At 44.4% G+C, this 110,034-nt stretch overlaps 2 protein-coding genes and 2 pseudogenes across 12 annotated transcripts; 2 read left to right on the top strand and 2 right to left on the bottom strand.

The window, feature by feature from the left end:
• The first annotated feature begins 8,903 nt into the window (after positions 1–8,903).
• Positions 8,904–30,920, top strand: LOC121826678 (putative sperm motility kinase W). 3 transcript variants are annotated; one of them, XM_076557652.1, is made up of 14 exons: positions 8,904–9,024; positions 20,125–21,699; positions 22,109–22,510; positions 23,248–23,314; positions 24,229–24,358; positions 24,924–24,997; positions 25,204–25,362; positions 25,459–25,538; positions 25,668–25,799; positions 27,638–27,780; positions 28,204–28,276; positions 29,316–29,384; positions 29,722–30,015; positions 30,106–30,920. In XM_076557652.1, exons 2-3 carry the CDS (start codon positions 20,183–20,185, stop codon positions 22,131–22,133), a joined length of 1,542 nt encoding a protein of 513 aa, XP_076413767.1. In that variant the 5' UTR covers positions 8,904–9,024; positions 20,125–20,182; the 3' UTR covers positions 22,134–22,510; positions 23,248–23,314; positions 24,229–24,358; positions 24,924–24,997; positions 25,204–25,362; positions 25,459–25,538; positions 25,668–25,799; positions 27,638–27,780; positions 28,204–28,276; positions 29,316–29,384; positions 29,722–30,015; positions 30,106–30,920. The 3 variants fall into 3 exon arrangements, with proteins under 3 accessions (XP_076413767.1, XP_076413768.1, XP_076413766.1); XM_076557653.1 differs by lacking the exon at positions 25,204–25,362 and having other exon boundaries at positions 25,425–25,538; positions 29,722–30,019; XM_076557651.1 differs by lacking the exon at positions 25,204–25,362 and having other exon boundaries at positions 24,229–24,997; positions 25,425–25,538.
• LOC143270038 (peptidyl-prolyl cis-trans isomerase-like 1 pseudogene) lies at positions 16,050–16,571 on the bottom strand (annotated as a pseudogene).
• A 16,676-nt stretch (positions 30,921–47,596) lies between the features above and the next one.
• LOC143269942 (putative sperm motility kinase W) lies at positions 47,597–82,937 on the top strand. 9 transcript variants are annotated; one of them, XM_076557633.1, is made up of 22 exons: positions 48,899–49,016; positions 58,813–60,393; positions 60,804–61,205; positions 61,947–62,013; positions 62,928–63,057; positions 64,130–64,244; positions 64,373–64,504; positions 65,755–65,896; positions 66,319–66,390; positions 67,433–67,502; positions 67,841–68,138; positions 68,225–68,703; positions 69,114–69,515; positions 70,257–70,324; positions 71,236–71,365; positions 71,929–72,002; positions 72,438–72,552; positions 72,681–72,812; positions 74,142–74,284; positions 74,708–74,779; positions 75,897–75,966; positions 76,303–82,937. In XM_076557633.1, the coding sequence occupies exons 2-3, from the start codon at positions 58,871–58,873 to the stop codon at positions 60,826–60,828; spliced, it is 1,548 nt and encodes a 515-aa protein (XP_076413748.1). In that variant the 5' UTR covers positions 48,899–49,016; positions 58,813–58,870; the 3' UTR covers positions 60,829–61,205; positions 61,947–62,013; positions 62,928–63,057; positions 64,130–64,244; positions 64,373–64,504; positions 65,755–65,896; positions 66,319–66,390; positions 67,433–67,502; positions 67,841–68,138; positions 68,225–68,703; positions 69,114–69,515; positions 70,257–70,324; positions 71,236–71,365; positions 71,929–72,002; positions 72,438–72,552; positions 72,681–72,812; positions 74,142–74,284; positions 74,708–74,779; positions 75,897–75,966; positions 76,303–82,937. The 9 variants fall into 9 exon arrangements, with proteins under 9 accessions (XP_076413750.1, XP_076413748.1, XP_076413752.1 ...); XM_076557635.1 differs by lacking the exons at positions 48,899–49,016; positions 71,929–72,002; positions 75,897–75,966 and adding an exon at positions 47,597–47,696 and having other exon boundaries at positions 76,303–76,596; positions 76,681–82,937; XM_076557637.1 differs by lacking the exons at positions 71,929–72,002; positions 75,897–75,966 and having other exon boundaries at positions 74,165–74,284; positions 76,303–76,596; positions 76,681–82,937.
• LOC143270037 (peptidyl-prolyl cis-trans isomerase-like 1 pseudogene) lies at positions 54,232–55,266 on the bottom strand (annotated as a pseudogene).
• Positions 82,938–110,034: the final 27,097 nt, after the last annotated feature.

The following is a 110,034-nucleotide window of genomic DNA, read 5'->3' as shown; positions in this document are numbered from 1 at the left end:
ACACACACACACACACACTGCTCTTTTGGCTTTTAGCACACTTCTTTGTCTGTTGGAGATTTTAAGATGTTGGTTTTTGGTCTTTTAAGACAAGGTCCCATGTGTCCCTGGTTGACCTCAAACCCACTGTGTAGCCAAGGATGACCTGAAACTTATGATTCTCCTGCCTCTACCTCTTCAGGGAGTGGTATATATGCATGAATGACCAAGTCTGATTCACGTGGTGCTGGGGATAGAACCCAGGGCTTTGTGAACACTTGGCAGGTAGGTACTCTATCACCGGAGCCACAGATCCTATTTGTAGCCATGGTTTGTGTCTCTTCTCAAAGTGTCTGTGGAGTACCCAGGCAGCCAGGCTGCCATGAAAGCAATCCTTCCAGCAGCCTGGCTAATATTCCTCATCACAAGGTAGTCAGAAGTCAGGAAAAGATCTAATGGCTGCCAATTAAGACCCCAAACCATAGCGCTGGAGTGGTGTGGGACAGTTGTACACTTTTGAAGGTGTATTTGCTGTGGTTGGTGTAATAAAAAGCTGAATGGCCAATAGCCAGGCAGGCAGTATAGGTGTGATTTCCAGGGAGAGAAAGGAAGAGCAGATGAATCTAGGCTCGAGAGATGCCAGGAGAAAGGGAAGAAGGAGGATGGGCTGAACGTGACAGAACATAGATGAATGGAAATGGATTAAGGTATAAGAACAAACCTATGCTAAGGCTGAGCTTTCATAATTAATTATAAGTCTGTCATTATTTGGGAGCTGGCTGGCGAAACAGAGAAATACTCATGGCACAGAGAGATGGCTCAGCCCTTAAGAGCACTGGCTGCTCTTCCACAGGTTCCGGGTTCAATTCCCAGCACCCACATGGCAGCTCGAAACTGCTGCTACTGCACTTGCAAGAGTTTTGACACCCTCACACAGACATATGTGCAGGCAAAACACCAATGCACAAAATAAATATAAGTTCTTTAAAAAAGGACAGCAAAGCTGCTGAGACCCCAATGGCTTAGCTTATTTAAAAGAAAAATAAATGTTAGAAGAACTTTCCAGGCATAATGCCAAATGCCTGGAATGCCTGCACCAAGATCAGGAATCCAATGTCATCCACCACTGCATAGCCAGTTTGAGGTCAGCCTGTGCTACATAAGACCCTCCCCACCACCTCATATAAAGAAGGGCCTTATAATAAAATCATGTCACTGTGCATAGTGTCACACACCTTTAGTCCCAGCACTCATGAGGCAGATGCAGGAGGATCTCTGAGTTTGAGGCCAGCCTGTTCTACAGAGCAAGTTCCAGGATGGCCAGGACTGTTAACCCAGATCAACCCTGCCTCAAAAAATTAATTATAACAATAATAAAATCCTGTCAATGCAACCATTTTATAGCTGTTTCTTCCTAATGGACCACATTTTCCTGGAGGGAGGGGGCAGTTCAGATGACTCAGGAAATAAACAAAACTGGAAAGTTTAGTGAGCTTCGGGAATCAGATGACACTAGACCCCTTCTCCCCAAGGTTATAGACCCAGCCACAGTTTCTGGGGAGAGGAGACTCCAGCCTGTCCACACACCTAACGGTTGCACAGAGAGCTCATGGGATTTAGTTTCCGAGATCTGACCCTCAGGCTGGGATAGGCTCTCCCATGATGCAGTGGTGCAGCCAGAAGTTCCTCCAGTCCTGCCCAGCCCTGTGATCTGGATGAATCTCCCACCCGTCTCACAGCTCCTTGGTCCCAAGTAAACACACAGAGGCTTTTGCTGTTTACAAACTGAGTGGGCCAGGCTTTTTACTAGCTAGCTCTTATAACTCACCTCAACCCATTTCTATTCATCTACATATCGCATGTAGCCATGGCATTACCAGTCTGCAGACATCTTGTTGATCCTTGGGTGGCAGGCTGGCATCTCCCCCGACTCCACTCTTCTTTGGCTCGTCTTCAATACGAATGAACTGTGTCACCTTATCCTGCCCTGACATAGGCCAATGCAGCTTTATTTATCAACCAATCAGAGCAACACATGTTCACAGCATACAAAAGACATCCCACAGCACAGTGAATTTTAAGTCCCCTAGGCTCCTGCAACTACCCCCAATAACCTCTCTAGGGTGCTAAGTTAGATGTAATTAATACATAATATCTTTTCTTTTATTCTTTTGTTTTGTTTTATTTTTTTTTCAATGAGACAGGGTTTCTCTGTGTAACAGCCATGTCTGTCCTGAAACTCTCTATGTAGATCAGGCTGGCCTTGAACTTGCAGAGATCCACCTGTCTCTGATTCCTGAGTGCTGGGATTAAAGGTGTGTACCACCACTGTACAGTCGGTAAAATAATTTCTTTGAGCTATCACCAGTGTCTAATTTGGGATGAATAGTCCTTTGTTCACATCTCTCCAAGAGAAGCAATTCATAGGACTTTTTTTTTCAATATATTTTATTTGTATGTAGATGTAGATGCATGTGTGTGTGTGAGAGAGAAGCAGGCTTCAGATCCCTCAGGGCATTCTGCATGAAGCCTGGCTTCTTATGGGGTGCTAAGATATGAACTCTGGTCTTCATGATTGTGCAACAAGAGCTATTTATATATTTATTTGTTTATTGTTATTTCAAGTATATTGATGTTTTGCTTGCATGTATGTCTGTGTGAGGATGTCAGATTCTCTGGACCTGGAGTTACAGACAGATGTAAACTGCTATGTGGGTGCTGTTGATTGAACCTGGGTCCTCTGGAAGAGTAACAAGAGCTCTTAACCACTAAGCCATGTATGCAGCCCTGAGTTAGCACTGTGTTCAACAGTACTCTACCCAGAGTCAATTAGCCTTTGGGAGAACTGGGTCAATCCATCTGTCCCAGAGTGTGCCCTAAAGCTCTAACTAATGAGGGTGGCCACTGCTTCCTCTTACGAAAACACAGGTGAACTGATGGGGAATAAAGACCAATTCCAGAGGATGTTTAGACACAACCTTTTCTTTCTTTCTCTCTTCCTCCCTTTCTCTTTCTTTCTTTCTTTCTTTCTTTCTTTCTTTCTTTCTTTCTTTCTTTCTTTCTTTCTTTCTTTCTTTCCTTCCTTCCTTCCTTCCTTCCTTCCTTCCTTCCTTCCTTCCTTCCTTCCTTCCTTCCTTCCTTCCCTCTCTCTCTCTCTCTCTCTCTCTCTCTCTCTCTCTCTCTCTCTCTCTCTCTCTCTCTCTCTCTCTCTCTTTCTTTTTTGACTTGGTTCCTCTGTGTTAGAGCCCTGACTGTTCTGGAACTCTTTTTAAACCAAGCTGGTCTCAAACTCACAGAGATCCACCTACCTCTGCTCCCAAGTGCTGGGATGAAATTCCTGCACCACCACCACCACCAAGACCTGCCTTTGACACAGTCTCTATTCCCATCACGCTATCATGCCGGGTTAAGGCTGTGGCTCAGGGATAGAGACGCAACTCACAAGACCTATGAGATGGCTCAGCAGGTCAAGATGCTTACCTCTAGCCTGAGGACCTGAGTTCTAGTCCTGCTACCCACGTGGACAGAGAGCCAACTTTCTCAGGTTGTCCCAGTGTGTCCTAGTTGGCTTATCCGTGGCTGTGACGAAGTGCATCACCAAAAGCAGCCTGGGTAGGAATGGGTGTATTTGATCTACAGGTCCCAGGTAAATGACTGAGGAAAGTCAGGCAGGGGACTCGAGGCAGAAATCCGGTGCTGTTCTGCTTCCATGAGGACAGAGGGAGGCAGCACTGACGGGTTCCAAAGTTTTTTTTTTTGTTTTTTTTTTTTTTGTTTTTTGAGACAGGGTTTCTCTGTGTAGTTTTGGTCCCTGTCCTGGATCTCGCTCTGTAGACCAGGCTGGCCTCGAACTCACTGTGGTCCTGCTGCATCTGCCTCTTGAGTGCTGGGATTAAACAGCACCCCAGGCTGACAGGGGTGCTTATTTGTCCTCCAGCAGCTGGAAAGGAGCAGGGCTGAAAGAGTGCCCATCCTTGAGAATGGTGGAATTCCCACCCTGTTACAACATGTCCTTAGTACACCTTGAGCCGTGGTTCTAAACTTTTCTACTGCTGTGATTATTTAATACACTTCCTCATGGTGTGCTGATCCCCAAATGTGAAATTATTTTTGTTGCTACTTCAGAACTGTAATTCTGTAAATTCTATGAACCATAATGTAAATATTTCTGGAGAGAGAGGTCTTCAAAAGGGGTCAAAGCCCACAGGTCGAGGATCTCTGGATACAGAGGTCCACCAGCCACTTCTTCCTGAATGCTTGGATTATATGTGTGAACTGCCATGCCTGGCTTCAGTTTTATAAATGAATAGTGTTCATTTATTCCTCCACATATTTATGAAAAAACTGTACCAATACGCTTTTTTATTTCAGCAATGTCGAGGATAGACCATTGTAAACCCTCCTGTGCAGAAGTCAAAAGCTCTGAGTTCTGACCCTAGAATTCTCTACAATCCCACTGCAGTACAAAAGCTGATGGAATGCCTCCTACCTCATCCTCTGATGCCAGCATTTCACAAACACCCAAATAAGCAAACAACAGGAACACAGCCCTGTGTCCCACAAGAACACACATGTAAATGCAGCCACATATCAATGGGCAGTCAGTTGTACTGGGCAAAATCGCGTTAACTCCTACTGTTAATGGAATTACACAACTATGTTTCCAAGTTTGCACACTTAGGACCTCATCACCAGGTGTCCACCCTTCTGCTGTCGTTGCCAAGACTGCCAGAGCACTTCTGGGGCCTGGAAGGGCATGATACCAGGGGAGGGGTGAGCACGGAAGAAGGAGAGAACACTGTCCATCTGGTGCACTTGGCATGCTAGGTGGCTTAAGGGATTGGAGAAGATAGACTTTTTTTTTTAAAAAAAGATTTATTCTTTTATTATGTATAAAGTGTAAAGGACTGCAGTCCAGTAGAGGGCACCAGATCTCATTACAAATGGCTGTGAGCCACCATGTGGTTGCTGGGAACTGAAATCAGGACCTCTGGAAGAGCAGTCAGTGCTCTTAACCTCTGAGCCATCTCTACAGCCCAAGGAGAAGAAAGACTTTTCATACACAAACTAAAAACTATGCGGATAAACTCATGCACAGAAAAATCAATACATACAAATACATTCTAAATGAAAAGTGTACTCTCTTCTTAAAAATAACCACCGCAGGATTCAGAGTTCTGCAGTTATACTAAGTAACATACGAAACACATTTACCATGAATTGATTTTATTTTAATAATTTCCACATTTGCTATGTGTTGCTTACACCATGTATAAATGTTTAGAGAGTAAATCCACAAGCCATAATAATCCTAAATAATTTTTACTATAAACAAGATTTATTAACCCCATGGTTTTCCAAACTCAGTAAATCATGGCCCCACAACCCTCCCTCTGGGATCTCTGTTCCTTTGTCCCTGTTCGCTAGCCCTCAGGTTCAAGCTTTCTGGAATGCATACCAGGTCTGGGGATTGCTGGAGGAGTGGAAGCAGAATCTTTGCCTGCATAGACTCCCCTGCAGGTGCAGGCAGATAGAAAGAAGGGCCCCTGGCTCCCCCACACTGGCCACCACAGGACTTCCATGTAGTCAGGAGAGGTCAGAGCCTAGAAACTGAGCTCCCTTTCACCCACTGCTCCAGCTCAGCAGGTAGACCACATTCAGGCCTGAAGCCTCATCCCTTCACAGGACCACACCTGCTGCAGCATCCTGACCTGCCATCTATGCCAGCCATGCCCCTGCCACACAGCCACGACCCTGAAACCACTCCACCTGAACTGAATTCACCACACTCAAATTTGTCAATGAAGCTTGGTTCATCTGGGGTTCTACTGGAATTCATGGAAGGGGTGGGGCATCACCCTCAATTAAAGCTGACACCTGGAGGATCCATTTCTCCAGATTCCAATATCTCAGCCATCACCAGGAGTGAGGCTCTTTTCCTCACCAAGAGCTTGGGAATCAAATAAATGACTCCAAATTCATTTCTGCTGTACTGATTCATTAAGTAATTCATGGAAAAGTGAGAATAAAGATGTACAATAGTGTCTAGAGTTCCTGCCTGGGATTCCTCTTCATGATAGGCTTTAAACTGTGATGAAATAAACTCTTTTCTTCCTTCCTTGCTTTTGGTGAGTATTTTCTCACAACAGCAGAGTAGCAAATTAATCTATGTATATGGACTACGGTGTATCTTTTGTTTGTTGTTGTGAAGCAGGGACTGGATATGGACTCCTGCCTGGTTGAGAACTCCAGTCCTACAAGCATCTCCAGTTCCAAGGTTCCAGGCAACTGCAACTATAATGCATTTGTCTTTAAAAATATAATTTGTTCATAATATAAGCACTGTGAGATGTTTCAATTGATTAGTATTTGAAGTTGCACTACTGAGCTATAGTTACAAAAACAGCAGAAATGGCAGAAAAAGAGAGACTGTGATGAATGGCATGGAATTGAACACTCATACATAAATCCACACACCTATGAACTCCTACAAGCAGCCCAAAACACATAGTGTAAAAATGACAGTATCTTCAACAAACTGTGCTGGTCAAACTTTTTTTCATGCATGTAGAACAATCCAAACTGATCCACGCTTATCACATGGCACAAAAGTCAACTCCAAATGCATCAAAGAGGTCAATATAAAAAAATACAAAAACCCTGATAGATGAGGAAATATAACCTTGAGCTGTGTGATGCAGAAAAACTCTCTGAACAGAAAAACATTAGCACACACTCTATAGGTAAATAAATAAAAAAAATAAAAAACAAATAAATAAACAAATAAATAAAAATATTGGACCTCATAAAACTGTAAGGCTTCTGCACAGCAAAGGGACAACATCATTAAGACAAAGTAACAGCCTATAGAATGAGACAAGTTTCTTTTTATCAACTACACACATGTTACGGGGATAATATCCAAAACATGTAAGAAAAACTAAAAACTAGATATCAGATAAATAAATACCCTTCTTGAAAAATTGGTTGGAGGTCTCAATAGAAATTTCCACAGAGAAACTCAAGTCGCTGAGAAACACTAAAAAACTATTCAACCTCCTTAGCCATCAAGAACATGCCAATCCAAACAATTTACAGATTTCATCTTATATCATCATAATGACTTAGGTCAATAAAACAAGTGACAGCTCCTGCTGGCAAGGATGTGGAGCAAGGGGAACACTCCTCAATTGCTGGGAAGAATGTAAATTTGTCCAGCCACTATGGACTCCAGTATGGAAGGTTCTCAAGGAGATGTATTGAGGAATCTAATTAACTCAAGATCCAGCTATACCAATCTTGGAATATACCCACAAATTGTCACATCACACTAAAGAGATGCTTGCTGAACCATGTTTATCCAGGTAGACTGTGTCTTCTTCATCCTCTGTGGATGTCTTACTTTCTTTGCCCTGAAAGACACACAAATAGGTTAGAGAGAGTCTAACATCACAGGACCTTCCTGGACAAAGTAGGGAAGAGAATCCCTGATGCCTGCTGGGTGGCTGCACTGAGAGGTTAGAGGCACCATGTTGGAACACCAAGGGCTCTCATGATGGTGACTACAGAGCCAAAGTAAGCAGAGATGAGACACAAAGGCAGGAGAAGTTTTACTAACTGCAGCAGGTAAGGAGAGCCTGGGCATTGAGTGGAAGACAGTGTCTTTCTGGAACGTAGAAACTATGTGGATTTTATGCAGGGGCATCTACGTATTTTGAGATATGAGTCAATTCTTGAAGATGCTCATTGAGGGATTATATGACACTTTTAAAAGTTCAAGGTCATGTATCTCATGCTTTTTAGTGTTAAATGAGAGGGGACTATGGGAGAGAAAGAACCACTGATTGACTGTATCAGTCATGGCACTAAAATGTAACTTGACACTGCTTGACTAGAGACACATGCTTAAGATCACACTAATGCTACTTGGAGAGGTGAAGGACCTAGAGAAGAATATCAAGATTGCAAATGCCATATGACCAACTGGACAACTCTGCTGATGTCCACACCTTTATTTCCTCCCCTTATTTGACTTGTGTTTCTTTCTTTTTTTTTAAATTTATTTATTTTATTTTACAATACCATTCAGTTCTACATATCAGCCACGGGTTCCCCTATTCTCCCCCTCACACCCCCTCCCCTTATCCCCAACCCACCCCCCATTCCCACCTCCTCCAGGGCAAATCCTCCCCCGTGGACTGTGATCAACCTGGTAGACTCAGTCCAGGTAGGTCCAGTTCCTTCCTCCCAGCCTAAGCCAAGTGACCCTGCATAAGCTCCAGGTTTCAAACAGCCAACTCATGCATTCAGTACAGGACTTGGTCACACTGCCTTGTTGCCTCCCAAACTGATCAAGCCAAACAACTATCACACCTATTCAGAGGGCCCGATCCAGCTGGGGGCCCCTTAGCCTTTGGTTCATAGTTCATGTGTTTCCATTCATTTGGCTATTTTTTTTCAATAATTGAGTAAAACCAAAATTTATTATAAGCCACAGTCGTCCTAGGGACCTCCATGCTATATATATAGCCTTCATGGTTCTATGGGTTGTGGTCTGATTGTTCTTTATTTTATATCTAGAATCCACTTATGAGTGAGTACATACCATGACTGTCTTTCTGGGTTTGGGTTACCTCACTCAGGATAAAAAACAATGAAAGCATGAAATTTGCAGGCAAAGGATGGAACTAGACTTGGGTTTCTATAAATCTGAAGTTAAATAAACCCTGCCTCCTGTAAGTAGATTTTTGCCAACTATTAGACCACACATGAGAAAAATTAGTAATAGTGTAGCTGGCTACAAGAACTTGAGAGAAAAAAATTAAAAATCACTATGTATTTTGCCAAGCCTTGATTGGATCATTGCATGTGACATCACATGGAATCCAAGTGATGTAAGCTAGATATCAGCCAATAAAAGGGCGCCACCTAGGGCTGGGCTTTGTGTTTGTACTTCAGAGAAGCAGTTGGTTCTCTGAAGAGCAGTTGGATTCAGTTGTATCTGCTAGATTTGGACTTTTCAAAACCTGTAGGATTCTCAAGTTAGTGAGTACATTTCCCAAGTTTTCAGTTTTTGTTTTTACCTATTAGTATCTGTTCATAGCTTTATTGACATCATTGTTTTGGGTTTTGATTTTTGCCTGTAAGTTCTTTTTCCTCATTTCACCTCATTTTCCTTTTATCAACTTCTTTTCTTTGTCATTTTTGCCTTTGTTCTTGTGTAATTTACACACAGAGTGGTATATATCATCTCTATGGCACGAGGAATTTGATCAAGACTTCCCAATCTGACTATGTTGCATATGCTGATCGTATTTACATGATCTATTTCATTTACCCACACATCGATTGTAACAAGTACTTCTTAATGATCTAAGGTTCTTTACTCTGCATGTTTAGGACCCCTAGGAAACAAAATGTGACACTTGTGTTTGTGGAACTGGAATATTTCAAGTAACACTTTGATTTGTTGCAAATGTGTTCCTGAAAAAGGCATTTCATTTTTTTTTTGATGTCTGATTATAGGACTTACCTCAATGTTGTGTGTGTTCTCTGCTTTGTGTCAATTTGTATGTGTGGACGAATCCCCCTTGTTCTGCCTGCCAAGTGGTGGGATTAAAGGCATGTGCCACCACCACCTAGCTGTATTTTCTACATTTCATGAGAGGAGGGATGGAATTGCCAGAGCTTACAGAAGGACAGTGATGCTAGGACAGATCTTCCTTTCAGACAAAAGTTCATTAGTAACGATGGACTAGACACTCACTGGGTGTCTGAAGGGGTTTTATTCCCACCAGACAAAGTATGTCTCCATGAACTTCCTGGTTTCTGAGGGGAAAGGAATTGCTTCAATAGCAAGAAGCAGGCTTGGTTATCATGAGAACTATGCTTCATGACAGAGCATGGGTCTTGAATTTAGGCTACTTGAGAAACTCATTGATTGTATTCATGGTGTGGGTGGGAGAGATATGGTCAAAGTATGACTTTGTGACAGCAATGTATGTTTGCCTCTTCTGGAAAAATAACAGGAGTGGGGTGGGGAGGGATAGCAGCCCTCTCTGCTAAGGGCATTTGTCCTTAGGGGCAAGAATGTGAACAGAAAAAAAAACCGATTTAATAATTAATGTAATAATTTAACGGAAAAATAATTTAAAAATTCACTTTGATTTTTGCCGAGGCTTGATTGGTCCATTGCATGTGACATCACACGTATTCCTTGTGAGGTATGCTAGATCCTAGCCAATCAAAAGGCACTGCCTGAGACTGTGTTTGTCTGTACTTCAGAGAAGCAGTTGGTTGGTGGGAGAGCAGTTGGACTCAGTTGTTTCTCATACACTTGACTTTTTCTCTGACCTGTTGGATCTGGAATAGTGAGTTTAATTCCCAAGTTCTCAGTTTGGGCTTTTGGCAATTGGCATTTATTTATTTCTTTATGTACATTATTGGTTTGGGTACTAATTTTCCCTGTAATTCCTCTTTCTTCATTTCAAGCTATTTTCCTTTTATCAATGTCTTTGTCATTTTTGCCTGTGTTCTTGTGTATTTTACAAATTTAGTGTTATATATTAAATGCATAGGATGAGGAATTTGATCATTATTTGATATTTGTCTGTACAGTACTTTGGTCATATTTATCTGCTATATTTCACTTCCCAACCCATTGAATTGGGACCATATACACAGGCTATCCCCCTGCCTGCTCATGACCTGGAGTGAACAAAATGTGACACTTGTGTTTGTGGAACTTGCTGTGTGTAGTAACGCTTTCACTAATTCCAGGTTTCCTCCTGAATTAGGCATTCCATTCCACTGATGTCTGATTTAGGACTGACCTCAGTGTGTTGTGTATGCTGTGTTCTTTTGTTGTTGATGAACCTTGAGTGTTTCTGCTTAAAGACGTCTTGATCATGAAGTCTGGTCTTATGAATGTGGTATTGAATTTGATGTGAGCCATTAATTACTCTCATTCAGGATTTTCCAATCTGTCACTCAAGGATATTGCCTGATACTAGGATCTTTTTTAAATGTCTTAAATGGTTTGGCAATTAGGGTAATAATTCTTTTAAGAAATGTGCTTGAAAAAAGTGTGCCTTCCCTCAGTTATATGGTCTACTGAAATACTTGTGGATCAGTGCTGCTAGTTGTTGAGATTGGACAAGTTGATTTCCAGTTTGCTGGTTTTGGCTCCTGGGATTTAGACTTGCTGTTTCATATTTATATTTCTGTTCTTACAGTTTTTCTTTATATTTATTTTTCTTCATACAGTATATCCTGACTGCATCCTCACCTCCCTCCACTGCTCCCAGTTGCCCCTCACCTCCTCTCTGCACCAGATCCACTGTGCTCTGTGTCCCTTTAGAAAAGGGCAGGCTCCAAGGGATAGCAACTGAACACGGAAAGACAAGATGTAATATTATATTAAAATATTTGTTTTTGTTCTAGAAACAATTTGTGCTTAAACTATCAGTTCCCTCGTTAAATGCTACCCAATTTTCATTTTTGAAAATTCAATCTTTTATTTCCATGTTTTTTCTCTCAAGTATAGAAAACATTTTCAAAATTACTGGACTAAATTTGAATTTTTTTTTTCATTTTTCTTTATTAAGAAATTTTCTACTCACTCTACATACTATCCACAGATCCCACCTCCTACCTCTTCCCACTCCCTTGCCCTTTCTCACAAGCCACCACACATCTCCACATCCCCCAAATCAAGGTCTCCCATGGGGAATTAGCAGAGCCCGGCACACTGAGCCTAGGCAGGTCCAAGCCCCTTCCAACTGCACCAAGGCTGCTCAAGGCATCACACCACAGGCACCAGATTCCCAATGGCCTGCCCATTCGCCAGGGATGGATGCTTATCCCCCTGCCTGGGTGCCTCCCAAACAGTTTGAACCAACCTACCATTTTCCATATCCAGAGGGCCTAGTCCAGTCCCATGGGAGCTCCAAAGCCACTAGTATACAGATCATGTGCTTCCTCTAGTGTGACCGGTCATCTCTGCATGTCTTTCCATCATGATGTGGATGTCCCCCGACTGCAGAATCCCTCCTCTCTCTCATCGATTGGATTCCCGGAGCTCAGCCTGGTGCCTTGCTGAGGATCTCAGCATCTACCTCCAACTGTCACTGGACAGAGGATCTATGATTACAGCTAGACCAGTCACCAGAGTAGACCAGTCCAGGCACCTCTGGACCACTGCCAACAGTCCAAGGTGGGGTATCCTTATGGATTCCTGAGAGCCCCCCCTCTTCCTATTCCCATGATGTCCTCATCTATCATGGTATCTCCCTCGCTGGCCTCCCACTCTGTCCCTGTTGCGGCTTGACCCTCCCATTTCCCTATGTTCTCATCCTGGACACTTTGCCCTCTACCACCACCAACCCCTCCCCCCCACCAACACCCAGTCCTCTCATATAGATCTCATCCACTGCTCCTTCGCTGTGTCATCCATGTCTCCCACTAAGGGTCTTTTCTTGTTAGATAGCCTCTCTGGAGCTGTGGGTTGCATTCTGGCCATCCCTTCCCTCACATCTAGTATCTACTTAGGAGTGAGTACATACTATGTTTATCCTTCTAAGTCTGGGTACCTCACTCAGGATGATATTTTCTAGTTCAACCCATTTGTATGCAGACTTATGATGTCATTGTTTTTCTCTGCTGAGTATCCTAGGCTTTTTGTTTTTCCATGTAAAGTTAAGTATTGTTATTTCCACGTCTGTGAAGAATTGTGTTAGGATTTTGATGGCGAATGCATGGAATCTGTAGCTTGCTTTTGGTAAGATTGCCATTTTTACTATGTTAATTCTACTTATCCATGAGCATGGGAGATCTTTGCATTTTCTGATATCTTCTTCGATTTCTTTCTTCAGAGACTTAAATTTTTTAACATTACAGAGCTTTCACTTGCTTAGTTAGAGTTAGCCCAAGGTATTTTATATCATTTGTGGCTATTGTAAAAGGTGATGTTTCTCTGAATTCTTTCTCAGCCCATTTATCATTTGTATATAGGAGGGCTACCAATTTTTTTGAGTTAATCTTGTATCCTGCCCCCTTACTGAAGCAGTTTATCAGCTGTAGGAGTTCCCTGGTAGAATTTCTGGGGTCACTTATGTATACTATAATATAGTCTTCAAGTAGTAATGTCTGACTTATTCCTTTCCAATTTGTATCCCCTTGACCTCCTTTTGTTTTCTTATTGTTCTAGCTAGAACTTCAAATACTATGTTGAATAAGTGTGGGGAGAGTGGACAGCCTTGTCTTGTTCCTGATTTTAGTGGAATTGCTTTGAGTTTTCTCTCCATTTAACTTGATGTTGGCTGTTGGCTTTCTGTAAATTGCCTTTATCATGTTTACGTATGTTCTTTATATTCCTGATCTCTCTAGAACCTTTATCATGAAGGAGTGTTGCATTTTGTCAAAGGCTTTTTCAGCATCCAATGATATGATCATGTGGTTTTTTTCTTTCAATTTGTTTATATGGTGTATTACCTTGACAGATTTTCATATGTTAAAATATCCTTGCATCCCTGGGATGAAGCCTAGTTGGTCATGGTGGATAATTTTTTTGATGTGTTCCTGGATTCGGTTAGCCAGTATTTTGTTGAGTATTTTTGCATCAATGTTCATGAGGGAGATTGGTCTGTAATTCTCTTTCTTTGTTGCATCTTTGTTTGGTTCGGGTATCAGGGTAACAGTAGCCAAGTATAAAGAATTTGGTAATGTTCCTTCTGTTTCTATTGTGTGGAATAATTGGAAGAGTATTGGTATTATCTCTTCTTTGAAAGTCTGGTAGAATTCTGTGCTGAAGCCATCTGGTCTGGGCTTTTTTTTGGTTGGGAGACTTTTAATGACCATTTCTATTTCCTTAGGGGTTATTGGTCTATTTAAATAGTTTATCTGGTCTTGATTTAACTTTGGTATGGGTTATCTATCCAGAAAATCATCCATTTATTTCAGATTTTCCATTTTTGTGGAGTACAGGTTTTTGAAGTATGATCTGCTGATTCTCTGAATTTCCTCCTTGTCTGTTGTTTTGTCTCCCTTTTTATTTCTGATTTTGTTAATTTGTAATGTCTGTCTCCCAGCTTTTTGGTTAATTTGGGTAAGGGCATGTCTATCTTGTTGATTTTCTCAAAGAACCAACTCTTTGTTTCATTGATTCTTTGTATTGTTCTGTTTGCTTCTATTTTTGTTGATTTCAGCCCTCAATTTGATTATTTCCTGATGTCTGTTTCTCCTGGGTGAATTTGCTTTTTCTTGTTCTAGAGCTTTCAGGTGTGCTGTAAAATCACTATTATGAGATTTCTCCAACTTCTTTATATGGGCGGTATTCTTTATTGCTATGAATTTTCCTCTTAGCACTGCTTTCATAGTGTCTCATAAGTTTGGGAATGTTATACATTTGTTTTCATTGAATTCTCGGAACACTTTAATTTCTATCTTTATTTCTTCCTTGATCCATTGGTGATTCAATTGGGCATTATTCAGTTTCCATGAAATTGTAGGCTTTCTGTAATTTTTGTTGTTGTTGAAATCTAACTTGAAGCCATGGTGGTCTGATAAGATGCAGGAGGCTATTTCAAATTTTTTTGTATCTGTTGAGATTTTCTTTGTGACCAAGCATGTGGTCGATTTTGGAGAAGGTTCCATGGGGTGCTGAAAAGAAGCTATATTCTTTTTTGTGAGGGTGGAATATTCTGTCTCTATCTCTTAAGTCCATTTGAGTCAAAATGTCTGTTAGTTCCCTTATTTCTCTGATAAGTTTCTGTCTGGCAGACCTGTCCATTGGTGAGAGTGGGGTGTTGAAGTCTCACACTACTAGTGTATGGGGTTTGATGTGCGATTTAAGCTTTAGTAATGTTTCTTTTATGAATGTAGGTGCCCTTGTATTTGGGGTATAAATATTCAGATTTGAGACTTCATCTTGTTGGATTTTGCCTGTGATAAATATGTAATATTCTTCTTGATCTCTTTCAATTGATTTTAGTTTGAAGTCTATTTTATTAGATATTAGGGTAGCTACACCAGGTTGCTTCTTAAGTTCATTTGATTGTAAAGTCTTTTCCCAGCCTTTTATTCTGAGGTAGTGTCTGTCTTTGAAGTTGAGGTGTGTTTCATTTTGCATCAAATGGATGGATTTTGTTTTCGTATCCATTCTGTTTGCCTGTGTCTTTTTATAGGTGAATTGAGACCATTGATTATTAATAGATATTAATGACCAGTTATTGCTAATCCTGTTAGTTTTTGGTGGTAGTGTTGTATGTTTCTTTTCTTTGGTATTTGTTGGTGTGGCACTATCTATTGCCTGAATTTTCATGGCTGTATCTAACTACCTTCGGTTGGATTTTTCCTTCATTTGCGCTGTATAGGGCTGGATTTGTGGATAGATATTGTTTAAATCTGATTTTTTTTCGACCACCAATGGTACTTTATTCTGGAAATTTCTATGTATTACATAGGTATTAACATCCTTCCTCTCAGCCCCACACCCCCTGCACATCCAGAAAGATTAAAAAAAAGATGTCCTGTATGAAATCTTCTTACCTAAAGCCCTGAAGAGTGTCCCTGCGTGTGAGTGAGACTCTGGAAGGACTGGCCTTGTGCTCAGGACTGCCAGTCCTTCCCGGGGGCAAATGGTCAGCGCTCCTTCTTCCTCTTCGAGATCCATTTCTCACCAAAAATCATTACACATTAGCATTCCCCACTTGACACCTCCTTAGCAACTTGATTGCTAGATACATTTTTCATTTGGCAAAAATTCAATATGGCTTTGCGTGGGATTTTTAGTGTCAGAAGCGGCGGTGTTGATGCTCAGGCTCTGCGGGGAAAATAGAGAGCATGTGTATTCCTGGAAGAGCACAGGTTGGAGGCTGAAAGGGCTGTGCAGTTACCGCCTCATCAACACCGCCTGCTTCTCAAGTCTGTGACATTGGCCGGAATACAAAAGCCCCCAAGGACGACCCTCTGCATCATGTTCCGGGGTTTTGGAGTAGGTATGCATGACACCGACACAAGGCACACTATGGCATCGGAAGATGGCTTCCTGGGACCGTCTTCGAAGACCTGGGTGTGCCCGAGACAGCATCCCTCTACCCAGAAGGGTATGCCTTAAGGATCTTCACGTCATCCACGGGATGGTCCTGGGAGTTTGTCTCCACCATGCCCACTTGATTCACCATCCCTATGCCCTGGCACACGCGGCCAAAGATGGTGTGTTTGCCGTCCAGGCACTGGGTGGGAGCGAGGGTCACGAAGAACTGGCTGCCATTGGTGTCTGGTCCTGCATTGGCCATCGCAAGGATCCCAGCCCCAGTGAACTTCAGGTCTGGGTGAAGTTCCTCCTCAAACTGTTTGCCATAGATAGATGCGCCGCCTCGACCTGTCCCTGTCGGGTCACCGCCCTGGATCATGAAGTCCTTGATGATCCTGTGGAATTTGGTGTCGTTGTAGTAGCCCCAGGGAGTCAGCTCTGCAAAGTTCTTGCAGGTCTTAGGCGCATGCTTCCAGTACAGCTCCAACACAATGACCCCCATGCTAGTCTCCAGGTAGACGTTGGGCGGCTGCCAGGTGTCAGGGCCGATCGCCGCCATGCTGAGCGAAAGTAGCCTAAATCTGGTTTTATCATGGAATATTTTTTTTCCATTCTTTTTGTTTGTTTGTTTTACAACACCATTCAGTTCAACATAATAGCCACAGATTCCTCTGTTCTCCCCTTCTCGCCCCCCTCCCCCGCCCCCCAGCCCACCCCCCATTCCCACCTCCTCCAGATCAAGGTCTCCCCCGAGGACCGGGATCGATCTGGTAGACTCAGTCCAGGCAGGTCCATTTCCCCCCTCTCCCAGACCGAGCCAAGTGTCCCTGCATAAGTCCCAGGATTCAAACAGCCAACTCATGCAATGAGCCCAGGACCCGGCACCAACGCACAGCTGCCTCCCAAACAGATCAAGCCAAATGACTGTCTCACCCATTCAGGGGGCCTGATCCAGTTGGGGGCCCCTCAGACTTTGGTTCATAGATCCTGTGCTTCCATTCATTTGGTTATTTGTCCCTGTGCTTTATCCAACCTTGGCTTCAACAATTCTCGCTCATATAAACACTCTTCTTTCTCACTAATTAGACTCCCAGTGCTCCACCAGGGGCCCAGCCATGGATGTCTGCATCCAGATTCCTCAGACCTTGGATGGGGTTTATGGCACAACTATCGGGGTGTCTGGTCATTCCATCACCAGAGTAGGTCAGTTCCTGACGTCTCTCGACCATTGCCAGCAGTCTTTTGTGAGGGTATCTTTGTGGATCTCTGTGGGCCTCCCTAGCTCTCTGCTTCCTCCCCTTCTCATGTGGTCTTCATTTACCATGGTTTCCTATTCCTTGTTCTCCCTCTCTTTTCTTGATCCAGCTGGGATCTCCCACACTCTTTCCCTCGACCTTCGCCCTTCATTGTTCCCACTCATGACCAGGCTGTTCATGTAGATCTCGTCCATTTCTCCGTGTCTTTTTTGGGGGTCCCGTTTTCCAGGTAGTCTCACTGGTGATGTGAGTAGCAGTCCAGTCATCCTTGTTCCACATCTAGCATTTTCCTATGAGTGAGTACATACCATATTTGTCTTTCTGAGTTTGGGTTACCTCACTCAGGATGATTTTTTCTAGATCCATCCATTTGCCTGCAAACTGTATGATGTCATTGTTTTTCTCTGCTGAGTAGTATTCCATTGTGTATATTTGCCACAATTTATTTATCCATTCTTCAGTTGAAGGGCATCTAGGTTGTTTCCAGGTTTTGGTTATTACAAACAATGCTGATATGAACATAGCTGAGCAAGTGCTCTTGTGGTATGATTGAGCATTTCTTGGGTATATGCCCAAGAGTGGTATAGCTGGATCTTGGGGGAGATTGATTCCCAATTTTCTAAGAAAGCGCCATATTGATTTCCAAAGTGGTTGTACAAGCTTGCATTCCCACCAGCAGTGGAAGACACTTTATGCTGGAGAGGATGTGGAACTAGGGGAATTATCATGGAATATTTTGTTTACTCCGTCTATGTTGATTGAGCATTTTGCTGGGTATAATAATCTGGGTTGGCATCCATGGTCTCTTAGTGTCTGCATAACGTCGGTCCAGGACCTTCTGGCTTTTCTCTATCGTATCTTCAACGCCAGAGATCCGCTCTTCTGTATCTTGCAATCTGTTGGTTATGCTTGCATCTGTAGTTCCTATTCATTTACTCAGATTTTCCACTTCCAGCAGTCCTTAGGTTTGTGTCTTCTTTGTTGTCTTCAGTTTTCAAATCTTGAACTGTTTCCCTCACTTGCTTAATTGCTCTCTCTTGGCTTTCTTTAAGGGATTTACTGATGTCTCCCATTGTTTAGTTTGACTTTTCCTCGACTTCTTTAAGGGAAATTTTCATTTCCTCTTTTAAGATCTCGAATATCTTCTTAAAGTCACTTTTATGGTAGATATCTTGTGTTTCTTCTGTGTTGGGATGTTCAGGTCTTGCTGGTGTAGGTTCTGATGGAGCCATATTGGTTTTTATGTTGTTGACTGTATTTTTGCACTGGCGTCTACCCATCTCTTTCTCCACTTGGTGCAAGTGGTGTCTGTGTCTGAGGGAGCCTCTCTTGGTTTGATCGATACTCTTGGTCCAGTGGGAGCTCTTGGTCTAGTCGGTGCTGATGGACTCTTTGTCTCAGGGAGCAGATCTTAGTTCAATTGGCCCTCCTGCACTTTATTAGTCCAATGGGGTGCTGGCTGGCTCTGTCCTAAATACAGGTTTAAAACATATAATATATATTATGTGTAGTAATATGTATATATATACATATTATATATATTATGTGTAGTAATATGTATATATACATATTATATATACATATATAACACATTACAATATTTATAATTGTGTATATTATAATATATGCCTATTATAATGTATAATCCCACTAGTTAAGGCTTAGAATATATTATACTATATAGCATAATTATAATTTAATAATCACAACTCTACAGTAAGTATAATACATTACACTATACACACATTCCCATAAGGGTTTGCACAATACATTTCCATACATGCTTATACTGTACTTGATCATATTCCCCTGCACTACATCAGTTCCCGACCATGACTTTGTGACTGATACTGTGACTTTCACACAAGCCTAGTCCACTTCCACATGACCAGGATAGACAGGGTAGATCCTGGTTCTGTTTGTGGAGCTGCTTTGTCTCCTGTAGAACTCTATCTAGTTGAGCTACTTTCCTTAGAACACAACAGTTCTCTGGTCTCTGTGCTGAGCATGGATTCTTACCACAGTCTCCTTATGTGCTATGCTGTTGTCCCATTTGTTACAAATGTTACTTCTGCCATTCTGACCATGAACTAAGGGCTCTTTAGTGTGCTGCTGAGATGGAGGTGAAGGATCAAGACTCTGGTTCATGATCTTCACATCTGTGTTCATCAAGGAGAGGAGCTCACATATGCTCCATTCCTTGAGCTTACTTGGTGGTGGGATCAGGCTAACACTGGCACAGGGATGAGTTTGAATGCCTGCCTTTGCCTTCTCTTTTGGGAAGTATTTTGTATAACCCTGCTCTTCATTCTTCTGGAAAGCTTTGAATGATTCAGGGGTCCATGAGATCTGGGCTCCGCCTTGTTTGGAGCTTTTCTGCTGCAAGTCCTAGTGACTTACGTGTTCAAGGGTTTTTGTTTTATCTTAATTCAATATTCACCCATATCTAAGAATTCCTTTCATAGTCTCTAATTTCGTGGGGTATAAAAACTGTAACATCCATGAAAGACCCTCTGTACTGTAGTTGTATCAGTTACAACATCAATTTTTCCATAGTGGAATTTGTATCTCATCTCTCTATCAGCTTGGTTGAGGGGTTTGCATTGTGGCACATCCTTGAAGAGAAGCAGCTCATTCTCTCAGGGATCTCTAGAATTTCCTCACATGCCAACTTTACTTATACCAACTCAAACCTTTCCTTGGATTCCTCATCCACTGCTTTGAGTTTGGGTTCTTCTAGAGTTTTTATATCCTAGAAGAACATCATTACATTGTGTGGGATGTCTCAGATTTCATGACAGAGAATTCCAATCTCCAGCCCTCCCTCCTTAAACTGCATTCATGTTTTTCTTTTAGCATTTTGTGGGTCTGAAATTTCCCACAGGATAAAGTGGTTGAAACTGAGCAGAACACCATGGGCAGCCACATGGAAGAGGACATTCTTGAAAAGGATTTCAGGATGCTGATATCTCTAGGCTGTGGTTCCTTCGGGGAGGTGAAGCTGGCCTGCCACCTTCCCACACATACACGAGTGGCTGTCAAGGTCCTTGAGAAAAATACCAACAGTGTGGCTGACATCAGTACTGAAGTGAACATCCTTCAGTCTCTGGAACATAGGAACATCGTTCGATTTTTTCACATGATTGACACACTGTCAACCACTTACGTGATTATGGAGTACGTGGCAGGAGAAGATCTGGAGAGCTGCCTCAGGGCACTGGGCTGTCTACAGGAGGAGGAGGCTAGAGGGATTTTCCGGCAGGTGGTGTCAGCTGTTCACTTCCTCCACCAGAGACACATCGCACACCGTGATATCAAATTAGAAAACATCCTAGTCGATGCAGCAGGAAATGCAAAGCTTTGTGACTTTGGTTTGGCAATTGAAATCACAGAGGGGCAGAAGTTGGAGGAGCCTTGTGGCTCCTTGCTCTATTGGGCTCCAGAGATCTTGGCAAGAAAGCCCTATGATGGACTGGCAGGTGATATGTGGAGCTTGGGTATCCTCCTATATGTCCTGGTCACAGGGCACTTTCCATACATGGAAGAAACCCTTGAAAGTATGCACAGGGTCATCATCACAACAATGTGTCCCATTCCACACCATCTGTCCAAACCCTGTCACTTCATCATTGCCCGACTACTCATGGTCACCACCTGGTACCGATTCACAATCTCTCAGCTTGTGGAACGACCATGGCTGGGCCCCATTCAACAATATGTTCCCCCTGCCACCAAAGAAATCCTGCCCAAGGTCGTGGAGGCTATGTGCACCATTGGCTATACCTGTGAGGAGATTGTGTCATCCCTAACTCACAGGCGAGAAGATAATCATGTAATGGCCACATGCAACATTCTCAAACACCACCTGAGTTGTGGGGACAGCCATCTTCAAGATCAGATGCCCTGGCTAACTCGCAGCCCTGCTGGTCCTGTTTGCCTCCCTCTCCCCTTGAAGAGAGCCAGTGAACCAGCGTTTACTACCAGTCCACAAGCTGGGAAGAGTCACTCTAAAGTGGAGGGTGTGGAAGAAAGAGACAAAACATGCAGAAGCTACACCATGCCTCACAGACTCTCCTTCCTGGAGACGCTGCCCTCTTCAGACAACACAGTCCCAGATAGAGATGATCTTGTGGCTGGCGTCATCAACACTGCTGCAGAGGACACTGCAGTCAACAGGAATTCTGCTGACCCCCTGCCCGGGAATGTCTCCTCCCCTGAATCAGTCTTGGATACAACACCCACAGGAAGTCTGAACCTGGGCTTCTCTGAAGAAGATGCATCCCAGGAGCCAGACATTCCCAGTGACCAGCCCCAGGTGGCACAAACGAAATCTGGATCCAGGCAATTCAGGGTCTGGAAACTGGTGAGGAATCAAATTTCCCATACACTGAGAGCACTGTGCTGCTGCTGCTGCTGCCTTCCCACCCCAAGGTGAGCCCTGAACCCGTGCATCAGGAGATGCAAGGAAAAGAGGGACAGGGGAGACCTACATGGAGAACAGTAGGTTGGGCCTCACAGATCAATTCCTACATTTTTTAAATATGCTATTTCAATATCTTTTTTAAATGAAAACCTGTACCCACTCAGGGGCACAGCAATTCAGATATGTGGTACATTAGATGGCAATTTGCACAGCATTCTGTTCATGTAAAGTTCTGGAAGGTTGAGGCAAAAGCAGATAGCATAGCATGGGGACCACAGGGTGGGAAGGAAGGCAGGAGAGTTTGTCTAAGGGGTTAAAGGTTCAGAATGAAGGAATAAGGATGAGAAATATGGCACAGAACTTTTATCTAGCAAAGTCACTAACAGAGGTGCTTTTATATTTCTTTCTGCTTTGAAGTGTGGAAACTGAAATGGCCCAGTAGAATTCCAGCCCTGGTGAGGAGCCACAGAGGGGATCCAAGACAGATCGCCAGAGCGCCAGCTCCCTTCAACACACGGCAACAGGCTCCTGCATCGATCCCCCAGCTATTGGGTCTCAGCTGCCACTTTATAACTCCTCCAGCTCACTTTAGCTCCAGCACTATTGTTGGATGAAGAGGTGGTCAGAAGGCAATGTACACAGTGACTCTACCTTCCTAGCTTTGGTTGTGCTCGTAGGACCACTCACAGTGCATGGACAACAGCAGCCTCTACAACCAGGAAATGACTTCACATCAATCTCGGCTGCTCATCCTCTTGGTCACTTTAACCCCTCCAACTACTTCTCTGGCTACCTTTTGGAAAGAAGAGTAAGCCTTGTGTAAGTCCTGGAGAGTGGACATGGGTGAAGGAGATAAAGGGGACTGTAGCTAGAGTTTTTCTGCCTTGCCCACAGTCAGGACAAATCTTTGTCACCCACCAGTCCCATAGCCATCAGACCCAACCAAGTAAACACAGAGACTTATATTGCATACAAACTGTATGGCCGTGGCAGGCTTCCTGCTAACTGTTCTTACATATTAAATTAATCCATTTTTATAAATCTATACCTTGCCACATGGCTCGTGGCTTACCGTCATCCTCACATGCTCTTTGTCATGTCGGTGGCTGGGAGAAACCCCCTTTCCTTCCTGTTCCCTTAATTCTCCTCTCTGTTAGTCCTGCCTGTACTTCCTGCCTGGCCATTGGCCAATCAGTGTTTTATGTATTGACTAATCAGAGCAATTTCGCATACAGACAATCCCACAGCAGGGGACTAATTGGGAAACAGGATGGAGACAGCTACAGGGATAATGAGAGGTGGTGTAGATTAAGGAATAGAGTCTGCCTTGAGGAACTTCCTGTCAAGAAAGGAACGTGAAGATGTGTGTGTTTCCCTGTGACAGGGGCCATGGACAAACTAGAGCAGGAAGAAACCTCCTCTGAAGTGCAGAGTGGGAGGGAGCTGGGAATAGCCCGCAATGAGGAGGAGAGGGCCTGCTCCGATGGTTCCTGGCATGTAACAAGGCACACAAGTAGGATGCTGTCTTGAAAATAACATCCTGTTCTTTCCTATAGATCCGGGTGCAGCAGGAGAATGAAGCAGGACTATTGGTCATTGGAGTCCCATCCTCCTCAGTGCTGAGTAAGTCCTGTGGGTTAAATTCACTAAGACAGGCACTTTCCTTATTCTTTCGGGTTTTTTTTTGAGAAAGTGAAATGGCCTATTTGAACAACAGTCTTGGTGTGGTTACATGCAACAGGAGGGATCCAGGCTGGAAATCTGTGTCATGTGTGATGATATGTTAGGGCTCCAGGCTCCAGTATCCATCCTCCAGGTTAGGATCTCCGCTGCCATCTCCCCATCCTTCACCTCACTGTTGCCCCTGCACTGTTGTTGATCTTCCCTGAGAGTCAGGTGTAGCATCCACAAAGTGAATGTCTACATCCCTCATGGTTCCTGTGGGCCAGTGTTCCAAGGCATCTAAAAGGGCTGCCTCTGTCAATAGGACAGACTTGCACACAAGTCTCAGGCTTCCATCATCCTTGATCTCTTCATCACCTCCAAACTGCTTTCTGACTGTCTTTTAGAAGAACTACAGCAACTGTAAATCCACTAGGAGATGGGAGAATGGAGATAAGGGGAGGAACAGGGGAAAGGAGGTGGAGAGCATGAAGAGCAAATGAGAGGACCTGTGGAGAGCGGCAGAATGTGTCTAGAGGAGATTACCTGAAATGAGTCATTAGAAAAGGGCGTTGTCCTGGGTAGGGGTCTTGAGGCAGTGAGACCAGGAACAAACGTCTCAAGCAGAGCAGAGTGAGACTCTGCTTTCATCCTTGGCACTCTATTCAGGCATGAGGAGGGAAGGCTCCGTTCTGATCCTTCTTAGCATATGTCAAGGTAGAGAACTATGAGGCTGCTGTGGAAAGGGATTCCCATTCTGGTTTTCTGATGAAGGGTGCGGTTAGGGTGGCTCCATCATTCAGTGGGGTCCTCTTCTGGTCTTGTCTGACATGGCCTTTGGCAGATCTGATGACATCATTGTCATTTCTCCACAGCCTCCTTTTCCCGGATTTCCCATGTTACCTCCCACCTCTTAAGAATCTTGCATCATTTTCCCATGTCATGGAAGGATTTATACCTGATATTTGACCTTACATTAACAATGTTCTGCTCCAGCGTGGGAAGGTAAGTTGGCATTGCCAGGCTTGATACTGAGTACTGCCTTTACAAGGCCAGAGCCACGGGACTTCTCTATGACCAAGGCCCAACTCTGGGGTCAGGCTTACAAGGAAACCTTGATCATCATGGATCTCTTGATGACAGTCACTGATGCAGTGTGAAGCAATGGTCAGTGTAGTGTCTGAACTGGTTTCCAGGACACCTTTCACTAGGGAGCAACTCACTAATTTGGCAAGAGAAAATGAACTAAACCGGGACTGCAAGGTACTAATCTGTGTGAATCATGAACCTGAAGGTAAGATTGAGTACAGTAAGTATCTGTTTGTGGTAGAAGATGAGTCTTTGAAGCCTGGTCTTGATGTGCTGAAAATGATCCCATGAAGTGCCCTGTGCCAGGATCCATGACACACAGGAAAGTTATCATTGATTTGCTCAACTGAAGAGCAATGGGAGACTGAGAGACTGCAGAGGTGTGACAAGGGAGGAACCAGCTTCTCTGCTGTAGTTGGCCTCCAGCTCCATTCTGACCGTCTGATCCTGACCTATTAACAAACACTGATGTATATTACAGGCTTTGACCAGATCTTCCCAGCAGGATGAGAGCCATCTTGTACTGTCACTTACTTCTAGATCCCTGATCATCTGGTAAGTCCCATGTGCACACAACAAGACCCAGTCATTTTGATCAGAGAGAGAGAAATTTTCAGTTTGTGGTTATCACCTGGTGTCAGGCTCTGTTTCTGTGGCACATCAGTGAAGGCAGAGTTTTAGACATGGTAGAGGAGTCTGTTGAATTCTGGAAATGAGATAAGGAAATTTCTTGAATCCTCATAGTTATTTTTTTTTTTGAGATTGTGTCTCACTCTATAGCCCTGGCTATCCTGACAGACTCTGTGTAGAACATGCAGTTCTCAAACTCACAGTGATGGACCCCCTTCTCTGCTTCCTGAGATCAGCGTTTACAGATGTGGACTCACATGCCTGTCTTCAAGTGCTGGATAGCATCAATGGTAAATTCCTGCAAACATTTGAGGCAGAAGGAGACAATTCTGTGCTTCTTTCATCCTGACAGGGTCAGGGACTGAACTGAACGTTCTGTTATCCAGGATGGACTACAAACAACAGCAAATCCAATTCTAACCCTCAGAATAGAAGTCCATGTCCACCAGTGAACAGATACCTGCAGGTGAGAATTGCTGTCATGAATTCTTCTGGGGACCCTGGTCAGTGGGCTGGAGGAGGTATTCCTAGCTGATACATCCTTGGAAACAAGGCACAGAACATGTGGCGGCTACTTTCTAATCCTTTATCTCAGGATTCCCACTGCAGTCCAGGCACCCATCCCATGACTTCAACCTGACCAATCAGGAGAGTCCAGATTGGCTACCTGGTCTGATGGATTGAGTTCTTTCCATTTGAGCCATGAGATCACAGCTGAGGACTCAAGGTGGGTCACTGAGACAGCTGGTGCCTGTTTTGGGATGTTGAATGCAGGGCTTTCACTTTAAGGACACCAATGGCAGAAGCAGGGCACAAAGCCACATAGTCTACAGAGGAGCTTCCAGTTCTACTCCTCTGGCCCCCAGATTCTGTCTGCTTGGCTGCTGACTTCCATGGTTATTCTTACCCATGGGTCTCAGAGAGTTTTCGTTACTTGTCAAAACCACTTTGAACTGTGTTTTATGCCAATCAACCTTGTTCATACTCCCAGGTAATTGAGAGCCCAGGGCTGCAGGTTTCTTAATTCAGATCTAACTAGGATTCTGTGCACCCACTCTTGACATTTTGTGATGGGAGAAGTGATCAGCCCTCCCAAGAACATTGTGGACCAGGCCAGGAAGACCACTGTGCCAGTGTTCTGTTGTTCATGTTACGGCCCCTACGAAACTCCCGATTTTAAATATGAAAGAAGATAGTGATATTTGTCCTTTGGGACACACCTGTCATACATAACACAGTCATCCTCAGTTGTATCTGTTTTCTGAAAAATATCTAAATTTCATTGTTGAGGGTGTGTGTGTGCTCTTGCCCTGTATGCTCTTCCTCTATTTAGTTATTACTTCTCTATTTATTTACTCATTATTCATTTATGTATTCATTCTATGTCTTTTATATCCCATATCTTGATCACATTCATGTCCCCAGTTGTAGCAGGAATCTTAAAAGTTCTTATTAATAAAATCAAACCCGAGGCGAGTTATTGGGGTCCATGCTGGTAGATCAGAGAGACAGAACAAGCCACAGCTATCTCACCTTGCCAATTCCTCAGCTGGTCCTGTTTCCTCAGACTGGAAGCCTCTTAGTCCTCATCCAGAATGAATCTCAGCTGAACTGTGTTGCTCCAAAGCCTGAAAGCTTAACCAGCCAAATGCTTAACCAGCCAAAATGCCTCTAGTTTCTGGTCCTCATGCCTTATATATCTTTCTGCTATCTACCACCACTCTCTGGGATTAAAGGCTGGCTTTCTGGGATTAAAGGCGTATGTCACCATGCTTGGCTTTTTCCAATGTGGCCTTGAACTCACAGAGATCCAGAGGGATTTCTATCTCTGGAATGCTAGGATTAAAGGTGTGTGCTATCACTGCCTAACTAGTGGCTTTTTCTGTTCTCTGACCCCAGATAAGTTTATTAAGGTACACGATATTTTGGGGAACACAATACCACCACACCCAGTACTTCACATCCTCCCTCCATTATTAAACCTGCACCAATAAAACAAAATTTAAGAAAAAAAAGAAAAAAGTAAGAGAATATTAAAAGGAGAAGACATAAAGATCTCCTGATGGAAGCTGCAGTGACCGAGTGTGACAGAGAGAGTCACACTGTGACATCTGTCCACATATCTTCACCTGTCAGTGCTCATTGCACAGTCACTGGTCTGCTTCCAGGCCCTGGGTTTCTACTCCACTAATTTTGTATTTGATAGACCTCGTGTTTCTACTACACTAATTTTGTATTTGATACTGTCGTCTGTCTTTTGCAATGGGCACATTAACTTGTTTCACTCTATGGGTATGCAAATTTAAAACCCTGACTTCAAAATCACCAGTGCCACAGTACAAACCTGCTTCTAAACAAAGAGACAGTGTTGATCTGGAGATGGAGAGCAGAAGATAAAAGCCAGAGATGGCAGAGTCAGCAGGAAGAATTGACTAAGGGAGGAATTTGGATAGGATAAGAGGGGGGGGGCAGCCATAAGGAGAGGGATGCACAGTAGGTCTAGCTTAAGTGCTGCATATTTCCAGTTCCCCTAGAGTCCCTTTCACATGTCCTTTCTCTTTAAAGTGAAGAGCTCTATACATCAGGAGACACAGGGTGGCGATCTGAGGTGTGGCCTGGGACAGCAGAAGTAGGAGCTCTGCAGGAAGTCCAGATGGCAGTGTGCCCACTTCCCCAGCAGAGAGGGTCTCTGTCCAGCACAGGAGGAGGTAAGCCAACTACCACAGGACTCTCTCCAGGAAACCTTCGTTATTGAGGAAATATGATCCAGGGCTGGTGTTTCACAGCATCCTTGTTTGAGGGGGTCATGAGCCAGTACCATGTACAAGCTACCCATGAATATGCACACCCTGTGGACCAGTCTGCAGGGGAATAACTAGCAGTCCTCATTAATCTGTTTACCCTTAGGGTGTGTGGTCCTAGTGAAATGTTTCCCCAAATGAAGGAAAGGGAGCTCCTTCCTCTATTTCCTCTCACCCCTTCCCTGCTGTTGTATTTGCAGCCTTCAAGTGTCCCTGTGTCCAGCCCATCAGAAAAGACACAGTTCCACTGCATGCTGGTCTAGTTTATGTGTTTGTGAAGGGGCCTCACTGTAGGGAGTTTTTATCAGAACCATATTTGTCTCCTAACAGGAAAGTGCCAGCAAGCTGGAGGAAAATGGGTACCACATCGGATGGAATGCAGAGAATTTGCTCCACTTTTGAAGTGAGTGGGCCTTACCTAGCCTAGGACACAGTGGTCAGAGGTTGGGTCAGCACTTTTAAAACTTTGTACCCAGGTACCACTGTGTACAGTGGTCAAGCCTTCCCAGCCTTGTTGACCTTACAGCTATGTCTTGGCAATAGGCTTTCTGCTTGCTTGTCCTGCTGGGATAAGTGTCTAAAGGGTTGTCAGGTGCACATGACAAGCAGACAATGTCTACGTCTCCATGCAGTGAAGGATGCCACTCTGATGGGGATGAATGTCAAGGCTCATCTATGTGCAACACATGGCCGAAAGCATCACTGAGATCACTCCATAACAGTCTGTAGTAGATGCTTAGTTTTTGGTTTCTGGTCTAAACTTGTTCTGGCGTAGAGGTTAGGAAGAATCAGGATGCCCAGGCAGGTCTGCCTCAATCCCAAGGGTAGGTAGTCATTGGGCTTATGTTACAGAGGACCATAGAGAGAGAGAGAAAGTCATAGGTGAGGCATGGCTACAGAGGGATATTGAGAAAACTTGGTGTGGTGGCAATCTTCCCTCTCTGTTCCTAACAAAATGAGGAGAAACAGTTTGAATCAAAGATGGTGAACATCTTTGAATTGAGACAGGGCTTACTATTGTAGCTTTTCAAGATGAGTTTAATGTGAACTTTTTATATCAGTGGCCACTGCAGGGAGGAAATGGTGGCTTCTAGATGGTTATGTGAGAGAAGTCATCTTATGATGATGCTCAAACACTTAATACTCTCCTTGCCCCACTAACTTCCACCTGGAGGCAGCAGGAATAGGTGCAGATTTTGTTCCAATATCTTTCCACACACTGCCCCAAAGTCCCTCAGTGATGCTCACCTCCCAGTTGAGAAAAGTGAGTCCTAGTGATGCTGGATAGGTTGCTGATTTGCACAGAGCCTGACTGGTTGGAATTGTTTAGATTCCTCTCAGAACACTGACACAGATAGGATGGCTAGGGTGGTGACAGCCTGGGTCTCTGTAGTCTCAGAGGTCAACTCCAGAACTCTCATTGACCAACCTTTTCTCCTCAGATCTGCAGGTTCTGGTGGATATGTTCAGACAACCTCATCTTCACCATATGTGCATCCTGTGTCATCTAGGCAAGTGTTCAGTGATCTGGGTGCAGGAAGCACATCACCTAGAAACAGACATGTTGGTGGAACCGCTTTTCCTTCTTGGTCCTAGGGCCTGTTTATGGGACAGTAGCAGAGCAGCTAGAACAAACCAGTCCCTGAAATCAAGGCTTTCCAAGGAGACCCCACTGAGTTCTCCCTCAGGAAGGTCACATAGGAAGAAAAGGGACATTACTGTTGCCTCATTATGTCCTGAACTCCACCAGAAATAAACCAGCTATTTTCTGAAAGGCCACAGGTCTAGGGTGGGAAAGGAGTTTTCTGCCAGCCTCATCTTTGATCTAACATAAGCATTTTCTCATAGGTGCCTGGCCATATCCCTAGTCTTGGATCCCAAGAATTCCTGACCTGAGTATGTGCACACTTACCATCAGAGACATGGAGGGAAAAGAGCACCTCTCACCTCTCCTACTTTGCAGACTAGCATGGCATTGTCAGAGCTCCAGAGGAACTCAGAGATTCCACACAGCAACAGGAGGCCATGCTGTGGAGGACAATGGCATGGTTTCTCTTCCACCATCCAACTACAGACAAGGACTCCAAGTTAACAACAAGAACTGTGGAATATACAGGAGTGGTCCCTTGTGACAGCCTCCCCGTGGGTACTTACTGTTGAAGCCTTGCCCAACTTAGACCCCTTTGCATTTTGACAGTTTGGAAATTAACATAATCCTCTGTGTCTTTGCAGATAATCCAGAACACCTGCCTGACCATGTAAAGAAATATCTCAGAGGAACCTTGGGAATTAAATGTGCTTCCCTTCCTGAACTGATGAGTGGATTCGTGAGAAGGGCAGTATCCATGGACCACCTGTCCCAGGCCTCCTCTAACATGAAGAAGGAGAACTTGAGGTCATACCCTCGGCCCATCTTTCACTGGTATTAGACTGAGACAATTTTCAAACAAATACAGACGCACTTAATTAGAATAACAACATAATTTCTATAAATTGGCATTCAGAATGTTTGACCCCTGGAGGAGAGAAATCTGAAGCTATATGAGCTCTCAGGTTCTACCAGCTGTTATTCTAAAGGCAACAGATGTTTGCACTTCATCTATACACTCAACAAAATCCAGTCTGATGCTCAAACACAAGATGTAAAAACCAACTGGACCTAAACCTAGAAGAGAGGGCAGAGGACAGGAGAGATTCCTCCCGACCATCATCTTCTTCTTCCAGGACTTCCCACCAAGTCTCAAAGATCCACAAAGGGCTACAGGGAAGTAATGGAGACAGGACACATGGAACATAACAGAAAGTTAAGTAACAGACCCAGTGAAATCCTGCCAGCTGATGTTCTCATAGTCAACCAGGGAAATCAAGGCAGAGAGAGTGGCTTGTCCACAAATGACTGCAGAAGAAGATTTAAAAACAAGAATAAGGAACCCCTTTTAAAAACAAGAATGAGGAGTCCCTTCTAAAAACAAGAAACATGGGCTGGAGAGATGGCTCAGCCGTTAAAGGCTAGGCTCACAACCAAAAATAAAAACAAGAAACATGAACACAGTCACCATTTCAATTGACCCCAAATACAACCACTATAATGTTCAATACACTTATAGAAGAGGACTACGTAAGTTCCTGCCTTATAGGAAGGAGGAAGGAGAATAACACAGATGAACTGTGGACTCAGGAGCCCTGCTGCCAACAGCCATGAATATAGAGAGGCAGGAGCATGGCTGGAGAAGGACACTCCCCAGGACCTCTAGAGAGAGCTTGGCCCTGACACACTCCAGAGGACAGCAAATCTCTGCCAGTGAACGCTCTGTGTCTGTGAGGAGGTGGAGGCGTTGTGTGTGCTGTGTGTTGTGCTGAAACCTATCCCATTGTGTGGGATGGAGATGAGCTGTCCAGCGGATCTGATAACAGCACTGTATGGATGGCCCAGTCAGCTGGGAAAAGCAGCAGTGCTGACACCTAGATACTCACATGTGCTACCCATGCCCCTCCCCATGTTAACATTGTACATACAGGGTCAGTGTAAGGACATGAATGACACCCCTCACCCACACTCACCACATAGTTCTCTTGGTGTTAGGACTAGATATTCAACTCCCTTCTGCTCTCCCCCACACAATGCTAGATTCTAGACCATGCTAGACATGCCTACAACCACACTGTACTAAGACATGGGGAAATGTTGGACACTTGACCTCCTGACAAGGACACACAGTAACTTCTTGGTTCAAACACTCCTGGAATCTTCCTGCACAGACACACAACACTAGGTATAATGCAATGTGGGACACTACAGCCATGCCACCTCACTTGTACTACCAGCTGTCAGACCTGATAAACAACCCCTACATCACACACACACACACACACACACACACACACACACACACATACACACACACACACACACACACACACACACACACACACACACACACACACACATACAAAGCCTCCAAGACACTTACTTCTAAGTATGCATGACTTCTAACCAAATCACACATTGACTGCTAGGTATCAGGCCTTCCTGAACAAACACCCACACACACCTCACATGTATTCCTAGCTCTGCATTCCAAATGTCATCCACATAATCCTTTATTGCCAGCTATTTATCAGGCCATAAAGAACACTCTCTTGCCACTGTACCCAAATACTCTCTTAGTATTGGACCCTACTTGACACCCTAATATCACTGAAATTGGACATACACTGCCAGAGTTCAGGCCCTCTGGAATATCACACACACCACAACAATCTATAATATTAGTATCAGGTCCCCTGGACACTACAGTCCATCAACTCATATATTTCTGTTGGATATCAGACCTGCTGAGCCATGCAACACTCCATGGCAACTCTTAAGAGGCTAGCCAAAAGTCATGGAATGCACACATCACCCTGCAACTACCCCACATGCACTGCTAGGTGTCAGGCTCTTCTGAGACCCTAACACCATCACACACACTCTTAAGTGTCAAGCACACTTGGACATCACATAGCACACTGCCAATCTACTTCAAAATGAATGACCAGACCTTGTCAGACACCAGCTCAGTTACAAGCTAACACATACAACGTAGGGATTGTGCAGAGCTTACACCCTGTAATTCCACTGCTCTCTCTGACATACAGTGTTATCAAACCACCACCCTTTGACTACACATCCAAACATCAGTTGCAGTTTGACCTCATACGCCACATTAATTGACAGCCACCAGCCCAGGCTGGGAACTTCTCCCCCTGTAGGTCTTGCATGATACCTAGAAATTCCATTGCTGGACATCCTTCTGTGGAAGACACACCCACACTGCTAGGCATCAGCTTCTACTGGACTCCTTCCTATGCTGTACAATGTGCTGGGTCTCAGGCTGTACTGCTAGGTACTGGGCCATGCTACACATTAACCCCTGTCCAAACCACACTGCAAATAAAGTGCTGTGTGTCATGTTCACTTGAACACCAGGTTCCATCACAAATGACATGCTAGGTATGAAAGAAGGTTGACACCCACCTTAACCCTTGATATATACTACTGATCCAATGAACACTGCAATATTAATGGCTCTGCTAGACACCCCCATAACTGACATATGAAAGACACACAACTCTGTGCAGATTTCAGTCATGTGTATTGAAGTATTTTGTATGCATATACAATAACTGGCTTCAAGCCTTACCCAAAATCACACCATTCTGTTGACACCACACACTACTAGACAGTGGCTGGGTGTAAACAGGGCTGAAAATTAGCAGGGCTTTTGTGGCAGCAGGTTGGGTGCAGGAAGAGAAACTTACTGGATGAGGTCTGTTATCATGCACAATATCTGGTTGGGACTGGGGAGTCCTGAGGATGAGATACAGAGTAGGGCATCCAGGCCTCAGGCAGGTGTCCAGCAAAGCCTGAAACCAAGCAGTGTGTTTCAGGCTATGTGGCAGGGGTAGGAGTGTCCAGCAGGGCCTGGTAACTAGTGGTACATGGATGGGTTGGAAGCAGGCCTGGGGGGCAGTAGATAGTAAGTCCTGTCATGGGCAGTTCCTGATAGTGGGATGAGTCTCTGGGAGAAGCAGGGGGATGCCCTGCAGTGTGTCTTATGAGTACAACAGTGTATGCTGGGTGGCATCAGTTGGGAGGTGTCTAGATTCATGAGGACATGACATTGAGCAGTCTATGTAGGATACCTGGGGGTTTTCAGCCAGGCCTGTTCAATAGTAGTGTGCATGGAGCAGTGCTAAAGATGATGATGTTATTAGGAAAAGTGTGTGAGTGTGTTTGTTTGTGCATGCATATGCATTCATGCACTTGTACTTGTGGTGATTGCTCAGAACGTGTGCTGCATTGTCTGGAGATAGCAGTCAGTGACTAGGTAGATAAAACTCCAGGGTCAGTATAGTATTAATGAAGTTGATCAGAGAAAGTATTTTCAAGATATAGACCTGAAGGATTTTGTAGAATAAGGGTATAAAACAAGATATATGGAACTTGAAAAGTATAGGTCTGGGAGAGGAATTTGACTTTATTTTTAATGTATGGAGAACCCAAGTTTTTTCTTTGACAGTAGGACGAGGTGTCATCATATGTAAGGTGTCCATACACTTAAATTGAACCCACCTCCAAACTGCTAGGTGTCAGGTGCTACTAGGATTCCTGTCTTCTACAGCCAGAGCCAAATGTACAAGCCTAGGTTTCAGGTCCTCTAAGTCAACTCTCCATTCAAGAAAATGCTCCTCTACAGTTGGGTAGCATGTCCTCCAAGAGATCAACATTGCAATGGCTAAAGCCCCATGTACAGGACTGGGTTTCTGGTCTTTCTTAGTATCCCCTCACCTACAGCCACAGAGGCCATCCACAGCCCCCATATACCTATAACACAAGTGTCAGGATCTAGTATTTATCTCTTCCCTTACATACACCACATATACATACATGGTTAGGTCACATTCCTGATGGGAATCTCCTCAGCTACAGCAGTGCCACACACCCAGAGCTAGGTGTCAGATCCTGCCATGTACCTCTTCCCCTCCATCTGAAGATCCAATACAGTTACACAGCTAATTATTTAGTACTACCAAATCACTGCTATTGTCAAATGCCTGGTGCACAGCCACACACTCATAAACACACTCAGGCACACATACTTGTATGATCCCATGCAGTTCTCATGAACACTCACCCAGTGTCATGTGCTTCAAGGTCTCCCCCATTCATCCAAAGCCCTGATTACCCACAGACATCTATGTGCTGCCCTTTTAGGTGTCCATTCCCTTCAGCCACACACATACACAGAGACAGACAGAGAGAGAGAGACAGACATACAGAGTCCCAGGTCAGGTCCTGCTGTTCCCACTCCATAACAGACAAAGCTGTCTACTCAGGACTAGGTGTCAGGACCTGATACATACCTCTTTTCCTGTATTCCAATACTCTTACACAGCTAGGTTACCAGTATGCACCCCCTCCCCTATAATCAAATGCTAGGTACACAGTCACACACTCAGAAACACACTCAGGCATGCAGGCTCCTACAAATGCCTTCACAATCCCAATGCACTCTCACCTAGCTGTCAGATCCTTGAAGAGAGACACCATACAACGAAGACCCACATACACTTCTAGGTGTTAAGTCCTGTCAGGTAGAGGGATCCCCCATACAACAAACAAGCACACATACATCTCTAGGTGTTAGGTCCTGTGAGGTGTCCCACAGAGAGCCAAATTCCAAAGCCTACTAGGCGTTTCTCCTGCTAGGTGTCCATTACCTACAGCCATTCTCTCTCTCTCTCTCTCTCTCTCTCTCTCTCTCTCTCTCTCTCTCTCTCTCTCTCTCTCTCTCTCTCTCTCTCTTTCCCTCTCTCTCTCTCTCCCTCCCTCTCCCTCTCCTTTTCCTGTCTTCTCTTAATGACACACACCAACAATCACACACACACACACACACACACACACACACACAAATACGTTTATTCAGATACATCTAAGCCCATGTCCTTTTAGTTATACACTTGCCTAGATCCAAAGATCCAAAGTATTTCAAAGTATTGCCTCCATTACAGGCAAAGCCACCCCGTCTTCCATAAGTACACACACACACACACACACACACACACACACACACACACACACACACACTAGTGCTGTTATGTAAAAGGATCTGTTATAATTCTAACTGCATTAGAGCCAACGCCTTCCAAATACGGCTGTGTCAGCTTCTGCTAGGTCCATTCTTCCTACAGCCAATATTTCTCTTACACATCTAGGTATCATAACCTCTTGAGATCCAAGCTGCACAGTAAAGTTGAATGCACAGGACTAGGTGTCACATCCTGCTAGGAACCCCCTCACCTACAGCAAACACCCCAGATACAGCTCTCATATTCATATAAGGTAAGTGTCAGGTCAGGTGTTTATCTCTACCCTAACATCCAAAGATCCACATACACAAACATGGTTAGGTTTTTGGAACTGCTAGGTACCTTCACCACAGGAACACACCAGGTTAACACACACAAACATACAAACAGAAGCATGCACATATGCAAACAATCATGCAAAAGGCCTGTTGGAACCCTCTCCAGGCTGTGAGTCCAAGGAGCTTTTCCCTAGCCCCATGAAAGGACCTATGGATTTATGGGAGGGCTAGGACTTGGCACCCACCTCTGATTGTGTGGCATGTTGTAGAATTGGGTGATTCCCTGCTGGACCTGACAAGTTGTCATGTGTGTGTTTGTAGCTTTGGCTGCAAGGGTGGGATGACAATGTTACTCTTGTACAATAGCCTTGTGTATGGGACAGCCAGGGCTACAATAGAGAGACCTTGTCTCAGAAAAGGATGAGGAGAGAAAGAGAGAGAAAGACAGAGAGAAAGAAAGAACAAAAGAAAGAAAGAACAAAAGAAAGGAAGAACAAAAGAAAGGAAGGAAAGAAAGCGAAAGGAAGAAAGAAAGAACAAAGAAAGAAAGAAAGAGAAAGGAAGGGGGTGAGAGAGAAGAAAGAAAGAAAGAAAAAGAGAGAGAAAGAAAGAAAAAGAGAGAGAAAGAAAGGGAGGGAGGAAGAAAGGGAGGGAGGAAGAAATGGAGGGAGGGAGGGAAGGAAGAAAGGAAGAAGAAAGAAGAAGGAAGAAAGGAAGAAAAGTAAAATTAACCTTAAAAAAAAAAAAAAAGAGAAATATGCCCCTATAGAGTTGTCCACAAGGAATCTCATGGAAGTGTTTTCTCAATGGAGAATCCCTCTTCTCAGATAATCCAGCTTGTTGTCAAGTTGACAAAACCTTAATCAACACAGATAACTTTAGCTACAGGCTGTCTGGCTTTGCTGCCTTTGACCTTGTAGGTGTCCAAAAATGGAAATTAAATAAGCTTGCCTTTTTCTCTAAGAGCTGTGGTCTTGGTTATTGCTCTCTTCATCTGTGGGCTGTCCTGGGCTGTTTTTCCTCAAACAGGTAGGGCTTCCTCAGAAGCCAACTCTATTTAGTTTCTTACTGTTATCATCCTTACTTCCAACTAAGAATATCATAATTAGCTGCACCAGCAGCAAGGAAGCTCGGTGATAATCCGGTGGTGGTGGTGGTGGTGGTGGTGGTGGTGCACACCTTTAATCCCAGCTCTCAGTGGGCAGTGGCAGGTAGAACCTCCAGGTTTGAGGTCAGCCTGGTATATATAGTGAGTCCAGAGATAGTCAAGGCTACACACACAAAAAAAAAACTCTGTCTCAAAAGAGTAATTTTTTTAAAAAAATAAAACATCTAATACTGTTCCAAATAGCCCAGATTTGATTCCTAGCACCCACATCTATAACTCCAGGTCTTGGGAATTTAACACCCTCTTCATGGTCTCTGAAGACACTGCAAGAGTGTATTGCACAGACAGACAGATGTGCAGGCGAAACTTCTATTCACAATAAGTAAATATATCTCATTCTGATTTCATAACAATGTAAAATAATTTTGAAGTATGAGCTGTTCCACTTAAATGTTCTCATTCCAAACTTAGAACACCCCTTGGTCCCATCATACCAGGACACCTGTCACCCATGCAAGCAGATACAATCAACAAGAGTTCTGCAGATGAACACAAGTCATCTTTCTCCAGCCACAATGGAGATGACGAGATCCTGTGACCTATAGTGTTTCCATCTGATGTTCACTTCCTTCTGCCAAACTGGGCTTCCTTTCAGCTGCGGCTGCCATCAAATGATACAGTCAGCACTTTCCCTGAGTACATACACACTATAAACACACACACACACACACACACACACACACACACACACACACACACACACACACACACTTCTCTTTTCTTGGCCTTTAGCACACTTCTTTGTCTGTTGGAGATTTTGAAATGTTGGTTTTTGGTCTTTTAAGACAAGATCCCATGTGTCTCTTGTTAAACTTAAAGTCACTGTGTAGCCAAGGATGACCTGAAACTTATGATCCTCCTGCCTCTTCATCTTCAGGGAGTGGTATATAGGCATGAACCACCAAGTCTGACTCACGTGGTGCTGGGGATGGAACCCAGGGCTTTGTGAACTCTAGGCAGGTAGGTACTCTATCTCCTGAGCCACAGATCCTATTTGAAGCCATGGTTTGTGTCTCTTCTCAAGGTGTCTGTGCAGTACCCAGGCAGCCAGCCTGCCATGAAAGCAATCCTTCCAGCAACCTGGCTAATATTCCTCATCACAAGGTAGTCAGAAGCCAGGAAAAGATCTAATGGCTGCCAGTTAAGATGCCAAACCATAGCGCTGGAGTGGTGTGGGACAGTTGTACACTTTTGAAGTTGTATTTGCTGTGATTGGTGTAATAAAAAGCTGAATGGCCAATAGCTAGGCAGGCAGTATAGGTGTGATTTCCAGGGAAAGGAAGAGGAGATGTATCTAGGCTGGAGAGATGCCAGGAGACATGGAAGAAGCAGAATGGCCTGTACATGACAGAATGTAGATGAATAGGTATAAGAACAAATCTATGCTAAGGTTGAGCTTTCATAATTAATTATGAGTCTGTCATTATTTGGGAGCTGGCTGGCGAAACAGAGAAATACTCATTGCACTGGAGAGATGGCTCAACCCTTAAGAGCACTGGATATTATTCCACAGGTTCCAGGTTCAATTCCCAGCACCCACATGGCAGCTCGAAACTGCTGCTACTGCAGTTGCAAGAGATCTGACACCCTCACACAGACATATGTGCAGGCAAAACGCCAATGCACAAAATAAATATAAGTTCCTTTAAAAAGACAGCAAAACTCCTGAGATCCCAATGCCTTAGCTTATTTAAAAGAAAAACAAATGTTAGAAGAACTTGCCATTCATAATGGCAAATGCCTGGAATGCCTGCACCAAGATCAGGAATCCATCACTGCATAGCCAGTTTGAGGTCAGCCTGTGCTACATAAGACCCTCCCCATCACCTCATATAAAGAAGGGCCTTATAATAAAATCCTGTCACTGTGCATACTGGCACACAACTTTAATCCTAGCACTCATGAGGCAGATGCAGGAGGATCTCTGAGTTTGAGGCCAGCCTGGTCTACAGAGCAAGTCCCAGGATGGCCAGGACTGTTAACCCAGATCAACCCTGTCACAAAAATAAAAAATAATTATAACAATAATAAAATCCTGTCAATGCAACCATTTTATAGCTGTTTCTTCCTAATGGAACACATTTTCCTGGAGGGAGGGGGCAGTTCAGATGATTCAGGAAATAAACAAAACTGGAAAGTTTAGTGAGCTTCGGGAATCAGATGACACTAGACCCCTTCTCCCCAAGGTTATAGACCCAGCCACAGTTTCTGGGGAGAGGAGACTCCAGCCTGTCCACACACCTAAAGGTTGCACAGAGAGCTCATGGGACACAGTTTCTGTGATCTGACACTCAGGCTGGGATAGGCTCTCCCATGATGCAGTGATGCAGCCAGAAGTTCCTCCAGTCCTGCCCAGCCCTGTGATCTGGATGAATCTCCCACCCCTGTCTCACAGCTGCTTGGTCCCAAGTAAACACACAGAGGCTTTTACTGTTTACAAACTGAGTGGCCAGGCTTCTTGCTAGCTAGCTCTTATAACTCACCTCAACCCATTTCTATTCATCTACATATCGCATGTAGCCATGGCATTACCAGTCTGCAGACATCTTGTTGATCCTTGGGTGGCAGGCTGGCATCTCCCCCGACTCCAATCTTCTTTGGCTCTTCTTCAATACGAATGTACTGCCTCACCTTATCCTGCCCTGACATAGGCCAATGCAGCTTTATTTATCAACCAATCAGAGCAACACATGTTCACAGCATACAAAAGACATCCCACAGCACAGTGAATTTTAAGTCCCCTAGGCTCCTGCAACTACCCCCAATAACCTCACTAGGGTGCTAAGTTAGATGTAATTAATACATAATATCTTTTCTTTCATTCTTTAGTTTTGTTTTATTTTTTTTTCAATGAGACAGGGTTTCTCTGTGTAACAGCCATGGCTGTCCTGAAACTCTCTATGTAGATCAGGCTGGCCTTGAACTCGCAGAGATCCACCTGTCTCTGATTCCTGAGTGCTGGGATTAAAGGTGTGTACCACCACTGTACAGTTGGTAAAATAATTTCTTTGAGCTGTCACCAGTGTCTAATTTGGGATGAATAGTCCTCTGTTCACATCTCTCCAAGAGAAGCAATTCATAGGAGTTTTTTTTCAATATATTTTATTTGTATGTAGATGTAGATGCATGTGTGTGTGTGTGAGAGAAGCAGGCTTCAGATCCCTCAGGGCTGGACTTACTGGCATTCTGCATGAAGCCTGGCTTCTTATGGGGTGCTAAGATATGAACTCTGGTCTTCATGATTGTGCAACAAGAGCTATTTATATATTTATTTGTTTATTAATTTGTTTATTGTTATTTCAAGTATATTGATGTTTTGCTTGCATGTATGTCTGTGTGAGGATGTCAGATTCTCTGGACCTGGAGTTACAGACAGATGTAAGCTGCTATGTGGGTGCTGTGGATTGAACCTGGGTCCTCTGGAAGAGTAACAAGAGCTCTTAACCACTAAGCCATGTATGCAGCCCTGAGTTAGCAGTGTTCAACAGTACTCTACCCATAGTCAATTAGTCTTTGGGGGAACTGGGTCATTCCATCTGTCCCAGAGCCTGCCCTAAAGCTCTAACTAATGAGGGTGGCCACTGCTTCCTCTTACAAAAACACAGGTGAACTGATGGGGATAAAGACCAATTCCAGAGGAAGTTTAGACACAGCCTTTTCTTTCTTTCTTTCTTTCTTTCTTTCTTTCTTTCTTTCTTTCTTTCTTTCTTTCTTTCTTTCTTTCTTTCTTTCTTTCTTTCTTTCTCTCTCTCTCTCTCTCTCTCTCTCTCTCTCTCTCTCTCTCTCCCTCCCTCCCTCCCTCCCTCCCTCCCTCCCTCCCTCCCTCCCTCCCTCCCTTCTTTCTCTCTCTCTCTCTCTCTCTCTCTTTCTTTCTTTCTTTCTTTCTTTCTTTCTTTCTTTCTTTCTTTCTTTCTTTCTTTCTTTCTTTCTTGTCTTGGTTCCTCTGTGTTAGAGCCCTGACTGTTCTGGAACTCTTTTTAAACCAAGCTGGTCTCAGACTCACAGAGATCCACCTAGCTCTGCTCCCAAGTGCTGGGATTAAATTCCTGCACCACCACCACCACCAGGACCTGCCTTTGACACAGTCTCTATTCCTATCATGCTATCATGCTGGGTTAAGGCTGTGGCTCAGGGATAGAGACGTAACTCACAAGACCTATGAGATGGCTCAGCAGGTCAAGATGCTTACCTCTAGCCTGAGGACCTGAGTTCTAGTCCTGCTACCCACGTGGACAGAGAGCCAACTTTCTCAGGTTGTCCCAGTGTGTCCTAGTTGGTTTATCCGTGGCTGTGACGAAGTGCATCACCAAAAGCAGCCTGGGTAGGAAGGGGTGTATTTGGTCTACAGGTCCCAGGTAAATGACTGAGAAAAGTCAGGCAGGGGACTCGAGGCAGAAATCCGGTGCTGTTCTGCTTCCATGAGGACAGAGGGAGGCAACACTGATGGGTTCCAAAGTTTTTTTTTTTTTTTTTTGGTTTTTTGAGACAGGGTTTCTCTGTGTAGTTTTGGTCCCTGTCCTGGATCTCGCTCTGTAGACCAGGCTGGCCTCGAACTCACTGTGGTCCTGCTGCATCTGCCTAATGAGTGTTGGGATTAAATAGTATCCCAGCCTGACAGGGCTGCTTCTTTGTCCTCCAGCAGCTGGAAAGGAGCAGGGCTGAAAGTGCGCCCATCCCTGAGAACAGTGGAATTCCCACCCTGTTACAACATGTCCTTAGTACACCTTGAGCCGTGGTTCTAAACTTTTCTACTGCTGTGATTATTTAATACACTTCCTCATGGTGTGCTGATCCCCAAATGTGAAATTATTTTTGTTGCTACTTCTGAACTGTAATTCTGCAAGTGCTGTGAACCGTAATGTAAATATTTCTGGAGAGAGAGGTGTTCAAAAGGGGTCAAAACCCACAGGTCGAAGATCTCTGCTTTAAGAACTGACTGGAGAAATGAAGTGTGGGACCTTGGATGTTACTGACCCTACACAGCATGTCAATCAAGAAGCAAGACACTACTGGGTGTTATCAGCCCCTTCGTCCTGCCCTTCCCTGCCTGATGCTCAGCAGCAGGTCCTCTTCAAAGGTGACTAATAGATTGACCTGTCTGTGAACACCTTGACCACAAGGATCCATATTGTCCTATCAGTTCTTGTCGTGTTTTCCTATCGCTGTATGTGAGCTCCTTCTAACTACCAAAGTCAGCCATTTCTCACCACATATAATATTGTTCTTTATAGTTTGATATGAACAATTTGCTACAGAATTATTTCTCTACTGAAATAAAAAATATGTGGATATTTACATGGTCTGAGTTGTGTTCTCTGTGCAGTTTCTGAAATGTGTATTCCTCTTTGCAAGGGTTTCTTTGTTCTTAGATAAATTAAATCACAAACTTTTCCTTAACCTGTGGATTTACTCACCTTTCAGTCCCTGACTTTATCAGGAATTCATCTTCCTAGACTGCTGAAAAGAACCCTTCACTGTCCTGTGTTCAAATGTTTGTGGTGAGGAGCCTGCATGTCAGTCTTGGTGCTCACACTGATTGAAGAAATTACTTTCGTGTACACATTATCACTGTATGTGTGTGTGGGCGTTGTGCACGCCTATTGGTGTTCATACAACTTTTTTCTCATGTATGTATATGTGGAGGTAAGAGATCCATCTTGGGTGTCTTTCTACTCTTGACTGCCTCCTTGACTTTTTATACTTAAATTATACTTAATTATACTTAACACACACACACACACACACACACACACACACACACACACACACACTCCCCTTTGGGATTCTATGTGCTCCTGTGTGTGTGCCTATGGAAGCCAGGGCATAATTCATCGGTCAATTCTCACCTTCAATCATGTGAATCCTGAAGATTGAACTCAGACCTTTGGTTTGGTGCCAAACATCTTCACCTGATTAACCAAATACTAGTCCTGACTGGCCTGGGATTCTTTATGTAGAATGGGATGCTCCAAAACTCACAGAGGTCCACCAGCCACTTTTTCCTGAATGTTAGGATTATGTCAGGGACAACGTCAAAATCTCTGGTTAGTGGAAAAATATAGACCCCCAAGAAGACAGGGAACTAGATCAGTTTACACTCAGGTTGCCTAGCAACAGGACATTGAGTCAGAGCCCTTGACCCTCTCACCCTGTAAACATCCTATACGAACATCCTGTTAGCTTAGCTTGCCCCACCTTATGCAGATGACAGCTTCTTTCTCCCCCAACCCTGCTGAGCTATATAAACCTTTGTGGAAGAGAAATAAAATGTACCTTGATCAGAATCCAGACTTGGTGTCTTTTATTTGTTACTCCTGTCCCTACATTCCCTCCTTAGGGTGGTGGAGAACCCGTTGAAGCTGTGCAGGCAGGGCAGGATTATAGGTGTGTACTGCCATGCCTGGCTTCAGTTTTATAAATGAATAGTGTTCATTTATTCCTCCACATATTCAGGGAAGAAACTGTACCAATCCACCTTTTTATTTCAGCAGTTTTGAGGATTGACCCTAATTAACCCTGATGTGCAGAAGTCAAAAGCTCTGAGTTCTGGCCCTACAATTCCCTACAATCCCACTGCAGTACAAAAGGTGATGGAATGCCTCCTACCTCATCCTCTGATGCCAGCGTTTCACAAACACCCAAATAAGCAAACAACAGGAACAACAGCCCTGTGTCTGTCATGAAGACACATGTAAATGCAGCCACATATCAATGGACAGTACAGGTGTTCTGGGCAACCTGTCATGTCAAGATTTGGGAGACGGTGGGAGAAGGATCAAGAGTTCAAGATTTCCTGAGCTTCATAGTGAGCCTCAGGACAGCCAGGACACAACATAATAGATCTCTCTCTGTCTCTGTCATCTCTGTCTCTGTCTCTCTCTCTCTCTCTCAAACACACACACACACACACACACACACACACACACACACACACACGCGCGCGCGCGCGCGCGCGCGCGGCGCGCGCGCGCACTAATCGCATTAACTCCTACTGTTAAAGGAATTACACAACTATGTCTCCAAGTTTGCACATGTAGGACCTCATAACCAGGTTCTCCACTCTTCTGCTATCTTTGCCAAGACTGCCAGAGCACTTCTGGGGCCTGGGAGGGCATGATATGAGGGGAGGGGGTGAGCACGAGGAAGGGAGAGCACACTGTCCATCTGGTGCACCCGCATGCTAGGTGGCTTAAGGGATTGGAGAAGATAGACTTTTTTAAAAAAAGATTTATTCATTTATTATGTATAAAGCATGAATGACTGCAGTCCAGAAGAGGGCACCAGATCTCATTACAGATGGCTGTGAGCCACCTTGTGGTTGCTGGGAACTGAAATCAGGACCTCTGGAAGAGCAGTCAGTGCTCTTAACCTCTGAGCCATCTTTCCAGCCCGAGGAGAAGATGGACTTTTCCATACACAAACTAAAAACTATGCGGAAAAACTCATGCACAGAAAAATCAATACATACAAATACATTCTAAATGAAAAGTGGTACTCTCTTCTTCAAAATAACCATCACAGGATTCAGAGTTCTGCAGTTATACTAAGTAACATAAGAAACACATTTACCATAAGCTGATTTTATTTTAATAATTTCCACATTTGCTATGTGTTGCTTACACCATGTATAAATATTTAGAGAGTAAATCCACAAGCCAAAATAATCCTAAATCATTTTTACTATAAACAAGATTTATTAACCCCATGGTTTTCCAAACTCAGTAAATCATGGCTCCACAAAGCCTCCCTCTAGGATCTCTGTGCCTCTGTCCCTGTTCGCTAGCCCTCAGGTTCAAGCTTTCTGGAATGCATACCAGGTCTGGGGATTGCTGGAGGAGTGGAAGCAGAATCTTTGCCTGCATGGACTCCCCTGCAGGTACAGGCAGATAGAAAGAAGGGACCCTGGCTCACCCACACTGGCCACCACAGGACTTCCATGGAGTCGGGAGAGGTCAGAGCCTAGAAACTGAGCTCCATTTCACCCACTGCTCCAGCTCAGCAGGTAGACCACATTCAGGCCTGAAGCCTCATCCCTTCACAGGACCACACCTGCTGCAGCATCCTGACCTGCCATCTATGCCAGCCATGCCCCTGCCACACAGCCACGACCCTGAAACCACTCCACCTGAAGTGAATTCACCACAGTCAAATTTGTCAATGAAGCTTGGTTCATCTGGGGTTCTACTGGAATTCAGGGAAGGGGTGGGGCATCACCCTCAATTAAACCTCACACCTGGAGGATCCATTTCTCCAGATTCCAATATCTCAGCCATCACCAGGAGTGAGGGTTTTTTCCTCACCAAGAGCTTGGGAATCAAATAAATAACTTCAAATTCATTTCTGCTGTACTGATTCATTAAGTAATTCATGGAGAAGTGAGAATTAAGATTTACAATAGTGTCTAGAGTTCCTGCTTGGAATTCCTCTTCATGATAGGCTTTAAACTGTGATGAAATAAACTCTTTGCTCCCTTCCTTGCTTTTGGTGAGTATATTCTCATAACAGCAGAGTAGCAAATTAATGTATGTATATGGACTTTGGTGTGTTCTTTTGTTTGTTGTTGTGAAGCAGGGACTGGATATGGACTCCTGCCTGGTTGAGAACTCCAGTCCTACAAGCATCTCCAGTTCCAAGGTTCCAGGCTACTGCAACTATAATGCATGTGTCTCTAAAAATATGATTTGTTCACAATATAAGCACTGTGAGATGTTTCAATTAATTAGTATTTGAAGTTGTACTACTGAGCTATAGTTACAAAAACAGCAGAAGTGGCAGAAAAAGAGAGACTGTGATGAATGGCATGGAATTGAAGACTCAGACATAAATCCACACACCTATGAACTCCTACAAGCAGCCCAAAACACATAGTGTAAAAATGACAGTATCTTCAACAAACTGTGCTGGTCAAACTTATTTCATGCCTGTAGAAGAATCCAAACTGATCCACGCTTATCACACAGCACAAGAGTCACTCCAAATGGATCAAAGGGGTCAATATAAAAACATACAAATACCCTGATAGATGAGAAAATATAACCTTGAGCTGTGTGATGCAGAAAAACTCTCTGAACAGAAAAACATTAGTACACACTCTATAAATAAATAAATAAATAAATAAATAAATAAATAAATAAATAAATAAATAAATAAAAAGATTGGACCTCATAAAACTGTAAGGCTTCTGCAAAGCAAAGGACAACATCATTAAGACAAAGTAACAGCCTATAGAATGAGACAAGTTTCTTTTTATCAATTACACACCTGTTACGGGGATAATATCCAAAACATGTAAGAAAAACTAAAAACTAGTGATCAGATAAACAAATAATCCACCCGAAAAATTGGTTAGAGGTCTAAATAGAAGTTTCCACAGAGAAACTCAAGTGGCTGAGAAACACTTAAAAAACTATTCAACATCCTTAGTTATCAAGGACATGCCAATTCAAACAATTTACAGATTTCATCTTACATCATCACAATGACTTAGGTCAATAAAACAAGTGACAGCTCCTGCTGGCAAGGATGTGGAGCAAGGGGAACATCCTCCATTGCTGGGAGGAGTGTAAATTTGTCCGGGCACTATGGACTCCAGTATGGAAGGTTCTCAGGAAGATGTTGAGCTAATATAATTAACTCAAGATCCAGCTATACCAATCTTGGGAATATACCCACAAATTGTCACATCGCACTAAAGAGATGCTTGGTGAACCATGTTTATCCAGGTAGACTGTGTCTTCTTCATCCTCTGTGGAAGTCTTACTTTCTTTGTCCTGAAAGAGACACAAATAGGTTAGAGAGAGTCTAACATCACAGGACCTTCCTGGACAAAGTAGGGAAGAGAATCCCTGATGCCTGCTGCGTGGCTGCACTGAGAGGTTAGAGGCACCATGTTGGAACACCAAGGGCTCTCATGATGGTGACTACAGAGCCAAAGTAAGCAGAGATGAGACACAAAGGCAGGAGAAGTTTTCCTAATTGCAGCGGGTAAGGAGAGCCTGGGAATTGAGTGGAGGACAGTGTCTTCCTGGAACATAGAAACTATGGGGATTTTATACAGGGGCATCTACATATTTTGAGATGTGAGTCAATTCTTGAAGATGCTCATTGAGGGACTATATGACACTTTTAAAAGTTCAAGGTCATGTATCTCATGCTTTTTAGTGTTAAATAAGAGAGGGCTATGGGAGAGAAATAACCACTTTGACTGTATCAGTCATGACACCTAAAATGTAACTTGACACTGCCTGACTAGAGACACATGCTTAAGATCACACTGATGCTACTTGGAGAGGTCAAAGACATGAAAGAAGAATATCAAGATTACATATGCCATATGAAGGACTGGACAACTCTGCTGATGTTCATGCCATTATTTCCTCCCCTTGTGTTGACTTGTGTTTCTATAAATCTGAAGTTAAATAATCCCTGCCTCCTGTAAGTAGATCTTTGCTAACTATTAGACCACACATGAGAAAAATTAGTAGTAGAGTGGCTGGATACAAGAATGTGAGAGAAAAAAAATTAAAAATCACTATGTATTTTGCCAAGCCTTGATTGGACCATTGCCTGTGACATCACATGGAGTCCAACTGATGTAAGCTAGATATCAGCCAATAAAAGGGCGCCACCTAGGGCTGGGTTTTGTGTTTGTACTTCAGAGAAGCAGTTGGTTCTCTGAGGAGCAGTTGGATTCAGTTGTATCTGCTAGATTTGGACTTTTCAAAACCTGTAGGATTCTCAACTTAGTGAGTACATTTCCCAAGTTTTCAGTTTTTGTTTATACCTATTTGTATTTGTTCATTGCTTTCTTGACACCATTGTTTTGAGTTTTGATTTTTGCCTGTAAGTTCTTTTTCCTCATTTCACCTCATTTTCCTTTTATCAACTTCTTTCGTCATTTTTGCCTTTATTCTTGTGTAATTTATACACAGAGTGGTATATAGTACCTCTATGGCACGAGGAATTTGATCAAGACTTCCCAATCTGACTATGTTGCATATGTTGATCGTATTTACATGATCTATTTCATTCACCCACACATTGACTCTAACAAGTACTTCCTAATGATCTAAGGTTCTTCCTTCTGTATGTTTAGGACCCCTAGGAAACAAAATGTGACACTTGTGTTTGTGGAACTGGAATATTTCAAGTAACACTTTGACTTGTTGCAAATGTGTTTCTGAAAAAGGCATTTCATTTTTTTTTGATGTCTTATTATAGGACTTACCTCAATGTTGTGTGTGTTCTCTGCTTTGTGTCAATTTGTATGTGTGTATGATTCCCCCTTGTTCTGCCTGGCAAGTGGTGGGATTAAAGGCATGTGCCACAACCACCTAGCTGTATTTTCTACATTTCATGAGAGGAGGGATGGAATTGCCAGAGCTTAGAGAAGGACAGTGATGCTAGGACAGATCTTCCTTTCAGACAAAAGTTCATTAGTAACGATGGACTAGACACTCATTGGGTGTCTGAAGGGGTTTTATTCCCACCAGACAAAGTATGTCTCCATGAACTTCATGGTTTCTGAGGGGAAAGGAATTGCTTCAATAGCAAGCAGCAGGCTTGGTTAACATGAGAACTATGCTACATGACAGAGCATGCGTCTTGAAATTAGGCTACTTGGGAAACTCATGGATTGTATTCATGGTGTGGGTGGGAGAGATATGGTCAATGTATGACTTTGTGACAGCAATGTATGTTTGCCTCTTCTGTCAAAATAACAAGAGTGGGGTGGGGAGGGATAGCAGCCCTCTCTGCTAAGGGCATTTGTGCTTGGGTTCAAGAACGTGAACAGAAAAAAAAACCGATTTAATAATTAATGTAATAATGTAAAGGAAGAATAATTTAAAAAATCACATTGGTTTTTGCTGAGCCTGATTGGTCCATTGCATGTGACATCACACGGATTCCTTGTGAGGTATGCTAGATACTAGCCAATCAAAAGGCACTGCCTGAGACTGTGTTTGTCTGTACTTCAGAGAAGCAGTTGGTTGGTGGGAGAGCAGTTGGACTCAGTTGTTTCTCATATACTTGACTTTTTCTCTGACCTGTTGGATCTGGACATAGTGAGTTTAATTCCCAAGTTCTCAGTTTGGGCTTTTGGCAATTGGCATTTATTTCTTTCTTTATGTACATTATTGGTTTGGGTACTAATTTTTCCCTGTAATTCCTCTTTCTTCATTTCAAGCTATTTTCCTTTTATCAATGTCTTTGTCGTTTTTGGCTGTGTTCTTGTGTATTTTACAAGTTTAGTGTTATATATTAAATGCATAGGATGAGGAACTTGATCATTATTTTGATATTTGTCTGTACAGTACTTTGGTCATATTTATCTGCTATATTTCACTTCCCAACCCATTGAATTGGGACCATATACACAGGCTGTCCCCCTGCCTGCTCATGACCTGTAGTGAACAAAATGTGACACTTGTGTTTGTGGAATTTGCTGTTTGTAGTAACGCTTTCACTAATTCCAGGTTTCTTCCTGAATTAGGCATTCCATTCCACTGATGTCTGATTTAGGACTTACCTCAGTGTGTTGTGTATGCTGTGTTCTTTTGTTGTTGATGAACCTTGAGTGTTTCTGCTTAAAGACATCTTGATCATGAAGTCTGGTCTTTTGAATGTGGTATTGAATTTGATGTGAGCCATTAATTACTCTCATTCAGGATTTTCCAATCTGTCACTCAAGGATATTGCCTGATACTAGGATCTTTTTTAAATGTCTTAAATGGTTTGGCAATTAGGGTCATAATTCTTTTATGAAATGCGCTTGAAAAAAGTGTGCCTTCCCTCAGTTATATGGTCTACTGAAATACTTGTGGATCAGTGCTGCTAGTTGTTGAGATTGGACAAGTTGATTTCCAGTTTGCTGGTTTTGGCTCCTGGGATTTAGACTTGCTGTTTCATATTTATATTTCTGTTTTTACAGTTTTTCTTTATATTTATTTTTCTTCGTACAGTATATCCTGACTGCATCCTCACCTCCCTCCACTGCTCCCAGTTGCCCCTCACCTCCTCTCTCCACCAGATCCACTGTGCTCTGTGTCCCTTTAGAAAAGGGCAGGCTCCAAGGGATAGCAACTGAACACGGAAAGACAAGATGTAATAAGATTATATTAAAATATTTGTTTTTGTTCTAGAAACAATTTGTGCTTAAATTATCAGTTCCCTCATTAAATGCTACTCAATTTTCATTTTTGAAAATTCAATCTTTTATTTCCATATGTTTTTTCTCTCAAGTATAGAAAACATTTTCAAAATTACTGGACTAAATTTGAATATTTTTCCCATTTTTCTTTATTAAGAAATTTTCTACTCACTCTACATACTATCCACAGATCCCATCTCCTTACCTCTTCCCACCCCCCTGCCCTCTATCACAAGCCACCACACATCACCACATCCCGCAAATCAAGGTCTCCCATGAGGAATTAGCAGAGCCCATCACACTGAGCCCAGGCAGGTCCAAGCCCCTTCCAACTGCACCAAGGCTGCCCAAGGCGTCACGCCACAGACACCAGATTCCCAATGGCCTGCCCATTCACCAGGGATGGATGCTGATCCCCCTGCCTGGGTGCCTCCCAAACAGTTTGAACCAACCTACCATTTTCCATATCCAGAGGGCCTAGTCCAGTCCCATGGGAGCTCCAAAGCCACTAGTATACAGATCATGTGCTTCCTCTAGTGTGACCGGTCATCTCTGAATGTCTTTCCATCATGATGTGGATGTCCCCCTCCTGCAGAATCCCTCCTCTCTCTCATCGATTGGATTCCCGGAGCTCAGCCTGGTGCCTTGCCGAGGATCTCAGCATCTACCTCCATCTGTCACTGGACAGAGGCTCTATGATGAAACTTAGGGTATTTACTAGACCAGTCGCCAGAGTAGACCAGTCCAGGCACCCTCTGGACCACTGCCAGCAGTCCAAGGTGGGGTATCCTTGTGGATTCCTGAGAGCCTCCCCAGGACCCTGCTTTTTTCTATTCCCATGATGTCCTCACCTATCATGGTATCTCCCTCCCTGTCCTCCCACTCTGTCCCTGTTGTGGCTTGACCCTCCCATTTCCCTATGTTCTCATCCACAACACTTTGCCCTCTACCACCACCAACCCCTCCCCCCCCCCAACACCCAGACCTCTCATATAGATCTCATCCACTGCTCCTTCGCTGTGTCATCCATGTCTCTCACTAACGGTCTTTTCTTGTTAGATAGCCTCTCTGGAGCTGTGGGTTGCAGTCTGTCCATCCCTTCCCTCACATCTAGTATCTACTTAGGAGTGAGTACATACTATGTTTATCCTTCTAAGTCTGGGTACCTCACTCAGGATGATATTTTCTAGTTCTACCCATTTGTCTGCAGACTTATGATGTCATTGTTTTTCTCTGCTGGGTATCCTAGGCTTTTTGTTTTTCCATGTAAAGTTAAGTATTGTTATTTCCACGTCTGTGAAGAATTGTGTTGGGATTTTGATGGGGATTGCATGGAATCTGCAGATTGCTTTTGGTAAGATTGCCATTTTTACTTTGTTAATTCTACTTATCCATGAGCATGGGAGATCTTTGCATTTTCTGATATCTTCTTCAATTTCTTTCTTCAGAGACTTAAATTTTTTAACATTACAGATCTTTCCCTTGCTTAGTTAGAGTTAGCCCAAGGTATTTTATATCATTTGTGGCTATTGTAAAGGGTGATGTTTCTCTGATTTTTTCTCAGCCCATTTATCATTTGTATATAGGAGGGCTACCAATTTTTTTGAGTTAATCTTGTATCCTGCCACCTTACTGAAGCAGTTTATCAGCTGTAGGAGTTCCCTGGTAGAATTTTTGGGGTCCCTTATGTATACTATAATATAGTCTTCAAGTAGTAAAAGTCTGACTTATTCCTTTCCAATTTGTATCCCCTTGACCTCCTTTTGTTATCTCATTGCTCTAGCTAGAACTTCAAATACTATGTTGAATAAGTATGGGGAGAGTGGACAGCCTTGTCTTGTTCCTGATTTTAGTGGAATCGCTTTGAGTTTTCTCTCCATTTAACTTGATGTTGGATATTGGCTTGCTGTAAATTTCCTTTATCATGTTTAGGTATGTTCCTTGTATTCCTGATCTCTCTAGAACCTTTATCATGAAGGGGTGTTGCATTTTGTCAAAGGACTTTTCAGCATGATCATGTGGTTTTTTTCTTTCAATTTGTTTATATGGTGTATTACCTTGACAGATTTTCATATGTTGAACTATCCTTGCATCCCTGGGATGAAGCCTAGTTGGTCATGGTGGATAATTTTTTTGATGTGTTCCTGGATTCGGTTAGCCAGTATTTTATTGAGTATTTTTGCATCAATGTTCATGAGGGAGATTGGTCTGTAATTCTCTTTCTTTGTTGCATCTTTCTTTGGTTCGGATATCAGGGTAACAGTAGCCAAATAAAAAGAATTTGGTAATGTTCCTTCTGTTTCTATTGTGTGGAACAATTTGAAGAGTATTGGTATTATCTCTTCTTTGAAAGTCCGGTAGAATTCTGTGCTGAAGCCATCTGGTCTGGGCTTTTTTTTTGGTTGGGAGACTTTTAATGACCATTTCTATTTCCTTAGGGGTTATTGGTCTATTTAAATAGTTTATCTGGTCTTGATTTAACTTTGGTATGGGGTATCTATCCAGAAAATCATCCATTTATTTCAGATTTTCCATTTTTGTGGAGTACAGGTTTTTGAAGTATGATCTGCTGATTCTCTGAATTTCCTCCTTGTCTGTTGTTTTGTCTCCCTTTTTATTTCTCATTTTGTTAATTTGGAATGTCTGTCTTCCAGCTTTTTGGTTAATTTGGGTAAGGGCATGTCTATCTTGTTGATTTTCTCAAAGAACCAACTCTTTGTTTCATTGATTCTTTGTATTGTTCTGTTTGCTTCTATTTTTGTTGATTTCAGCCCTCAATTTGATTATTTCCTGATGTCTGTTTCTCCTGGGTGAATTTGCTTTTTCTTGTTCTAGAGCTTTCAGGTGTGCTGTAAAATCACTAGTATGAGATTTCTCCAACTTCTTTATATGGGCTGTATTCTTTATTGCTATGAATTTTCCTCTTAGCACTGCTTTCATAGTGTCTCATAAGTTTGGGAATGTTATACATTTGTTTTCATTGAATTCTCGGAACACTTTAATTTCTATCTTTATTTCTTCCTTGATCCATTGGTGATTCAATTGGGCATTATTCAGTTTCCATGAAATTGTGGGCTTTCTGTAATTTTTGTTGTTGTTGAAATCTAACTTTAAGCCATGGTGGTCTGATAAGATGCAGGAGGCTATTTCAAAATTTTTGTATCTGTTGAGATTTTCTTTGTGACCAAGCATGTGGTCGATTTTGGAGAAGGTTCCATGGGGTGCTGAAAAGAAGCTATATTCTTTTTTGTTAGGGTGGAATATTCTGTCTCTATCTCTTAAGTCCATTTGAGTCAAAATGTCTTTTAGTTCCCTTATTTCTCTGTTAAGTTTCTGTCTGATAGACCTGTCCATTGGTGAGAGTGGGGTGTTGAAGTCTCACACTACTAGTGTATGGGGTTTGATATGTGATTTAAGCTTTAGTAATGTTTCTTTTATGAATGTAGGTGCCCTTGTATTTGGGGCATAAATATTCAGAATTGAGACTTCATCTTGTTGGATTTTGCCTGTGATAAATATGTAATATTCTTCTTGATCTCTTTCAATTGATTTTAGTTTGAAGTCTATTTTATTAGATATTAGGGTAGCTACACCAGGTTGCTTCTTAAGTTCATTTGATTGGAAAGTCTTTTCCCAGCCTTTTATTCTGAGGTAGAGTCTGTCTTTGAAGTTGAGGTGTGTTTCATTTTGCAGCAAATGGATGTATTTTGTTTTCATATCCATTCTGTTTGCCTGTGTCTTTTTATAGGTGAATTGAGACCATTGATTATTAATAGATATTAATGACCAGTTATTGCTAATCCTGTTAGTTTTTGGTGGTATTGTTGTATGTTTCTTTTCTTTGGTATTTGTTGGTGTGGCACTATCTATTGCCTGAATTTTCATGGCTGTATCTAACTACCTTAGGTTGGATTTTTCCTTCATTTGCGTTGTATAGGGCTGGATTTGTGGATAGATATTGTTTAAATCTGATTTTTTTTCGACCACCAATGGTACTTTATTCTGGAAATTTCTATGTATTACATAGGTATTAACATCCTTCCTCTCAGCCCCATACCCCCTGCACATACAGAAAGATTAAAAAAAAGATGTCCTGTATGAAATCTTCTTACCTAAAGCCCTGAAGAGTGTCCCTGCGTGTGAGTGAGACTCTGGAAGGACTGGCCTTGTGCTCAGGACTGCCAGTCCTTCCCTGGGGCAAATGGTCAGCACTCCTTCTTCCTCTTCGAGATCCATTTCTCAATCATTACACATTAGCATTCCCCACTTGACACCTCCTTAGCAACTTGATTGCTAGATACATTTTTCATTTGGCAAAAATTCAATATGGCTTTGCGTGGGATGTTTAGTGTCAGAAGCGGCGGTGTTGATGCTCAGGCTCTGCGGGGAAAATAGAGAGCATGTGTATTCCTGGAAGAGCACAGGTTGGAGGCTGAAAGGGCTGTGCAGTTACCGCCTCATCAACACCGCCTGCTTCTCAATCTGTGACATTGGCCGGAATACAAAAGCCCCCAAGGACGACCCTCTGCCTGCTTCTATTCCGGAGTGTTGGAGTAGGTATGCATGACACCGACACAAGGCACACTATGGCATCGGAAGATGGCTCCCTGGGACCATCTTCGAAGACCTGGGTGTGCCCGAGACAGCATCCCTCTACCCAGAAGGGTATGCCTTAAGGAACTTCACGTCATCCACAGGACGGTCCTGGGAGTTTGTCTCCACCATGCCCACTCGATTCACCATCCCTATGCTCTGGCACACGCGGCCAAAGATGGTGTGTTTGCCGTCCAGGCACTGGGTGGGAGCGAGGGTCACGAAGAACTGGCTGCCATTGGTGTCTAGTCCTGCATTGGCCATCGCAAGGATCCCAGCCCCAGTGAACTTCAGGTCTGGGTGAAGTTCGTCCTCAAACTGTTTGCCGTAGATAGATGAGCCGCCTCGACCTGTCCCTGTCGGGTCACTGCCCTGGATCATGAAGTCCTTGATGATCCTGTGGAATTTGGTGCCATTGTAGTAGCCTCAGTGAGCCAGCTCTGCAAAGTTCTTGCAGGTCTTCGGCGCATGCTTCCAGTACAGCTCCAACACAATGACCCCCATGCTAGTCTCCAGGTAGACGTTGGGCGGCTGCCAGGTGTCAGGGGGGATCGCCGCCATGCTGAGCGAAAGTAGCCTAAATCTGGTTTTATCATGGAATATTTTTTTCCATTCTTTTTTTTTGTTTGTTTTACAACACCATTCAGTTCAACATAATAGCCACAGATTCCTCTATTCTCCCCTTCTCGCCCCCCTCCCTCTCCCCCCAGCCCACCCCCCATTCCCACCTCCTCCAGATCAAGGTCTCCCCCGAGGACCGGGATCGACCTGGTAGACTCAGTCCAGGCAGGTCCATTGCCCCCCTCTCCCAGACTGAGCCAAGTGTCCCTGCATAAGTCCCAGGATTCAAACAGCCAACTCATGCAATGAGCCCAGGACCCGGCACCAACGCACAGCTGCCTCCCAAACAGATCAAGCCAAATGACTGTCTCACCCATTCAGGGGGCCTGATCCAGTTGGGGGCCCCTCAGCCTTTGGTTCATAGATCCTGTGCTTCCATTCATTTGGTTATTTGTCCCTGTGCTTTATCCAACCTTGGCTTCAACAATCCTCGCTCATATAAACACTCTTCTTTCTCACTAATTAGACTCCCAGTGCTCCACCAGGGGCCCAGCCATGGATGTCTGCATCCAGATTCCTCAGACCTTGGATGGGGTTTATGGCACAACTATCAGGGTGTCTGGTCATCCCATCACCAGAGTAGGTCAGTTCCTGACGTCTCTCGACCACTGCCAGCAGTCTTTTGTGGGGGTATCTTTGTGGATCTCCGTGGGCCTCCCTAGCTCTCTGCTTCCTCCCCTTCTCATGTGGTCTTCATTTACCATGGTCTCCTATTCCTTGTTCTCCCTCTCTTTTCTTGATCCAGCTGGGATCTCCCACTCTCTTTCCCTCGACCGTCGCCCTTCATTGCTCCCACTCATGACCAGGCTGTTCATGTAGATCTTGTTCATTTCTCCGTGTCTCTTTTGGGGGTCCCGTTTTCCAGGTAGTCTCACTGGTGATGTGAGTAGCAGTCCAGTCATCCTTGTTCCACATCTAGCATCTTCCTATGAGTGAGTACATACCATATTTGTCTTTCTGAGTCTGGGTTACCTCACTCAGGATGATTTTTTCTAGATCCATCCATTTGCCTGCAAACTGTATGATGTCATTGTTTTTCTCTGCTGAGTAGTATTCCATTGTGTATATGTGCCACAATTTATTTATCCATTCTTCAGTTGAAGGGCATCTAGGTTGTTTCCAGGTTTTGGCTATTACAAACAATGCTGATATGAACATAGCTGAGCAAGTGCTCTTGTGGTATGATTGAGCATTTCTTGGGTATATGCCCAAGAGTGGTATAGCTGGATCTTGGGGGAGATTGATTCCCAATTTTCTAAGAAAGCGCCATATTGATTTCCAAAGTGGTTGTACAAGTTTGCATTCCCACCAGCAGTGGAGGACACTTTATGCTGGAGAGGATGTGGAACTAGGGGAATTATCATGGAATATTTTGTTTACTCCGTCTATGTTGATTGAGCATTTTGCTGGGTATAATAATCTGGGTTGGCATCCATGGTCTCTTAGTGTCTGCATAACGTCGGTCCAGGACCTTCTGGCTTTTCTCTATCGTATCTTCAACGCCAGAGATCCGCTCTTCTGTATCTTGTAATCTGTTGCTTATGCTTGCATCTGTAGTTCCTATTCATTTACTCAGATTTTCCACTTCCAGCAGTCCTTAGATTTGTGTCTTCTTTGTTGTCTTCAGTTTTCAAATCTTGAACTGTTTCCCTCACTTGCTTAATTGCTCTCTCTTGGCTTTCTTTAAGGGATTTACTGATGTCTCCCATTGTTTAGTTTGACTTTTCCTCGACTTCTTTAAGGGAAATTTTCATTTCCTCTTTTAAGATCTCGAATATCTTCTTAAAGTCACTTTTATGGTAGATATCTTGTGTTTCTTCTGTGTTGGGATGTTCAGGTCTTGCTGGTGTAGGTTCTGATGGAGCCATATTGGTTTTTATGTTGTTGACTGTATTTTTGCACTGGCGTCTACCCATCTCTTTCTCCACTTGGTGCAAGTGGTGTCTGTGTCTGAGGGAGCCTCTCTTGGTTTGATCGATACTCTTGGTCCAGTGGGAGCTCTTGGTCTAGTCGGTGCTGATGGACTCTTTGTCTCAGGGAGCAGATCTTAGTTCAATTGGCCCTCCTGCACTTTATTAGTCCAATGGGGTGCTGGCTGGCTCTGTCCTAAATACAGGTTTAAAACATATAATATATATTATGTGTAGTAATATGTATATATATACATATTATATATATTATGTGTAGTAATATGTATATATACATATTATATATACATATATAACACATTACAATATTTATAATTGTGTATATTATAATATATGCTTATTATAATGTATAATCCCACTAGTTAAGACTTAGAATATATTATACTATATAGCATAATCATAATTTAATAATCACAACTCTACAGTAAGTATAATACATTACACTATACTCACATTCCCATAAGGGTTTGCACGATACATTTCCATACATGCTTATACTGTACTTGATCATATTCCCCTGCACTACATCAGTTCCCGACCATGACTTTGTGACTGATACTGTGACTTTCACACAAGCCTAGTCCTCTCCTTCCTCATGACCAGGACAGACAGGGTAGATCCTTGTTCTGTTTGTGGAGCTGCTTTGTTTCCTGTAGAACTCTATCTAGTTAAGCTACTTTCCTTAGACCACAACAGTTCTCTGGTCTCTGTGCTGAGCATGGATTCTTACCACAGTCTCCTTATGTGCTATGCTGTTGTCCCATTTGTTACAAATGTTACTTCTGCCATTCTGACCATGAACTAAGGGCTCTTTAGTGTGCTGCTGAGATGGAGGTGAAGGATCAAGACTCTGGTTCATGATCTTCACATCTGTGTTCATCAAGGAGAGGAGCTCACACATGCTCCATTCCTTGAGCTTACTTGGTGGTGGGATCAGGCTAACACTGGCACAGGGATGAGTTTGAATGCCTGCCTTTGCCTTCTCTTTTGGGAAGTATTTTGTATAACCCTGCTCTTCATTCTTCTGGAAAGCTTTGAATGATTCAGGGGTCCATGAGATCTGGGCTCCGCCTTGTTTGGAGCTTTTCTGCTGCAAGTCCTAGTGACTTACGTGTTCAAGGGTTTTTGTTTTATCTTAATTCAATATTCACCCATATCTAAGAATTCCTTTCATAGTCTCTATTTTCATGTGGTATAAAAACAGTAACATCCATGGAAGACCCTCTGGACTGTAGTTGTATCAGTTACAACATCAGTTTTTCTATAGTGGAATTTGTATCTCATCTCTCTCTATCAGCTTGGTTGAGGGGTTTGCATTGTGGCACATCCTTGGAGAGAAGCAGCTCATTCTCTCAGGGATCTCTAGAATTTCCTCACATGCCAACTTTACTTATACCAACTCAAACCTTTCCTTGGATTCCTCATCCGCTGCTTTGACTTTGGGTTCTTCTAGAGTTTTTATATCCTTGAAGAACATCATTACATTGTTTGGGATGTCTCAGATTTCATGACAGAGAATTCCAATCTCCAGCCTTCCCTCCTTAAACTGCATTCATGTTTTTCTTTTAGCATTTTGTGGGTCTGAAATTTCCCACAGGATAAAGTGGTTGAAACTGAGCAGAACACCATGGGCAGCCACATGGAAGAGGACATTCTTGAAAAGGATTTCAGGATGCTGATATCTCTAGGCTGTGGTTCCTTCGGGGAGGTGAAGCTGGCCTGCCACCTTCCCACACATACACGAGTGGCTGTCAAGGTCCTTGAGAAAAATACCAACAGTGTGGCTGACATCAGTACTGAAGTGAACATCCTTCAGTCTCTGGAACATAGGAACATCGTTCGATTTTTTCACATGATCGACACACTGTCAACCACTTATGTGATTATGGAGTATGTGGCAGGAGAAGATCTGGAGTGCTGCCTCAGGGCACTGGGCTGTCTCCCGGAGGAGGAGGCTAGAGGGATATTCCGGCAGGTGGTGTCAGCTGTTCACTTCCTCCACCAGAGACACATCGCACACCGTGATATCAAATTAGAAAACATCCTAGTCGATGCAGCAGGAAATGCAAAGCTTTGTGACTTTGGTTTGGCAATTGAAATCACAGAGGGGCAGAAGTTGGAGGAGCCTTGTGGCTCCTTGCTCTATTGGGCTCCAGAGATCTTGGCAAGAAAGCCCTATGATGGACTGGCAGGTGATATGTGGAGCTTGGGTATCCTCCTATATGTCCTGGTCACAGGGCACTTTCCATACATGGAAGAAACCCTTGAAAGTATGCACAGGGTCATCATCACCACAATGTGTCCCATTCCACACCATCTGTCCAAACCCTGTCACTTCATCATTGCCCGACTACTCATGGTCACCACCTGGTACCGATTCACAATCTCTCAGCTTGTGGAACGACCATGGCTGGGCCCCATTCAACAATATGTTCCACCTGCCACCAAAGAAATCCTGCCCAAGGTCGTGGAGGTTATGTGCACCATCGGCTATACCTGTGAGGAGATTGTGTCATCCCTAACTCACAGGCGAGAAGATAATCATGTAACGGCCACATGCAACATTCTCAAACACCACCTGAGTTGTGGGGACAGCCATCTTCAAGATCAGATGCCCTGGCTAACTCGCAGCCCTGCTGGTCCTGTTCGCCTCCCACTCCCCTTGAAGAGAGCCAGTGAACCAGCGTTTACAACCACAACAAAAGCTGGGAAGAGTCACTCTAAGGTAGAGGGTGTGGAAGAAAGAGACAAAACATGCAGAAGCTACACCATGCCTCAGAGACTCTCCTTCCTGGAGGCGCTGCCCTGTTCAGACAACACAGTCCCAGAGAGAGATGATCTTGTGGCTGGCGTCATCAACACTGCTGCAGAGGACACTGCAGTCAACAGAAATGCTGCTGACCCCCTGCCCGGGAATGTCTCCTCCCCTGAATCAGTCTTGGATACAACACCCACAGGAAGTCTGAACCTGGGCTTCTCTGAAGAAGATGCATCCCAGGAGCCAGACATTCCCAGTGACCAGCCCCAGGTGGCACAAACGAAATCTGGATCCAGGCCATTCAGGGTCTGGAAAGTGGTGAAGAAGCGAATTTCCCATACACTGAGAGCACTGTGCTGCTGCTGCTGCTGCTGCTGCCTGCCCACCTCAAGGTGAGCCCTGAACCATTGCATCAGGAGATGCAAGGAAAAGAGGGACAGGGGAGACCTACATGGAGAACAGTAGGTTGGGCCTCACAGATCAATTCCTACATTTTTTAAATATGCTATTTCAATATCTTTTTTAAATGAAAAGCTGTACCCACTCAGAGGGCACAGCAATTCAGATATGTGGTACATTAGATGGCAATTTGCACAGCATCCTGTTCATGTAAAGTTCTGGAAGGTTGAGGCAAAAGCAGATAGCATAGCATGGGGACCACAGGGTGGGAAGGAAGGCAGGAGAGTTTGTCTAAGGGCTTAAAGGTTCAGAATGAAGGAATCAGGATGAGAAATATGGCACAGAACTTTTATCTAGCAAAGTCACTAACAGAGGTGCTTTCATATTTCTCTCTGCTTTGAAGTGTGGAAACTGAAATGGCCCAGTAGAATTCCAGCCCTGGTGAGGAGCCACAGAAGGGATCCAAGACAGATCGCCAGAGCGCCAGCTCCCTTCAACACACGGCAACAGGCTCCTGCATTGATCCCCCAGCTATTGGGTCTCAGCTGCCACTTTAGAACTCCTCCAGCTTACACCAGCTCCAGCACTATTGTTGGATGAAGAGGTGGTCGGAAGGCAATGTACGCAGTGACTCTACCTTCCTAGCTTTTGTTGTGCTCGTAGGACCACTCACACTGCATGGACAACAGCAGCCTCTACAACCAGGAAATGACTTCACATCAATCTCGGCTGCTCATCTTCTTGGTCACTTTAACCCCTCCAACTATTTCTCTGGCTACCTTTTGGAAAGAAGAGTAAGCCTTGTGTAAGTCCTGGAGAGTGGACATGGGTGAAGGAGATAAAGGGGACTGTAGCTAGAGTTATTCTGCCTTTCCCACAGTCAGGACAAATCTTTGTCACCCACCAGTCCCACAGCCGCTCAGACCCAACCAAGTAAACACAGAGACTAATATTGCTTACAAACTGTATGGCCGTGGCAGGCTTCCTGCTAACTGTTCTTACATCTTAAATTAATCCATTTTTATAAATCTATGCCTTGCCACATGGCTCGTGGCTTACCGTCATCCTCACATGCTGATTGTCATGTCGGTGGCTGGGAGAAACCCCCTTTCCTTCCTGTTCCCTTAATTCTCCCCTCTGTTAGTCCTGCCTATACTTCCTGCCTGGCCATTGGCCAATCAGTGTTTTATGTATTGACCAATCAGAGCAATTTCGCATACAGACAATCCCACAGCAGGGGACTAATTGGGAAACAGGATGGAGACCGGTACAGGGAAAATGAGAGGTGGTGTAGATTAAGGAATAGAGTCTGCCTTGAGGATCTTCCTGTCAAGAAAGGAACGTGAAGGAGATGTGTGTGTTTCCCTGTGACAGGGGCCATGGACAAGCTAGAGCAGTAAGATACCTCCCCTGAAGTGCAGAGTGGGAGGGAGCTGGGAATAGCCCGCAATGAGGAGTAGAGGGCCTACTCCGATGGTTCCTGGCATGTAACAAGGCACACAAGTAGGATGCTGTCTTGAAAATAACATCCTGTTCTTTCCTACAGATCCGGGTGCAGCAGGAGAATGAAGCAGGACTATTGGTCAGTGGAGTCCCGTCCTCCTCAGTGCTGAGTAAGTCCTGTGGGTTAAATTCACTAAGACAGGCACTTTCCTTATTCTTTCGGGTTTTTTTTGAGAAAGTGAAATGGCCTATTTGAACAACAGTCTTGGTGTGGTTACATGCAACAGGAGGGATCCAGGCTGGAAATCTGTGTCATGTGTGATGATATGTTAGGGCTCCAGGCTCCAGTATCCATCCTCCAGGTTAGGATCTCCGCTGCCATCTCCGCATCCTTCACCTCACTGTTGCCCCTGCACTGTTGTTGATCATCCCTGAGAGTCAGGTGTAGCATCCACAAAGTGAATGTCTACATCCCTCATGGTTCCTGTGGGCCAGTGTTCCAAGGCATCTAAAAGGGCTGCCTCTGTCAATAGGACAGACTTGCACACAAGTCTCAGGCTTCCATCATCCTTGATCTCTTCATCACCTCCAAACTGCTTTCTGACTGTCTTTTAGAAGAACTACAGCAACTGTAAATCCACTAGGAGATGGGAGAATGGAGATAAGGGGAGGAACAGGGGAAAGGAGGTGGTGAGCATGAAGAGCAAATGAGAGGACCTGTGGAGAGCGGCAGAATGTGTCTAGAGGAGATTACCTGAAATGAGTCATTAGAAAAGGGCGTTGTCCTGGGTAGGGGTCTTGAGGCAGTGAGACCAGGAACAAACGTCTCAAGCAGAGCAGAGTGAGACTCTGCTTTCATCCTTGGCACTCTATTCAGGCATGAGGAGGGAAGGCTCCGTTCTGATCCTTCTTAGCATATGTCAAGGTAGAGAACTATGAGGCTGCTTTGGAAAAGGATTCCCATTCTGGTTTTCTGATGAAGGGTTCTGTTAGGGTGGCTCCATCATTCAGTGGGGTCCTCTTCTGGTCTTGTCTGACATGGCCTTTGGCAGATCTGATGGCATCATTGTCATTGTCTCCACAGCCTCCTTTACCCGGGCTTCCCATGTTACCTCCCACCTCCTAAGAATCTTGCATCATTTTCCCATGTTATGGAAGGATTTATACCTGATATTTGACCTTACACTAACAATGTTCTGCTCCAGCGTGGGAAGGTAAGTTGACATTGCCAGGCTTGATACTGAGTGCTGCCTTTACAAGGCCAGAGCCACGGGACTTCTCTATGACCAATGCCCACCTCTGGGGTCAGACTTACAAGGAAACCTTGATCATCATGGATCTCTTGATGACAGTCACTGATGCAGTGTGAAATAATGATCAGTGTAGTGTCTGAACTGATTTCCAGGACACCTTTCACTAGGGAGCAAATCACTGATTTGGCAAGAGAAAATGAACTAAACCGGGACTCCAGGGTACTAATCTGTGTGAATCATGAACTTGAAGGTAAGATTGAGTACAGTAAGTATCTGTTTGTGGTAGAAGATGAGTCTTTGACGCCTGGTCTTGATGTGCTGAAAACGATCCCATGAAGTGCCCTGTGCCAGGATCCATGACACACAGGAAAGTTATCATTGATTTGCTCAACTGAAGAGCAATGGGAGACTGAGAGACTGCAGAGGTGTGACAAGGGAGGAACCAGCTTCTCTGTTGTAGTTGGCCTCCAGCTCCATTCTGATCATCTGATCCTGGGCTGTTAACAAACACTGATGCATATTACAGACTTTGACCAGATCTTCCCAACAGGATTATAGCCAGCTTGTTCTGTCACTTATTTCTAGATCCCTCATCGTCTGGTGAGTCCCATGTGCACACAACAAGACCCAGTCAGTTTGATCAGGGAGAGAGAGAAATTTTCAGTTTGTGGGTATGACCTGGTGTCAGGCTGTGTCTCTGTGGCACATCAGTGAAGGCAGAGTTTTAGACATGGTTGAGGAGTCTGTTGTATTCTGGAAATGAGATAGGGAAATTTTCTGAATCCTCCTTTTATAGTTTTTTTTTTTTTTTTTTGAGATTGGGTCTCACTATATCGCCCTGGCTATCCTGAGAAACTCTGTGTAGAACATTCACTTCTCACTAAGAGTGGACCCCCTTCTCTGCTTCCTGAGATCAGTGTTTACAGGTGTGGACTCCTATGCCTGCCTTCAAGTGCTGGATAGCATCCATGGTAAATTCCTGCAAACATTTGAGGCAGAAGGAGACAATTCTGTGCTTCTTTCATCCTGACAGGGTCTGGGATTGGACTGAAGGTTCTGTAATCCAGGATGGACTACAAACAACAGCAAATTCCAATTCTAACCCTCAGAATAGAAGTCCATGTCCACCAGTGAACAGATACCTGGAGGTGAGAATTGCTGTCATGAATTCTTCTGGGGACCCTGGTCAGTGGGCTGGGGGAGGTATTCCTAGCTGATACATCCTTGGAAACAAGGCACAGAGCATGCAGAGGCTACTTTCTAATTCTTTTCTCAGGATTCCCACTGCAGTCCAGGCACACATCCCATGACTTCAACCTGACCAATCAGGAGAGTCCAGATTGGCTACCTGGTCTGATGGATTGAGTTCTTGCCATTTGAGCCATGAGATCACAGCTGAGGACTCAAGGTGGGTCACTGAGACAGCTGGTGCCTGTTTTGGGATGTTGAATGCAGGGCTTTCACTTTAAGGACACCAGTGGCAGAGGCAGTTCATGAAGCCACAGATTCTACATAGGAGCTTCCAGTTCTACTCATCTGCCCCCCAGATTCTGTCTGCTTGGCTGCTGACTTCCATGGTTAGTCTTACCCATGGGTCCCAGAGAGTTTTCATTACTTATCAAAACCACTTTGAACTGTGTTTTATGCCAATCAACCTTGTTTATACTCCCAGGTAATTGAGAACCCAGGGCTGCAGGTTTCTTAATTCAGATCTAACTAGGACTCTGTGCACCCACTCTTGACATTCTGTGATGGGAGAAGTAATCAGCCCTCCCAAGAACATTGTGGACCATGCCAGGAAGACCACTGTGCCAGTGTTCTGTTGTTTATCTTATGGCCCCTAATATCCTCCAGATGTTGTATATGAAAGAAGACAGTGATATTTGTCCTTTGGGACACACCTGTCATACACAACACAGTCATCCTCAGTTGTATGTGTTTTCTGAAAAATGCCTAAATTTCATTCTTGAGGGTGAGTATGTGCCCTTGCTCTGTATGCTCTTCTCTATTTACTTATTATTTCTCTATTTATTTACTCATTATTCACTTATGCATTCATTCTATGTCTTTTATATATGGTAACTGGATCACTTCACATACTTCCTCAATCACTACACCTGTACCAATAAAAAAATATTTAAGAGAATAAAAGGAAAAGTAAGAGAATATTAAAAGGAGGAGACATGAAGATCTCCTGATGGAAGCTGCAGTGACCGAGTGTGACAGAGAGAGTACACTATGACCTCTGTCCACATATCTTCACCTGTCAGTCCTCATTGCACAGTCACTGGTCTGCTACCAAGCTCTGGGTTTCTACTACATTAATTTTGTATTTGATATTGTTGTCTGTGCAATGGGCACATTAACTTGTTTCACTGTATGGGAATGCAAATTTAAAACTCTGACTTCAAAATCACCAGAGCAACAGTACAAACCTGCTTCTAAACAAAGAGGCAAAGTTGATCTGGAGATGGAGAGCAGAAGATGAAAGCCAGAGATGGCAGAGGCAGCGGGAAGAATTGACTAAGGGAGGAATTTGGATAGGATGAAAGAGAGGGGGCGGAGCCATGAGGAGAGGGATGCACAGTAGGTCTAGCTTAAGTGCTGCATATTTCAAGTTCCCATAGAGTCCCTTTCACATGTCCTTTCTCTTTAAAGTGATGAGCTCTATACATCAGGAGACACATGGTGGCGATCTGAGGTGTGGCCTGGGACAGCAGAAGCAGGAGCTCTGCAGGAAGTCCAGATGGCAGTGTGCCCACTTCCCCAGCATAGAGGTCTCTGTCCAGCACAGGAGGAGGTAAGCCAACCACCACAGGATTCTCTCCAGGAAACCTTCCTTTTTAAGGAAATATGTCCCAGGGCTGGTGTTTCACAGCATCCTTGTCTGAGGGTGTCATGAGCCAGTACCAGTTACAAGCTACACATGACTGTGCACACCCTGTGGACCAGTCTGCAGGGGAATAACTAGCAGTCCTCATTAATCTGTCTGCCTTAGGGTGTGTGGTCCTAGTGAAATGTTTCCCCACATGAAGGAAAGGGAGCTCCTTCCTCTCCTTCCTCTCCCTCCTTCCCTGCTGTTGTATTTGCAGCCTTCAATTATCCCTGTGTCCTGCCCATCAGAAAAGACACAGTTCCACTGCATGCTGGTCTAGTTTATGTGTTTGTGAAGGTGCCTCACTGCAAGGAGTTTTTATCAGAACTATATTTGTCTCCTCACAGGAAAGTGACAGCAAGCTGGAGGAAAATGGGTACCACATCGATGGAATGCAGAGAATTTGCTCCACTTTGGAAGTGAGTGGGACTTACATAGCCTAGGACACAGTGGTCAGAGGTTGGGTCAGCATTTTAAAACGTTGTACCCAGGTACCACTGGGTACAGTGGTCAGGCCTAGCCAGCCTTGTTGACCTTACAGCTATGTCTTTCAAACAGGCTGTCTGCTTGCTTTTCCTGCTGGGATAATTGTCTAAAGAGTTTTCAGGTGCACATGACAGGCAGACAACGTCTACATGCAGTGAAGGATGGCCACTCTGATGGGGATGAATGTCAAGGCTCATCTACGTGCAACACATGACTGAAAGCATCACTGAGATCACTCCATAACAGTCTGTAGTAGATGCTTAGTTTTTGGTTTCTGGTCAAAACTTGTTCTGGCTTAGAGGTTAGGAAGAATCAGGATGCCCAGGCAGGTCTGCCTCAATCCCAAGGGTAGGTAGTCATTGAGCTTGTGTTACAGCGGACCATAGAGAGAGAGAAAGTCATAGGTGAGGCATGGCTACAGAGGGATATTGACAAAAGTTGGTGTGGTTGCAATCTTCCCTCTCTGTTCCTAACAAAATGAGGAGAAACAGTTTGAATCAAAGATGGTGACCATCTTTGATTTGAGACAGGGTTTACCATTGTAGCTTTTCAAGATGAGTTTAATGTGAACTTTTTATATCAGTGGCCACTGCAGGGAGGAAATGGTGGCTTCTGGATGGTTATATGAGAGAAGTCATCTTATGATGAGATTCAAACACTTAATACTCTCCTTGCCCCACTTACTTCCTGCTGGAGGCCGCAGGAATAGGTGCAGAGAATACATGCTATTTGTTTTAATATCTTTCCACTCACTGCTCCAAAGTTCCTCAGTGATGCTCACCTCCCAGTGGAGAAAAGTGAGTCCTAGTGATGCTGGGTAGGTTGCTGTTTTGCACAGAGCCTGACTGGTTGGAACTGTTTAGATTCCTCTCAGAACACTGACACAGATAGGATGGCTAGGGTGGTGACTGCCTGGGTCTTTGTAGTCTCAGAGGTCAACTCCAGAACTCTCATTGACCAACCTTTTCTCCTCAGTTCTGCAGGTTCTGGTGGATATGTTCAGACAAACCTCATCTTCACCATATGTGCATCCTGTGTCATCTAGGCAAGTGTTCAGTGATCTGGGTGCAGGAAGCACAGCACCTAGAAACAGACATGTTGGTGGAAACTGCTTTTCCATCGGGATCCAAGAGCCTGTTTATGGGACAGTAGCAGAGCAGCTAGAACAAACCAGTCCCTGAAATCAGGGCTTTCCAAGGAGACCCCACTGAGTTTTCCCTCAGGAAGGTCACATAGGAAGAAAAGGGACATTACTGCTGCCTCATTATGTCCTGAACTCCACCAGAACTAAACCAGCTATTTTCTGATAAGCCACAGGTCTAGGGTGGGGAAGGAGTTTTCTGCCAGCCTCATCTTTGATCTAACATAAGCATTTTCTCATAGGTGCCTGGCCATATCCCTAGTCTTGGAACCCAAGAATTCCTGACCTGAGTATGTGCACACTTACCATGAGTGACATGGAGGGAAAAGAGCACCTCTCACCTCCCCTGCTTTGCAGACTAGCATGGCATTGTCGGAGCTCCAGAGGAACTCAGAGATTCCACACAGCAACAGGAGGCCATGCTGTGGAGGACAATGACATGGTTTCTCTTCCACCATCCAACTACAGACAAGGACTCCAAGTTAACAACAAGAACTGGGGAATCTACAGGAGTGGCCCCTTGTGAAAGCCTCCCCATGGGTACTTTCTGTTGAAGCCTTGCCCAACTTAGACCCCTGTGTATTTTGACAGTTTGGAAATTCACATATGCCTCTGTGTCTTCCCAGATAATCCAGAAAACCTGCCTGACCATGTAAAGAAATATCTCAGAGGAGCCTTGGGAATTAAATGTGCTTCCCTTCCTGAACTGTTGAGTGGATACGTGAGAAGGGCAGTATCCATGGACCACCTGTCCCAGGCCTCCACTAACATGAAGAAAGAGAACTTGAGGTCATACCCTCGGCCCATCTTTCACTGGTATTAGACAGAGACAATTTTCAAACAAATACTGATGCACTTAATTAGAATAACAACATCATTTCTCTAAATTGGCATTCTGAATGTTTGACCACTGGAGGAGAGAAATCTGAAGCTATATGAGCTCTCAGGATCTACCTGAGCCAGATATTCCCAGTGGACAGCCCCAGGTGGCACCCACGACATCTGAATCCAGGCCATTCAGGGTCTGGAAAGTGGTGATGAAGTGAATTTCCCATGCACTGAGAGCACTGTGCTGCTGCTGCTGCTGCTGCCTGCCCACCCCAAGGTGAGCCCTGAACCCTTGCATCAGCAGCTGCAAGGAAAAGAGGGACAGGGGAGACCTACATGGAGAACAGTAGGTTGGGCCTCACAGATCAATTCCTACATTTTTTAAATATGGTATTTCAATATCTTTTTTAAATGAAAAGCTGTACCCACTCAGAGGGCACAGCAATTCAGATATGTGGTACATTAGATGGCAATTTTCACAGCATCCTGTTCATGTAAAGTTCTGGAAGTTGGATGTAAAAGCAGATAGCATAGCATTGGGACCACACGGTGGGAAGGAAGGCAGGACAGTTTGTCTAAGGGGTTAAAGGTTCAGAATGAAGGAATCAGGATGAGAATTATGGCACAGAACTTTTATCTAGCAAAGTCACTAATAGAGGTGCTTTCATATTTCTTTCTGCTTTGAAGTGTGGAAACTGAAATGGCCCAGTAGAATTCCTGCCCTGGTGAGGAGCCACAGAGGGGATCCAAGACAGATCGCCAGAGCACCAGCTCCCTTCAACACACAGCAACAGGCTCCTGCATCGATCCCCCAGCTATTGGGTCTAAGCTGCCACTTTATAACTCCTCCAGCTTACTTTAGCTCCAGCACTATTGTTGGATGCAGAGGTGGTCGGAAGGCAATGTACCCAGTGACTCTACCTTCCTAGCTTTTGTTGTGCTTGTAGGACCACTCACACTGCATGGACAACAGCAGCCTCTACAACCAGGAAATGACTTCACATCAATCTCTACTGCTCATCCTCTTGGTCACTTTAACCACTCCAACTACTTCTCTGGCTGCCTTTTGGAAAGAACAGTAAGACCTGTGTAAGTCCTGGAGAGTGGACATGGGTGAAGGAGATAAAGGGGACTGTAGCTAGAGTTTTTCTGCCTTGCCCACAGTCAGGACAAGTCTTTGTCACCCACCAGTCCCACAGCCACTCAGTCCCAACCAAGTAAATCAGAGACTTTTATTGGTTACAAACTGTATGGCCATGGAGAGCTTCTTGCTACCTGCTCTTATAGCTTAAATTAATCCATTTTTATAAATCTATACCTTGCCACTTAACTCTTGGCTTACCGGCGTCTTCACATGCTGTTTGTGATGGCGGCGGCGGGCAGTGACTCCTTTTCCCTTCCTGTTCCCTTAATTCTCCTCTCCGTTAGTCCCGCCTATACTTCCTGTCTAGTCACTGGCCAATCAGTGTTTTATTTATTGACCAATCAGAGTAATTTGACATACAGATCATCCCACAGCAGGGGACTTATTGGGAAACAGGATGGAGACCGGTACAGGGAAAATGAGAGGTAGTGTAGATTAAGGAATAGAGTCTGTCCTGAGGATCTTCCTGTCAACAAAGTAACATGAAGGAGATGTGTGTGTTTCCCTGTGACAGGGGCCGTGGACAAGCTAGAGCAGTAAGATACCTCCCCTGAAGTGCAGAGTGGGAGGGAGCTGGGAATAGCCCGCAATGAGGAGGAGAGGGCCTGCTCCGATGGTTCCTGTCATGTAACAAGGCACACAAGAAGGATGCAGTCTCAGAAATAACATTCTCTTCTTTCCTACAGATTCGAGGTGCAGCAGGAGAAAGTTGCAGCACTATTGGTCTGTGGAGTCCCCTCCTCCTCAGTGCTGAGTAAGTCCTGTCAGTTAAAGTCACTAAGAGAGGCACTTTCCTGATTCTTTCGGGTTTTATTTGAGAAAGTGAAATGGCCTATTTGAACAACAGTCTTGGTGTGGTTACATGCAACAGGAGGGATCCACACTGGAAATCTGTGTCCTGTGTGATGATAAGTTAGGGCTACAGGTTCCAGTATCCATCCTCCAGGTTAGGGTGTCAGCTGCCATCTCCCCATCCTTCACCTCACTGCTGCCCCTGCACTGTTGTTGAACATCCCTGTGAGTCCCGTGTAGCATCAACCCAATGAATGTCTACATCCCTCATGGTTCCTGTGGGGCCAGGGTTCAATGACATCTAAGAGGGCTGCCTCTGTCAACAGGACAGACTTGCACACCGATCTCAGGCTTCCCTCATCCTTGATCTCTTCATCACCTCCAAACTGCTTTCTGACTGTCTTTTAGAAGAACTACAGCAACTGTAAATCCACTGGGAGTTGGGAGAATGGAGACAAGGAGAGGAACAGGGTAAAGGAGGTGGAGAGCATGAAGAGGAAATGAGAGGACCTGTGGAGAGCAGCAGAATGTGTATAGAGGAGATTACCTGAAATGAGTCATTAGAAAAGGATGTCCTGGGTAGGGGTCTTGAGGAAGTGAGACCAGGAACAAATGTCTCAAGCAGAGCACAGTGAGACTCTAGTTTCATCCTTGGCTTCTATTCAGGCATGAGGAGGGAAGGCTCTGTTCTTATCCTTCTTAGCATATGTCAAGGTAGAGAACTATGAGGCTGATTTGGAAAGGGATTCCCATTCTGGTTTTCTGATGAAAGGTGTGGTTAGGGTGGCTCCATCATTCAGTGGGGTCCTCTTCTGGTCTTGTCTGACATGGCCTTTGGCAGATCTGATAACATCATTGTCATTGTCTCCACAGCCTCCTTTACCCGGGCTTCCCATGTTACCTCCCACCTCTTAAGAATCTTGCATCATTTTTCCATGTCATGGAAGGATTTATACCTGATATTTGACCTTACATTAACAATGTTCTGCTCCAGCGTGGGAAGGTAAGTTGACATTGTCAGGCTTGATACTGAGTACTGCCATTACAAGGCCAGAGCCACGGGACTTCTCTATGAACAACGCCCACCACTGGGGTCAGGCTTACAGGCAAACCTTGATCATCATGGATCTCTTGACGACAGTCACTGATGCAGTGTGAAGTAATGGTCAGTTTAGTGTCTGAACTGATATCCAGGACACCTTTCACTAGGGAGCAAATCACTGATTTGGCAAGAGAAAATGAACTAAACCGGGACTCCAGGGTACTAATCTGTGTGAATCATGAACCTGAAGGTAAGATTGAGTACAGTAAGTATCTGTTGGTGGTAGAAGATTAGTCTTTTTAGCCTGGTCTTGATGTGCTGAAAACGATCCCATGAAGTGCCCTGTGCCAGGATCCATGACACACAGGAAAGTTATCATTGATTTGCTCAACTGAAGAGCAATGGGAGACTGAGAGACTGCAGAGGTGTGACAAGGGAGGAACCAGCTTCTCTGCTGTAGTTGGCCTCCAGCTCCATTCTGACCGTCTGATCCTGTCCTATTAACAAACACTGATGTATTACAGGCTTTGACCAGATCTTCCCAGCAGGATGAGAGCCATCATGTACTGTCACTTACTTCTAGATCCCTGACCATCTGGTGAGTCCCATGTGCACACAACAAGACCCAGTCAGTTTGATCAGGGAGAGAGAGAAATTTTCAGTTTGTGGGTATCACCTGGTGTCAGGCTGTGTCTCTGTGGCACATCAGTGAAGGCAGAGTTTTAGACATGGTTGAAGACTCTGTTGAATTCTGGAAATGAGATAAGGAAATTTCTTGAATCCTCATTTTATAGTTTTTTTTTTTTTTTGAAATTGTGTCTCACGCTATAGCCCTGGCTATCCTGAGAGACTCTGTGTAGAACATGCAGTTCTCAAACTCACAGTGATGGACCCCCTTCTCTGCTTCCTGAGATTAGCGTTTACAGATGTGGACTCCCATGCCTGTCTTCAAGTGCTGGATAGCATCCATGGTAAATTCCTGCAAACATTTGAGGCAGAAGGAGACAATTCTGTGCTTCTTTCATCCTGACAGGGTCTGGGATTGGACTGAAGGTTCTGTAATCCCGGATGGACTACAAACAACAGCAAATTCCAATTCTAACCCTCAGAATAGAAGTCCATGTCCACCAGTGAACAGATACCTGGAGGTGAGAATTGCTGTCATGAATTCTTCTGGGGACCCTGGTCAGTGGGCTGGGGGAGGTATTCCTAGCTGATACATCCTTGGAAACAAGGCACAGAGCATGCAGAGGCTACTTTCTAATTCTTTTCTCAGGATTCCCACTGCAGTCCAGGCACACATCCCATGACTTCAACCTGACCAATCAGGAGAGTCCAGATTGGCTACCTGGTCTGATGGATTGAGTTCTTGCCATTTGAGCCATGAGATCACAGCTGAGGACTCAAGGTGGGTCACTGAGACAGCTGGTGCCTGTTTTGGGATGTTGAATGCAGGGCTTTCACTTTAAGGACACCAATGGCAGAGGCAGTGCACGAAGACACATAGTCTACATAGGAGCTTCCAGTTCTACTCATCTGACCCCCAGATTCTGTCTGCTTGGCTGCTGACTTCCATGGTTAGTCTTACCCATGGGTCCCAGAGAGTTTTTGTTACTTGTCAAAACCACTTTGAACTGTGTTTTATGCCAATCAACCTTGTTCATACTCCCAGGTATTTTAGAGCCCAGGCCTGCAGGTTTCTTCATTCAGATCTAACTAGGACTCTGTGCACCCACTCTTGACATTCTGTGATGAGAGAAGTGATCAGCGTCCCAAGAACATTGTGGACCATGCCAGGAAGTCCACTGTGACAGTGTCCTATTAATCATCTTATGGCCCCTACAAACCTACAGATTTTGTATATGAAAGGAGATAGTGATATTTTTCCTTTGGGACACACCTGTCATACACAACACAGTCATCCTCAGTTGTATCTGTTTTCTGAAAAACACCTAAATTTCATTTTTGAGGGTGAGTATGTGCCCTTGCTCTGTATGCTCTTCCTCTATTTACTTATTATTTCTCTATTTATTTACTCATTATTCACTTATGTATTCATTCCATGTCTTTTATATCCTGTAACTTGATCACTTCACATCCTTCCTAGATCACTACACCTGCACCAATAAAACAATATTTAGGAGAAAAAAGGAAAAGTAAGAGAATATTAAAATGAGGAGACATAAAGATCTCCTGATGGAAGCTGCAGTGACCGAGTGTGACAGAGAGAGTCACACTGTGACCTCTGTCCACATATCTTCACCTGTCAGTGCTCATTGCACAGTCACTGGTCTGCTTCCAGGCCCCGGGTTTCTACTCCACTAATTTTGTATTTGATAGACCTCGTGTTTCTACTCCACTCATTTTGTATTTGATAGATCTGTGTTTCTACTACACTAATTTTGTATTTGATAGTGTTGTCTGTCCTTTGCAATGGGCACATTAACTTGTTTCACTCTATGGGTATGCAAATTTAAAACTCTGACTTCAAAATCACCTGAGCCACAGTACAAATCTGCTTCTAAACAAAGAGACAAAGTTGATCTGGAGATGTAGAGCAGAAGATGAAAGCCAGAGATGGCAGAGGCAGCAGGAAGAATTGACTAAGGGAGGATTTTGGATAGGATAAGAGAGAGCAGGGGAGCCATGAGGAGAGGGATGCACAGTAGGTCTAGCTTAAGTGCTGCATATTTCCAGTTCCCATAGAGTCCCTTTCACATGTCCTTTCTCTTTAAAGTGAAGAGCTCTATACATCAGGAGACACAGGGTGGCGATCTGAGGTGTGGCCTGAGACAGCAGAAGTAGGAGCTCTTCAGGAAGTCCAGATGGCAGTGTGCCCACTTCCCCAGCATAGAGGGTCTCTGTCCAGCACAGGAGGAGGTAAGCCAACTACCACAGGATTCTCTCCAGGAAACCTTCGTTATTAAGGAAATATGGTCCAGGGCTGGTGTTTCACAGCATCCTTGTTTGAGGGGGTCATGAGCCAGTACCAGGTACAAGCTACCCATGACTGTGCACACCCTGTGGACCAGTCTGCAGGGGAATAACTAGCAGTCCTCATTAATCTGTCTGCCTTAAGGTGTGTGGTCCTAGTGAACTGTTTCCCCACATGAAGGAAAGGGAGATCCTTCCTCTCTTTCCTCTCCCTCCTTCCCTGCTGTTGTATTTGCAGCCTTCAATTATCCTTGTGTCCAGCCCATCAGAAAAGACACAGTTCCACTGCATGCTGGTCTAGTTTATGTGTTTGTGAAGGGGCCTCACTGTAGAGAGTTTTTTATCAGAACCATATTTGTCTCCTAACAGGAAAGTGACAGCAAGCTGGAGGAAAATGGGTACCACATCGATGGAATGCAGAGAATTTGCTCCACTTTGGAAGTGAGTGGGCCTTACCTAGCCTAGGACACAGTGGTCAGAGATTGGGTCAGCACTTTTAAAACGTTGTATCCAGGTCCCACTGGGTACAGTGGTCAAGCCTAGCCAGTCTTGTTGACCTTACAGCTATGTCTTTCTGATAGGCTTTCTGCTTGCTTTTCCTGCTGGGATAATTGTCTAAAGGGTTTTCAGGTGCACATGACAGACAGACAACCTCTTCATGCAGTGAAGGATGGCCATTCTGATGGGGATGAATGTCAAGGCTCATCTATGTGCAACACATGGCCGAAAGCATCACTGAGATCACTCCATAACAGTCTGTAGTAGATGCTTAGTTTTTGGTTTCTGGTCTAAACTTGTTCTGGCTTAGTGGTTAGTAAGAATCATGATGCCCAGGCAGTCCTGCCTCAATCCCAAGGGTAGGTTGTCATTGATCTTGTGTTACAGAGGAACAAAGAGAGAGAGAGAGAGAGAGAGAGAGAGAGAGAGAGAGAGACAGAGACAGAGACAGAGACAGAGACAGAGACAGAGACAGAGAATGTAACAGTTGAGACATGGCTACAAGGGATATTGAGAAAACTTGGTGTGGTGGCAATCTTCCCTCTCTGTTCCTAACAAAATGAAGAGAAACAGTTTGAATCAAAGATGGTGAACATCTTTGAATTGAGACAGGGTGTATTACCATTGTAGCTTTTCAAGATGAGTTTAATGTGAACTTTTTATATCAGTGGCCACTGCAGGGAGGAAATGGTGGCTTCTAGATGGTTATGTGAGAGAAGTCATCTTATGATGAGGCTCAAACACTTAATACTCTCCTTGCCCCACTGCCTGCCCCCCGGTGTCAGCAGGAATTAGTGCAGAGAATACATGCTATTTGTACCAATATCTTTCCACACACTGCCCCAACGTTCCTCAATGATGCTCACCTCCTAGTGGAGAAAAGTGAGTCCTAGTAATGCTGGGTAGGTTGCTGTTTTGCACAGAGCCTGACTGGTTGGAACTGTTTAGATTCCTCTCAGAACACTGACACAGATAGGATGACTAGGGTGGTAACAGCCTGGGTCTCTGTAGTCTCAGAGGTTAACTCCAGAACTCTCATTGACCAACCTTTTCTCCTCAGATCTGCAGGCTCTGGTGGATATGTTCAGACAAACCTCATCTTCACCATATGTGCATCCTGTGTCATCTAGGCAAGTGTTCAGTGACCTGGGTGTAGGAATCACAGCACCTAGAAACAGACATGTTGGTGGAACCGCTTTTTCTTCTTGATCCTAGGGCCTGTTTATGGGACAGTATCAGAGCAGCTAGAACAAACCAGTCCCTGAAATCAGGGCTTTCCAAGGAGACCCACTGAGTTCTCCCTCAGGAAGGTCACATAGGAAGAAAAGGGACATTACTGCTGCCTCATTTTGTCTTAAACTCCACCAGAAATAAACCAACTATTTTCTGAAAGGTCACAGGTCTAGGGTGGGGAAGGAGTTTTCTGCCAGGCTCATCTTCGGTCTAACATAAGCATTTTCTCATAGGTGCCTGGCCATATCCCTAGTCTTGGAACCCAAGAATTCCTGACCTGAGTATGTGCACACTTACCATGAGTGACATGGAGGGAAAAGAGCACCTCTCATCTCCCCTACTTTGCAGACTAGCATGGCATTGTCGGAGCTCCAGAGGAACTCAGAGATTCCACACAGCAACAGGAGGACATGCTGTGGTGGACAATGACATGGTTTCTCTTCCACCATCCAACTACAGACAAGGACTCCAAGTTAACAACAAGACCTATGGAATCTACAGGAGTGGTCCCCTGTGCAAGCCTCCCCGTGGACTGTTGAAACCTTGTCCAACTGAGACCCCTTTGCATTTTGACAGTTTGGAAATTCACATATGCCTCTGTGTCTTCCCAGATAATCCAGAAAACCTGCCTGACCATGTAAAGGAATATCTCAGAGGAGCCTTGGGAATTAAATGTGCTTCCCTTCCTGAACCATTGAGTGGATACGTGAGAAGGGCAGTATCCTTGGGCCACCTGTCCCAGGCCTCCACTAATATGAAGAAGGAGAACTTGAGGTCATACCCTTGGCCCATCTTTCACTGGTATTAGACAGAGACAATTTTCAAACAAATACTGACGCACTAAATTAGAATAACAACATAATTTCTCTAAACTGGCATTCAGAATGTTTGACCCCTGGAGGAGGGAAATCTGAAGCTATATGAGCTCTCAGGTTCTACCAGCTGTTATTCTAAAGGTAACAGATGTTTGCACTTCATCTATACACTCAGCAAAATCCAGTCTGATGCTCAAACACAACATGTAAAATCCAACTGGACCTAAACCTAGAAGAGAGGGCAGAGGACAGGAGAGATTCCTGCAGACCATCATCTTCTTCTTCCTGGACTTCCCACCAAGTCTCAAAGATCCACAAAGGGATACAGGGAAGTAATGGAGACTAGACACATGGAAGAGAACAGAAAGTTCAGAAGCAGGCCCACTGAAATCCTGCCAGCTGATGTTCTCATAGTCAACCAGGGAAATCAAGGCAGAGAGAGTGGCTTGTCCACAAATGACTGCAGAAGAAGACTTAAAAACAAGAATAAGGAACCCCTTTTAAAAACAAGAAACATGGGCTGGAGAGATGGCTCAGCCGTTAAAGGCTAGACTCACAACCCAAAATAAAAACAAGAAACATGAACACAGTCACCATTTCAACTGACCCCAAATACAAACACTATAATGTTCACATAAACTTATAGAGGAGGACTACTTAAGTTCCTGCCTTATAGGAAGAAGGAAGGAGAATAACACAGATGAACTGCGGACTCAGGAGCCCTGCTGCCAACAGCCATGAATATAGAGAGGCAGGAGCATGGCTGGAGAAGGACACTCCCCAGGACCTTTAGAAAGAGCTTGGCCCTGACACACCCCAGAGGACAACAAATCTCTGCCAGTGAACACTCTGTGTCTGTGAGGAGGTGGAGGCATTGTGTGTGCTGTGTGGTGGACTAGTGCTGCAACCTATGCCATTGTGTGGGATGGAGATGAGCTGTCCAGCGGATCTGAGAACAGCACTGTATGGATGGTCCATTCAGCTGGGAAAGCAGCAGGGCTGACACCTAGATACTCACATGTGCTACCCATGCCGCTCCCCTTGTTAACATTGTACATAAGGTGTCAGTGTAAGGACATGAATGACACCCCTTACCCACTCTCACCACATTGTTCTCTATGTATTAGGACTAGATACTGAACTCCCTTCTGCTGTCCCCCACACAATGCTAGATTCTAGACCATGCTAGACATGCCTCCAACCACACTGTACTAAGACATGGGGAAATGTTGGACACTTGACCTCCTGACAAGGACACACAGTTACTGCTTGGTTCAAACACTCATGGAATCTTCTTGCACAGACAAAAAAAACTAGGTATAAAGCAACATGGGACACTACAGCCATGCCACCTCACTTGCACTACCAGCTGTCAGACCAGATAAACAACCCCTACATCACAAACACACACACACACACACACACACACACACACACACACACGCACACACACACAAACACAAGCACACACACACAGCCTCTAAGACACTTACTTCTAAGTGTGGACCATGCATGACTTCCAACCAAATCACACATTGACTGCTAGGTATCAGGCCTTCTTGAACAAACACCCACACACACCACACATGTATTCCTAGGTCTGGATTCCAAATGTCATCCACATAATCCTTTATTGACAGCTATTTATCAGGCCATACAGAACACTCTCTTGCCACTGTACCCAAATACTCTCTTAGTATTGGACCCTACTTGACACCCTAATATCACTGAAATTGGACATACACTGCTGGAGTTCAGGCCCTCTGGAATATCACACCCACCACAGCAATCTACAATATTAGTATCAGGTCCCCTGGACACTACAGTCCATCAACTCATATATTTCTGTTGGATATCAGACCTGCTGGGCCTTGCAACACTCCATGGCAACTCTTACGAGGCTAGCCGAAAGACCTGGAATGCACACATCACCCTGCAACTACCCCACATGCACTGCTAGGTGTCAGGCTCTTCTGAGACCCTAACACCCTCACACACACTCTTAAGTGTCAAGCACACTCGGACATCACATAGCACACTGCCAATCTACTTCAAAACGAATGACCAGACCTTGTCAGACACCAGCTCAGTTACAAGCTAACACATACAACGTAGGGATTGTGCAGAGCTTACACCCTGTAATTCAGCTGCTCTCTCTGACATACAGTGTTATCAAACCACCACCCCTGTGACTACACATCCAAACATCAGTTGCAGTATGACCTCACATGCCACATTAATCGACAGCCACCAGACCAGGCTGGGAACTTGTCCCCCTGTAGGTCTTGCATGATACCTAGAAATTCCATTGCTGGACATCCTTCTGTGGAAGACACACCCACACTGCTAGGCATCAGCTTCTACTGGACTCCTTCTTATGCTGTACAATGTGCTGGGTCTCAGGCTCTACTGCTAGTTACTGGGCCATGCTACACATTAACCCCTGTCCACACCACAGTGCAAATAAAGTGCTGTGTGTCATGTTCACTTAAACACCAGGTTCCATCACAGATGACATACTAGGTATCAGAGAAGGTTGACACCCACCCTAAATCTTGATATATACTACTGATCCAATGAACACTGCAATTTTAAAGACTCTGCTAGACACCCCCATAACTGACATATGAAAGACACACCATTCTGTGCAGATTTCAGTCATGTGTATTGAAGTATATTATATGCATATACAATAACTGGCTTCAAGCCTTACCCAAAATATCACCATTCTGTTGACACCACACACTACTAGACAGTGGCTGGGTATAAACAGGGCTGAAAATTAGCAGGGCTTTTGCGGCAGCAGGTTGGGTGCAGGAAGAGAAACTTACTAGATGAGGCGTGTTATCATGCACAATATCTGGTTGGTTCTGGGGGGTCCTGAGGATGAGATACAGAGTAGGGCACCCAGGCCTCAGGCAGGTGTCCAGCAAAGCCTGAAACCAAGCAGTGTGTTTTAGGCTATGTGGCAGGGGTAGGAGTGTCCAGCAGGGCCTGGTAACTAGTGGTACATGGGTGGCTTTGGAAGCAGGCCAGGAGGGCAGTAGATAGTAAGGCCTGTCACAGGGCAGTTCCTGATAGTGGAATGAGTCTTTGTGGGAGAAGCAGGGGGATGCCCTGCAGTGTGTCTTATGAACACAACAGTGTGTGCTGGGTGACATCTGTTGGGAGGTGTCTAGATTCCTTAGGATATGACATCTAGCAGGCTATGTAGGATACCTGTGCGTTTCCAGCCAGGAGTGTTCAATAGTGGTGTGCATGGAGCTGTGCTAAAGTTGATGATGTTATGAGGAAAATTGTGTATGTGTGTGTGTGTGTGTGTGTGTGTGTGTGTGTGTGTGTGTGTGTGTGTTCGTGTGCACTTGTACTTGTGGTGATTGGTCAGAAAGTGTGCTGCATTGTCTGGAGCCAGCAGTCAGTGACTAGGTAAATAGAACTTCAGGGTCAGTATAGTATTAATGAAGTTGATCAGAGAAAGTATTTTCAAGATATGGACTTGAAGGATTTTGTAGAATAAGGGTATAAAACAAGATATATGGAACTTGATAAATATAGGTCTGGGAGAGGAATTTGACTTTATTTTTAATGTATGGAGAAGCCAAGTTTTTTCTTTGACAGTAGGACTAGGTGTCATTGTCTGTGAGATGTCCATACACTTAAATTGAACCCACCTCCAAATGGCTAGGTGTCAGGTGCTACTAGGAATCCTGTCCTCTACAGCCAGAGCCAAACACACATGCCTAGGTGTCAGGTCCTCTAAGTCAACTCTCCATTCAAGAAAATGCTCCTCTGCAGTTGGGTAGCATGTCCTCCAAGAGATCAACATCGCAATGGTTAAAGCCACATGTACAGGACTGGGTATCTGGTCTTTCTTAGTATCCCCTCACCTACAGCCACAGAGGCCATACACAGCCCCCATATACCTATAACACAAGTGTCAGGGTCTAGTATTTATCTCTTCCCTTACATACACCACATACACATACATGGTTAGGTCACATTCCTGATAGGAATCTCCTCAGCTACAGCAGTGCCACACACCCAGAGCTAGGTGTCAGATCCTGCCAGGTACCTCTTCCCCTCCATCTGAAGATCCAATACAGTTACAGAGCTAGTTGTTTAGTACTACCAAACCTCCGCTATTGTGAAATGCCTCGTGCACAGCCACACACTCACTAACACACTCAGGCACACATGCTTGTATGATCCCATGCCGTTCTCATGAACACTCACCCAGTGTCATGTCCTTCAAGGTGTCCCCCATTCAGCCAAAGCCCTAATTACCCACAGACATCTATGTGCTGCCCTTCTAGGTGTCCATTCTCTACAGCCACACACATACACAGAGACAGACAGAGAGACAGAGAGACAGACAGAGAGAGACAGAGACAGACAGACATACAGAGTCCCAGGTCAGGTCCTGCTGTTCCCACTCCATAACAGACAATGCTGTCTACTCAGTTCTAGGTGTCAGATCCTGATACTTACCTCTTTTCCTGTATTCAAATACTCTTACTTAGCTAGGTTACCAGTATGCACCCCCTCCCCTATAATCAAATGCTAGGTACACAGTCACACACTCAGAAACACACTCAGGCATGCACGCTCCTACAAATGCCTTCACAATCCTAGTGCACTCTCACCTAGCCGTCAGGTCCTAGAAGACAGACGCCATACAACGAAGACCCACATACACTTCTAGGTGTTAAGTCCTGTGAGGTAGAGGGATCCCCCATACAACAAACAAGCACACATACATCTCTAGGTGTTAGGTTCTGTGAGGTGTCCCACAGAGCCAAATTCCAAAGCCTACTAGGCGTTTCTCCTGCTAGGTGTCTATTACCTACAACCATCTCTCTCTCTCTCTCTCTCTCTCTCTCTCTCTCTCTCTCTCTCTCTCTCTCTCTCTCTCTCTCTCTCTCACTCTGTCTCTGTCTCTGTCTCTCTCTCTCCCTCTCTCCTTTCCCTGTCTTCTCTTAATCACACACACAAACAATCAGACACACACACACACACACACACAAATACGTTTATACAAATACATCTAAGCCCATGTCCTTTTAGTTATACATTTGCCTAGATCCAAAGACTCCCAAATACATGCCATTTGACTGGTATTTCAAAGTATAGCCTCCATTACAGGCAAAGCCACCCCGTCATTCACAAGTATACACACACACACACACACACACACACACACACACACACACTAGTTCTGTTATGTGGAAGGATCTGTTAGATTTCTAACTGCATTAGAGCCAAAGCCTTCCAAACATGGCTGTGTCAGCTTCTGCTAGGTGCATTCTTTCTACAGCCAATATTCCTCTTACACAGCTAGGTATCATAACCTCTTGAGATCCAAGCTACACATTAAAGTTCCATGCACAGGACTAGGTGTCACATCCCGCTAGGAACCCCCTCACTTACAGCAAACACCCCAGATACAGCTCTCATATTCATATAAGGCAAGTGTCAGGTCAGGTGTTTATCTCTAGCCTAACATCCAAAGTTCCACATACACCAACATGGTTAGGTTTTAGGATCTGCTAGGTACCTTCACTACAGCAACACACCAGGTTCACACACACAAACATACAAACACAAGCATGCACAAATGCACATATGCAAACAATTATGCATGCAGGCCTGTTGGAACCCTCTCCAGGCTGTGAGTCCAAGGAGCTTTTCCCTAGCCCCATGAATGGAGCTATGGATTTAGGGGAGGTCTAGGACTTGGGACCCACCTCTGAGTGTGTGGCATGTTGTAGGAGTGGGGGATTCCCTGTGGGACCTGACAAGTTGTCATGTGTGTGTTTGTAGCTTTGGCTGCAAGGGTGGGATGACAATGTTACCCTTGTACAATAGCCTTGTCTATGGGACAGCCAGGGCTACATAGAGAGACCTTGTCTCAGAAAAGGAAGAGGAGAGAAAAAGAGAGAAAGACAGAGAGAAAGAAAGAACAAAAGAAAGAAAGAACAAAAGAAATGAAGAAAGAAGAAAGGAAGGAAAGAAAGCGAAAGGAAGAAAGAAAGAACAAAAGAAAGAAAGAAAGAGGAAGGAAGGGGGAGAGAGAGAAGAAAGAAAGAAAGAGAGAGAGAAAAAAGGGAGGGAGGGGTGGAGGGAGGGAAGGAAGCAAGGAAGAAGAAATAAGAAGGAAGAATGGAAGAAAAGTAAAATTAACCTTAAAAAAAAAAAAAGAAAAATGCCCCTATAGACTTGTCCACAAGGAATCTCATGGAAGTGTTTTCTCAATGGAGAATCCCTCTTCCCAGATAATCCAGCTTGTTGTCAAGTTGACAAAACCCTAATCAACAAAGATAACCTTAGCTACAGGCTGCCTGGCTTTGCTGCCTTTGACCTTGTAGGTGTCCACACATGGAAATTAAATAAGCTTGCCTTCTTCTCTAAGAGCTGTGGTCTTGGTTATTGCTCTCTTCGTCTGTGGGCTGTCCTGGGCTGTTTTTCCTCAAACAGGTAGGGCTTCCTCAGAAGCCAACTTTACTTAGTTTCTTACTGTTATCATCCTTACTTCCAACTCAGAATATCATAATTAGCTGCACCAGCAGCAAGGAAGCTCTGTGATAATCCCGTGGTGGTGGTGGTGGTGGTGGTGGTAGTGGTGGTGCACACCTTTAATCCCAGCTCTCAGTGGGCAGTGGCAGGTAGAACCTCCAGGTGTGAGGCCAGCCTGGTACATATAGTGAGTCCCCAGATAGTGAAGGCTACACCAAAAAACTCCGTCTCAAAGAGTAATTTTTTTCTTAAAAGAAAGCATCTAATACTCTTCGAAATAGCCCAGACTTGATTCCTAGCACCCACATCTATAACTCCAGGTCCTGGGAATCTAACACCCTCTTCCTGGCCTCTGAAGACACTGCAAGTGTGTACCCTGCAGACAGACAGAAGTGCAGGCAAAACATCTATTCACAATAAGTAAATATATCTCATTCTGATTTCTTAACAATGTAAAATAATTTTGAAGTATGAGCTGTTCCACTTAAATGTTCTCATTCCAAACTAAGAACACCCCTTGGTCCCATCATACCAGGACACCTGTCTCCCATGCAAGCAGATACAATCAACAAGAGTTCTGCAGATGGACACAAGGCAGCTTGCTCCAGCCACAATGGAGATGACGAGATCCTGTGACCCATAGTGTTTCCATCTGATGTTCACTTCCTTCCGCCAAACTGGGCTTCCTTTCAGCTGCGGCTGCCATCAAATGATACAGTCAGCACTTTCCCTGAGTACATACACACTATAAACACACACACACACACACACACACACACACACACACACACACACACACACTGCTTTTTTTTGCCTTTTAGCGCACTTCTTTGTCTGTTGGAGATTTTAAGATGTTGGTTTTTGGTCTTTTAAGACAAGGTCCCATGTGACCCTGGTTAACCTCAAACTCACTGTGTAGCCAAGGATGACCAGAAACTTATGATCCTTCTGCCTCTACCTCTTCAGGGAGTGGTATATAGGCATGAACCACCAAGTCTGACTCACATGGTGCTGGGCATAGAACCCAGGGCTTTGTGAACTCTAGGCAGGTAGGTACTCTATCACCTGAGCCACAGATCCTAATTGTAGCCATGGTTTGTGTTTCTTCTCAAGGTGTCTGTGTAGTACCCAGGCAGCCAGGCTGCCATAAAAGCAATCCTTCCAGCAGCCTGGCTAATATTCCTCATCACAAGGTAGTCAGAAGCCAGGAAAAGATCTAATGGCTGCCAATTAAGACACCAAACCATAGTGCTGGAGTGGTGTGGGACAGTTGTACACTTTTGAAGGTGTATTTGCTGTGGTTGGTGTAATAAAAAGCTGAATGGCCAAGAGGTAGGCAGGCAGTATAGGTGCCATTTCCAGGGAGAGAAAAGAAGAGGAGATGAATCCAGGAGCTACAGATGCCAGGAGACATGGAAGAAGCAGAATGGGTTGTACATGACAGAACGTAGATGAATAGAAATGTTTTAAGGTATAAGAACAAATCTATGCTAAGGTTGAGCTTTCATAATTAATTATACGTCTGTCATTATTTGGGAGCTGGCTGGCGAAACAGAGAAATACTCATTGCACTGGAGAGATGGCTCAAGAGCACTGGATATTCTTCCACAGGTTCCAGGTTCAATTCCCAGCACCCACATGGCAGCTCGAAACTGCTGCTAATACAAGAGATCTGACACCCTCACACAGACATAAGTGCAGGCAAAACACCAATGCACAAAATAAAAATAAGTTCTTTAAAAAAGGACAGCAAAGCTCCTGAGATCCCAATGCCTTAGCTTATTTAAAGGAAAAACAAATGTTAGAAGAACTTGCCAGGCATAATGCCAAATGCCTGGAATGCCTGCACCAAGATCAGCATTCCAAGTTCATCCACTATTGCATAGCCAGTTTGAGGTCAGCCTGTGCTACATAAGACCCTCCCCGACCACCTCATATAAAGAAGGGCCTTATAATAAAATCCTGTAACTGTGCATAGTGGCACACACCTTTAATCCCAGCACTCATGAGGCAGATGCAGGAGGATCTCTGAGATTTTGGCCAGCCTGTTCTACAGAGCAAGTTCCAGGATGGCCAGGACTGTTAACCCAGATCAACCCTGTCTCAAAAAAAATATAATTATAATAATAATAAAATCCTGTCGATGAAACCATTTTATAGCTGTTTCTTCCTAATGGAACACATTTTCCTGGAGGGAGGGGGCAGTTCAGATGACTCAGGAAATAAACAAAACTGGAAAGTTTAGTGAGCTTCGGGAATCAGATGACACTAGACCCCTTCTCCCCAAGGTTATAGACCCAGCCGCAATTTCTGGGGAGAGGAGACTCCAGCCTGTCCACACACTTAAAGGTTGCACAGAGAGCTCATGGGACACAGTTTCCGTGATCTGACACTCAGGCTGGGATAGGCTCTCCCATGATGCAGTGGTGCAGCCAGAAGTTCCTCCAGTCCTGCCCAGCCCTGTGATCTGGATGAATCTCCCACCCCTGTCTCACAGCTGCTTGGTCCCAAGTAAACACACAGAGGCTTTTACTGTTTACAATCTGAGTGGTCAGGTTTCTTGCTAGCTAGCTCTTATAACTCACCTCAACCCATTTCTGTTCATCTACATATCACATGTAGCCATGGCATTACCAGTCTGCAGACATCTTGTTGATCCTTGGGTGGCAGGCTGGCATCTCCCCCGACTCCACTCTTCTTTGGCTCATCTTCAATACGAATGTACTGCCTCACCTTATCCTGCCCTGACATAGGCCAATGCAGCATTATTTATCAACCAATCAGAGCAACACATGTTCACAGCATACAAAAGACATCCCACAGCACAGTGACTTTTGAGTCACCTAGACTTCTGTAACTAACTCAAATAAACTCCCTAGGGTGCTATGTTAGATGTGGATAGTAGATAATATTTTTTATTTTATTTTATTTATTTTTTTCAATGAGACAGGGTTTCTCTGTGTAACAGCCATGGCTGTTCTGAAACTCTCTATGTAGATCAGGTTGGCCTTGAACTCGCAGAGATCTACCTGTCTCAGCCTCCTGAGTGCTGGAATTAAAGGTGTGTACCACCGCTGTACAGTTGATAAAATAATTTCTTTGACCTGTCACCAGTGTCTAATTTGGGATGAATAGTCCTTTGTTCACATCTCTCCAAGTGAAGCAATTCATAGGACTTTTTTCAATATATTTTATTTGTATGTAGATGTAGATGCATGTGTGTGTGAGAGAGAAGCAGGCTTCAGACCCCTCAGGGCTGGACTTACTGGCATTCTGCATGAAGCCTGGCATCTTATGGGGTGCTGAGATATGAACTCTGGTCTTCATGATTGTGCAACAAGAGCTATTTATATATTTGTTTGTTTATTAATTTGTTTATTGTTATTTCAAGTATATTGATGTTTTGCTTGCATGTATGTCTGTGTGAGGATGTCAGATTCTCTGGACCTGGAGTTACAGACAGGTGTAAGCTACTATGTGGGTGCTGTGGATTGAACCTGGGTCTTCTGGAAGAGTAACAAGAGCTCTAACCACTAAGCCATGTATGCAGCCCTGAGTTAGCAGTGTTCAACAGTACTCTACCCATAATCAATTAGCCTTTGGGAGAACTGGGTCAATCCATCTGTCCCAGAGCCTGCCCTAAAGCTCTAACTAATGAGGGTGGCCACTGCTTCCTCTTACAAAAACACAGGTGAACTGATGGGGAATAAAGACCAATTCCAGAGGAAGTTTCGCCTAGACACAACCTTATCTCTCTCTCTTTCTCTCTCTCTCTCTTTCTTCCTTCCTTCCTTCCTTCCTTCCTTCCTTCCTTCCTTCCTTCCTTCCTTCCTTCCTTCCTTCCTTCCTTCCTTTCTTTCTTTCTTTCTTTCTTTCTTTCTTTCTTTCTTTCTTTCTTTCTTTCTTTCTTTCTTTCTTTCTTTCTTTCTTTCTTGACTTGTTTTCTCTGTTAGAGCCCTGACTGTTCTGGAACTCTTTTTAAACCAAGCTGGTCTCAGACTCACAGAGATCCACCTAGCTCTGCTCCCAAGTGCTGGGATTAAATTCCTGCACCACCACCACCACCAAGACCTGCCTTTGACACAGTCTCTATTCCCATCATGCTATCATGCCGGGTTAAGGCTCTGGCTCAGGGATAGAGACGTAACTCACAAGACCTATGAGATGACTCAGCAGGTCAAGATGCTTACCTCTAGCCTGAGGACCTGAGTTCTAGTCCTGCTACCCACGTGGACAGAGAGACAACTTCCTCAGGTTGTCCCAGTGTGTCCTAGTTGGCTTATCCGTGGCTGTGACAAAGTGTGTCACCAAAAGCATCCTGGGTAGGAATGGGTGTATTTGGTCTACAGGTCCCAGGTCCATGACTGAGGAAAGTCAGGCAGGGGACTCGAGGCAGAAACCAGGTGCTGTTCTGCTTCCATGAGGACGGAGGGAGGCAACACTGATGGGTTCCAAAGTTGTTGTTGTTTTTTTTTTCTGAGACAGGGTTTCTCTGTGTAGTTTTGGTCCCTGTCCTGGATCTTGCTCTGTAGACCAGGCTGGCCTCGAACTCACTGTGGTCCTGCTGCATCTGCCTCATGAGTGCTGGGATTAAACAGCACCCCAGGCTGACAGGGCTGCTTCTTTGTCCTCCAGCAGCTGGAAAGGAGCAGGGCTGAAAGAGCGCCCATCCCTGAGAACGGTGGAATTCCCACCCTGTTACAACATGTCCTTAGTACACCTTGAGCCGTGGTTCTAAACTTTTCTACTGCTGTGAATATTTAATACACTTCCCTATGGTGTGCTGATCCCCAAATGTGAAATTATTTTTGTTGCTGCTTCAGAACTGTATTCTGCAACTGCTGTGAACCATAATGTAAATATTTCTGGAGAGAGAGGTGTTCAAAAGGGGTCAAAGCCCACAGGTCGAGGATCTCTTCTTTAAGAACTGACTGGAGAAATGAAGTGTGGGACCTTGGATGTTACTGACCCTACACAGCATGTCAGTCACAGAAGCAAGACACTACTGGGTGTTATCAGCCCCTTCGTCCTGCCCTTCCCTGCCTGATGCTCAGCAGCAGGTCCTCTTCAAAGGTGACTAATAGATTGACCTGTCTGTGAACACCTTGACCACAAGGATTCATGTTTTCCTATCAGTCCTTGTCGTGTTTTCCTATCGCTGTATGTGAGCTCCTTCTAACTACCAAAGTCAGCCATTTCTCACCACGTATAATATTGTTCTTTATAGTTTGATATGAACAATTTGCTACAGAATTATTTCTCTACTGAAATAAAAAACATGTGGATATTTCCATGGTCTGAGTTGTGTTGGCTGTGCAGTTTCTGAAATGTGTATTCCTCTTTGCAAGGGTTTCTTTGTTCTTAGATAAATTAAATCACAAACTTTCCCCTAACCTGTGGATTTACTCACCTTTCAGTCTCTGACTTTATCAGGAATTCATCTTCCTAGACTGCTGAAAAGAACCCTTCACTGTCCTGTGTTCAAATGTTTGTGGTGAGGAGCCTGCATTTCAGTCTTGGTGCTCACACTGATTGAAGAAATTACTTTCGTGTATACATTATCACTGTATGTGTGTGGGGGGGCGTTGTGCACGCCTATTGGTGTTCATACAACTTTTTTCTCATGTATGTATATGTGGAGGTAAGAGATCCATCTTGGGTGTCTTTCTACTCTTGACTGCCTCCTTGAATTTTTATACCCAAATTATGCTTAATTATACTTCTCTCTCTCTCTCTCTCTCTCTCTCTCTCTCTCTCTCTCTCTCTCTCTCTCTCTCTCTCTCTCTCTCCCCTTTGGGAATCTGTGTGCTCCTGTGTGCTTGCCTATGGAAGCCAGGGCATAATTCATCAGTCAATTCTCAACTTCAATCATGTGAATCCTGAAGATTCAACTCAGACCTTTGGTTTGGTGCCAAACATCTTCACCTGATTAACCAAATACTAGTCCTGACTGGCCTGGGATTCTTTATGTAGAATGGGATGCTCCAAAACTCACAGAGGTCCACCAGCCTCTTCTTCCTGAATGCTTGGATTATAGATGTGAACTGCCATGCCTGGCTTCAGTTTTATAAATGAATAGTGTTCATTTATTCCTCCACATATTTATGAAAAAACTGTACCCATCCACCTTTTTATTTCAGCAGCGTTGATGATTGACCCTAGTAAACCCTCCTGTGCAGAAGTCCAAAGCTCTGAGTTCTGGCCCTACAATTCCCTGCAATCCCACTGCAGTACAAAAGCTGATGGAATGCTTCCTACCTCATCCTCTGAAGCCAGCGTTTCACAAACATCCAAATAAGCAAACAACAGGAACAACAGGCCTGTGTCTGCCATGAACACACATGTAAATGCAGCCACATATCAATGAACAGTCAGGTGTGCTGGGCAACCTGTCATGTCAAGATTTGGGAGGCAGTGGGAGAAGGATCAAGAGTTCAAGATTACCTGAGCTTCATAGTGAGCCTCAGGAGAGCCGGGACACAACACAATAAATCTCTCAAACACACACACACACACACACACACACACACACACACACACACACACACAGAGAGAGAGAGAGAGAGAGAGAGAGAGAGAGAGAGAGAGAGAGAGAGAGAGAGAGAGAGAGAGAAGCACTAATCGAGTTTACTCCTACTGTTAAAGGAATTACACAACTATGTCTCCAAGTTTCCACAAGTAGGACCTCATAACCAGGTGTCCACCATTCTGCTGTGGTTGCCAAGACTGCCAGAGCACTTCTGGGGCCTGGAAGGGCATGATACCAGGGGAGGGGTGTGAGCACGGAGGAAGGGAGAGCACACTGTCCATCTGGTGCACGTGGCATGCTAGGTGGCTTAAGGGATTGGAGAAGATAGACTTTTTTAAAAAAGATTTTTTCATTTATTATGTATAAAGTGTGAATGACTGCAGTCCAGAAGAGGGAACCAGATCTCATTACAAATGGCTGTGAGCCACCATGTGGTTGCTGGGATCTGAGATCAGGAACTCTGGAAGAGCAGTCAGTGCTCTTAACCTCTGAGCCATCTTTCCAGCCCAAGGAGAAGATAGACTTTTCCATACACAAACTAAAAACTATGCAGATAAACTCATGCACAGAAAAAACAATACATACAAGTACATTCTAAATGAAAAGTGGTACTCTCTCCTTAAAAATAACCACCACAGGATTCAGAGTTCTGCAGTTATACTAAGTAACATAAGAAACACATTTACCATGAGCTGATTTTATTTTAATAATTTCCACATTTGCTATGTGTTGCTTACACCATGTATAAATGTTTAGAGAGTAAATCCACAAGCCAAAATATTCCTAAATCATTTTTACTATAAACAAGATTCATTAACACCATGGTTTTCCAAACTCAGTAAATCATGACCCCACAAAGCCTCCCTCCGGGATCTCTGTGCCTCTGTCCCTGTTAGCTAGCCCTCAGGTTCAAGCTTTCTGGAATGCATACCAGGTCTGGGGATTGCTGGAGGAGTGGAAGCAGAATCTTTGCCCGCGTAGACTCCCCTGCAGGTGCAGGCAGATAGAAAGAAGGGCCCCTGGCTCCCCCACACTGGCCACCACAGGACTCCATGTAGGCAGGAGAGGTCAGAGCCTGGAAACTGAGCTCCATTTCACGCACTGCTCCAGCTCAGCAGGTAGACCACATTCAGGCCTGAAGCCTCATCCCTTCACAGGGCCACACCTGCTGCAGCATCCTGACCTGCCATTTATGGCAGCCATGCCCCTGCCACACAGCCACAACCCTGAAACCACTCCACCTGAACTGAATTCACCACACTCAAATTTGTCAATGAAGCTTGGTTCATCTGGGATTCTAGTGGAATTCATGGAAGGGGTGGGGCATTACCCTCAATTAAACCTCACAACTGGAGGGTCCATTTCTCCAGATTCCAATATCTCAGCAATCACCAGGAGTGAGGCTCTTTCCCTCACCAAGAGCTTGGGAATCAAATAAATAACTTCAAATTCATTTCTGCTGTACTGATTCATTAAGTAATTCATGGAGAAGTGAGAATAAAGATTTACAATAGTGTCTAGAGTTCCTGCCTGGGATTCCTCTTCATGATAGGCTTTAAACTGTGATGAAATAAACTCTTTGCTCCCTTCCTTGCTTTTGGTGAGTATTTTCTCACAACAGCAGAGTAGCAAATTAATCTATGTATATGGACTTTGGTGTGTTCTCTTGTTTGTTGTTGTGAAGCAGGGACTGGATATGGACTCCTGCCTGGTTGAGAACTCCAGTCCTACAAGCATCTCCAGTTCCAAGGTTCCAGGCTACTGCAACTATAATGCATGTGTCTCTAAAAATATGGTTTGTTCATAATATAAGCACTGTGAGATGTTTCAATTGATTAGTATTTGAAGTTGTACTACTGAGCTATAGTTACAAAAACAGCAGAAATGGCAGAAAAAGTGAGACTGTGATGAATGGCATGGAATTGAACACTCAGACATAAATCCACACACCTCTGAACTCCTAAAAGCTGCCCAAAACACATAGGGATGCACAGTAGGTCTAGATTAAGTGCTGCATATTTCCAGTTCCCCTAGAGTCCCTTTCACATGCCCTTTCTCTTTAAAGTGATGAGCTCTATACATCAGGAGACACAGGGTGGTGATCTGAGGTGTGGCCTGGGACAGCAGAAGTAGGAGCTCTGCAGGAAGTCCAGATGGCAGTGTGCCCACTTCCCCAGCATAGAGGGTCTCTGTCCAGCACAGGAGGAGGTAAGCCAACTACCACAGGATTCTCTCCAGGAAACCTTCCTTTTTAAGGAAATATGGTCCAGGGCTGGTGTTTCACAGCATCCTTGTCTGAGGGGGACATGAGCCAGTACCAGGTACAAGCTACCCATGAATGTGCACACCCTGTGGACCAGTCTGCAGGGGAATAACTAGCACTACTCATTAATCTGTCTACCCTTAGGGTGTGTGGTCCTAATGAAATGTTTCCCCACATGAAGGAAAGGGAGCTCCTTCCTCTCCTTTCTCTCCCTCCTTACCTGATGTTGTATTTGCAGCCTTCAAGTGTCCCTGTGTCCAGACCATCAGAAAAGACACAGTTCCACTGCATGCTGGTCTAGTTTATGTGTTTGTGAAGGGGCCTCACTGCAGGGAGTTTTTATCAGAACCATATTTGTCTCCTAACAGGAAAGTGACAGCAAGCTGGAGGAAAATTGGTACCACATCGGATGGAATGCAGAGAATTTGCTCCACTTTTGAAGTGAGTGGGCCTTACCTAGCCTAGGACACAGTGGTCAGAGGTTGGGTCAGCACTTTTAAAACTTTGTACCCAGGTACCACTGGGTACAGTGGTCAAGCCTTGCCAGCCTTGTCGACCTTACAGCTATGTCTTGGCGATAGGCTTTCTCCTTGCTTGTCCTGGTGGGATAATTGTCTAAAGGGTTGTCAGGTGCACATGACAGGCAGACAACGTCTACGTCTCCATGCAGTGAAGGATGCCACTCTGATGGGGATGAATGTCAAGGCTCATCTATGTGGAACACATGGTCGAAAGCATCACTGACATCACTACATAACAGTCTGTAGTAGATGTTTAGTTTTTGGTTTCTGGTCGAAACTTGTTCTGGCGTAGAGGTTAGGAAGAATCAGGATGCCCAGGCAGGTCTGCCTCAATCCCAAGGGTAGGTAGTCATTGAGCTTGTGTTACAGAGGACCATAGAGAGAGAGAGAAAGTCATAGGTGAGGCATGGCTACAGAGGGATATTGAGAAAACTTGGTGTGGTGGCAATCTTCCCTCTCTGTTCCTAAAAAAATGAGGAGAAACAGTTTGAATCAAAGATGGTGAACATCTTTGAATTGAGACAGGGTTTACTATTGTAGCATTTCAAGATGAGTTTAATGTGAACTTTTTATATCAGTGGCCACTGCAGGGAGGAAATGGTATCTTCTAGATGGTTATGTGAGAGAAGTCATCTTATGATGAGGTTCAAACACTTAATACTCTCCTTGCCCCACTTACTTCCTCCTGGAGGCAGCAGGATTAGTTGCAGAGAATACATGCTATTTGTACCAATATCTTTCCACACACTGCCCCAAAGTTCCTCAGTGATGCTCACCTCCCAGTTGAGAAAAGTGAGTCCTAGTGATGCTGGGTAGGTTGCTGATTTGCACAGAGCCTGACTGGTTGGAAGGGTTTAGATTCCTCTCAGAACACTTACACAGATAGGATGGCCAGGGTGGTGACTGCCTGGGTCTCTGTAGTCTCAGAGGTCAACTCCAGAACTCTCATTGACCAACCTTTTCTCCTCAGTTCTGCAGGTTCTGGTGGATATGTTCAGACAGACCTCATCTTCACCATATGTGCATCATGTGTCATCTAGGAAAGTGTTCAGTGAGCTGGGTGTAGGAAGCACAGCGCCTAGACACAGACATGTTGGTGGAACCGCTTTTCCTTCTTGATCCTAGGGCCTGTTTATGGGACAGTAGCAGAGCAGCTAGATCAAACCAGTCCCTGAAATCAAGGCTTTCCAAGGAGACCCCACTGAGTTTTCCCTCAGGAAGGTCACATAGGATGAAAAGGGACATTACTGTTGCCTCATTATGTCCTGAACTCCACCAGAAATAAACCAGCTATTTTCTGAGAGGCCACAGGTCTAGGGTGGGGAAGGAGTTTTCTGCCAGCCTCATCTTTGATCTAACAGAAGCATTTTCTCATAGGTGCCTGGCCATATCCCTAGTCTTGGATCCCAAGAATTCCTGACCTGAGTATGTGCACACTTACCATGAGTGACATGGAGGGAAAAGAGCACCTCTCACCTCTCCTACTTTGCAGACTAGCATGGCATTGTCGGAGCTCCAGAGGAACTCAGAGATTCCACACAGCAACAGAAGGCCATGCTGTGGAGGACAATGACATGGTTTCTCTTCTACCATCCAACTACAGACAAGGACTCCAAGTTAACAACAAGAACTGTAGAATCTACAGGAGTGTTCCTTGTGAAAGCCTCCCAGTGGCTACTTACTGTTGAAGCCTTGCCCAACTTAGACCCCTTTGCATTTTGACAGTTTGGAAATTCACATATGCCTCTGTGTCTTTGCAGATAATCCAGAACACCTGCCTTACCATGTAAAGAAATATCTCAGAGGAGCCTTGGGAATTAAATGTGCTTCCTTTCCTGAACTGTTGAGTGGATACGTGAGAAGGGCAGTATCCATGGACCACCTGTCCCAGGCCTCCACTAACATGAAGAAGGAGAACTTGAGGTCATACTCTCGGCCCATCTTTCACTGGTATTAGACAGAGATAGTTTTCAAACAAATACTGACGCACTTAATTAGAATAACAACATAATTTCTATAAATTGGCATTCAGAATGTTTGACCCCTGGGAGAGGGAAATCTGAAGCTATATGAGCTCTCAGTTCTACCAGTTGTTCTTCTAAAGGTAACAGATGTTTGCACTTCATCTATACACTCAGCAAAATCCAGTCTGATGCTCAAACACAAGATGTAAAAACCAACTGGACCTAAACCTAGAAGAGAGGCCAGAGGACAGGACAGATTCCTGCAGACCATCATCTTCTTCTTCAGGACTTCCCACCAAGTCTGAAAGATCCACAAATGCTACAGGGAAGTAATGGAGACAGGACACATGGAACAGAACAGAAAGTTAAGTAACAGACCCAGTGAAATCCTGCCAGCTGATGTTCTCATAGTCAACCAGGGAAATCAAGGCAGAGAGAGTGGCTTGTCCACAAATGACTGCAGAAGAATATTTAAAAACAAGAATAAGGAACCCCTTCTAAAAGCAAGAAACATGGGCTGGAGAGATGGCTCATCCTTTAAAGGCCAGGTTCACAACCAAAAATAAAAACAAGAAACATGAACACAGTCACCATTTCAATTGACGCCAAATGCAAACACTATAATGTTCACATAAACTTATAGAAGAGGACTATAAGTTCCTGCCTTATAGGAAGGAGGAAGAATAACACAGATGAAGTGCGGACTCAGGAGCCCTGCTGCCAACAGCCATGAATATGCAGAGGCAGGAGCATGGCTGGAGAAGGACACTCCCCAGGACCTCTAGAGAGAGCTTGGCCCCTGACACACCCCAGAGGACAGCAAATCTCTGCCAGTGAATGCTCTGTGTCCGTGAGGAGGTGGAGGCATTGTGTGTGCTGTGTGGTGGACTTGTGCTGAAATCTATGCCATTGTGTGGGATGGAGATGAGCTGTCCAGTGGATCTGATAACAGCACTGTATGGATGGTACAGTCAGCTGGGGAAAGGAGCAGTGCTGACACCTAGATACTCACATGTGCTACCCATGCCCCTCACCTTGTTAACAACTTATATACAGGGTCAGTGTAAGGACATGAATGACACCCGTCACCCACACTCACCACATAGTTCTCTAGGTATTAGGACTAGATATTCAACTCCCTTCTGCTGTCCCCCACACAATGCTAGATTCTAGACCATGCTAGACATGCCTCCAACCACACTGTACTAAGACATGGGGAAATGTTGGACACTTGACCTCCTGACAAGGACACACAGTTACTGCTTGGTTCAAACACTCATGTAATCTTCCTGCACAGACACAAAACACTAGGTATAAAGCAACATGGGACACTACAGCCATGCCACCTCACTTGCACTACCAGCTGTCAGACCAGATAAACAACCCCTACATCACACACACACACACACACACACACACACACACACACACACACACACACACAAGCACACACACACAGCCTCTAAGACACTTACTTCTAAGTGTGGACCATGCATGACTTCCAACCAAATCACACATTGACTGCTAGGTATCAGGCCTTCCTGAACAAACACTCACACACACCTCACATGTATTCCTAGGTCTGGATTCCAAATGTCATCCACATAATCCTTTATTGACAGCTATTTATCAGGCCATACAGAACACTCTCTTGCCACTGTACCCAAATACTCTCTTAGTATTGGACCCTACTTGACACCCTAATATCACTGAAATTCTACATATCCTGCTGGAGTTCAGTCCCTCGGGAATATCACACCCACCCCAACAATCTACAGTATTAGTATCAGGTCCCCTGGACACTACAGTCCATCAACTCATATATTTCTGTTGGATATCAGACCTGCTGGGCCATGCAACACTCCATGGCAACTCTTAAGAGGCTAGCCGAAAGACCTGGAATGCACACATCACCCTGCAACTACCCCACATGCACTGCTAGGTGTCAGGCTCTTCTGAGACCCTAACAGCCTCCTCACACACTCTTAAGTGTCAAGCACACTCGGACATCACATAGCACACTGCCAATCTACTTCAAAATGAATGACCAGACCTTGTCAGACACCAGCTCAGTTACAAGCTAACACATACAACGTAGGGATTGTGCAGAGCTTACACCCTGTAATTCCACTGCTCTCTCTGACATACAGTGTTATCAAACCACCACCCCTGTGACTACACATCCAAACATCAGTTGCAGTATGACCTCATACGCCACATTAATCGACAGCCACCAGACCAGGCTGGGAACTTCTCACCCTGTAGGTCTTGCATGATACCTAGGAATTCCATTACTGGGCATCCTTCTGTGGAAGACACACCCACACTGCTAGGCATCAGCTTCTACTGGACTCCTTCCTATGCTGTACAATGTGCTGGGTCTGAGGCTGTACTTCTAGTTACTGGGCCATGCTACACATTGACCCATTCCAAACCACATTGCAAATAAAGTACTGTGTGTCATGTTCACTTGAACACCAGGTTCCATCACACATGACATGCTAGGTATCAGAGATGGTTGACACCCACCCTAACTCTCCATATGCACTACTGATCCAATGAACACTGCGAATTTAAAAGCTCTGCTAGACACCACCATAACTGACATATGAAAGACACACCACTCTGTGCAGATTTCAGTCATGTGTATTGAAGTATATTGTATGCATATACAATAACTGGCTTCAAGCCTTACCCAAAATAGCACGATTCTGTTGACACCACACACTACTAGACAGTGTCTGGGTATAAACAGGGCTGAAAATTAGCAGGGCTTTTGTGGCAGCAGGTTGGGTGAAGGAAGAGAAACTCACTAGATGAGGCCTATTATCATGCACAATATTTGGTTGGGACTGGGGAGTCTTGAGGATGAGATACAGAGTAGGACACCCAGGCCTCATGCAGGTGTCCAGCAAGGTCTGAAACCAAGCAGTGTGTTTCAGGCTATGTGGCAGGGGTAGGAGTGTCCAGCAGGGCCTGGTAACTAGTGGTACCTGGGTGGGTTTGGAAGCAGGCCTGGGGGGCAGTAGATAGTTAGGCCCATCATGGGGCAGTTCCTGATAGTGGGATGAGTCTCTGTGGGAGAAGCAGGGGGATGCCCTGCAGTGTGTCTTATGAACACAACAGTGTATGCTGTATGGGTATCAGTTGGGAGGTGTCTAGATTCATTAGGACATGACATTGAGCAGTCTATGTAGGATACCTGGGGGTTTCCAGCCAGGCCTGTTCAATAGTAGTGTTCATGGAGCTGTGCTAAAGATGATGATGTTATTAGGAAAAGTGTGTGAGTGTGTGTGTTTGTGCATACATATGCATTCATGCACGTGTACTTGTGGTGATTGGTCAGAAATTGTGCTGCATTGTCTGTAGATAGCAGTCAGTGACTAGTTAGATAGAACTCCAGGGTCAGTATAGTATTAATGAAGTTGATCAGAGAAAGTAATTTCAAGATATAGATCTGAAGGATTTTGTAGAATAAGGGTATAAAACAAGATATATGGAACTTGATAAATATAGGTCTGGGAGAGGAATTTGACTTTATTTTTAATGTATGGAGAAGCCAAGTTTTTTCTTTGACAGTATTACTAGGTGTCATTGTCTGTAAGGTGTCCATACACTTAAATTGAACCCACCTCCAAATGGCTAGGTGTCAATTGCTACTAGGAACCCTGTCTTCTACAGCCAGAGCCAAACACACATGCCTAGGTGTCAGGTCCTCTAAGTCAACTCTCCATTCAAGAAAATGCTCCTCTACAGTTGGGTAGCATGTCCTCCAAGAGATCAACAACGCAATGGCTAAAGCCCCATGTACAGGACTGGGTATCTGGTCTTTCTTAGTGTCCCCTCACCTACAGCCACAGAGGCCATACACAGCCCCCATATACCTATAACACAAGTGTCAGGGTCTAGTGTTTATCTCTTCCCTTACATACACCACATACACATACATGGTTAGGTCACATTCCTGACAGGAATCTCCTCAGCTACAGCAGTGCCACACACCCAGAGCTAGGTGTCAGATCCTGCCATGTACCTCTTCCCCTCCATCTGAAGATCCAATACAGTTACACAGCTAATTGTTTAGTACTACCAAACCTCTGCTATTGTCAAATGCCTGGTGCACAGCCACACACTCACAAGCACACTCAGGCACACGTGCTTGTATGATCCCATGCCGTTCTCATGAACACTCACCCAGTGTCATGTCCTTCAAGGTCTCCCCCATTCAGCCAAAGCCCTAATTACCCACAGACATCTATGTGCTGCCCTTCTATGTGTCCATTCCCTACAGCCACACACATACAGAGAGACAGACAGAGAAACAGAGAGAGACAGAGATACAGACAGAGAGAGACAGAGACAGACAGACATACAGAGTCCCAGGTCAGGTCCTGATGTTCCCACTCCATAACAGACAAAACTCTAGGTGTCAGGTCCGATACATACCTCTTTTCCTGTATTCAAATACTCTTACACAGCTAGGTTACCAGTATGCACCCCCTCCCCTATAGTCAAATGCCAGGTACACAGTCACACACTCAGAAACACACTCAGGCATGCACGCTCCTACAAATGCCTTCACAATCCCAGTGCACTCTCACCTAGCTGTCAGGTCCTAGAAGTCAGACACTATACAACGAAGACCCACATACACTTCTAGGTGTTAAGTCCTGTGAGGTAGAGGGATCCCCCATACAACAAACAAGCACACATACATCTCTAGGTGTTAGGTCCTGCGAGGTGTCCCACAGAGAGCCAAATTCCAAAGCCTACTAGGCGTTTCTCCTGCTAGGTGTCCATTACCTACAGCCATTCTCTCTCTCTCTCTCTCTCTCTCTCTCTCTCTCTCTCTCTCTCTCTCTCTCTCTCTCTCTACCTCTCTACTTCTCTCTCCCTCTCCTTTTCCTGTCTTCTCTTAATCACACACACAAACAATCACACACACAAACACGCATGCGCGCACACACACACACACACACACACACACACACACACAAAATACGTTAATACATATACATCTAAGCCCATGTCCTTTTAGTTATACACTTGCTTAGATCCAAAGACTCCCAAATACATGCCATTTGACTGGTCTTTCAAAATATTTCCTCCATTACAGGCAAAGCCACCCCGTCATCCACAAGTACACACATAGACACACACACACACTAGTGCTGTTATGTGGAAGGATCTGTTAGATTTCTAGCTGCATTAGAGCAAAAGCCTTCCAAACGTGGCTGTGTCAGCTTCTGCTAGGTCCATTCTTCCTACAGCCAATATTCCTCTTACACAGCAAGGTATCATAACCTCTTGATATCCAAGCTACACAGTAAAGTTCCATGCACAGGACTACGTGTCACATCCTGCTAGGAACCCCCTCACCTACAGCAAACACCCCAGATACAGCTCTCATATTCATAAAAGGCAAGTGTCAGGTCAGGTGTTTATCTCTACCCTAACATCCAAAGTTCCACATACACAAACATGGTTAGGTTTTAGGATCTGCTAGGTACTTTCACTACAGCAACACACCAGGTTAACACACACAAACATACAAACAGAAGCATGCACATATGCAAACAATCATGCATGCAGGCCTGTTGGAACCCTCTCCAGGCTGTGAGTCCAAGGAGCTTTTCCCTAGCCCCATGAAGGGACCTATGGATTTAGGGGAGGGCTAGGACTTGGCACCCACCTCTGAGTGTGTGGCATGTTGTAGGAGTGGGGGATTCCCTGTGGGACCTGACAAGTTGTCATGTGTGTGTTTGTAGCTTTGGCTGCAAGGGTGGGATGACAATGTTACCCTTGTACAATAGCCTTGTCTATGGGACAGCCAGGGCTACATAGAGAGACCTTGTCTCAGAAAAGGAAGAGGAGAGAAAAAGAGAGAAAGACAGAGAGAAAGAAAGAACAAAAGAAAGAAAGAACAAAAGAAATGAAGAAAGAAGAAAGGAAGGAAAGAAAGCGAAAGGAAGAAAGAAAGAACAAAAGAAAGAAAGAACAAAAGAAATGAAGAAAGAAGAAAGGAAGGAAAGAAAGCGAAAGGAAGAAAGAAAGAACAAAAGAAAGAAAGAAAGAGGAAGGAAGGGGGAGAGAGAGAAGAAAGAAAGAAAGAGAGAGAGAAAAAAAGGGAGGGAGGGGTGGAGGGAGGGAAGGAAGCAAGGAAGAAGAAATAAGAAGGAAGAATGGAAGAAAAGTAAAATTAACCTTAAAAAAAAAAAAAGAAAAATGCCCCTATAGACTTGTCCACAAGGAATCTCATGGAAGTGTTTTCTCAATGGAGAATCCCTCTTCCCAGATAATCCAGCTTGTTGTCAAGTTGACAAAACCCTAATCAACAAAGATAACCTTAGCTACAGGCTGCCTGGCTTTGCTGCCTTTGACCTTGTAGGTGTCCACACATGGAAATTAAATAAGCTTGCCTTCTTCTCTAAGAGCTGTGGTCTTGGTTATTGCTCTCTTCGTCTGTGGGCTGTCCTGGGCTGTTTTTCCTCAAACAGGTAGGGCTTCCTCAGAAGCCAACTTTACTTAGTTTCTTACTGTTATCATCCTTACTTCCAACTCAGAATATCATAATTAGCTGCACCAGCAGCAAGGAAGCTCTGTGATAATCCCGTGGTGGTGGTGGTGGTGGTGGTGGTAGTGGTGGTGCACACCTTTAATCCCAGCTCTCAGTGGGCAGTGGCAGGTAGAACCTCCTGGTTTGAGGCCAGCCTGGTATATATAGTGAGTCCAGAGATAGTCAAGGCTACACACACACACACAAAAAACTCTGTCTCAAAAGAGTAATTTTTTTTAAATAAATCATCGAATACTCTTCCAAATAGCCCAGATTTGATGCCTAGCACCCACATCTATAACTCCAGGTCATGGGAATCTAACACCCTCTTCCTGGCCTCTGAACACTGCAAGAGTGTATTGCCCAGACAGACAGATGTGCAGGCGAAACATCTATTCACAGTAAGTAAATATATCTCATTATGATTTTATAACAATGTAAAATAATTTTGAAGTATGAGCTGTTCCACTTGAATGTTCTCATTCCAAACTTAGAACACCCCTTGGTCCCATCATACCAGGACACCTGTCACCCATGCAAGCAGATACAATCAACAAGAGTTCTGCAGATGGACACAAGGCAGCTTGCTCCAGCCACAATGGAGATGACGAGATCCTGTGACCCATAGTGTTTCCATCTGATGTTTACTTCCTTGGGCCAAACTGGGCTTCCTTTCAGCTGCGGCTGCCATCAAATGATACAGTCAGCACTTTCCCTGAGTACATACACACTATAAACACACACACACACACACACACACACACACACACACACACACACACACACACACACACACACACTGCTCTTTTCTTGGCTTTTAGCACCCTTCTTTGTCTGTTGGAGATTTTAAGATTTTGGTTTTTGGTCTTTTAAGACAAGGTGCCATGTGTCCCTGGTTAAACTCAAACTCACTGTGTAGCCAAGGATGACCAAAACCTTATGATCCTCCTGCCTCTACCTCTTGAGGTATATAGGCATGAACCACCAAGTCTGACTCACATGGTGCTGGGGATAGAACCCAGGGCTTTGTGAACACTAGGCAGGTAGGTACTCTATCCCCTGAGCCACAGATCCTATTTGTAGCCATGGTTTGTGTCTCTTCTCAAGGTGTCTGTGCAGTACCCAGGCAGCCAGGCTGGCATGAAAGCAATCCTTCCAGCAGCCTGGCTAATGTTCCTCATCACAAGGTAGTCAGAAGTCAGGAAAAGATCTAATGGTTGCCAATTAGGACACCAAACCATAGCGCTGGAGTGGTGTGGGACAGTTGTACACTTTTGAAGGTGTATTTGCTGTGGTTGGTGTAATAAAAAGCTGAATGGCCAATAGCCAGGCAGGCAGTATAGGCATGATTTCCAGGGAGAGAAAGGAAGAAAAGATGAATCTAGGCTGGAGAGATGCCAGGAGACATGGAAGAAACAGAATGGCCTGTACATGACAGAACATAGATTAATGGAAATGGATTAAGGTATAAGAACAAACCTATGCTAAGGCTGAGCTTTCATAATTATTTATGAATCTGTCATTATTTGGGAGCTAGCTGGCGAAACAGAGAAATACTCATTGCACTGGAGAGATGGTTCAACCCTTAAGAGCACTGGATATTCTTCCACAGATTCCAGGTTCAATACCCAGCACCCACATGGCAGCTCGAAACTGCTGCTACTGCAGTTGCAAGAGATCTGACACCCTCACACAGACATATGTGCTGGCAAAACACCAATGCACAAAATAAATATAAGTTCTTTTAAAAAGGACAGCAAAGCTCCTGAGATCCCAATGCCTTAGCTTATTTAAAGGAAAAACAAATGATAGAAGAACTTGCCAGGCATAATGGCAAATGCCTGGAATGCCTGCACCAAGATCAGGAATCCAAGTTCATCCACCACTGCATAGCCAGTTTGAGGTCAGCCTGTGCTACATAAGACCCTCCCCCACCACCTCATGTAAAGAAGGGCCTTATAATAAAATCCTGTCACTAGCATAGTGTCACACACCTTTAATCCCAGCACTCATGTGGCAGATGCAGGAGGATCTCTGAGTTTTTGGCCAGCCTGGTCTACAGAGCAAGTTCCAGGATGGCCAGGACTGTTAACCCAGATCAACCCTGTCTCAAAAAACATTATAATAATAATAAAATCCTGTTGATGAAATCATTTTATAGCAGTTTCTTCCTAATGGAACACATTTTCCTGGAGGGAGGGGACAGTTCAGATGACTCAGGAAATAAACAAAACTGGAAAGTTTAGTGAGCTTTGGGAATCAGATGACACTAGACCCCTTCTCCCCAAGGTTATAGACCCAGCCACAGTTTCTGGGGAGAGGAGACTCCAGCCTGTCCACACACTTAAAGGTTGCACAGAGAGCTCATGGGACACAGTTTCTGTGATGTGACACTCAGGCTGGGATAGGCTCTCCCATGATGCAGTGGTGCAGCCAGAAGTTCCTCTAGTCCTGCCCAGCCCTGTGATCTGGATGAATCTCCCACCCCTGTCTCACAGCTGCTTGGTCCCAAGTAAACACACAGAGGCTTTTACTGTTTACAAACTGAGTGGGCCAGGCTTCTTGCTAGCTAGCTCTTATAACTCACCTCAACCCATTTCTGTTCATCTACATATCGCATGTAGCCATGGCATTATCAGTCTACAGACATCTTCTTGATCCTTGGGTGGCAGGCTGGCATCTCCCCTGACTCCACTCTTCTTTGGCTCTTCTTCAATACGAATGTACTGCCTCACCTTATCCTGCCCTGACATAGGCCAATGCAGCTTTATTTATCAACCAATCATAGCAACACATGTTCACAGCATACAGAAAGACATCCCACAGCACAGTGACCTTTGAGTCACCTAGGCTTCTGTAACTAACTCAAATAAACTCCCTCGGGTGCTATGTTAGATGTGGATATTAGATAATATCTTTTCTTTTATTCTTTTGTTTTGATTTTTTTTTTCAATGAGACAGGGTTTCTCTGTGTAACAGCCATGGCTGTCCTGAAACTCTCTATGTAGACCAGGCTGGCCTTGAACTCGCAGAGATCCACCTGTCTCTGCCTCCTGAGTGCTGGAATTAAAGGTGTGTACCACCACTGTACAGTTGATAAAATAATTTCTTTGACCTGCCACCAGTGTCTAATTTGGGACGAATAGTCTTTTGTTCACATCTCTCCAAGAGAAGCAATTCATAGGAGTTTTTTTCAATATATTTTATTTGTATGTAGATGTAGATGCATGTGTGTGTGTGAGAGAAGCAGGCTTCAGATCTCTCAGGGCTGGACTTACAGGTATTCTCCATGAAGCCTGATTTCTTATGGGGTGCTGAGATATGAACTCTGGTCTTCATGATTGTGCAACAAGAGCTATTTATATATTTGTTTGTTTATTAATTTATTTATTGTTATTTCAAGTATATTGGTGTTTTGCTTGCATGTATGTCTGTGTGAGGATGTCAGATTCTCTGGACCTGAAGTTACAGACGGATGTAAGCTGCTATGTGGGTGCTGTGGATTGAACCTGGGTCCTCTGGAAGAGTAACAAGAGCTCTTAACCACCTAGCCATGTATGCAGCCCTGAGTTAGCAGTGTTCAACAGTACTCTACCCATAGTCAATTAGCCTTTGGGAGAACTGGGTCATTCCATCTGTCCCAGAGCATGCCCTAAAGCTCTAACTAATGAGGGTGGCCACTGCTTCCTCTTAGAAAATCACAGGTGAACTGATGGGGATAAAGACCAATTCCAGAGGAAGTTTGGCCTAGACACAACCTTTTCATTCTTTCTTTCTTTCTTTCCTTCCTTCCTTCCTTCCTTCCTTCCTTCCTTCCTTCCTTCCTTCCTTCCTTCATTCTTTTCCTTCCTTCCTTCCTTCCATCCTTTCTTTCTTTCTTTCTTTCTTTCTTTCTTTCTTTCTTTCTTTCTTTCTTTCTTTCTTTCTTTCTTTCTTTCTTTCTTGACTTGGTTCCTCTGTTAGAGCCCTGACTGTTCTGGAACTCTTTTTAAACCAAGCTGGTCTCAAACTCACAGAGATCCACCTACCTCTGCTCCCAAGAGCTGGGATTAAATTCCTGCACCACCACCACCACCAGGACCCACATTTGACACAGTCTCTATTCCTATCATGTTATCATGCCAGGTTAAGGCTGTGGCTCAGGGATAGAGACGTAACTCTCATGACTTATGAGATGACTCAGCAGGTCAAGATGCTTACCTCTAGCCTGAGGACCTGAGTTCTAGTCCTGCTACCCACGTGGACAGAGAGCCAACTTTCTCAGGTTGTCCCAGTGTGTCCTAGTTGGTTTATCCGTGGCTGTGACGAAGTGCATCACCAAAAGCAGCCTGGGTAGGAAGGGGTGTATTTGGTCTACAGGTCCCAGGTAAATGACTGAGAAAAGTCAGGCAGGGGACTCGAGGCAGAAACCCGGTGCTGTTCTGCTTCCATGAGGACAGAGGGAGGCACCACTGATGGGTCCCAAAGTTGTTTTATTTATTTATTTATTTTTGGTTTTTTGAGACAGGGTTTCTCTGTGTAGTTTTGGTCCCTGTCCTGGATCTTGCTCTGTAGACAAGGCTGGCCTCGAACTCACTGTGGTCCTGCTGCATCTGCCTCATGAGTGCTGGGATTAAACAGCACCCCAGGCTGACTGGGCTGCTTCTTTGTCCTCCAGCAGCTGGAAAGGAGCAGGGCTGAAAGAGCGCCCTTCCCTGAGAATGATGGAATTCCGACCCTGTTACAACATGTCCTTAGTACACCTTGAGCCGTGGTTCTAAACTTTTCTACAGCTGTGATTATTTAATACACTTCCGCGTGGTGTGCTGATCCCCAAATGTGAAATTATTTTGGTTGGTGCTTCAGAACTGTAATTCTGTAAATTCTATGAACCATAATGTAAATATTTCTGGAGAGAGAGGTGTTCAAAAGGGGTCAAAGCCCACAGGTCGAGGATCTCTTCTTTAAGAACTGACTGGAGAAATGAAGTGTGGACCTTGGATGTTACTGACCCTACACAGCATGTCAGTCACAGAAGCAAGACACTACTGGGTGTTATCAGCCCCTTCGTCCTGCCCTTCCCTGCCTGATGCTCAGCAGCAGGTCCTCTTCAAAGGTGACTAATAGATTGACCTGTCTGTGAACACCTTGACCACAAGGATCCATATTGTCCTATCAGTTCTTGTCGTGTTTTCCTATTGCTGTATGTGAGCTCCTTCTAACTACCAAAGTCAGCCATTTCTCACCACATATAATATTGTTCTTTATAGTTTGATATGAACAATTTGCTACAGAATTATTTCTCTACTGAAATAAAAAATATGTGGGTATTTACATGGTCTGAGTTGTGTTTGCTGTGCAGTTTCTGAAATGTGTATTCCTCTTTGCAAGGGTTTCTTTGTCCTTAGATAAATTAAATCACAAACTTTTCCTTAACCTGTGGATTTACTCACCTTTCAGTCCCTGACTTTATCAGGAATTCATCTTCGTAGACTGCTGAAAAGAACCCTTCACTGTCCTGTGTTCAAATGTTTGTGGTGAGGAGCCTGCATGTCAGTCTTGGTGCTCACACTGATTGAAGAAATTACTTTCGTGTATACATTATCACTGTATGTGTGTGGGGGGGCGTTGTGCACGCCTATTGGTGTTCATACAACTTTTTTCTCATGTGTGTATATGTGGAGGTAAGAGATCCATCTTGGGTGTCTTTCTACTCTTGACTGCCTCCTTGACTTTTTATACTTAAATTATACTTAATTATACTTCACACACACACACACACACACACACACACACACACACACACACACACTCCCCTTTGGGATTCTATGTGCTCCTGTGTGTGTGCCTATGGAAGCCAGGGCATAATTCATCGGTCAGTTCTCACCTTCAATCATGTGAATCCTGAAGATTGAACTCAGACCTTTGGTTTGGTGCCAAACATCTTCACCTAATTAACCAAATACTAGTCCTGACTGGCCTGGGATTCTTTATGTAGAATGGGATGCTCCAAAACTCACAGAGGTCCACCAGCCCCTTTTTACTGAATGCTTGGATTATGTCAGGGACAACGTCAGAATCTCTGGTTAGTGGAAAAATATAGACCCCCAAGAAGACAGGGAACTAGATCAGTTTACACTCAGGTTGCCTAGCAACAAGACATTGAGTCAGAGCCCTTGACCCTCTCACCCTGTAAACATCCTATACGAACATCCTGTTAGCTTAGCTTGCCCCACCTTATGCAGATGACAGCTTCCTTCTCCACCCACCCTGCTGAGCTATATAAACCTTTGTGGAAGAGAAATAAAGTGTACCTTGATCAGAATCCAGACTTGGTGTCTTTTATTTGTTTCTCCTGTCCCTACATTCCCTCCTTAGGGTGGTGGAGAACCCGTTGAAGCTGTGCAGGCAGGGCAGGATTATAGGTGTGAACTGCCATGCCTGGCTTCAGTTTTATAAATGAATAGTGTTCATTTATTCCTCCACATATTCAGGGAAGAAACTGTACCAATGCACCTTTTTAATTCAGCAGTGTTGAGGATTGACCCTAGTAAACCCTCCTGTGCAGAAGTCAAAAGTTCTGAGTTCTGGCCCTACGATTCCCTACAATCCCACTGCAGTACAAAAGCTGATGGAATGCCTCCTACCTCATCCTCTGATGCCAGCGTTTCACAAACACACAAATACGCAAACAACAGGAACAACAGGCCTGTGTCTGTCATGAACACACATGTAAATGCAGCCACATATCAATGGACAGTCAGGTGTGCTGGGCAACCTGTCTGTCAAGATTTGGGAGGCGGTGGGAGAAGGATCAAGAGTTCAAGATTACCTGGGCTCCATAGTGAGCCTCAGGACAGCCAGGACACAACACAATAGATCTCTCAAACACACACACACACACACACACACACACACACACACACACACACACACAAACACACAAGCACTAATCTCGTTAACTCCTACTGTTAAAAGGAATTACACAACTATGTCTCCACGTTTGCACACGCTGGACCTCATCACCAGGTTCTCCACTCTTCTGCTATCTTTGCCAAGACTGCCAGAGCACTTCTGGGGCCTGGGAGGGCATGATGTCAGGGGACGGGTGAGCACGAGGAAGAGAGAGCACACTGTCCATCTGGTGCACCTGGCATGCTAGGTGGCTTAAGATATTGGAGAAGACAGACTTTTTAAAAAAAGATTTATTCATTTATTATGTATAAAGTGTGAATGACTGCAGTCCACAAGAGGGAACCAGATCTCATTACAGATGGCTGTGAGCCACCATGTGGTTGCTGGGAACTGAAAACAGGACCCCTGGAAGAGCGGCCAGTGCTCTTAACCTCTGAGCCATCTCTCCAGCCCAAGGAGAAGATACTTTTCCATACACATACTAAAAACTATGTGGATAAACTCATGCACAGAAAAATCAATACATACAAATACATTCTAAATGAAAAGTGTACTCTCTTCTTAAAAATAACCACCACAGGATTCAGAGTTCTGCAGTTATACTAAGTAACATAAGAAACACATTTACCATGAGCTGATTGTATTTTAATAATTTCCACATTTGCTATGTGTTGCTTACACCATGTATAAATGTTTAGAGAGTAAATCCACAAGCCAAAATAATCCTAAATCATTTTTACTATAAACAAGATTTATTAACACCATGGTTTTCAAAACTCAGTAAATCATGGCCCTACAAAGCCTCCCTCTGGGATCTCTGTTCCTCTGTCCAGTTAGCTAGCCCTCATGTTCAAGCTTTCTGGCATGCATACCGGGTCTGCGGATTGCTGAAGGAGTGGAAGCAGAATCTTTGCCTGCATAGACTGCCCTGCAGGTGCAGGCAGATAGAAAGAAGGGCCCCTGCCTCCCCACACTGGCCACCACAGGACTTCCATGTAGTCAGGAGAGGTCAGAGCCTAGAAACTGAGCTCCATTTCACCCACTGCTCCAGCTCAGCAGGTAGACCACATTCAGGCCTGAAGCCTCATCCCTTCACAGGACCACACCTGCTGCAGCATCCTGACCTGCCATCTATGCCAGCCATGCCCCTGCCACACAGCCATGACCCTGAAACCACTCCATCTGAACTGAATTCACCACACTCAAATTTGTCAATGAAGCTTGGTTCATCTGGGGTTCTACTGGAATTCAGGGAAGGGGTGGGACATCACCCTCAATTAAACCTCACACCTGGAGGATCCATTTCTCCAGATTCCAATATCTCAGCCATCACCAGGAGTGAGGCTCTTTTCCTCACCAAGAGCTTGGGAATCAAATAAATGACTCCAAATTCATTTCTGCTGTACTGATTCATTAAGTAATTCATGGAGAAGTGAGAATAAAGATTTACAGTAGTGTCTAGAGTTCCTGCCTGGGATTCCTCTTCATGATAGGCTTTAAACTGTGATGAAATAAACTCTTTGCTCCCTTCCTTGCTTTTGGTGAGTGTTTTCTCACAACAGCAGAGTAGCAAATTAATCTATGTATATGGACTTTGGTATGTTCTCTTGTTTGTTGTTGTGAAGCAGGGACTGGATATGGACTCCTGCCTGGTTGAGAACTCCAGTCCTACAAGCATCTCCAGTTCCAAGGTTCCAGGCTACTGCAACTATAATGCATGTGTCTCTAAAAATATGGTTTGTTCATAATATAAGCACTGTGAGATGTTTCAATTGATTAGTATTTGAAGTTGTACTACTGAGCTATAGTTACAAAAACAGCAGAAATGGCAGGAAAAGAGAGACTTGAGGAATGGGATGGAATTGAACACTCAGACATAAATCCACCTATGAACTCCTACAAGCAGCCCA

This window comes from Peromyscus maniculatus, chromosome 21 (assembly GCF_049852395.1).
Source record: "Peromyscus maniculatus bairdii isolate BWxNUB_F1_BW_parent chromosome 21, HU_Pman_BW_mat_3.1, whole genome shotgun sequence".
Lineage (NCBI taxonomy): Eukaryota > Metazoa > Chordata > Mammalia > Rodentia > Cricetidae > Peromyscus > Peromyscus maniculatus.
The sequence above is the reverse complement of the archived record's forward strand: the minus strand, read 5'-3'. Positions and strand labels throughout refer to the sequence as shown.

What these genes read in the sequence shown, in the direction of transcription:
- LOC143269942 (XM_076557635.1), top strand. Translation starts at nt 58,871, where the DNA reads ATGGGCAGCCACATGGAAGAGGACATTCTTGAAAAGGATTTCAGGATG. An exon ending in TGCTGCCTGCCCACCTCAAG is followed by an intron (nt 60,394 to 60,803) that starts GTGAGCCCTGAA and finishes TCTGCTTTGAAG; the next exon opens with TGTGGAAACTGAAATGGCCC.
- LOC121826678 (XM_076557653.1), top strand. Translation starts at nt 20,183, where the DNA reads ATGGGCAGCCACATGGAAGAGGACATTCTTGAAAAGGATTTCAGGATG. An exon ending in TGCTGCCTTCCCACCCCAAG is followed by an intron (nt 21,700 to 22,108) that starts GTGAGCCCTGAA and finishes TCTGCTTTGAAG; the next exon opens with TGTGGAAACTGAAATGGCCC.